General features: G+C 55.8%; 1 protein-coding gene across 1 annotated transcript; it reads left to right on the top strand.

Moving 5' to 3' along the window:
- Positions 1–80,777: 80,777 nt before the first annotated feature.
- RUNX3 (RUNX family transcription factor 3) lies at positions 80,778–139,879 on the top strand. Its single transcript, XM_069477470.1, has 6 exons — positions 80,778–80,843; positions 115,085–115,362; positions 117,254–117,410; positions 125,088–125,192; positions 135,514–135,669; positions 139,332–139,879. Exons 1-6 carry the CDS (start codon positions 80,786–80,788, stop codon positions 139,877–139,879), a joined length of 1,302 nt encoding a protein of 433 aa, XP_069333571.1. The 5' UTR covers positions 80,778–80,785.
- The last annotated feature ends 1,005 nt before the right edge of the window (positions 139,880–140,884 follow it).

Below are 140,884 nucleotides of genomic sequence, written 5' to 3'. Positions count from 1 at the left end.
TCGACGTGGGAAGAGCCCAGTAAATGTCAGCACTTGTTAGTGTCATTGTAACCAGAGGTGTCCGGAGCCACAGCCAGGAGGTTGTCACCAAAGAGGCGAGACCCAGGGAAAGGGATGTTTGTGTGTGGAATGAAACGGCCTGGGGGGCACTTCTTATGGTGAGAGTTTAGCCACTGCTGTCTTCGGGACCTCCTATGCACCTGCCCTGAACTTGGTTTCCCTGGAAGAGAGTAAACTGAGGCACAGAGGCATAGTCTAGAATGTGTGTGGGGGGCGGGAAGGGAGACAGGATGCACCAGCCAGGAAGAGAAAACTCCCAGGTCCTTCAGGCCGAGCACGCAGGCTCAGATGTTCACAGGAGGGCTCGGGGAGTTCCGGAGACAAAGGGACGGGGCAGGAGGCCAAGAAGGGTCCCCAGGGACGGACTAGGAAGGAGGGAGGGGTTCGGGTGCCAGGAGCGGGCACAGGGCATTGCAGGTGCAGAGTGTGTTCAGGGGGCAGCATGGGAGCAATTACCCCCAGGTGCAGGACCCCCCACGGGCTGAGCTCTGTCACTTGTGCTCACAGTCTCTCCGCGAGTCCTCACTGCTTACATATGGGGAAACTGAGGCCAGGGAGGCTAAGATACCTGACCAAGGCCACACAGCTAGTGTCTTAGTCTGCCTGGGCTGCCATAACAAAATGCCACAGACTGGGTGGCTTAAACAGCGGAAATTTATTTCTCACAGTTTGGGAGGTCGGGAAGTCCAAGGTCAAGGTGCTGGCAATGTAGTTTTATTCTGAGTGAGCTTTACTCTTCCCCTGACCTGTAGGCAGCGTCATCTCTGTGTGTGCTCACATGACCTCTTCCTTGTGCACGTGTGGAAAGAGAGAATGAGCTTTCTGGTGTCTCTTCTTATAAGGACACTAATCCTATAGGAACAGGGCCCCACCCTTAATTTCACCTTAATTTCTTCCTGAGAGGCCCCATATCCAAGTGCGGCAGCACTGGGGGCTACGGCATACGGATGCGGGGGTGGGGGGTGGGCTCAGACATTCGGTCCATAACAGCTGGTAAGGGGCCAAACCGAGATTTGAACCCAGACTGTCCACAGCCCTGGCCCTGAGCACACGTGTCAGGGGGCAGTGGCCGGGGCTCAGGGGCTGCAGATGAAGTGCAGCCAAGCCGAGGAGAGCCCAGCACGGGCTGTGGCAGCAGCAGCCATGGAGAGGCAGAAGAGGAGGAGGGGGCCTTCCCAGGAAGGTCAGGGGTCACCGAGAGGAGGGAAAGCTGGGCTGGGCAGGCAAGGGGCTCGTTAGCAGGAGGCCCAGCCGGCCAGCTGCTCCAGACCGTGAACTTGGCAAAGGGCAGCCGCTTGGGGGCAGAGGGTGGCCTGTCCGTGCAGAAGGGGCTCCCCAGGGGGTCCTGGCCAGATCAATGAGGGCAGCCAGGTCGATGAGAGCTCAGCAGGCCCTGGGGGCGAGACCCTGGCCCCCAGACAGGGATAATAACAGCACTTAGACAGTGTCAGCCCACGTGCTAAGCACTTCCCAGGCCACGGGCACTATTGAGGAGGCATCAATCAAATCTATTGCCTTATGTGTTCCTCAGAACCACCCTGCAAAGCTGCTCTAGTTACCCCCATTTTACAGATGGAGAAACTGAGGCTTAGAGAAGTTGAAGGAACTTTCTCAATGTTGGACAGTGGTTCGAACCCAGACAGCCTGACTCCAAATCCCAGACTCTTGATAATGAACTTTTCCAGGATTGTCTCTGCCTGGCTCGGTCCTGGACACCTGTTTGTCCTGCTGGCTTGGGGCACAGACTGGCAGGGGGTCTTCACCCTTCCCCTTTGTGAATGGCAGGTAGAGGTGGGGTGGGGAAGGGCAGGAAAGCAGAACTGAACTCGCCCGGGGCAGCTGAGCAGACCCCTGGAGGAAGCTGGGGAGGAGGAGCTGGGACAGTGCTGTGCAGGCCTTGCCTTGGCTGCCGTCTCCCCCGCCTTGTGGCCTGGCGTGGGACAATACGGCCTCTCTCCCAGACTGGCCCCTACAGCTTTGCCCCTTCAAGCCACCGAAACCGGGAGCCCCGCGTTGGTGGGACGGGGTACCAGCACAGTGCAGATGGTGTGCACACGCTGAGTGCTGGGCACGGTACTAGGCACAAGGGATTCTGTAGCAGGTGAGACCAGGCAGTCTCTACTTGCATGGGGCTCACCGTCGAGCAGCGGCAGTCTGACGTTCATCACCTGATCACACACGGCAAGGTGGGATTACAGCTGGGACCAGCCACCTGGAGGTGCCGTGGAGGTGCTGGTGGAGTGTGACCTGGCAAAGACGGTCAGGGAAGGCCTTCCCGAGAAAGTGGCAGTTGAATTGTGCCAACTCAAGAAAGAAAGGGAAGAAGGTACTGCCTGTGCAAAGGCCCTGCGGTGGGAGGGAACAAGGAGGATGCAAGGGCCTAAAAGAAGAGGAGAATATCTGGGGAGGTGGGCAGGGGCCAGAGCACCCAGGGCCTTGGGGTCACGTGGAGGAGGGGAGAACTACCCTAAGAATCGCAGGACATCACTGAAGGACGTGACCACATACACTATTTTGTGGATTCAGAACACACGCTGCACCTTTGACAGCTCTGAGACTGGACTGCAGCTTAAATCTGTGGTTTGTCTTTGCTTAGCTGGCAATGCTCTTCTGAGAGGGACATAAAACCACGGGTGTCTTACAATCAGCTGAAGATCCTTCCACAGTCTGTGGAGTAGACGAGCGTGACGGTGCTCCAGTTCAAGAGGGAGGAACCTGGGGTCCCACTTGCTCTGCTCCTGTACCATGGGGAGGTGTCCCCTTGCGATTCCCAAGACTCCAGGGAACACAGTTAGGTAGGAAACTAAGGGTCTTGAGCTTGGACACATTTTACAACATGCACGCCCAGGCCCCACCCCAGACAGGCCGAATCACACGCTCTCCGGGTGACCGGGAATCTGCATCCGTCAGGGCTCCCCGGCGACTCCGATGTGTGCCAGGCTTGGGAGCTGCTGGTCTGTTTACTCTCTAAGGCCCTGACCTTGGCTTTCCAGGACGCTGTTTCTGGAACAGGAGTTTTTCACCTGCACAGGACATAGTGCACCTTAAAAAGCACATTGCATGCCGCGCACAGTAGGCTGGGCGCCAGGGCTGCAGACGCCACACGGAAGTGGCCTGAGGTTGTTCCCCGAGACCTGTGGGAAGGCAGGTCCCTGGAGTCCCCAGAGCTGCTCCGACTGCCTTTTCCCTGCCTGCAAAGTTTTCTGCAGGCAAAGGAAGGGTCACTTGTCCGTCACTCTGGCCCCCACTCCTTCCTGTCTTTATCTTCACCTCCTTTTTATGCCTTGTGGGGGGACCCTAGGCTCCTCCTCTCTGCAACTGAACAGAATCAAGTAACCAACCACACACACTTTTTGTTTTAGGTCAATTGTTCGGGGCTGGGTTGCTGCTAATAGGGGGCACAGAAGTCACCCAAGTGATGAGGATCGATAGCAGATCCAATTTTCCTGCCTCAATTTTAGAGCATTTCAGGTTCGCATTAGTTTGATGCAATTGGCCAGAAAAGCAGCTGAGCGGCTGCCCGGACCCCAGAGGCCACGCTGGCAGCCCCTCCCTTGCCTGGAAATGAACCTGCAAAGTCCTCGTCTTCTCCCGGAGTGGCCTCTGAGGCTCGCAGGGCTATACAGGGGGCCAGGTCTCCTCTCCCGCCCCAGGTGCTCCTGCCGCTGGGGGACTGGGGGACGGATGGCAGGGGGGCAGGGGTGGGGGGGACACAGCTGAGGCAAGGGGACACTGGGAGGAGAGCTTGGAAGCTGCTTCCTGCCTCACCCCCAAACCAGGGTGTGTGGTCACCGTGGGCAATGTAATTCTGTGACGTGCTTGCTAAATGCAGAGACTTATTTATTTTTAGTGCCTGGTGGCTTACTGAGCCCCTGGCAGGCTGAACAATGATGTTGCTTGGGGAAGGCTGTGGTGGGGTGGAGGGGTGGTCTTATATTCTCACCGTCACCACGCCCCCAAGTCATCCCAGCCCCTCAGACTTAGATCTCAGATGGGGGGTGCAAAGACATACACGGAAGGGTGTTCATTTCGGCAGTAGCAAAGTCCTGGCACTAACTGAATTGTCCATCTAAAGGGGAATCCTGGATACGTTATGGTATCTCCATACGATGGAATAATACTCAGTGGTTGGACAGAATCAAGTAACATCAAATGCACTAATCTGGGGAAATCTCCAAGACAGACTGCTGTATAGAATAGTTAATTACAGAGCAATATGATTCCACTTTGTAAGAAAATGCACATGTTTGAATGAGCATATACCTTCCATGTAGCTCTGTCTCCATAGTCGTAGGGAAAGGATACAAAAGACGCATACACCACATTTAGGGGCTTTTACCTCCTAATTTATGTACTTGAGAAAAATGCTCTGGGAGTATGAGCAATTTCTCCTGTTTTGTTTTCAATATAAAATCTGCAACAGCTAGTAATTACGTAGATCTGTGTACACGAATACGGAAAGACATTACTAAAAAATGGCAGGTCAGAGAAAATACGTATGGTCTGCTCCTATTCATATAAAGTATATCCTACATGTGTAGACCTATGTAATACCTATGTAGGTTTTACTTTTTAATGCACAGAGAAGGATCTGTAGAGCAGACACGAAGCTCTTCATAGGGCTCACCTCTGAGAAGGGTGAAGGAGACTGTCACTCTTAACTCCCAGGGCCTGGGATGGCATCAGGACACAGGGACCCTGAGAAAGGGCAGCAAGTGGCAAATGGAGACATCCGGGCAGCAAAGAGGGCGGTGGGTGCCATGAAGCCCTGGGGAAGGTGAAGGTGATGATGAAGGCAATGATGAAGGTGAAGGTGAAGGCAATGGTGATAATGAAGGTGATGGTGATGTTGATGTTGAGGGTGAAGGTGATGGTGATGATGAAGGTGATGCTGAAGGTGAAGGTGATGGTGATGATGAAGGTGATGTTGAAGGTGATGAAGGTGAGGGTGAAGGTGAAGGTGATGGTGATGGTAATGGGGTGGACTGTTCATATTTGAACTTCTCATCTTGTGACCTTCCATGTTTCTCCTGCTGCCTCCATGACTCAGTGGCCAGGAAGGGGGTGCTATGGGGAGACTATGTGTATCTGGGGGCGGGGCGGGTCAGGTGAGGAGCTTCTCCAGAGAGCTGGCCTATCCCTGAGGTTGCTAGGCAGCTGGCAGACCCTCAAGGGGCTTACTTGGTCCCAGTTCCTCCTCCTCTCCCAGGCTTTTTTGGACTAGGGCCAACACCAGCGCAGGCGAGCATGGCCTTGGACAAGGGCCTTTGCCCCAGGACTGACCACCGTGGACACATCCACAACTCAAGGCCTCCGCCATGCTGACCTTTCCAGAGCACCGATAAGGCATTAGCGTCTACCCACAGGGGCTGGGCCTGGCCCTCAGCCAACGCCTGCCACTCCTGAGTGCCCAGGGCTTCCTGATGCCTCCAAGTCCCACCGAACCAACAAATAAGAGAAATGAGACGAATAATTGATCTGCTGGTTGCCTGGGGAATTGGAAGCAAAGAGAATCCCCACGGGTCCCTGGGGCTGATGGTGCAGCTCTGAGCAGTAGGACGGATGCTGGGGTGAGAGGGTGAAGGGGACCCCGAAGCCCTGCTCTAGGGGTGTGGAGCCTGGTCCAAGCAGAGTAAGGAAGGGCTCAGGGGCTGGGTGGGTGACAGTGTTCCTGCCACGTGCCCAGCTCAAGGCTGCCACTTTGCTGCTGAGGACAGTGTCCCCAGAGTTAGGATGGGCTGTGTCCAGGGAAAGCTCAGAAAGGGGCTGGCATGGAGGGCTGTTCCTGGAGGGCTCGATATCTTGTAGCAAATGGGTTCTAATCCTGGTCTCTCCACTTTCCAGCTGGGTGACCTTGAGTAAATGACTTAACCTTTCTGAGCCTCAGGTTCCGTCATCTGTAAAATGGGGATAATCACATACCTCCCTCATGGGCTTGATTGGGATTAAAGTGAGATGTATTTAAAGTGCTTTGTGCAGCACCCACATTAAGGGTTGAATGAATGGCGATGATCCTCCCTGCCCTCCACCTTACCCTTATTAACGTCATGGGTTTAGGGTCTCAGAAACGCAAGGCTAGGCTGGATGACTCTAGGACAGGATTTCATGAGGGGAGGGGACTGGATGAGGACTTTGAAAGTGTCCTCTAAGGAGCTGGTGCCCAGGAAACGCTGTCTTTCCAGGAGGCCGTGCTGCTGTGGGTTGTGGCCTGGCACTGCTGGCTGGGCCTGGACGAGGTTTGGGCCGGTGAGTAGCACGTGTAGGTGCGTTCAGGAGCAGGTCTGCAGAGCAGCAGAGGGCTGGGGGCCGTCCGTGCTCTGGGCTGTGGATGGGGCCTCCGAACCTCCTGCTCCAACCCTGGGATTAGAGGGCTTTACAGAGACTCTGTAGGGAGTCTGTGGGGCCACGACCTCGCCACGATGCTGCCGCTCTGAAGGACACCCGGACCGAGCAAGGGTTTCTGTAAACGCCTGACCGAAGCCTGCGAGGTGGGTGGGCAGATCAGAGCAAAACCCCGGCCACTGGAGTGGAGGTGGGTGGGGGCAGGTGCCAGCGTCCCCGCAGGAGGTCCTGGGTTGCCCCTTCGGCATCAATCTTGAAAGAGAGAAGGTGGAAACACGTAGCCCCCAGGTGGACTTCCAGGCGAACAAAGGGGCGGGCAAGGGCTCGGCGGAGTGTGGGCCTGGGAAGGAGAGCTTTCTGCCTGTACCAGGACGGCCTCCTTCAGGGCGCCTCCCTGCCAGCTCCAGGCCAGGCCGCCCACTTGCCTGAGTCTCGGTGTCCTTGTTTGCAAAATGACCTTCATAGCCGGCCTACTCTCCCCAAAGAGAAAGCTCTTTGGACTATGTAAGCCTCAGTTTCCCCATCTGCAAAATATGGGAAATCATAGAATGTGCCTCAAGGGCTGCAGCGAGGGTTAATGAGCCGGAGGCCCAGGGCCCAGCCCTGAACACCGTGTCTGAGGCGACGGGGGCAGGGCTTCCCCCCACCACCCCTGTCTGGCAGAGAAGAAAACGTGAGGCTCGAGGCTCGGAGAGAAGTGGTTTGGCAAAGGTCGCCAGCAAGGCCTCGGCGCAGCTCAGGCTGGTCTCTAAACCACTGCCGTCGGCCTCCCCAGCCCCCGCGGCTGGCGTCGGCAAAGCTCAGTCCCCGCTGGACCACAGCAGTGGGGCAGTGGCCGTGGGGTGCCAGGGAACCCAGCTCACCCTCTCCCTAGCCGCTGGCACCTCCACGGGCTCCCAGCCCTGGCTGGACCTGTGGTCTGGACCAGCTGGCCCCCCGAGGCGGGTGGTTGAGACCCCGAAGCCACAGCCAGCTGGGCCTATTGATTGAGGCCCCTGTGTGGGCAGCTCCGAGCTGGGTGGGAGGCCCGGCCCGGCCCTCCAGGAAGGCAGTTGGTCTCCGCCCGGCCCTGTGGTCGGTGGGCAGGGGCTGCGCTTTAGGAGTGCAAGGGGGAGCGACGGGCCGGGTGTCCCTTTCCAGCAGCTACCAGTGACGATGGCCAGCACTCGTGGGGCCCATGCTCTGCTGTGAGCGTTTTACTCGGGTGCAGTTTTTTAATCCTTGTCGTTCTCGAAAGCAGGTAACACCTTTCTCCCTGCCGTACAGGTGGGGAAACAGAGACGGATTGAATACCCTGCCCGAGGTGGCACAGTGAGGCCGAGGCACAGCCAGGATTTGAACCCAGGCCATCTGGCCCCAGAGCTGCAGCGACCTGTGCCCACTCTGAGAGGAACTGAGGGCCCCCTGGGCCTGCTTTGAGTGGGCAGAGGCAGCTCGTTGATCGGAGAGAATCAGGTGCTGCCCCCGGCTGACGTGGATTCGTGCCCACCGGGCCTGTCCCTGCAGGGGGAGGCCTGAGCTGAGTCCCCGGGGACCCCACACCAGGTAGTTAGTGTGTTGGTCAAACATTGGGGCTTTGGGGCCAAAGGACACAGCGCCGGACCTCAGGTCTGCCCCTCTGCCGGGTGAGCTGGGATGGGCTCCCTACCCGTAGTTTGGACCAGACTAAACTCCCTGCCCGAAAGAGGGAACTGAGGCACGGTAAGGAGAAAAGAGCTTGCTAAGGGGACACAACCTCTTGATGGGAGACCCGGGACAGAAATCCAGGGGTTCTGATAGCTTTTTGTTCCAGAAAGGCAGGGTGGGCAATGTTTTCCCAGTGGTCCAGGGGCCCAAACTCCCATAGGCCTGGCCAGGGGCGTCCAACAGCCTGAAGCCTGAGCCTGAGCCTGAGCCTGCCAGACCCTCCTCTCCGAGGGACATCACCCCCACCCTGGCCTGTTGGACTTGACTCTGCCCTCCTTTGTTCCCCGTTCCCTGCCCTCCCTCCCTCCCTCCCTCTCCCCTTCCTTCCTTCCTTCCTTTTCTTCTTTCTTTCTTTCCTCCTTTCTTTCTCTTGTGCCAGGAATAGCCCACACACTTTTGTAAAATCAAATTTATCGAGGTATTGTTTACATACAATAAAAGTCACACTTTCAAGTGCGTAGTTGGGTAAGTTTTGAAAACACACTTGTGAACCACCATAATCAAGACATAGCCCATCTCCATCACCCCCAAAAGCGACCTCACACCCCTTCCTGGTCAATCAGTTTCCCCCTGGCCATCGGCCATCATTGATCTGCTTTCTGTCACGATAGCTTTGTCTTTTCTAGAATTTCCTATCATTGAATCATACACTATGTGCGCTTTTGTGTCTGGCCTTCTCACTTAGTGTAACGCTTGTTTAGGTCTGTAATTCATTTCAGTTCATTCTTACACGTGGTGTGGAGTAAGGTCCAAAGTTGTCACCATTGTTGCTCTTTGCATGTGGAGGCCAGAGTGGCACAAGACAGCACATTTTCCCAGGCCTTACAACCTCATGGAGTTTGTCTGATTGGATGTCAAAGCTGCTTCGGAATGGTGACTCCTTTTTCCTTCCATTTTCTCTGTATTTCAGTGGAAATGTCTATACCCGGAGTTTGGTGCTGGTCCCCACACGGTATTTTAGAGAATATGTTTTCTAGTTTCACGAGTCCACAGATGAAGAGGAATTTCACCCAGGACAGATCATACCCTGAATCCCACGCATACCTGAGACTTTGCAGATGTGATTAAGGGTCTCGAGATGCAGAGAGGGATGCAGGAGGAGTCAGAGTTAGAGGAAAAGGTGACGCGATGACAGAAGCAGAAATTGGACGGATGCACTTTGAAGACGGGGGAAGAGGCCACGAGCCAAGGAGTGCGGGCGGCCTCTAGAATCCGAAAAAAGGCAAAGAAAGGAATCTCCCTCGGAGCCTTCTGGAAGGAACAGAGCCCCGCTGACACCTTACCTACAGCTCAGTGAAACTGATTTCAGACGTCAGACCTCCATAACTGCAAGAAAATTAATTTGTGTTGTTTGAAGCCGCTACATTTGCGGTAGCTTGTTAGATGTAATAGGAAGCTAATCCACCAACACAATTTTGAAGAAGAATAAAGAAGGCCTTGTCTTTTTAGATACCGTGACTTCTTATAAAGCTGTAGTAATTAAGGAGGCTGACTAAGCGATGGAAGAGAGCACCTGCCTATAAACACATTCACTTACAAATGAGGACTTAGCATATGGCAGAAACCAGCATTGACAGAACCACCTCTTTATTAGTAATAAAGACATGGTGCTAGGTCAGCTGGCTATTCACACGGAAAAGACAGTACTGGACTCCCAGCGCACACCAAACATAATACACATTTCAGATGACTTACACTCCTGAATGTGAAAGAGCAAAATTTTAAAATTTTAGAAGAAAATCGTTATTCATGACATTGAGGTAGAGAAAATTTTCTTAACTAGATACAAAATTCAAATCATAAAATGAAAGATTAATAGGTAAGACCGCATCTGTGTTGAGCGTATACTTTGTATCCAGCACTGTTCCCACCATGCTTCCGCCAGAGCCACGCATTTGACCACGTCTGCTCCTGACCGCCTCTGCGGCGCTCTGCGCCTCCTCAGCACGGTGGTCCTTGCACGCCCCTGAATGCATCCCCCCAACACCCGCCACTGCTTTTCTAAACAAGACACACTCTCATGCCTCTGAGCCTTTGCACATGCTCTTCCTTCTGCCTGGAGTGTATTCTCTTGTGTGCTCTCTCTCTCTCTCTCTTTTTTTTAACCACCTGGACAACTCCTATGCATCCTTCAACACCCAGTTCAAGTTTCGTGTCCCCAGTGAAGCATCCTTGGCTTGCTGAGGGACCACTGCCTGCATGACAACAGGCAACGTTGCAATGCCATAATCTGCCACCAGCGCTTGCTTGTCCATTATGAAGTCTTTGCTTCTGCTTTCTGTATTAGGGAGGTCCCTGACTGGGAGGTGTGTGTGTGCGTATAACACCATGGTTGAGAGTGTTGCCCGCCCCCCCCCCCCCGGGAGGAATTCTAGATCTACCATTTACTTGCTGTGTGACCCTTGACAAAGACCTTGAACTCTCTGAGCATTGGTTTCTGTAGAATGGGACAGCGAGCCTACCTCCCAGGGATGCCGCGAAGATGAAATGAGTGAATTAGCAATGTACTCACGCGTGAGGTTGGGCTGACCCAAAAGCAGATCCTACAGCTGGGATGTGAGTTGTGGGTAGTTCATTTGCGATCCCCAGGAGCACCTGTAGGGTGTGGGAAGAAGCCAGTGAAGAGTGCATTACCCAGCAAGGTGCACCTGGGACCCCTGGATTAGCCCAGCTGTGGGGGGAGGGGCTGAATATTCATTCCTCGGCTCCGCCCATCATTGGTCGAGAGCGGCTCGCAGGGAGTGCTAGCTCCCAGCACTCTGCCTCGCCCCACCTTAGTGACCAGAGAATGCTGCCAGGTGCGCAGCTGCAGGTGCTGTGATTGGAAGCTGTCTGGTCGGGCGTGGGCCACAGGAATAGCACAGCATCTGCTGCGACCACACTCACGCCCTGTGCTCAGGAACCAGAGGCTGCCTGCCTGTATTCCTCATCATTTCCCACAGCTGCCCTTGGAAAGGCATTCTGCCCATTTTACAGATCAGGAAATTGAGGCCCAGAGCGCTTACCTAAGAAGGCATTTGTTGAATAAGCTAATCAATGAAAAAGCAAATGAACAGACAGACCTCTCTGAAGTCACAAACTAAGTTAATCTACAATGACAAAAGCGTTCCTGATCCTAGCCGAGGCTTTTTCTTTCCCCTTTTATGCCCGACCGTCTCCCCACAGGGCCTCCGCTCAGCCAGCACTGAGCAGCAGTGGCCCCAGGCTCAGATGGGGAAGCCCTTGAGTATCAGGGGAGTCAGAGTCTGGTCCTTGCTGTGTATGACATTGGGCAGCCCCCGGCCCCTCTTGGCTCAGCTTCTCCATCTGTTAATTGGGGGTAGGTAGGTGTTAGAGCAGCTAAGTCCCTGGAGCTGTTGGAACCACAGGGAGGGTTTGGGCTGGGTTGCCCAGACTTGCCAGGGCTGGCATTGGGGTGGAGGCAATGGATTTGTCCCCTCTGCCCAGCACGCTGCTTGGCAGGGCTGGGGGCTCAGTGGTTAGAGCCCCTCACGATTCATCCCCGCCTGGCTGAGGTTGGAGTTTGGCCCGATGCAGCCTTGTTGGCAGGCCGTACTGCGGACATACACCCCAACTCTGGCCACGATCAAGCCCTGACCTTGGCCCATCTGATCCTCGACTCGTGGTGAATGAAGTCTTGATTTGAATACAGGGCGACAGCTGTCTCTTGTCACAGATTGATCCCTGGCTGGCTACAGACTGACCTCTGATCCAACCACAGACCTCAGACCCAGGCTGACTGCTGACCTTGGCCACAGGCTGACCTCTGTTCCTGGGTAGTGGTTGTCAGCCTGAGGTTAGTCACTGGCGTTCTTCAGTCACTCTCCCCTGCCAGTGCACAAGGCGCACCCCACCCGAGTAGGAGAGCCCCTGCACCCTAAAGGGGGACCCTGGGTGCAGTGACAGGGAGGCACCATTGGCAGGGCCTGTGGTCCCACCGTGGTTGAGTACAGCCACCCACACTGACTCTGTATCCATCAGGTGAGACTCAGCTCCTATCCTTGGTCCATTAGCCCTTCTGGAGCCGGCATCCTGCCCCAGTTCCTTGGGGTCCCTAATCTCTGGGGTGCCAGAGGTGATGATTCCCATTAGAAACTAGAGGACCTTAAGCCAGTCTTTAAAGATCCCTGGTATAGAAGGCAGAAGACTGGCGTTTCAATCCCAGCATGACCTTTCTGGGCCTCAGTTTCTCCAACTGCCCAGCCTCTTCTCTACGAGACTTAGAAAGTGCTCCTTAACTTGGGGGAATCTATGAAATGTGCACGAAGGTGGTTTATACTCAAGCTTGGCTGAGATGAGTCAACGAGACAGTTGCCTCAGGGCCTTTGCACTGCTGTTCCCGCTGCCCGGGATGCTCTTGCCCCCGACACCCACATGGTTCCTCCCACTTTCTGCTCAGATGTCATCTGAGGGGAAACTTCTCTGACACACAGTTCGAAATTCCAGCACCTTCCCCAAATGTTCTTACCCTTTCCCTGCCTATTTTCCTCCAGAAGTTAGGGCTCTCTAACTGGCACCTGGCACACTATATATTTTAATTTTTAATTTTGCTCATTGTCTTTCTCCCACGTGCAGAATATAGGCCTGTGGCGGTCACGAAGCTTTGTGTGTTTTGTTCACTGTGGTGACCCAGCACCTGGCACACAGGGGCACAGGAGAGGCCCTGGGAACCGTGCAAAGTCCTCAAACCACAGCACCCGGCGCCAAGTGCTTGGGGAATGGTATCTGCTGTTGTGACTGTTGTCACCAGCGGGTGATGGAAAGGAGTTGGGTCCTGTCTTTGAGACAGTGGTGCCCCACTTTCCTCCTGGGAGCCTACCAAGGCCACTCCGGTCCAAAGGGGCGGCTGTCACTCACAGCTACAGCACTTACTGCTTAGGCCAGCTGACCCGGCCTAGGATTGGACATCAGCCAGTGTGGAATTCAATGGCAAAGTGATGTCCCCTCTCTGAGCCTCAGTTTCCCCGTTGTCAATGGAACAGTGCTGAGCGTAGTGCTGTGTGCTCAGGGTGGCCAGTGGCTGTGATTCCTGGGACCCAGCGCACAAGCTCTGTGTTCTCTCCCAGGGCCATCCTGCCTCATCCTTTGGAACCTGATGCTCTTGGTCCTTTGTCACCTGAACAGGCAGAGCTCAGGCCTGGGCCAGTAAGGTGGAGGCAAACAAGGTTGGTCATCCTGTTGGCGGGTGGATTGACAAAATTGTGACTGTGCCTCTGGGTGCTGCCAGTCACAGCCACCAGGGGGCAGCCTGGCTATGTGCACGGGGTGGGGAGGGGTAGGGCAGGGGAGTAGGGCAGGGGTGGGGAGTGGGGGGTAGGAAGAGAGGAATGGGGGGTGGGGTTAGGGGTTTGCACCTGCTTGATAACTTAGCATTCCCTATTCCAAGGCCTACCTTGTCCTGACAGACAGGGGGAGACCTGGTCTATCTCCCAATCTGTCAGCTGTTCTTCGCATTCCGGTGGGGACAGGGCCCAAGAGACCTGGATTGTAAGTTTGGCTATGCCACCCACTTGCTGTGTGACTTTGGACAACAACCTTCACCTCTCTGGACCTTGGTTTCCTCAGCTGTCAAAAAGAGAACACCGGCCGTGGTGTCCCGTCATGCGGTGGGTCCCAGGGTTTGTCTCAACTTGTTTTTAATTAATAATTGCCTTCCTGCCTGCCACAAAGTATTGCCTCCTCTTCCTCCTGATTCCTTCTTCCTGGCCGCTGGAGGAAGGTCTCACCCAATTGTGCGTGCTGCCCTCTGTCGGCTGGCAGTAGAACTACAGCTTCAGTGACGGGCTTCCAGTGTGGCTCCCAGAGGAAGGCACAGGAGCTGGGGAGGGGTTTGGAGGCCGTTCCTATCAATTAATTCGCTTAGCCAACATTTACTGAGCCCCTACTGTGTACCAGGCCTAGTCGCAGGCCCTGAGAGCACAGCAGTGGAAATGATATGGCCGTGCCTTACGTGCAGGGTTGCACACACCTGGGGTTTTCTCTGGCCTGCCCCGTGCTCCTCCCATCTGACAGTGAGTGTGCTGGGGAGCAGCGTGGACTCTGGCGCTGGGATGCCTGGGTTCAAATCTTGGCCTTGCCATTTACTAGGTGCCTGAACTTGGACAAGTTATTTGACTTCTGTGCCTTTGTTTCCCCAACTGCAAACTAGGGATGATAATACTACCTCCCTCATGGGGTTACCACAGGATTGAATTAGTTCATATATCTGGGGTACTTAGAACAGTGCCCAGTCAGTGTTACTAGGTGTCAGCTAAAATAATGAAAAGTAACTATTTGTGGAAAGGTGGCAGGAGCAACATGGACATTTCTCCAATTTTAAATGGATAAGAGCTTACCTGGCCTACCTATCCCCCAGCGGGTCTTAATATGAAAGTCAGATCCGTTGAGCTCATTCTGCAATTGGCATTTGCAGTTTGGAATGGCTCCAGCCACCTCAAAGCACAGACGTTGGTTTTCACCTTACGGGGCTTGGGGTAGAGTCTAAGCTGGTACCCCAGTTCCTTCCAGCAGGGGCAGGAAGGCCCTATTCTTCAGGGTGATGGTAGAAGCAAAGTGACTGGCCCAGTCTCTAAGGTAGACCACGTGCTGATGGTGGTTATGTCGATGGTCCTGGTGGTGGTGGCGGTGGTGGCCTTGGTGGTGGCAATGGTGGCAGTGGTGGCGGTGGTGGTGGTGGCGATGGTGATGTTGGCCGTGGTGGTGGTGATGGTGGTGGCGGCGGTGGTGACGGTGGTGACCATGGTGGTGCCGGTGGTGGTGGTGGTTCTGGTAGGAGCTCTGGGGCTTGGTTCAGGGGACCTAACCTAACCCACCTCTCTCTTGGGTGAGCCCAATATCCCCAGGCCCATCCACCATCAAGGTCCTGGGACAGAGAGATGGGTAGAGGCTCCCTCTGAACTTTCCAGGGAACATTTCTGAGCCAGAAACAAAGGGGTCATAAAAGGAATACCAAGTACACTTCCTCGTCCTGTCTATGAGAACTATGAGATACGTCATCTCTCCGTGCCTCAGTTTCCTCATCTGTAGAGTGGGAAAAGGGGAAAAGCACCCTGGTCCTGAAGTTTTTTTATTTCTCTTTTTGAGAATTTGATGAAATCTGACCCTCCTCCTCAGGAAATGCAGTTACGTGTGTGCATGAACACAGCCCCCATAATTCTGTGTGGGGTTTGGGGGTTCCTAGCTCTTCTTCATGCCCATCAGCTCCAGTTCTGCCCCCCAGATGGGCTAGCCTCTAACTCCTGCGCCAGCTGTGCCCTCTAGGACGGCCTGGCCTGAGGCCCTCTCTCTGGAAGCCAGGCTGGGAGTGAGCAGCGGTGCCGGCAGCATCGGGAGGGTGCGGAAGGGCTTCTCGGGGCCCCATCCAGCCTCCCTTGGGCCCATGGCAAAGGCTGCTTGGGCTCCGGAGTCTAGGAGGGCCCCCTCAGCCAGCAGGGAAGCTGGGTTTGGGTGGGTAGAAGGCACAAACTAAGGGTGGGTGTTGGTGATGATGGCATCTCTGGCTAGTGACATGGGTGAGTTTCTTCACACACAGCCCCTCTAGGAGTGTGGCATCCTGTGACTCAGTGGACTCCAGGAAAGAGATTTGTCACCTCTCACCCGAACAGGTAAGGCAGGGGTTGAGACACGCAAGAAGTCCTCTCGCCAGGTGGCGTCTCTGGAGGCCAGACCCCACTCCCCGCACATGGAGCCCAGCAAAGAACAAGGACCCCATGGGATCTGAGTCCAGCCCACCTGCATCAGGAAGCACTTGGTGTCCCTGCAGAGGCCAAAGCATTTCTGCACGTCCCACAAGCGCCTGGGAGACAAGGCTTGTTCTCTCCAAGGTCCCGCGGCTAGGAAGGAGCTGAGTGAGGCCCTGGCCCAAGTCCCGCCTCCCAGCCCAGCGCTCCTTCCAAAACCTCATCGGGCCCTGCTGCTCCCTGGCCGTGGGACCGGGGCCATCTCCTCCCCTCTCCACCTGTCTCATCTGTAAAAGCCTTTGGGGACTTTCCAGCTCTGACCTTTTAGGACTCTCCATTTTCATTGTCCCTCTGAGGTAGCAGGTGGGGGACGATCACCCCATTTAACAGATGAGGAACAGGTCCAGACGGGGAAGCCACTTGGCCGAGGCCTCCGTGCGAGGAAGTGGCAGAGCTGGGACGAGAGCCCAGGTCTGCAGACCCCCAGCCGCAAAGTCGGGGCCCCGGCTGGAGCTAGGCTTCTAAGAATAAAGCGCTGCTCCCAGAACAGCCCCGAGAACGGGGACTTTCGGGCCCAGCTGTTTCCCAAGTGTGAGCTCAGGCAGGACCTGGCTCGGCAGCGGGTGGGAAGGGGCCGCCGCTTCCTGCCCGGCCGGCGCGGTCCCCATGCGGTGGTCATCAGAAGCCGACCACTTCCCGGTCTGGGCCGCCTTCCCCTTTCTGAGCCTGGGAGGGGACGGGTGGTGGGGTGAGGTACCCCTTGCGTGCTGTGGCCTGGACGACGTCTGGCCTCTTTTCATTTCCCCTGCTCACCGCGTCCCTCTCCACAGCCACCAACGGTCGGAAGCTGCTCAGAGCTGCCTGCCCGGTCCCCTGTCCACAGGCGAGCAGCCCCTGCCCGTAGGCCTGCCTCTTCCAGGGGCTCGATGGAGTGTCCCCTGCCCTGCCCTACTGGGGGTCTGCCCAGCAGGGGCCTGGAATGAGGCATCCTCGTCCCCACTGAGGCTCAGAGAGGTGGCCATTGGCCCAATGTCACACACATGGCCAGTAAGAGGCAGAACCAGAATTGGAACTCAGATGTGTTTGACTCCCAAATCCGCATCCTTTGCACACTTAACAACCCCCATGCCCCCTAGGGGAAGTCTGATCCAGAGGAGGCTTGGACCCTGGGGACACAGAATGACCCTGCTAGAGAATGAGCTGTCTCCTCCCCATTAGACCCCGGAGCCCAGCCTGGCACCCGCCCCAGGAGCTCATGACACTCACAGAAACACAAGGGGCACCCTGACTGCTCCCGTCCAATGTCACACACACTCACGAGCACCTGCTGTGTCCCAGGCCCTGGGCATGGGGACACAAGCCGCAGGGAGAGAGGCTGCTGCCCTGAGAGTGGCGGCCATCGTCCTCCTCCGGGCACAGTGCTGACAGCTCTTAAGAGCACCTCAAATCCCACGTGGGAGATTTGAGCACCTCAAATCCCACGTCCCTCTAGCTCTAGCAGGGACGCCAGAAGGCTCCCGGAGTTATGCCAAGGAGGCACTAGTATGCAAGGATGAAGAACATTGGCCAGACAGGCCTGGGTTCAAATCCTGGCTCTGTCAAGCCTAGGCTGGCCTTGGGGAAGTGACTTCATGTACCTCAGTTTCCTCACCCGTAAATTGGAGATAAGACAGCAGAAACTGCCTTAAAGGACCTCCATTCACCTGGCTGTCGGGATTAACAGACGTTCCCAGACCTGCGGCTGCCAGCTGCGATGGCTAAACCAGCGAGCCCAGCGTGGGAGCAGGAAAGAGGGTGGTGTCGCTGAAAACTAAGAAGGGACTCAGTCAAGTCTGGTAAAACTGAGTTGTCAAGAAAACAAAAACACTGCTGGATTAGGTGTGGGCAAGACTGCTAGAAAAGACTGGGGAAAATAATAGTTAAAATCCACCAAAAGCTTGTGTCGAATTGGGTGTAGGCTAAAGCTGGGGGCGGGTTATTAAAAACCCAGGAGTCTGCGTTCAGACTGCTCCACGGCATCTCTGGGGCCTCCCTGCACTTTAAAGAAATCCAAATGGGAACCATAAACGCTGCCGCACAGGTTCGTTTATGCAAGAAAAACAAGGTGGGACTGCAGCCGGCGGCCTCGCTCCCAAAGACAGCCTTGGCCTGGCATCAAAAGAGCATCTAATAAAAGTGCACGCGCACATGTTACGTTCAATAAAAGCCCTACTTTATGTATCATAAGATTTCCTGCGCTAAATATTTTCTTCTATTAACCAACCACTGGTTTTGCTCTTATTGGATAAGAGGTTCCTGCTATTAATAGTACTTACCTCACAGGGCGGATGTGAAGACTGAACAAGGTAACGTTCAAGTGCAAAGTGTTCGTGCAATGCCTTTACTGCGCACAGTAACTGCAGCAAACAGTAGCTGCTGGGATTCTCTTCAAGGCCAGGCCCCCACTCGTCAGATGGAAAAACAGGCTCAGAGGAGGGAAGCAGGTGGGCAGAGCAAGGCCTAGATGTGGAGCTTTTGGAGTCACCCGTCCTGCACCCCCCCAGGGCCTCTCCCTTGCCCCCTATCCTGCAGGGAGTGGCACTCCCCGGGGCGGTGGGAGGTGAGCGGAGGGGCCTGCACCACCTCAGCCTCCCACGCCTGCCCCCTCGGCGGAGACACGAGTCCCCTCTAGTTCAACGTATAGAGAACGCTGTTTGCTGTCTCAGCGGCCCTCTGTGTTCACTGATCCTGTGTATTTTTATCTCAGAGACTTTCATTCAAGTCTTTAATTATTTGTTTCCACGTCTGTCTCCTCCGCCAGACAGGGAGCCCCTGGGGAGCAGGCCTGATTCATCTGGAAGCCCGGAGCCCAGCCCAGCGCCTGGCTCAGAGCAGGGGCTTCAGCGTGTTTGCTGGACAAATGAGCAACTGTGAACAACAGGGGCTCCAGTCTCTCGCCGTCTCTGCACCAGACTTTCCGGCCAGGGCCGTGGGGGAGAGAGGCTCAAGCTTCGTCTGACTTTGGAACCAGCTAAAGTGTCTCCAGGATTCTCAGATTTCCCACCAGAGGCCTGGCCCGGCAGCCTGGTGCCTAGCTCCCTCCTGGTCCTTGTTCTCTTCCTCCACCCCCCCATCCTTCCAACCTTCCATCTCCCATCCCCCATACCCCATCCCTCCAACCCTCCATCCCCCATCCCTCCAACCCTCCAACCCTCCATCCCCCATCCCTCCAACCCTCCATCCCCCATCCCTCCAATCCTCCATCTCCCACCCCCCCATCCTTCCAACCTTCCATCTCCCATCCCCCATACCCCATCCCTCCAGCCCTCCATCCCCCATCCCTCCAGCCCTCCATCCCCCATCCCTCCAGCCCTCCATCCCCCATACCCCATCCCTCCAACCCTCCATCCCCCATCCCTCCAGCCCTCCATCCCCCATCCCTCCAACCCTCCAACCCTCCATCCCCCATCCCTCCAACCCTCCAACCCTCCATCCTGCATCCCTCCAACCCTCCATCCCCCATCCCTCCAACCCTCCATACCCCATCCCTCCAGCCCTCCATCTCCTATCCCCCATACCCCATCCCTCCAACCCTCCATCCCTCCATCCCGCATCCCTCCAACCCTCCATCCCCCATCCCTCCAACCTTCCATCTCCCATCCCCCATACCCCATCCCTCCATCCCCCATCCCTCCAACCCTCCAACCCTCCATCCCCCATCCCCCATCCCTCCAACCCTCCATTCCCCATCCCCCATCCCTCCAATCCTCCATCTCCCATCCCCATCCCCCATCCCTCATCCTCCAACCCTCCATCCCCCATCTCTCCAACCCTCCATCCCCCATCCCCCATCCCCCCAACCCTCCATTCCCCATCCCCCATCCCTCCAACCCTCCATCCCCCATCCCCCATCCCTCCATCCCCCATACCTCCAACTCTCCATCCCCCATCCCTCCAACCCTCCATCCCCCATCCCCCATCCCTCCATCCCCCATACCTCCAACTCTCCATCCCCATCCCTCCAACTCTCCATCCCCCATCCCCATCCCTCCAACCCTCCATCCTCCATCCCCATCCCTCCATCCCCTATTCCCCCATCCCCCATCCCTCTTCCTAGGGAGCTCGAGAGGCTCTGGTGGGGCAGGGCAGACCCTGGGAAACCCAGCCCTGGGGTGAGGGTCCCCTCCACACTGTGAATGGGGTGTGGTTTGGGGCTCTGTCTCCTCTGAGTCACCTCCATGGTGTGGTGGGGTTGACTCAGACAGAGAGTGAGAAGGAGAACTTGGTGGGTCCTCCTGGTTTCCACGGTCCTGAGCCTGGCCAGGGTGGGGCTAGGTGGGGCGGGAGGCGGGGGAGAGGCCCCTGCTGGGAAAGGTGTTAGAACCGCACTCTGGGAGGACTGACGTGGGTCCGGGGTCTCTAGGAGCAACTAAACCCCACACTGTCGGCTCTGGGCCAGTGGGGCCTGGAAGGAGCCGCTGGGTGTGGCGGGGGAGGAGCCCGACCCGTCCTTACCTCCTTCCTCCCTGAACTTCAGACTCTTCACCTTCGAGCAAGGGGGTCCATCCAAATCCCCTCCAGCCAGCTTCCGGCCTGAGCACCAAGGCCAAAGGCCACTTTGCCCAAAGGCCACTGGGGGCTGGAGGAAAGAACAGTGACCAAGAGCCTCCCCTGTCTGGGCGCTTACCGCGTGCCAGGGACGGGCAGCCTGCGCTGTGTGCGGCACCTCAGTCGTCCTCGTCCTCGCAGCAGCCCTGCACAGCCCCGCTCTGCAGACGGTGACGCCGAGGCTGAGCGAGGCAATGGCTCGCCCCAGGGCACACTCTAGCCTAGCTGGGGGCTGGTCCCCCGGGTCTGCTTGGCCCCGAGCTATGGTGTTCCCCCATTCACCTGCACCCGAGATGCTCAAGGTGGTGTCCTCTGCCCCTGAGTGGGAACCTCGGATGCCAGCCAGGGCCCCTGGTCCCTGGCCCCTCTTGCTTCTTGACACAAACGGCCACTCCCCCCAAGGAGCCTGTGCTGCTGACCGCAGCCACCCGGACCACCCGAAACCCTCCAAGCTCCCTGACACTCAGACAGCTCTGGGGCCGGCGTTGGGTTTTCCTGACTTTGATTGTTTTTCTTTTCCCTTAACTTCTCTGCAGCAAATGTAGAAAATACAGATAATTATGGAAAAGGAAATTCATTCCTCATCTTCTTCGCTAGGGTATTAGCATTTGCGTGCATTTCGTTCCGGTATTTTTATTTTGTGCACACGCACCCACATTTGTGTTTCCATGAACACAGGGCCGTTTGTCAACAGACGTTTCCCCAGCATCCAGTCCCTCTGTCCCCTCTCGCTGGCCCGGCCCTGCGTGCGCCTGCTGGGGTGTAGCAGAAGTAGGCGCACGCCTACTCAGAGCCGAGCCAGGGGGCAGATCTGGGTTACTGGCTGTCTGGCCCTAGGGGTGGCCCTCAATGTCCCTGAGCTGTGGCTTCCTCATCTGTGGAGTGAGGATCACAGCCCTTGTCACAGGGTGGGGGTTGGGAATTAACTGGGCAAACGCATGGCAAGTGTTCGGCAGTCGGTGCGGGGTGAACGTTTTGTGGCACTCTCTGTGGGTCTCAGGGACCTCTGTGCCGAGGGCACTTTTCTTCCTGGTGCTCTCAGGGAGCAAAGCTGGACCCAGGTCACAGGAGACAGTTCAGTGATTAAAATCTTTCCTGTTCGGCTTGAGGCAGGGCCTGGAAAACCTCTCACCACGCTGTGGTGTTTCCAGAAAACAGATTCTGGCCCAATCCTCTTCCTTCCCGTGGGTTCCTAATGTGGGTGTGATTCTCAGCGAAAAATCAAAGCCAACGTCACGGCTGAAGACCACCAGCCCGCCTCCCTTTGGGTTCTGTCCAGCCCCCTCTCCCAGGGAGATCAGAGAGAGGGGGTGAGCAGAGGACAGAGAGGGGGCGCCTCAGACGGGTGACACTCCAGGACAGGTGGGCTCCCGGGTGCCCAGCAGCACATGGCATCTGGCAGGCGCTCATTAATGCTTGCTGCGTGGACACAGGTGGGCGAGCCAGCGGAGGGGGTGCGTACGGGGAACAACTGGGGGGAAAGAAGCCTTCTCCTTGACTGCCCCCCACAGAGCCTAGGGGTACCCGAAGCGCCCAGCAGAGAGGTGAGGCACAAACCCACCTTGCTGGCAGCTGCCCTCATCCTCAGACGCCCCTCTGTGACCCTGCCCTGGGCTGTGACCCCCTCATCCCACCGGGGCACCCTCTCAGTCCCTGGCAGGTCTCCCGGCTGCTGCCCTTTCAGGGCATTTACCAGGGCATTGCTGGATGTGCTCGACCCGAAAGGGTGGCTCGCTCACGGTGGACCTGCGGCCACCGAGAAAGGGCGTTCTAGAGAATATCTTGTAGGCGACCAGCTACTCCACCCAAGGGGGAAGCCGGCCCCAGGGCATGCGTCAAGGCGGGGAGCCCGGCCGGCAGAAAGTCCTGGGGAGCTCCGTGTGCCCAGCGCCGCTGTGGGGCCCTAGAAAGCGGCCTCTACTCCCCGACTCTGAAACGGGGACGCTGAGCTAATGCCTTGGGAAGTCCCTCCCAGCCCCCTGCCGGGGAAGAGCACAGCTGCGGGTGCTGGAGGGCACAGGGACAGCGGGAGGTTCCCAGGGCAAGGCCGTGGTGCCCCGTGGGGCATCAGGGCAACGTCACCGGACCTGAGAGGCAGGGCTGGCATTCACCAGGGAAAAGAGCAACGTGAATAACAGTAACAACTATATGATCAAAACTTTCATGTCCTAAGCACAGTGGGTGAGAAACTTTTCCCAAATGATCTCATTTAAACTCCACAACGATCGCCTCTCGCGGGGCAGGCATTGAAGACCACGGAATCTGGAGTCGGACGGTCGGGGTTCACTCCAAGCCTCAGGCCCTTGTCTCCCACAAAGGGTCCAGAGGGTGGTTAGGTGTGTCGGGGAGTGACCGCTTGGAACAGTGTCTGATAGCAAGGAGGGGGCTCAAGGCGTGTGATTATTAGCATTATTGATGCAGAGATGGAGGCTCAGAGAGGCAAATTCACTTGCTCAAGGCCACACAGCAAGTAAATGGTGAAGGCAGAATCTGATCTCAGATCTGATTCAAAGCCCTACTCCTTCCCCAGCAGCCCCTGGCTTGTCCCTTGTGTCCCTTCTGGTCCTTCAGAAGGGCAAAGTATTTAAAACCCCAGATGCCAGGAAGGGAAGTGCCCTTAGGTAACATTCATCTCACAGGACCAGAGAGGAGAGGAATTTGCCAGAAGTCACACAGTCAGTCTGTGGTCGGGCCGGGACTGGACCCCTGGTGGGCAGACGCTCATGCCAGGCCTCCACCTTTGTCTCTGTGCAACCTGACAGCAGGGTCATCCCCCTTTTGGCACCCGGTACCCTGTCACCTCTTGTGGGGCACAGGAAGTGACGGCCACAGTCCATTCCAAACCACAGGGGAAATTTTGTGTCTGGGTTGGACTAGAATCCAGTCAGGGCTTTGGGGCAGATGTTCCCAGTCATATGCAAAAGGCAGGGGGTACTTAAGGGGTGGGGGGGACATGTGTTCCCACAACTGTCTGGCCTTGGGATTTCCCTTGCCTGGCTGGGGTGGCCCTGAATGGGGCCGGCTTCTGAGCCTCAGACAGTGGTTCCCAGGCCGCCCTCAAGGCCCATCCTGGGGTCATGGACGAGCCCAGCCTCGGGCAAGCGCGACTGCAGCCTCTGTCAGAGCCGCGCGCTGGGTAGGGGACCGCAGACCAGCCTCCCCTGCCAGCTCTGCCCAGACTCGCTGTGTGACCCTGGACAGGTTTCTTGTCCTCTCTGGTCCTCAGCTCCCACCATCTCAGAATCCTTCCCAGACTTCCCTTCTGGGGTTCCCAGAGGAGTTTCCTACCAGCGTTTTTGCATCTGCAGCACCAGCAGAGCCTCCACAGCAGTGGGACAGGCGCCAGGGACAGATACGTTTGTTCCTCGTGTCCTAGCAGAGCCTCTGCCGGGGGCTCCTCGCCCGTCCGCCCTCTTGACTGGCGTGAGGACACACTGGGCTCTCGGAGAAGGGATCTTTGCTCTCCAAACTGTAAAGGGCTGGGAAAGAACTGCGGACGCTGCCTCCTGGGGCTGAAAGCTTCTGCAGGGCAGTTGTTGGCCCTGCCGAGACCTAACAGAGCACTGGCGCTCAGCTCTGGCCTGGCCTGGGCTCCTGCCTGTGGAGCCTCTGCGGGGCTTTCCTGGAGGCAGCTTGGGTGGCAGCAGGCAGTGTCCTTGTCCCTGCAGCGGGCAGCGCACCCAGTCCCTGGGGCTGGCCAGGGCGAGCCGCAAGGCAAGGGTTGGGTTGAAGCAGGAATCTGGTCTGGCTGGCACAGGTGTGCGCAGCCGCAGGCAGACCAGAGCTGACTTCGGGGGCCTCTATAAATCTTTTTTTTTTTTTTTTTACCTAGTAGTGGTGGTGGGGGGGACGCCCGGGCAGGGGACTATGAGTCAGGATGCCTCGGTTCTAGCCCCTGCTCTGGTATGGCCTCCCTGGGGAGCCTTGGACAAGTCCCATGTCCTTGCCGGGCCTCAGCCTTCCCCTCTGTTACAAAGGAAGGCCCCCCTGACTCTGAGGCCAGGGCAGGGCAGAGCAGGGGCTTCAGGTCGTCCGTGAACTTGTGGCTTTTTGCTTTGAGGCAGGCAGCTATGGCCTTGGCAGAGACAGCTCTTCCTGTGTCTGAGCGTTTGGCAAAAAGACAGGCTGGGAGTGAGGGGGACTCAACTGCAGTCTTCCACCCATCCTCACCATGCCTGGGCCCCCAGGCCCTGCCACCCCCATCAAGCACGGCTCTCCTCCCCGACCCTCTGCTGAGTTGCTGTGTGACCTCGGCTAAGTCACTCCCCCTCTCTGGCCTCCATTTGGGGTAACAGAGTTGCAAGGTCTCCGCGACGAGCAGCCTGTCCTGGCCATCCTCTCCTCTCCCTTCGGCTACCTATCGTCTCTCCTGTCGTAGAACCACTGAGCGGGGCGAGCCCTGGGGGATGGGGGAGGCCGTGTCTAGGAGAACTGACCTGGGGGCAGAAGCCTGCAGCTGGGGCGTCAGCCAACTTCCAAGTTCCCAGACTTCTCCGAGCCCCCGTCTACTTGTGTGTGGACCTGGGACGGCACAGCCCCTGGGGACGGCTGCAGGAAGGCGTGAGAAGCACCATAGGGCTCTGCAGGACGACACCAGTGTCCGGGGGCACCTGTTCTCCTGCTCCCCGGGCCTGTGCAGCAGCCCAGGCCTCTCTCCTGCCATCTTGCAGCTTCCTGGCCTTGGTTTCCCCTCGAGCCAACGCTTCTCATGCCTCTCTGGCCTGTGCTGTCTCTTGCTGGCCTCGGAGGCAACCACGAGAGCCCCACGGAGGAGGCAGCAGCCATGTCAGGCGGAGGGCACCCAGCCCAGGCACCCTCAGGGGTACTCAGAGCATTTGATGTCAAAGGGAACATTCACTTCCAAGGTCAGCGGCACTGCTGTTGCTGGTGTGCCCCTCGGGTCCTCTGCACCGTCCTACCTGGCCTGGCTGCACCCACCGCCCACTGCACTGGCCCTGTTGGTGTGGCTGCTGCAGCTGTGACCCCTCAAGGGGGCAGAAAGGTGGCCCCTTTGCTGGCATGGCTGCTCCCATGGTCAGCGGAGCTGCTCCCACCCACCCTGGCGTGGCTGCTGGGAAGCAGGTTGTGGTCCGATCGCAGGCTCTGCTGCTGGATCCGGGTCTGAGGCCGCGGCTGTCTGCGACCGTGGCAGTACTCGAGCAACACGCCAGACATCTCCAGACAGCAACTGCTGGTCCTTCAACTGGGCGGCCCAGCCTTGCTCTCAAGTCCCTCACTCAAGGGACACCGGCTCCCCCGAGAGCCTGGACACTCAAGGCTCTGTGTGCCCACCTTTTCCCTGGAACCTCTCTCTGGGCCTGGTGACCTCTCAACCCCCAAGAATGGAGTGAGTGCTCCTTGCTCATGGGACCTCGGCCACTGCCAGGGTGGCAGGGAGTGGCAGTGGCACAGGCGCCCTCCCTTACTCTGCCGCCAGCACCGTAGCAAATAGCCCGGAATCCCTGTGTCCACAGAGGGGCGGCCACCTGCTGTCCTGGGAGAGTGGGTCCTCCTTACGGCCCTCTGGAACCTCCTGCTACCCCCAAACTCTCATCAGGCAGCAAGTCCAAGGCCTCCATTCTCCAGAGGTCATTAAAGGGATTCTTTGTTATGACAGAGAAGTTTCTGGAAAACTTCCCTAGCGACTGCTGCTCCGTGCTCCTCACAGCCTCTGGTGGTGCTTATTCAGGCCACACGCCTTGGAAACCTGCTGTGTGCCAGGCGCTGTGCTTGCCCCGGGGGTGGGCAATGAGGACCCAGACCCATCTCTACCCTGGGGACACTCACAGCCTGGGCAGGGACACAGGCAGAAGGCTGCCTTTTAACTGCTGTGGTGTTGAGCACGCTGAGAGGTGCTGCGTGCCACCAGGCGATAGGACAGAGCCAATCCCGGAAGGTCCCAGGAGGAGGGGACCTTCAAGCGGGGGTGTGAGCCTTGAGCAGGATAGAGTCAGGCAAGTGGGGGAGGGGTCAGAGCTCCAGACAGAGGGAACAGCATGTGCAAAGGCTCTGAGCAAAAGAGGTGCACTCTTTACAGCTCTCGAGTCCAAGCCTTTATGAGCAACTATTTGCCAGGCTCCCGGGACAGGCTGGCCCAGTGGCTAATGGCTTGGGCACTGGTATCACATGCCCTGGGTTTGAATCTCGCTTGGCCACTCACTAAGTAGGAGATGAAGTGTAAGTTACTTCACCCCCATCTCTTAGTCTCCTCATCTGTAAAATGGGAATATTACTAGTGATCACTTCCTAGATTTGTTGGAATTAAACAGGATCATTCGTGTAAAGTGCTTAGCACAAAACAAGCACTTTATAAATGTTAGCGACTCTCCTTAATCACGAATCCCACCCACTGGGCGCCTACCGTGTGTCATATTCTGTGCTACACGTGCTGCAGTTGATCTTCACATGGATCTGCAAGCTGAGGCCCATGGCCCCCTTGCACAGAGAGGAAGACTGAGGGTTAGAGGACGGGGTCGCTAAGGTGAAGATTGATTGAGGTTGTGTGGAGGAGTCAGGGGAGGATTCCTGGAGGAGGTGGTGGCTGAGACGAGTTCTGGGGATGGGGCGCCCTCCCACCCAGGCAGTCCCACCCTGAGTAGATCGTTTCAGCCCAAGGGGCTCCCTGGGTCTGGACGGGACAAAGGGGCAGCTCTGCGCACCCCCAAGGTCCCCCAGGAGTCCTGGCGAGGGAAGGCCCCATCATGCCAGGTTCTCAGGCCACAGAGCCTCCAGCGAGCATCAAACAACAAAAAGGCTTTTCTCACTCCGGATGAGTCACCGGCCTCCAGAGCGAGCAGACGCCCGGTCCCTGCCTGGAGAAGACGAAACCACACATCTGAAGAAGTTTCCCACGGCCACCACTTGCTTTAAATAGCTGCAGAGAGAAGTGGAGGAGGGAGAGAAGGAGAGAGGGGGTGGGGAGACAGGGCTGTCCCCACCAGGCCGCAGTGGGGTCTCCACCCACCAGCAGGACCCTGACATGGAAGCCCCTTGATGCTGGTCGTTGGTGGGAACTGGGGCCTCATGGGCACCGGGGACCCAGCAGAGGTCCAGAGCCCACGGTGGGCCAGGGGACAGCAGACAGACAGACAGACAGCTGGAGAGACACCCAGCGGGGCAGCCGTATGGGGGTACAGGCCCGAGAAGGGGGAAGTTGACCTCACTGTGCACCCCGGCATAGCCTCCAGGCCCCCAGCCAAGCTTCCTCGCAGGTCACCTGACACCCCTGAGCGCCCCGGCTGCACCCCCGCCCGGCTGGGTTCGTGACTGAGCCCTGGGCGGCGTTTCCGGAGGCAGGCCGGAGCCGGGGCTGCTGACGCACTTGCCGCCCCCCGGCAGGGCCGGGTGAGAAGAGAGCCCCCCAGCCCCCTTTCCCGTAAATGAGCTCACCCCACCCAGGCCTCGCGGGGTTCTGAGAAGTGGAAGCCTGAGCACCTGCTCCTCGCCCACGGTGGGGGGTGGGGTGGGCCGGGGGTCCCCACTTCCCAGGAGCCTCAGTGGCTGGCAAGGTCCTTCCCCTTAGGAGTGGAAGGACACCCTCTGTCCAGGCTGTGACCAGTTCAGTTCAGGGTGCCTTGGTGGCCTGGGCCCATTTTTCAGAGGGCAAACTGAGGGAATCCCAGAGCTGCCTACAGTCTGGTTCCTGCCCAGGCTGGGAGTAAGGTCACCTCCTGCGTGTTCAGGCAGCCCTTGGGGACCATCGGTGACTCACTAAGTGTCAGCCTTTTTGTTTTTCTTTCTTTTCTTTTTTTTTTTTTGTTCTCAAACCTGGCAGGGATGAAAGTATCAGCCTTTAGAGACCATCTGAGACAAGGCCCAGATAGGGTAGTGATTTGCCCAAGGTCACACAGCAGGCCAGTGGTGCCCCAGGTGTACCTCTCTGTGAGCCCACACTCTGGCCAACCCACCAGTATCACCATCAAACATCCATTTGGCACCTGCCGGACACTTTGGGAGGACAAGGGATTAACTAAGACAGCAACCACGGAGCGAGTCAGAGAAAGGATGATTCGCAGTGAGCAAGGCCTAGACCCGGGGTTCCCGGTGCTGCCTTCTCATCTGGGTTTCCAGGCTTTGAAAAAAGTACAGACTCTGGGGCTCCTGTCCTGAGATTATGATTCAGCAGGTCAGGAAGGGGCCAAGGAATCTGCATTCCATGAGGCTCCCCGAGTTGATGTGACGAGGGAGAAGCTCTGGGACAGACTGTGGACGATCCGAGGGCAGGGCCTGCTGCCCAGGAGGGGCAGTGGTTTCCAGGGCCTTCCAGGGGGCGGCTGGCACCGGGGCGATCCCCTCCAGCACCGACCTCTGCACGCACGGCCTGTCCCGGAGACCTCCAGAAACCATGCCCTACTCAGGGAGGGGCTGAATGATTCCCCCACATCTCTCTGCTGTCCCCATCCCCAAGTTCCCATGTAGGACAGGAACGCAGGGAGGGCCACCCTCCAGGCAGCCAGTGAGGTGACCAATCCTGCTGGGGACGTGCCTGGCCTATGCCACTGCCCGCTGCCTTTGCACCTTGCACCCTCCCCCATGGCCCTCTGGCCCAGGTTGGGCGGCTCCAGGCCTCTGCAGGTGGCATGTCTGGTTCCAGTCTGGTTGCTGCCCAGGCTGGGACCACAGACGTGTCTGCCCAGAGACTGGAAAGGCGGGGCCAGGGCCGCAGCCCAGACACTTGCCAGGTCACACCCTGGCAGCAGAGGGCTGGCTGCCCCTGTGTGCCCAGCACAGTGTCTGGCTGGGACCAGTGTGGGTGGGGACTGGTTGACGGACTGATTTAGGGTGTGGGACAGCAGGAGCCACTCCCCTCTGTTTCTGACCTTTGTGGCCTGGTCCTGTGCAGTGCCCAGCTCTGCACCTCACCAGGCCACTGTCCTCCCAGAGACCCCATGTCCTCTTCTGTGCACGGGACAGTGGGCACAGAGGTAGCAGGAAGTGAGTGGCTTTTCCAGGGTCACAGCTGGGCTCATGGGAGCAGCCAGGCCCCTCAGTAGGCCCCAACCTTGGCCCCAGGGGGCCACACACCAGGGCCTCTCTGGCCTGTGCAGAGGGTGGGGGCAGGGAGAGGTCACTGTGAGGGAGCCGAGGGCACTGTTCCAACCCCTCCAAGTGGGGCTCCACCTGCCAGCTCTGGGACTCCAGGTGGGCCACGTCTTGGAACCCCAACTTCCTCATCTGCACAGCAGAGATACCCCGACTCCAGAGGGTCATTGCAAAGATTAAATGAGCAAAATCATGTGAATGTGTGAGGAACCATCACTCTCAACAAGCGTTACTGGTATTTTTCTCACTAGAATGTGAGTTCCAGGGGTGGGGATGGTGCCTGACACTTGGTAGGTGCAAAATTTGTATTTGTGGATGAATAAGTGGGTGTAGAGAGAGCTGTCTTCTCGGGGCCTGTGCTGCAGGCTCCCCTGCACTTGTTCAGCATGCACATGTGTGCATGTGTGTGCACGTGTGTGCATGCGTGTGTGCACATGTGCATGCATGTGTATGTGTGCTCATGTGCAGGTGTGCAGGTGTACATGTGCTGTATGTGTGCACCATGTGCAGGTATGCGTGCATATGTGTGCATGTGTATTGCATGTGTGTTCATGCATGTGTGTGTGTGTGCAAGCATTTACATGCCAGCACACTCCTGCATGCAGGTCTGGCCTTGGTGTGAAAATGTATGTCTGTGCATGGGCCTGTCTGGGTCAGTGTTTTGCATATGGGCCTGGCGTGTGTATATTTGCATGTATGTCTCAGTCTGTGTGCCAGGTGTGTGGGCCTATGGGTATGAATGTGCTCAGCCCACAGGTGTGCAGGCCTTATGTGGCATAGGCCCGGAGTGGGCGGTGCCCAGCTCTTTGCGTATGGGGGAAGAGGAGGCTGCCGGCTTGGGAGACCCAGACTATGCAAAACAGAGGCCCGGCCTGGGGAAGCCCCTGGAGATCGGCCCCTGGGGACTTTCAGGCCCCTTCCTCCCTGGGTGCCCCCATCCCTTGGTGCCCTCTCCCCGCAGTGGAGCAGCCTGCCCCTTCCAATGTCCTGTGACCCTCCACTCGGGACCTCATCACACAGCCGGGGCCACACACGGTGCCTGCCCTCTCCCCACTGCTCTCAGCATCGCCACTGTGTGCCAGGTGCTTGGTGCTCCGCCCACGTGGCACTGGCCATTCACCTGCATCATTCTTCCTACAGCCCCAGTAGAGGTTTTGGCAAGAGCCCTATTTTACCAACAAGGAAATTAAAGCTCAGAGAAGTTAAGGGACTTGTCCAAAGTCACACAGCACAAAGTGTGTCCCACACACAAAGTGAGTGGGAACCAGACACAGGTAAGTTTCCAAATCAGGGTCTCTTACCCACTAGGCCACAGTGCTGCCATGCTTTCAAATCACCTAAATGGCCAAGCCTGGTTGGGCTGACCTTGCGACCCCCTCCCCAGATGGGCCTTAGGGCCTGGGTACCTCCCATATCCCCGTGGCTTATAGGATGGAGACGCCCGGCTCGGGAAAGGGGCTCTTACCCTCATAAGGGAGGAACTTAGGTTCACCCCCTGCTCTGGTCTGAGCCACATTTGGGCCTAGAGACCTCCAAGCCTACCACAGTTGGGCCAACTCGAAGCCCCCCGAGTCCTCCCATCGCCAGACAGCATTTGCCTGGTGGGCCCCATGGAGAGATCAGAATCCCCTAAACAGGGGCGTTGTTGTTTCCCCAGAACACGCTTCCATTTGGCAAGGGCGTGTGTGTGCTGGGGAACCATGTGGCTCTGATTTAAATTTCACCCTGGAAAAACAATGGTTTGGATTAAGGGAAGAAACAGTTGGTGAAATGTCATGAAAAGAAAAGAGGGGAGAAGGGGGGTCCTTGTAGCAAAAGTGGGCCCCAAACTTTCAAACCCACATTCCAGAGGTTTCTCAAGGCCCGCCATCCAGACATAACCTCCTAACCCAGCACGCTCCTGTCCCCTTCGGTAGCAGCAAGGCTTCCTGCAGGGCAAGTCCCACCGGTCCCCCTCCCTCCTCTTACAGAAGGGGAAACTGAGGCTCGGAGACAGTGGCGACCTGCCCAGGGTCATAGTGGATCCTGGTGGCTTCTGTGGAGCCTGGAGGAGGCTGGGACTCGGAGGAGCCCACTCTGCCAGCAAGCGGCTTGAACTCTCCAGACCTCAGTTTCCCCGCTGAGAAAGGGAAGAAAAGGGCGCTACAGTATCTTAAATACCCACTGAGCTGAGCGAAGCCAGGAGCTGGGTGGCTCTGATTTCCTGACCCTTTGCTCATGCTGGGCTCTGCGCCAAGCGCATCCCACATGTGGCCCACGTTGAGTCCCCAAGGCCTGCAATCCCCGTCTCACAGGTGAGCCGACCGAGGCTCTGAGCGGTGGGGAAACTTGCGGGGGTTCCCGGGCTGGGATGTGGCAACTGGGCCTTGAGGCCAGGCCTGTGTGGCCCCAGGGCTGTGAGGCCGTGGCCTGGAGGGCAGAGTGGAGGGGATTCGACCAGGAAACAATCTGGAAACCTCACCCACAAGAGCACTTGGGGTGTCACCATCTCTCCGAGCCAGGAAGGCCCTCGAAGTCATCTATTCATCCCTCGTAGGGCAGAGGAGGGAACCGAGCCCAAGGAGGGTGGGACGTGCCCAGGGTCACACGGAGGGATGGCGCCGGGCCCAGCTACAGCCAGGCCTCCTGAGGGCCAGCGGAGGCTTTGCAGAGTTGGTCCAGGCTTCCCCGGAGCCAGTGTGGGGAGGACAGCCCTGGCCCGCCAGGCCAGCCTCTGGGAGCGCACGGCCCGGGCTCTTCCGCGACACACATCACCCTCTCTGCTGTGGCTGCTTGGGGCCAGGGCTCTGGCTGTGGCCGTGGGCCATCCGAGACCAGGGTCAGGGCTCAGAGTGTGGTCAGGGCTGTGTGTCAGGAATGAGCGCTTGGTCTGTGGCCAGGGTGGAGGCCAAGGAGCTTAATGCGATGAGTTGACAGTAGAAGACCAAGTAGCTGCAGGTGCCGTGAGGGGCGAGACAGAGGTGGGGGCTGGGGCTCTGGAGTCTGTGGAGGCTGGAGGTGGGCGTCTCAACTCCACGAAGTTCCCCTTCACGCCCACTGCTGCCTGGCTCCAGATGTGTGTCGACAGCTGCCAACGCCGGGCACAGCCCTCCTCACCCCGCCCTGCACCCTGAGGACACCCCACCTCTTCCTCTGGGGAAAAGCCGCTCTCCTGAATTAGCTCCAAGGGGGCCAGAAGAGCCATCTGCCCCCCGATTCTGGGTTCCACTTGTGCTCAGAGCCCCATCTCACCCCATGTGAGGGGAAGAAGAACCGTCCAGAAGCCAAGAGAAAGGTAGTTCTGCAGGCCGGAGTGGGGCGCTGACGATGGACTGTCCAGAGTCAGGATGTCACCCCGGGCAGTTTGGCTCTTGCGTCCCTGCTTTTAACCAACCACTGCAAACCCCAGCAGCATTTACACGAGGCGGCACTGGCAGTATTTCAGCAAAGTCAGGCGGCGTGGGGCAAAACGCAGATGCAGGGGCCGCACGGAGGGTCCTGCTCCTGCCACGCTGAGTGAGCCCCACGACACCCCCAGCCCTGGCACAGCGCAGGCGGTCAGCAGACGGGGGCCAGAGAAGTCCAGACAGATGGTGGACTTCCAGGCACCAGGGCCCCCAGGTGAGGGGGACACTGCAGCTGGGGCAGGAGAAGTCAGCTGGGCGTCCCCCGCGCCTGCCCCGAGTGGGAGGACAGTCGACACCGCCTGGCTTGACTGCACCAAAGCCCCGGGGTCGGATAACCAGACTGCTCTTCTTGACCTTGACAGACCGGTCCTGACCCCCACACTCTAAAGACAGAAAACCCTGAACAACTGGGCAGGAAAGGACCCCAGAAACCACCCTCCCCTCATTCTACAGAGGAGAAAATTGGAGCTTAGGGACCGGAAGGGACTCAGCCGGGGTCATAGAGCATGGTAGGAACAGTCTAGAACAGGGACCTCTAGAGAGCTGCTGTGAGCGCCTGCCTGCCCCGCGGCAGAGCGAGCGTTCACACCGGCCTGTGGGAAGCCCCCTTCGTGCCTCTTCTCCCCTCGTCCTTCCAGGGCCAGGGGACCGCCCGAGCCCCTGAAGCTGAAGGCTGTACCCGCCCAGCTGGCCAGCGGGAGAGGTCTGAGCTCAGCCACCTGGCACCAAGCCGTGTGCGCCCACACTGTGCCACTGCCCCAGGCCGGGGGGGCCGGGGGGGCCGGGACGTGTCAGCCTCCACACCGGCCCCCCTTGCCCCAGCGTCTTTGCAGAAGTGTGTCCCCTCCTCGGTCCACAAGGAACACTGGTCTTTTCACCCTCCAGGCATCTCATGAGAGGTAAGAGGAAGAAAAACCCACAGACGCAGGCAAAGCCACACCACACCTGCCACCGTTTCCCCTGGCGGATTTTCCCTCTGCCTCCGAATGCAGAGGAGCCGGTCAGCTTGGAGAAGAAATCAAGCTGGGGGTGGGGGGTAGGGGCTGGGGTGACTGGGGGCCAGGGCTGAGGGTGGGCGGCATGCTGAGCAACCGAATGCTATTAGTGCATTCACCATCAACCTTGAAAAGTGTCAGAGGGACCCCAAGATCCAGGTCTAGTACCCCTGAATTGCTGTGTGACCTTGGATAAGTTGCTTGCCTTCTCTGGGCCGTTGTCACCCCATCTATAATATAAAATGAAAGGCTGGGCACCATCAGTGATTCTCAGCCCTGGCTGCACTGGGAATCTTTTCAAACATATACTTAATCGGTTCTGGAATGGGCACCATTTAAACCCTCCCTAGGTGATTCGGCAGAGCAGCCAGAGGCGTCCTGGGCCCTCCCGCTCTGACATTTCACCAGAGTACAGAGGTTACGCACATGGTTGCAGGTGTCAGACAGACCGAGGTTGGTGTCTAGATCTGTCACTCACTACTGTGTGTGCTTGGGCATTGGGCAAGCCACCTCACGGCCCTGTGCCCCAGTTTCTCCATCAGCGTCTGATCCCAGCCTTGCCTGCATGGGCTTGTCGGGAGTATGGGGTGCCCTGGTTATGCACTTTCAGAGGAAGGACGTGACGAGCTGGTGTGGGGTGGCAGGGATGACAGCTCTGGGAAGGGGGCCGGTCGCATGCCCCTGGGCAAAGGGGGATGCTGCCGTGGGCCGTGCCCCGGGGCCTTCCTGGAATGGGTGCTTGCCCACCAGTCCCTGCTGCTGTGTCCCTGCGGGACCCTCTGAGCAGTGCTGTCCCGTGTTGCGGGGGCTCGCAGGGCAGAGGCTGAGGTTCTGCTGAGCCGACAGCCGGGCAGGCTGGCTTGGGCATGTTTGAAGGTCGCACGGACAGAGGAGCTCTGTCTGCTGCTATAACTCCGAGACCCGGGGATTCGAGAATCCTTTTTGCCAGTTCTAGGGCTCTCCCTCTTGGCATCTGTAGCCTCTGGCTCCCGTTGCCCTCCCACCTGTCCCCAGTGTCCTTGTGGAGGGGCTGAAGCTGAGGGGCTGTGGGGGTCCCTGTCGTGAGGGGAGGAGGGGGCTGCTGTCCTGTCCCAGGTGCCGAGGAGCCTGCTCACTCCAGGGGGCTGCGGGCGGCCACCTCAGGACCAGCAGACCTGGGTTCCCACCTGAGCTCATCAAATGCCAGAAATACGATTTTGGACGGGTCACCGCCTTCTGTGACCCTCAGTTTCCTCACCTGTTAACTGTGGCTGGTAAGTCCGGTCCCAGCTCGCAAAGTTGAGGCAAGAATGATCGTGGTCACAGGCGACACTCCTAGACACGTACCACTAGCTGGGTGTCATGCCAGCGTCGTCTCACTTTGTCCTCTCCCTCCCATGAGGCTTATGAGCACCAGTGCTCGCGCATCGCCATTTCACAGAGGAGAAACTGAGGCCTGCTCACTGAGTGCCTGCTCTGTACCAACCCGAGGCTCAGAATGGAAAACAACCTGCCCAAGGTGCTGCAGCCGCAGGCACCACAGCCCAGATTTGGGCTCAGGACCGTCAGACGCCAAAGCTCTAACCCCCTAGAGCCCGGGGTCGACTGTGACGGACAGAAAGGCCCTGGCAGGGCTCCTGGAGAGGCGGCTGCTGCTCGGGGGGCCGGGGGGTGGGGAGGGGGTAGTGTTGAGAGGTAGGGCCTGTCCCCAGTCAGAAAGCCTGGGCTCAGGCCCTGGGCGGGCAGGAAAGGGAAGGAGGCAGGCGTCGCTGCCTGTGTGGGACTGAGGCTGTGGCAGGAGAGCAGGAGGTGTGTGTCCCGCTGCGCAGGGAACCCCTCAGGCCTGGCGTGGGTAGCACTGGCGACTGCGACATGGCTGAGCGCCTACTGCCTGCGTGGCTCTGTTCCAAGCACTTCCCATCCACTCACTCACAGCCACCCAGAAAGCAGAAAACACAGTCCCCATTTTACAGATGACAAAACAGAGGCACAGAGAGGTCTAGTAAGTTGCCCAAGGTCACAGCGCTAGGAAGGAGCAGAGTCAATGTTAAAGTCCAGACTCCACCCCGAACAGCTGTGCCACAGGCCTCAAGTGTAAATGCCTGCATAAAACCTAGAGGCTCAAACGTCTAGACTCTCGAGCCTGCTGCCTGGGTTCAAATCCCAGCTCCGCCACTTCCTGGCTGTGTGACCCTGGGCAAACTCCTCAACCTCTCTGTGTGTTCCAGTTTCCTATCCATGAAACAGGGGTAAAAATCAAGTATCTACCTTATGGGGCTATTGTAATATTTAACATATCAGCCTGGCTGTGATCATTATGATCGTTTTGCATGTGTAGACGGTATACAGGGCATTGTCAGCAGTGGTTACTGTAGGGAGTGGGGTGGCAGGGGGACTTCTACTTTGTAATCACCACACTTCAGCAGGGCTTTCCATTTTTTTACCTCTATTGTGATATATATATATATATATATATATATGTATTTTTTTTGAGACAGAGTCTCACTGTGTCACCCTGGGTAGAGTGCCGTGGTGTCAGCCTAGCTCACAGCAACCTCAGACTCCTGGGTTCAAGTGATCCTCCTGCCTCAGTCTCCCGAGTTGCTGAAACTATAGGCCACCGTGCCTAGCTGTTTTTCTATTTTTGGTAGAGACAGGGTCTCGCTCTTGCTCAGGCTGGTCTCGAACTCCTGGCCTCAAGCGATCCTCCTGCCTCAGCCTCCTAGAATGCTAGGATTACAGGTGTGAGCCACCTCGCCCGGATGATATATGTTTTTTTAAATAAGGAAAACCCTCTGATTGAGCTGGGTGTGAGTGGGTGTCAAGAGATCTCTTGTGGCTAGTAAGTTTCTCTCTTTAAAGAACAGAAAGAGGCAGCATTTGATTGTACTTCACATACCCTGAGTCACAGCCCATGGGTGTGCGACGAGGCCAAGTCCTTTCTGTCCAGGGCAGTAAGAAGCCACCTGGCCCCACTGCACGCTGTGTGCACGGCTGCGGGAGGAGCAACGGACCCTGAGCCCAGCGACCAGGACTGAGCCTCCCATTCCTACCACACTGGCAATGAGACCTTCATGGATTTGCTCAGCAAATGCCCCCTGATGCTTCCTTAGGGCCAGGCCCCGGGCCCCATGGGCTCTGAGTATCCACCCCTCACCCAGGAGGAGTCCTTGTAGGACAAGGCAGAAGTGGCCCCTGTCCTCCTGTGACCTGCAGTCCAGCAGGGGAGGCCAGCCTGTCAAATCATTCCCCCAGCAAAGGTCAAATTGCCACGTGATGAGTGAAGGGGGTGGGGTTGCAGCTCAGGTGCTCCGGAGCCTCTGCTGGGGCAGAGAGTGGTTGGGGGAGGGAGCAAGTGCTCCTAGAGATGGAGGCGGCATCGTAGAGAGTGAGAACAGCATGTGCAAAGGCCAGGCGGGGCAAGGGAGCATAGTGAGACTGAGGGGGCGAAAGTGTGCCCGGGCTGGAGAGGCCAAGGGAGAACTCAGTGGGAGGCAGGAGGGAAGAGGGCTGGGCCAGGCCATAAAGGGGGCTGTGGCAGGGATTTGGCCTTCAGCCCAAGAGCCAGAGACCATGAAAGGAAACTGGGGTGGGGGGAATAAAGTAAAGGTTTTACCCAGTGAGATTCCTCTAGAGCCTGGGGAGAAAGGATCAGATAGGGGGTCAGAGTGGACCCCTGCCAATCCCCAGTTCTAACTGCACAGGCCTGGGAACAGAGCAGCATCAATACATGGCTCTTTCCTCAAATCCATTCTTCAACTCACAGAAGTAAAATTTAGATCGCAAATTTTAATTATTTATTTCACAACTTCTTTCTCTGAATACAAAATACATACTCCGCAGTGCAGAGCAATGGGGAATTACCAAATCTGAAGGGCTGCTGTGGAAATGAGGGATCTGGCTCACTTCCTGAGGTTCTTCTCAAACGCGGAACCAGGGTAGAGGGTGCAGCTATAAGGATAAGGAAGAACTACTAAGCCTGTTCTAGGAGCTGTCCTAAGATTCCTGGATTCCTTGATAGGTAGTGAGCTCCCCATTCCTGGGGGTATGTAAGCTGTCAAAGTATAATTTCAAAAAAATAAAGTAAAAGCATAACTCTCATTCAAATACAGATTGAACATATGTCAAAATTTGTTTAACACATGAATGAGGGAACCAGTAAGATGATAAAGCTGATTGCAAGGAAAACTAGAGGACTAGAGTTACAGAATATTGGAGAAAGAGTGTTGGAACAAAATGGCTTGGTGACATACAAAACTGGTTAATGTCCTAATGGCTCAAAATCCCTAATACAGAAATCTATATGTTAACATATAACTTCTGAACTCTGGTCTTTTGATAGCACATACTAAGTCAAAGACACATTCTAAATAATTATCCTCTAGATAATTAAATACCGTCTTAGACTGTTTGGGCAGCTATAACAAAATACTACAACTGGGTAACTTATAAATAATACAAATTGACATCTCACAGTTCTGAGAGGTCCAAGGTCAAGGTGTCTGGTGGGGGGCCACTTTCTCATTGATGGTGCCGTCTCACTGTGTCCTCACTTGGTGGAAGGGGCAAGGCAGGTCTCTGGGGCCTCTCTTATAAGGGCGCTAATACCATGCACGAGGGCTCCACCTTCCTGATTTGGTTACCTCCCAAAGACGCCTCCTCCTAACTGCATCCCACTGGTGATTAGCTTTCTTTTTTTTTTTTTTTTTTTTTTTTTTTTTTTTGAGACAGAGTCTCACTCTGTTGCCCGGGCTAGAGTGAGTGCCGTGGCGTCAGCCTAGCTCACAGCAACCTCAAACTCCTGGGCTCAAGCGATCCTCCTGCCTCCGCCTCCCGAGTAGCTGGGACTACAGGCATGCACCACCATGCCCGGCTAATTTTTTCTATATATATATTTTTAGCTGTCCATATAATTTCTTTCTATTTTTAGTGGAGATGGGGTCTCGCTCTTGCTCAGGCTGGTCTCGAACTCCTGAGCTCAAACGATCCGCCCACCTCGGCCTCCCAGAGTGCTAGGATTACAGGCGTGAGCCACCGCGCCCGGCCGGTGATTAGCTTTCAACGTATGAATTCTGCAGAGACATAAACATTCAGACCACAGCAGATATCCTCAGTGGGCCTTTAAACAATGCCCCAACGTGACATTGAAAAGACATGCTGGACCGGGCGCGGTGGCTCACGCCTGTAATCCTAGCACTCTGGGAGGCCGAGGCAGGCGGATTGTTTGAGTTCAGGAGACCATCCTGAGCAAGGGCAAGACCCCGTCTCTACTAAAAATAGAAAGAAATCATATGGACAGCTAAAAATATATATAGAAAAAATTAGCCGGGCATGGTGGCGCATGCCTGTAGTCCCAGCTACTCGGGAGGCTGAGGCAGGAGGATTGCTTGAGCCCAGGAGTCTGAGGTTGCTGTGAGCTAGGCTGACGCCATGGCACTCTAGCCCTGGCAACAGAGTGAGACTCTGTCTCAAAAAAAGAAAAGAAAAGACAAGACAAGACAAGACATGCTTCCCTCTCTTTGCCTATTTCCAAGTTTTGGATAATTTTTCTCAACAAAGCCAGGGCAAATGGCTTCAGGGAGAGGCTGCAGGAGGGTTCTGGTGGCAGAGGGGCTGGCTGGCATACTATCTTTTGCTGTATAAAAGATTACTCCAAAACTTGGTGGCTTAAAACAGTAGATATTTATTATGTTGCTATTTCTGTGGGCCAGGAATTTGGGAGCAGCTCACCTGGGCATTTCTGGCTCAGGGTCTCTCATGAGGTTGCCATCACATGTCAGCTCGGGCTACCCTCATCCGAAGGCTTGACTGGGGCTGGAGGATCCGCTTCCAAGGTGGTGCACCCATGCGGTTGGCAGGCGGCACAGAGTGTTGGCAGGCCTTGCCACGTGGGCCTCTGTGCGCTGCTTGAGTATCCTCACAACGTGGTGGCCGGCTTCTCTCAGAGCAAGTGGTCGATCCCAGAGAGGGTAGAGCAGAAAAGCAGCAATGCCGTCAATGGTCTGGCCTCAGAGATCACACCCAATCTTTCTGCAATAGCCTATTGGCTACAAAAGTCAGCCCTGCCTAGTGTGGGTGGGGACTTCACGAGGGGGTGAATACCCGAAAGCAAGGGTCACTGGGAGACTTGCCAGTTTTGGAGACTGGCTCCACAGCTGGGCACCTCCAGGGTCCTTCAAGCCAGAGGCGGGGGTTGCTGCAGGTAGCCAGCGGGAGCCCTTCAGCTGCACACTGCCCAGGACCCTTCCTATCCACCTGCTTGGAGCTGCCACACAGTAAAGGGCCTGGGCAGGTGGCTCTGTTTCAAAGTCTCTCATTGTAGCACCTGGTTGAGTCTCAGAGCAGCTTTCCCACCCCAGAACCTCAGCCCAGAACCAAGTCTGTCTCTGGGAAAGCTAGGCTGGTCAGGCAGTCACACCTTAGTATGAATTAGTTCATCAACCTTTGCTTCTGGCAGTAGAAAAAGAATGGGATTTGGGATGGGAGCTGGTGGGAGAGTGGAGTCAACGTTGTAGGGAGGGTAGGCTGAGCAGGGCATCTGGCAGGAGCCCCAGCAGGGAGCAAGCTGGGGAGTGGCAGAGGGGACTATCTTGGGGGCAGCACTAAAGGGGGAACACCTCAGGCAACACATGGGGGGAGTCCCTGAAGGCCAGTGGTAAGGGAAGGAGTGGGGAGGCTTCACATTGCTGGGGGTGGTGGGGTCGCTAAGCGCCCAGCTGAGGGCATCAGGAGAGGGCGGGCAGACAGCGTGAAAGGGGACGGCAGAGCATGGCAAAGAGAAGCTGCTGGCCCTGGTGGTTTGATCCCGGCTGCCAGCTGGGACGTGCCCGGCTGCCTGCTGTGTGTCCGACTGAGGGGTGGTCTGCAGGCCCATCAGTGGGCGACAGAGCCAGACACAGCAGCTGGGCCCCCCGGGCCTGGGGAAGTGAGGAGGGAAGGACGATCGCACTCGGCCATGTGGGCTGGCATCAGCCCAGGGTGGAGCGTGGCCGACTGCGAGGCATGCTCCCCGGAGGCCGCCCGAGGCTGCAGGCTGAGGCTGCCCTGAAGCTTCCAGGCGAGGCAGCTGGAAAGAAGAGTCTGGGGTCCAGGGTCCAGTCATGGCTCCATCTTCCACTGCATCGTGCCAAGGCCTCAGGGGCCTCCTTCCCTCTCTGGTTCTCAGCTCCCATCTGTGGCAGCAGCCAGGGCACCGTGACAATAGAGCTCAGAGCCAGCGCGGGGAGCTTACCCTGGGAGTTTGGCCCCTGCCTCAGCTGGGCCTGGCAGACAGCGACACCCCCTTTTCCCTCCTGTCCTGGCTGAAAGGTGGGCGACCCGGAGGGAGGGCAATGCCCCAGGGGGCCCCACGCCCAGCTGATGCCCAGGATCTGATCTGGGGTGGGCAGCCCCAGGGGCATACCCAGCTGAGATTTAAAGTCTGTGAAAATGTCCCAGAGACGTTCATTTGAGGAGAAAGGGGGAGGGAGTCTGCCAGTTTGGGGGGTAATTATTTTGCAAAACTTTACAAAGTTTCGGAAAATCTTGTTTCCCCCTTCATTGAAACCATTGTTTTTCAAGGGAAATTGAATTAGAAGGCGGCGGCAGCTGGAGGGCCGGGGAGGGAAGAGTAAGCCACATGTTTTTCTAACTAACTGGGCGTCCGTCCTGTGCCAACAATTGCAGGAGCTGCTCGCGCTCTGCGTCTGGGACCACCAGGGCTGTGGCCAGGGCCAGGAGAGAGCCCCAGCAGCTCTGGGGACAGTGGCAAGGCTGAGATGCCCTCCCCCACATCGTCCTCCTTCATCCGGGCTGGGAGGACAGTTGGGGTTTAGCTGAGAAGTTGGGTCAGGCCCTTGGTGCCGGGACTTAAGCCTGGGAGAGGCTTTTGCAGAAAGCTGAGTGGCCTTGGGTAAGTCTCTCCACCTCTCTGTGCCTCAGTCTTCCTCCTTGGAAGATGGTAGCCAGTAACGGGTACCCTCAGTGGGGAACTAATCAGAAAGCACGATGTAAAGTGAAAGCTGCTGTCTTCTTTGCAGTTAGCACCGCCACCACCATCATCTCGCTGAGAGACAGCCATCCGCACCATGCTTCAGGCCAGTTCCGTGTGATTGGTAGAGACTGACTGGGGCACTGTGGCACTGAAACAACAGGACAAAGTGCAAGGATTGACTAGTGATGTCTGCTATGGATGCAGATTGGGAAGTAATGACGTGTGTGTCAGGTATCTGCCATCTCTAATCTAGTCCAATCTCCTCTGAGCCCTAAAGGACACTGAGCCCTAAAGAACTAAAGTGGCATTAAACTTCCAAAAGGTGACTCTTCCTGCTTCACACACTTACTGACATGTCCTCACTCAAAAACCTTCGATAGCTCCTGCTGCCTACAGAATAAAGCCCAACATCTTTAGCTAGTTATTTAAGACCCACTCTAATCTGGTACCAAGCACACTTTCCAAATGTTATTTCCGTCCCTGACACGATGTTCCAGCTGGGCAGGGCCGTACACCTACCTCTACTCCCTGCCTCCTCAGCGGGCCTCTGTTCATGCTGTGCCTGTGCCTGGAACGCCCTTTCCGTCTCTCCCACCACCCCCACCCCAAAGCCCCCCAGTCCTCCCTCTCTGTTTCCCCCACGTCCTGATCAAACTCTGTGTCCTAACAACATTCCCATGTGTTCTCGCTCTCTGAACAGTGGGCTCCTGCAACTGACCAGGTCGGCTCCATTCTCTCCGCTCCCCTTTCCTGGCACAGGGCCAGGCACCTAGATCCTTGGCCAATATTCACTGCACAATGAAATGAATGTCCAAGCTCCCAGAGGAAGGCAGCGGGGCCTGGGCTTCTGACTCCCTGTCCAGTGCTCCTCCCAGAGCCCCAGATGCCCCTCTGAAAGTCTGACTATTGCCCACATCGGCCCTCTCATGGCTTCCCAGGGTCAGCTAAGCCTCCCTTCCCGCCCTCTCTCCCGGCTGTGGGACCAAAGAACGGAGAAAGCCTGGCAGGAAGCCTGTGACTGCACCCCCGCTGTTGTTGTCTCCCAGCCCTTTGGCTCTGGGCGTTTATCGATACTCACACGTCAGTCCTTCCAGTGGCGTAGAGGGGGACGTGGGGACACTCCGGAGCTCTGATCGATCCTTTATCTCTGAGTGTGAATGAGCCCAGTGCAGGGGAAAGAGCCCAGGGTTGGGGTCTAAGTCACATGCTCTGACGGCACAACCTTGGATGAGTCCCTTGCCCTGGGCCTTGACTGCACAGGAATCAAAGGCCACCCCCAGCCCTTAACAGACAAGGCTTATTCCTGCCTCCTGGGAGAGTGGCAGGCCTGGGACTGTCCCCTGGGGGTGGAGAAGGGACCCCACCCTGCCCTGCCCTGAGGGCCTGGCCTCTTGGCCCCAGCCCCCTCCTCCAGGGTGGGAGTCTCGGGCAGCCACGAAGGTTGTTTCTCATAAACCTCCGCTGTCGCCGGGGCCTTCCTGGGCCAAAGCCACCCCTGAGCTGAGAACCAGAAGACAGCTCTGGTTTCTGCAAGCCTTTTGCAAACTGAAATACCTTTGAGGGGGGCCAGCTTCCAGGGAGGACATTTACCTTGTTAACAATGTATTTATTTAGAGCCAGTTACATTGTTAAAAATGAAAAGGTCCTGCAAAGCTCCACTCAAGAGAGACAGGGAGATAGTGACAGAGAGAGGGAAACCGGACCGTGACAATTTGGGCTTCTCCATAAACGTCACAGCCGCTTGCACATGTCCTGACTGGCATTCAAGCCCTGCCCCACCTCCTGCTCCTTCTCCTCCTCCTCGTCCTCCCCTTCCTCCTCCTTTTGCTCCTCTTCCATCTCCCGCTCCTCACCTTCTCTGTGCCTGGAAGCAAATCCCAGCTCCAAGCCTTTGCTCCTACGGTTCCCCCACGTGGAGAGTCCTCCATGTGCTCCACTCGTCTCCCTGTTCCTCGGGGAAGCAGCGGGGGGTGGTGGTGAGGGTGGGGCTCCAGCTCCACCTCTGCCACCTTCCTGCAACTTACTGCACCTCCTTGAGCCTCAAGTCCCTGTCTGAAAAGAGATAATAGTGATACCATCCAGTGGCTGTGCAGAGATGTAAATGCTCTAAAAGGCTTAGAATGGTGCCTGGTATGTATTAAGTGCATAATTTTAGAATGTTAGCTATTAAATAATTATAAGGTCCATAAATGCTCCTCTGACAGCATGCCTCTGCTGATGCTCAGCCCCCGAGGCCGCTGCCTCCTCCTGCCCCCTCAGCATTCCACACAACGCTGGGATTCGAGGGCCACCGGGGCAGGAACCGTCTCTCCTATGCCCAGGACACACGTGCCTAACACAGGGCTCCATCATCAGTGTTTGTGAATGGATGAATGGATGAATGGATGAATACTTAGCATGGCTGCTGTAGGGTCCGGTTCATGGCAAGAAACATTGATTGAGCACCTGTAATACACCCGGACTGGGATCTGCTAGCTTCCTCTATGTCCCCTCCCTCTGACTGGGCTGCGAGCCTCCCCTGCTCACCTCTGTGATGCCTCTTGTAGAGGCCGGACTGCCCATGACGCGTGTGCACTGTAGGTGCTCAGCAAACGTTTGCTGCTGGTAAGACCACGGTGGCAAGGAGCGGTGGAGAGGCTGCGGCATCGCATCAAAGCCCACACCCTGGGCAGGCCTCCCCCACGGCAGACCCCAGACAGTCTCACACTTTTTGGTTTTTGAACCACACGAATGTGTCTCATGAGACTCTTGCTGGGAGCAGATACAAGCCCTGCCGCCCGCCCGGATTCCAGAATCACGGGGAAGGGGCGCGAAGCCCACCTCTTGATGAGATGGGTGTCGAAGAATTTGGCCCACTTTTAAACCCACCACGCTGATTTTAAGAATTGAAGTAATTTAATTTAAAACATTTTTAAGGAAACCTTATATCTCCACGCTAAAGAGAAAAACCAATATCAAGTAACTTCAAAAATAGATATAAGGAAAGCAGAAACACTATCACTTTCCCACTGCCGGGTACCAGTGTTTCAGCTTAAGTCAACACAAATGTACTAGCCGCGGTTTCCGTGGGTCGGGAGTCCGGGCACAGGTAGGCTGGGCCCTCCGCGCTGAAATCGAGGTGTCGCCAGAGCTGAAATCTCACCTGGGCTCAGGGCCCTCGTCCAAGCTCACTGGTTGTTGGCAGAATTCAGTTCGTTATAGCTGTGTGACTGTGTCCCTGTGTCCTTGCTAGCTGTCAGCCTGGGACCACCCCCAGCTCCCAAAGCCTCCACAGTTCCCCGCCACGTGGCCCCCCATAGGCCGTTCACAACGTGGCTGTCTGCCATCTACCAGGGTCACATCTCTCAACACTTCACCTTTTAAAGGTGCCTCTGAGGAGGTCCGGCCCAGCCAGGATAAACTCCCTTTTGAGGAACTCAAAGTGATGGTCCCAGGTTCCTCCCACACGGAAGGGGTTGGAATTATATATGTGGTGTGTCTACCAGGCGGGTGGGAATCTTAGCATTCTGCCTGCCATGGATGTTATGAGACACCAGCTAGACACTGTCATCTGTCAAAGCCCTGCCCGTGAGACTGCCTAGCTGGGAAGTGAGCAGGTGTAAGAGGCCTGTTAAAGACCTTCAGCACCTAACCGGGACTCCTGCCCCAATAGTACTCAAAGGCATGGACAAGAATGGAAAAGGGCGCTGTATCCTCACTCTGTGAGTCAGTGTCCTGTCAACGCTGCCCAAAATCACCTCCCAGACCAGCCCTGGGGAAGCACAGGACCAAATAACCATTAGGCCTTTCCAGTGATAACATTTTGAAACTTCGCCCACTAATCTCAGATTCCTTCTTTTTGGTCATGTGGCCTCAGGCTGGGCATGATGATTCTAGGATTGGGAATGGGCTCTGCAAACTGTGAAGTGCTGTGCTAATATATGGGGTCATTTTATCAGTCCTGCTTCCTGAGCTAAGCCGAGCTGGACCTGGGATCTCCTCTGGGTACAGACAACGGCTGGGCAGGGCGCGGTCTGGTTCCCGTCATCTTTCATGACAGTAAGTGGCTTTCGGTGTTCTTGCAGCTGGGGGTAGCTCAGGAGGGGCCAGGCTGTAACATCCAGAGGTCTGAGAAGAGAAGGGCTCAGGGTCCTCCATACACATAACCCTTCTAATACCAGCACTTGCTAGTAATATTTTCGTAGTTACCTAATATGCTTTAGGAGAAAAAAATTCCCAGTGAATCAAAACTGTGATTTCACCAATATGATTTCTCAGGATGAGGATAAATTTTTTTAAGTAAAAAGAATGAATCCATTTTGATAAATGTATTAAGGAAAATTATGCACAATATGAATTTAGGGTAAGAAAAGCCGTGAAGCTGTTATTAGAATGACTGAAATTTGGAAAAAAACATCTTTGGGAGGACAGTTCACCACAGAGCAGCCCCAGCGCCCAAGATTGTGGGGTGTGGCTGTTTCTTCCTGAGTCATCAGGCCAAAAGGCAGGGAGTTTAAGACAGGTCACCCAGCCCCAGCTCCCTAACCAAATTCGGGATGCTGGGCTCCAACCACGGGCAGCCGCATCCGATGCAGAAAGCGCCTCTTTGTGGACCTCGCTACTGCGGGACGGTGGCTCTGCTGTGCTCCGCGGCGGCTCACCAGTGTGTAGTCTGCGGCCTTTCCCATCGGGCCAAAGGATGGCCTGGCCCGAGCCATATGCCCACGGGTGCCAACTTCCTGCTAATGGACAGCCCAAAGGCCCCTGGAGGCTTTGGAGACCAACTTCCGGTGGCCAGGGACGGTATGTGGAGGGAGAGCTTGTGGCAGGGGTGGAGGGGCCCAGGGTGGGGCGGCTGGAAGACATGTCAACCCTGCACTGGGCAAGAAAAACCCGGGCAGGAAATACAGGCACCCAGCAGGCCTTCACGTCAGCGACAGAAAAACCAGCATTGGCAAAGGGTAAACAAATCCCGCCCTGCCAGCCCAAGCCTGTCTCCTGGTGGGCACGGCCGGGAGCGGCCAGAGCTGGGGCATGGGAGGGCGGCTTGGGGGAACCAGATGGTATAGGGGCTGCGGTGTGGCCTTTTCAAGGTGCCCAAGGACAAGCCCACAGCCCCTGTCCCATTCCAGGGACCATGAATGCTCAGAGTTGGGTCTCTGCTGGGACGCGGGGCCTCTCTGTTGTTGGATGAAGGAGCCGGGGTCAGGGAGGGATGAGAGGCAGGATAGGAAACGCAAGACCCGAGCTCCTCCTTGGAGCTTTGCTGATCAGAGTGGCTGACACCGGTGGGTATAATGTGTGCACAGCCCTCGGCAATGGTATGTCACTGGATCCTCCCTCAGCCCTGGAGGAGGCACTGTTCCAACGCCCAGTGTACGGATACAGAAACCGAGGCCCACAGAAGTCAAAAACCTTGCCCAACGTTACGCAGCAAGGAAGTGGGAGAGGCCAGTGACCGGCTGTCCCCTCTACCCTTGAGAGCCAAAGTGCATTTCAAGTCAAGAAAACAAGTCCTTCATACAAATATAACTTACAAGATGCGCTCACCCTGCTCACTGTTTTGTAATCAACTTTGCACTCAGTGCAAAGCCAACCTCTCACTACATGATCAGTTTCAATCCTGATGTTTCTCAAGGATGCAAGGACTCAGTTCCCAGGTCTCCATCGGGCCTCTGCCTGCACCAACACCGTGTCAGGCACCATGTGCTCGGGGGTGACAGGCAGGGAAGACAGTGTCTCCAGGACTTGTGAAGGGTGCAGCCTGGGCCCTGGTGAGGGCTCAGGAAGTTTCCCCAGTGGACATTCGCTCTTCTCCCCTCTATGCCAGGCCCTGGGCTGCGCATCGGGGCACAGACATGCCCCTGCCCTCAGGAAGCTCTCAGTCTATTGGGGCACGAGCAGGGCATCAGATGACTCCGGGAGAATGAGTTGAACTAGCAGGGAAAAAGACCCTTAACCCTCAGAACACTCAGCGGCTAAACAGGAACACTTGGCAGGCCAGCACTTTGCTGGGTGGGACAGACGGTGGGGTGGCGTGAAGTCCGAGGAGGGACAGGTCTCCGCGGGTGGACCAGTCAGAGGCGGCGACCTGGAGAAGCTTGGTCTGGGAGCGTTGGGGAGTGGGCCAGGCATCGGGGAGGGAAAAGCGGTGTTCGCCACGGAAAAGCCAGAGCAAAGACCTGCAGAAGGGAATCTGGTGAGCAATGGGATGGTGAGAATGACATCGCGTGCTGGGTGTGACCCAGGCCTGGCACTGGGCTACGCCCTCGGCACTCAGACTCTCACGTAAGTTCACGATGGTGCTGTGGGGGAGGGAATGATGGTCCCATTTTACAGAGGAAGAAGATAGTGTGACCAACCATCCTGCTTGCCCTGGACTGTCCCAGTTTTAGCACTGAAAGTCCCACGTCCCAGGAAATCCCTCAGTCCCAGGCAAACTGGGATAATGGGTCACCATAGAACAATTTCTCAACCTCGGCACTACTGACATTTGGGACCAGATCATTCTTTGCTGAGGGGGCCATCCTGTGCCCTGTAGGATGTTTAGCGGCTTCCCTGGCTGCTACCTACTAGGTGACACTACATGTCCGCAGTGTGACAACCAAGAACGTCTCCAGACACGGGCCAAGGGGCAAATTTGCCCAGGATTAAGAACCATTGCCTTGGGGAAACTGAGGAAGAGAGATTAAGAAGACAGTAGCCCAAGGCCACACAGATGTAAACAACAAGCCTAGAACTGTTTGCAGCGGGGACCCATGGATTTCCCACTGCGCCACGTGGCTGCTCCTGGCTGGGCAATGAGGACATTGAGACTGGAGCCCAAGCTCTGCCTCCAGTGCGGTGTGTGTCCTAAACAAGCCACTTCCCAACTCCGGGCCCCAGTGTCTTCATCTCTAAAGTGTGGGCTTAGATTTGACAACCTCTGTAGTCCTTTGGGTTTCGGTGCTCTGCCTTCCCAGGGACCAGGGAGGGTCAGCCCAGCTGGTGTGGGGGGTGGAGGTGGGGTGTGGCACAGGCCAGAAGCAGGGAAGTCAGGGGGCCAGGGGGGCCCTGCCATCTGGGCTTGGCCACCGTCAAGCCTCTGCCCACAGGGCACACCTTGTCTGAGCTGCCCACAGTGTGTCCCTTCACAGGAGCGACAGATGGGGCTGAGCAGAGGGAGTGAGAAATGGGGGGGTAACACCGCCCTCCAGGAAGCCTGAGCCTGTCTCTGTGGCCACCCCCATCGCGGCTTCCTTTGCCCCTGCCTCCCAGGTCTTTGCACGTAGTGACTGATCAAGAAGTAGTTTTTTGAATGAATAAATGAATGACCGAACAAATGTCAGGCCCAGCTTCCATCACAGTTGTGCAGAAACCAAGGTCCCAGACACCTTGACCCTCCAGGCCTGGATTTTAACCATCACCCCCACCTCTGCTCCTGCTCCTGTAGTCCTTCCTCGTGTCATTCCCGGCTCTGTGCCAGAGCTGCTGCAGGGAAGGGGACGCTCCACCCACCAGGGGGTCCATCGCTCCCTCCTTGGCAGGGAGCACCCAGGGCCTGAGCTGGGGGATGCCTGGCGAGGCCCGCCTGACTCCTGTGGAGAAAGTCTCGGAGCCCCCGTGCTCCGCGCCTCTCCCGCCCCCCACATTGTGGTTTGCTCACAGAGGAAGCAGCAGCTGGGCCCAAACACAAGGCCTAGAGACGTGCTTGCTGGGGCCGTGTGGAAAGTTACAGCTGCCACCACTGAGGTCTTTGAAGACCAAACTGTTTGTGTTCCCCACAGCTATTTGTGGCCAAGGCACCCACCACCCACCACCCGCCCTGGCTCAGAGCTGGGGACTGAGCAGAACTCGGAGTGCTGTGGCTATCCCGCAGCCGACCTGGAGCCCAGGCCAGGCCAGCCCAAACCCAGTCCCCAAGCCAGCCTATCCCAAGCCAGACAAGCCACCCAACCCAACCTATCTGAGCTAGGCCAGTTCTAGAAACCCAAGTGACCTAGCCCATCCCACTCGCTCTACCCACCTAACCCTGCCCAAGTCTACCCAAACCAATCACCCAACCAACTAATCCAACCCAAGTAATGAGCTCAACCCATCTAACCAAACCTAACTTACCCAACCAGCCCAACCCAAGTAGCCCAACCCCACTACCTAATCCCACCTACCCAACTAATTAGCCCAACTCAACCAACCAAACCCAAGCCAGCCAACCCAAGTCAACTCAACAGACTAACACAACTAACCTAACTGAATGCAACTAACCAGCCAACTCCAACTAAACCAATCAAAACCAACCTAACTCACCCAAGTTAACTAAACAAAGCCAACTCCAAAACCCAGCTCAACCAAGCCAAACCAGCTCAATTTACCCAGCTCAAACCAACCTGGCTCTCTCAATCCGAATAATTCAACCTGATTCAACTACACAGGCTATTTCACCTAACCAGGACAACACAACTAATCCAACCCCACTTTACCAACAAGCCAAATCCAACTAATCAGTTTAACTAATCCACTTCAGCCCAGATAACCCAGCCTAACCCAGCCTACCTCTACTTAAATCCATCTGATTTAGGATAAATTCTCCCAAACCAGCTCATTTCTTTTTCTTTTTTTCTTTTTTATTTTTAGACAGAGTCTCCATGCTAGAATGCAGTGGCATCAGCCTAGCTCACAGCAACCTCAAACTCCTGGGCTCAAACGATCCTCCTGCCTCAGCCTCCCAAGTAGCTGGGACTACAGGCGTGCACCACCACGCCTGGCTAATTTTTCTATTTTTAGTAGAGATGGGGTCTCGCTCTTGCTGAGGCTGGTCTGGAACTCCTGAGCCCAAGTGATCCTCCCCCCGTGGCCTCTCAGAGTGCTAGGATTACAGGCGTGAGCCACCGCACCTGGCCAGCAGCTCATTCCTTTTTAACATGCAACCCGGTTGAAAGCGATGAAGAAGGCCTAGTCCCCGTGTTCAGGGACCTCACGGGGCCAGAGTCTGGAGAGGACGCCAGTCTCCACGGAGCAACCCCTGCTGTGGGGCCGCCTTGAATCTGACCCAGCCTGTGGTGCTGTGGGAGTCTTGAAGGGGGTGCCCCCGTGCCATGGCTGATGCGGCGTGTGGGGTCTTGAGGAGCAGGTAGGGCTCTGACATGGGAAAGATAGGGTGGGAGAGCATCACAGGCAGATGAGGGAGAGAGCAAAGCCTGGAGGCGGAAAGCTCCGGGCCCACTGGACAGATGGGGACAGTGCCCTGCCGTGGGGGCTGGAGGCTGGGAGTGAGAACGGGAGGGCCGGCAGGAGGACAGCAGAGGGGCGGTGAGTGCCACCTGGAGGGCTGGGTCACCGTGTCGTGGGCAACAGGGAGCCGGGGAAGCTGCTGAGCAGGGTAGGGTCTGATCAGCCATGGGCTTGGTTCATGTGGAACAAGGCAAAGTAGGGCCAGTCTGGGACAGGAGGCCACAAGGATGCAGCAGGGGGGATGCAGGAGAGAGGACAAGAGGGAGCAAAGGCAGGGAGGGGTGGGGAGAGGGAAACAGAGTCAGTAAAGCGTGGAGAGCAGAGAGAAAGAGAAAGCGCACGTGAGAGTATCAGCCTGGGAAGGGCCCTTAAAGCTTTCCCAGCTCCGTGTGCCCCTTTTGCAGATGGGGACACTGAGGCCCAGAGACCAGGGTGTGTTCAGACTTAGGGCCCAGACCATCATCCCAGCATTCCTCGCCCAGCAAATATTGGAGTCCAGCTGCAGGGGCCATTACGCAGCCCGTCTGTGGGCCCAGCTCTTGAGGTCCCCGTCCTAGGGGCCAGCCCCACCCCCATAGAGAGAGCCGAAGACCCAGGGCCTCATCCCTGACCTCCTTCCTTGGGAGACAGGGGCAGGCCCTAGGGATGTGTGTGTTGGGGGTGTATCATGAGGCGTTTTGAAGAGCACTTGCCAGGAGGGCATAGAAGTGTGCGGGAAGGGGAGTAATCCACACTGTGGGATGGCAGGGGCCAGAGTGTGACATGGGCCCCCACAAGAGCTATGCCTACCCCATTAGCCATCCCTGGAGTGCCACATGTCTGGACAGGAGGAAATATTGTCACCACCGTCCTTCTCGGCAGAGCTTGACTATCCTTACCAACCAGTGGTCTGACCTCCTCCTTTGACCGCTGGGGAAACTGAGGCCCAGGGAGGGACAGAGACTTGTCTTATTCTACACAGCAGGTCAGCATCAGAGCAGGCGTGAGAACCAGATTGATGGCCCAGCCTAGGGCTGTCAAGCCAGTACCATCAGGCCATTCATCGGGTTCAGAGTCCAGGGCTAGAAGGGGACAGCAGTAAGTTGAAGCACAAAGCGGCCAAAGCATCGGGGTTGGCCCTGAGCCCAGAAAGTGCCCCCTGGCCCAGGCTTCTTCCCAGAATGCTCTGCAGTCCTGCCTTGCCAGCTGACCCTCAAAGTGAGCCCAGTCTGATCTGCCCTGGCCCGTGTTTCTAAAACTCAAGGGGAGCTATTTCCTGGCTCCAAACTCTCCACCCCCATCTGCTAGGCCTGGTCCCATCGATTTCAGATTGGGAGGAAAACGGCTGCTTTCCCCGTGCTGACTGCATGGATCAATAGGAACAGCCCTGCCCCTGGCCGGGCCAGACAGGCTCGCGTGGCTGGTGGGCGGTGGATCTATACCAACCCGGGACCTTTGGATCCCGCCTGCCCTGGCTGTCTGGCTCCCCCCTCAGCTAAGAGCAAGTCTCCAGAGCCCCACTTTGGAGAGGGGAGTGATGCCACGGCGGGTGGAGGGGTGCTAATAGCCCAGGCACTCACTCCCAGAGGTGGAAAGAGCTTGGAGCATGGAAACCATCCATTCATAACTAGGAAAACTGAGGCTCAGAGAGGAGCCACGACCCCCAACAGGGTCACACGTGAGTGAGGTCAGATCTGGGATTCCCATTCTGCCTCCTTAAGACCAGAACCGACCGGGAAACAGGAGGACGGGGCCAGGGGCCAGCACTCTTACGGTCCTTGCTCCCGCAGGACACCCCACTCCCGGCTCAGGAGAGGTGGTACCCTTGGCCGCTCAAGGGCATGGACGGTGAATCCGACGCCTGAGTTCGAATCACAGCACGTATTAGCTGTGTGAACTCTTGCTGCCTCCACCTTCCTACCTGTAAGATGGGAATGACAGCATTGCTTTCAGATGTGAGCAGAGCCGCGCTGGGCAGTAGTGAAGCCTCCAGTGCCTAAATCCTAGCGGCTACCACGACTCCCCAGCACTTGGCACTCAACAACTGTCTGGTCACAGTGAGCCAGTGACAGCACCAGGACCTGAAATCAGGCTTCTGGACTCTTATTTCCTCATCTGTAAAATGGGGAGAGGGTTCACCAAATCATACACAAGTTTGCCTGGAACAACACCTGCACGCGATCACCAGCACTCAACAGAGGCCAGCTGGCTTGAGCAAAAGGCGGGCTCTCATTGGCTCAGCTTGGGTCACATGCCCAGCCGCAAACCAATCACCGAGGCCAGGGGTCGAGAGGCCTTGAACCCAGGTGCCACCTGTAGATGTGGGCGTGTCCATTTCCCCGAGCCCCGGGGCTGCACTTCCAGGCCCTGATGCCCTGGGCAGGCAAAACCTGGGTGTCCCCAGCCCAGGGAATCTGAGCCCTGGGAACACTGCCCACGGATGCTCACACTGCATTGTCACATGGGGACTGTTCCAGCCCCAAGTCACGGATGAGGACACCAGAGCAGCACGGAGGTTAAGACCTCTTAATGATGATGTCTCTGAGAGAAAAGCACTGCAATTGTCCTCATCAGAGGCCTCCTTAAATTTAACCAAGAACTATTACACGTTCTTCTACTGAATGGCTGTTAGGGCAGTTCAAATGAATGATAATAGTTGATGGTGGCTCACGCCTGTAATCCTAGCACCCTGGGAGGCTGAGGCAGGAGGATCGCTTGAGCTCAGGAGTTCTAGACCAGCTGAGCAAGAGTGAGACCCTGTCTCCACTAAAAATAGAAAAAATAAGCCAGGCCTTGTGGAGCCTGCCTGCAGTCCCAGCTACCTGGGAGGCTGAGACAGGACGATCGCTTGAAGCCACGAGTTTGAGGTTGCTGTGAGCTACAATAGTGACACTGCACTCTACCTGGGGTGAGAGAAGCAAGACTCTGTCTCAAAAAACATAAAAATAATAATAATAATATTAGCTGATGTTGATCAAGCACTTACTATATACTAGGCATTGTTCTAAGTGCTTTTGATGTATTAACTCACCTAATTCGTGCAATACTCCTATATGGTAGGTCCTATTATAAACTCTATTTTGGGAAACTGAGGCACGAATAGGTTAAGAAACTAGCCTTAGGTCCCACAACTAATTATTGGAAGTTTCCATCATGAGATTTTTAATTAATCTCGGTTTTGCCACATGATGGGATAAACTTCAATTAGCATTTATATGGAACACGCCCCGCCCCCTGCCTCTCCACCTCCTCTGCGGGACAGGAAACTAAGGTCATCTCAGCACCACTACTTGCCAGGCATCCTGCTAGGTGTGTTAGCTACATAAGTCCTGCTGGCAAGACCCCAAAATCCACTTCATCATCCTCATTTCACAGATGAGGAAACTGAGGTTGGTAGAGGCAGAGCGGCTTGCCCCAGCTCACACCCACAGCGGGAAGAGGTGGAGCAGGGCCTGGACTGGCGGGGCGGGGGGTGGGGGTAGGAGGGGGGGGCCTTGCCCTGCGGCGAGGGCCTGGATAAATGGGGCGCGACTGCGGTGTGTGCGGTGGAACGTTCTGTGCCTGTCTCAGCTCTCTCCCCAGCACAAATCCGGAAAACCTGTCCCCGGGGAGGGCAAGAGTGGCCTGGGCATCCCGTGGGCTGCACTGCCAGAGACTTGATTCCAGGTGACCGTGGCCTTGGCTCCTCCAGGACCAAAGCCTGACCCTTGTTTGCTCAGAAAGCCCACACATCATTTCACACAGGAAATTCAACCTGGCCTCCTCACGTCCTGTTCTCAAGAAGAGGGGGAAAAAAACCCGTAAAGTCAGTCACCGGGTTGTTTTTTAAACAGACTTTGAAATGTTTCCTGAGAGGGAGGAGAATTCAAGAAAAGGAGAGATAGAGAAACCTGCGGGAGGGAAAACGTGTCACAAGGACGAAGCATCAGAAAGAAAGAAGACGGAGCAGAGAGGGCATCTGGGGGGGAACCGGCGCAGGAAGCGTCGGGAGTGGCCGAGAAAAGGCAGTGGGCACCGGGAGGCGGCAAGAGCACGGAACGTTTGAGGCCAGCGGGGGTCCCCAGCCCACTTCCACCCCCAGCACCAGCCTGTCCTCCTGCCTCCACCTGGCCCAGGGCGGTGGGAGGCGCCCTCACTTTGGGGGGGGACAGACTTTCAGTGGTTGCTGGAGACAGATGGTGCTGGCTGCTGCTCGCTTGCCAGGCAATCGTGTGGAGCGTTACTCTTCCATAAAAAACGGTGATCCAGTATCTTCTGTAACAACCTGGATGGCACTGGAGACCCTTCTAAGTGAAGTATTGCAAGACTGGAAAAACAAGCACCACGTGTACTCAATACTAAGTTGCAACTAATCGATCAACATTTATGTGCACACATGGAAGTAAAACTCAACGGAAATCAAGTAGGTGGGGTGGGGAGGAGGGGACGGGTAAATTCACACCCGACAGGTACAATGCACACTAGCTGGGTGAAGGGCACACTTACACCTTTGACTCAAACTTTACAAAAGCAAATTATGTAACCAAAACATGGGTACCCCCCTAAGATTCTGAAATTTAAAAAAAATTTTTTTTAAAAACAGGCAATCATGAAATATTTGGGAATTTTGCAGGCTGGTATTGGTAGCTTGAAAATAGCCTTGGTGGGAGTGTTTACACTAAAGAAATTGGCAGACACTACAAATCAGAGCTTCTTTTTTTTTTTTTTTTGTATATGGCAATGGTATATTGCCTGGGGCCTGGAGTCCAATTCCAGCCATGTTCCTTTTTTTTTTTTTTTTTTTAATTTTCTTTAATTTCAGCATATTACAGGGGTACAAATGTTTAGCTTACACATATTGCCTTTGCCCCACCTGAGTCAGAGCTTCCAGCATATCCATCCCCCAGACAGTGTGCACCACACACCTCCCACCTGCCCAACACCTGATGAACATTACTACTATATGTGCACATAAGTGTTGATCAGTTCATACCAATTTGATGGAGCGTACATGTGGTGCTTGTTTTTCCATTCTTGTGATACTTCACTTGGTAGAATGGGCTCCAGCTCTATCCGGGATAATACAAGGGGTGCTAGATCACCATTGCTTTTTGTGGCTGAGTCGAACTCCATGGTATACATATACCACATTTTATTAATCCACTCATGGATTGATGGGCACTTGGCTTGTTTCCGCATCTTTGCAACTGCGAATTGTGCTGCTATAAACATTCTACCAGCCATGTTTCTTAGCAGCTGTGTGACCTTGGTCTTGTCACTCCACCTCTCTGAGCCTCAGTTTTGTCACCTGTGCAATTAGAAGACTAATATCCATCTCACAATTGGGGAAATAAACCTCTGCACACAGCAGGCACCCAACGCATCCCCTTCTTCCCTGGAGAACTCACAGGTCTGTCTTCCTTCACCCTCCTCACTTCCCTTTTGCACCTGAGCTTCCCCCACTAGAGAAAGATGGATCTGGGCCTTACCTTCACTCAGTGGAAGAATACTGATCTTCCAGGCAGGGGAGGGCATGGTTACGTTTGTGAGGCCTTTATTCAGTCTAAGTCAGCAGTTATTAAGCCCTTTGTCTGTACAACATGCCAGGGAGGGCATGGGAAGAGGTCGGGGAGGCAGAGGAGAAGATAGAGATGATTAAGGTGTATTTCCTAGAATCACAGGATGGAGAGATGAGTTGGCACATCCAGAAATGACTGGTGCTAAGAATTAAATCACATCGGGCTGTGAAACATGGGATTCAGGGTAGGTGACCTTTGAACTGGGTTGTCCTCTTGCCCTCCCTTCCTCCCTCTTTTCCTTCATCTCTTGCCCCTCCCGTTCATCATTTAATTATGATTTATTCATTCATCATTCACTGATTCAGCAGTGTTTTCTGCCCACCCGCCCAGGCTAGGGGATGAGGACACAGAAAACATGGTTCCCTGCCCTCTGGGAGCTCACAGGCAGGTGGGCAGACAGGCCCACAGGCAGCCGACTGCTGGCAGCGTGGCCCTCTGTGCAGGCCGGCAGGACTGCACACGAAGGGCATTCCGGGAAGAGGAAATGGCACGAGCAAAGGCCTGGAGGTTGGACTGGGCAGAGCATACTCAGAAGGGCCGAGGAGCCTGAGTGGCTGGAGGGGAGGGCAGGACCCAGAGTCCAGGCTGGAAAGAGAAGCCAGTCTCTTGAGCACCTGGGATGGAACATTTTTATGTCACCCAGCAGGACTGTCTCCAAGGACGGGCAGAAAAGCGTGAGGAAGTGGAGGAGGAGGGCTGAATCCCCTGCTCCCTGATACCAGGACTGTCTTCTGGGCAGCCCATTGTCTACACACCAGCCCTTCCCGCAGAGCCAGCCAGCTGCCAACCTCTGGCACCCCTGCATCTGTTCTCCCTTCTTTTGAAAACAATGTCTGCATTTTCTTATGAGGAACAGCCCCTCCCCTGTGTTCCCTCTGTGTGTTTTGGGAGGGGGCTGGCCCCCCGGCCCCCAGTCTCCAGGTCAGGGCTCCTGACCCAGGATGTCCAATGGCGCACTGTCGACCAAATGATGTTCTCTTTCCTGAGAATGCAGCTAAAGCAGAGGAATCAGAATTGAATGAGGGGATTTGTGATGACATCAGAGCTCCTGGATCCATCTGTGCCTGAAGCAGATACTTCTGGACTTTTCTGTCCTATGAACCAAAAATATAATATTTTTATTGCCTGTTTGTTTTGCTTTGTTTTATTGAGGCCAGTTTGGGAGTTGGGTCTTTTGTCACTTGCCACTTGTCCCTACTGATACATCTCCTTCCCTATTCCTTGCTGCTGTCCCACATCTTTTTCAGACTCAGACCCGGGCTTACTGTGAGTCCTTAGAAAAGCAGTCTAAGCTCTGAGGCTCTGTTTTCTCCTCTGCAAACCCCTGCCAACCCCACAGGATTACTGAGTAGTCAGTGTGACCAAGCCTGCGCGGGGGTTAGTTGGGCGACTTCGCAGAGATGGGACTTGACGTGGAGCCCATGTCTTGAAACGGTTTCAATGGCTGACCCCAACCTCCTCTGTGTCCCTGGCCCCACCTCCTCTTCTTTGACCTCTAGGCTCATCTCCAGCTGCCCCCTGTGTCTGCACTTGACATCGCGAATAGATCATGACCAAAAGCAAACTCTTGATTGTTGTACCCCAAGCCTGGTTCCTGCAGATTCGCTTCCTCAGGTAAGGGCCACTTTGTCCCTCACTTGCTCAGACTGGAGACCTCCCCATCATCCTTGCCCCCATCCTCCACCCGCCATGTGGTCAGGAAGTCCTTTTGGCTCCACTTCTAATTACATCTGACCCTTCTCCCACCTCCAGTGCCTCCACCTGGCCAGCCCCCGCGGCTCCAGCCTGGGTTATTGGAGGAGTCTCCTGAGGGTCTCCGTGCTTGCACACTTGCCCCCTACGGTCTACTCTCAACAGTAGCCAGTGACCCACCTGGATCACCTGATCACAAGTCAGATGAGGTCACTGCTCTTCTCAAAATCCTCCAGTGGCTCCCAGCACACTGGAAAGAAAAGACAAAATTCTCACAACAGGCTGGCTAAGGTGTCTCGGCCAGCTGGAGCCATAGGCTGGTCTCATTTATTCATTCGACAAACATTCACTGAGTATGTGAGCTGGGCATTGTTCTAGGACTGAGGACACAGCAGTGAATAAGACCGGCCAAGACCCCGGTCCCCATGGAGATTTCATTTGAGTGTAATAAGATAGAACGTCAGAGGGAAACAAGTACAACTGCTGGACTTGGGTCCAGCACCAGGAGGAAGCTGGGCTGAGCTGTGATGTGTGGGCAGGGAGCCAGCACCTGGAGCTGCATCAACTGGGTGACGTGGCTGCTAAAATTGACACTAGGATTATCGGCTGCATTACCGAAAGCAGGGCACCCGGAGAATGGAGGTGAGAGTCACCTTCTCCTCTGCAAGACTCACACACACTCCCAGTCCCCAGCAATAGGGAGAGTCTGGCTCATGAGTGGATTTGCGTTTGCGCCTGCCCACCGTCCACTCGCCCTTCTTCTGAGAACAGCACCTTTCTTCTCCTTTGGGGAGCTCTCCTCCTCCCCCCGAGAAAACACACACATACTTTTGGTCCATGTGGTTTGAGTGGGAATGACGTCATTCCTCAGCTCTAGAGATGAGCACATGACCCAGGCCTAGCCATCGGCACTGGATCCTGGGTCTAGCCATTGGTTTAAGGGAGAGCACATGACCCAAGCCAAGCCAATGAGAATCAGTCCTGAGACTTTGCCTAGAAGTATGGAAAGGGGAAGCTCTTTACTTGGAATTGCTAAACTGATAAAATGTAAAACTTCAGTTGCTGAGGGCCAGTTGCTAAGGGGAAAGGCCTGCCTGAAAGTGAAGCCAAGACAGAGGAGAGCATTGTGGAGAGCTGCAGAGGGAGACTATGAGAGTTTGAGTCCCAATAATGTTGTTTCAGCTTCTAGATCCAGCCATGCCTGAAGCCATCTATGCCTGCAGTTTTCAGTTATATGAGCCAATATCTAAGCCAGTTCGAGAGGGATTTCCATAATATGGAACTACAAGAATCCTCACCATTACAATTCAGTCCTGGGTACCCCACTTTGAGAAGCTTTGATCTACTGGATCATGACCAAAAGAAAGCTTCAGGGATAGCAGGGGGTTATCAAAACCATGTCATTTGAGGGACAGTTGAAGGCAGGATAGTCTGGTGGCAGAGAACATGGGCTTTGGAGTCAGAGCAGGCCTCCTGCTCAGCCCTGTCACAGTCGGGTAATCTTAAGCAAGCCCCTTCGTGTCTATGAGACTCAGTTTCCTTCTCTGTAAACGGGCACAAGTAATAGTGCCCACCTCAGAGAAGAGGACACGAGATAACACGAGCAGTGTGCTCAGCTCGCGTCTGGAGAACAGCTGACGGGAGAGCTGACTAGAGGCTCAGTGGGTCACAGTGGGGATGAGAGCAGGAAGGAAGGGATGGGGGAGGGGAGGGGACGGGCAGAGGGCAGAACTGGGAATGTGAGTGGAGCTACGGAGGCTGACTTCCGCTCAGCATAAGGGAGGACTTTCTCCCAGTCAGAGCTAGCCAAAAATGGCATGGGTTGCCTTGACAGGTAATGAGTTCCCCATCCCTGGAGGTGTGTGGCCACTTGGGAATGCTATAGGGAGGGTTCCAGCACTAAGCAGAGGCAGGAACCAAAGGAGCCCTGAGGCCCATGGCGGGTGGGGGTCATGAGTCAGTTCCCTGGAGGTTTCAGTTTCAGCCAGACTGTCCCTGAGGGGATACTGGAAGCTTGGCTCTGCCCTCAACCCCATTCCAATACTCCCCGGGCTCCTGCATGTTCTTAGCGTGTTTCTTCTTCAGATGTGCACTTCCCCTTCCACGCTGCCTCAAATCCTGGGATCTGCGTCAAGACGAATGTGTAAGAATCATTGTCAGACCACGGAAAGGAGGGCTATCTGGCCCCCTGGCCAGAGCCACAGCAACGGGCCCAGAAATTGTCACAGCCAGGCCAGTGGGTGTCAGCCCCAGAACTTTTGCTGGAATGATTAAAAGCGAGGCCCTCCTTTTCTCTGGTCTGCTAAGCCTAAGCAGTGAGTTAGAACTGCTGGCAGCCTTCATTCACCAGGAGAGCCTAGTCAGGAATGAAGCCGACACACAGGAAGGCAGAAGAGGGGCGGGGCGGAGCAGGTGCGGATTTATTTTAAGGGATTGGCTCACGCAGTTGTAGAAGCCGGCAAGTCCAAGATCTGCAGGGCAGGCTGGCAGGCGGAGACCCAGGGAGGAGGTGATGCTGCAACCCAGGTCTGAAGGCAGACTGCGGGCAGAACTTCCTCCTCCCCGGGGAGTCGGTCTGTTCTCCTGCAGCTGATGGCATGCGGCCCACCCACGTGGTGAAAGGTCGTCCGCTTTACTCAAAGTCTACCGCCTTAAATGTTCATCTCATCTAAAAAGTACCTTCCCAGCACCATCCGGGCTAGTGTTTGGCTCTAGGTTAGGGCACTGTGGCCTAGCCAAGGTGACAAGTAAAATTATCCATCACAGTAGGGTTTTTGTCACTTGTGATAACCGAAAGGGTCCTGACTGGTACAGTCGGTTGCCTGGAGGCAGGGGGATGGCCCAGGTCACCTTCCCCGCCTTCCTCCTGGAACACAGGCAGTGCGGTGTCTTGGAAAGAGGACTGTTTTTAAGAGTCAGATCTGGGCCGGGCGCGGTGGCTCACGCCTGTAATCCTAGCACTCTGGGAGGCCGAGGTGGGAGGATCGTTTGAGCTCAGGAGTTCGAGACCAGCCTGAGCAAGAGCGAGACCCCATCTCTACTAAAAATAGAAAGAAATTATATGGACAGCTAAAAATATATATAGAAAAAATTAGCCAGGCATGGTGGCGCATGCCTGTAGTCCCAGCTACTCGGGAGGCTGAGACAGGAGGATCGCTTGAGCCCAGGAGTTTGAGGTTGCTGTGAGCTAGGCTGACGCCACAGCACTCACTCTAGCCTGGGCAACAGAGTGAGACTCTGTCTCAAAAAAAAAAAAAAAAAAGAGTCAGATCTGAACATAAATTTCCTTTATTATAAGAAAAGAGAGAATAAGAAGAAAGAGCAGACTGAGCCAAGAGGCAGTGTGGAAACGGCGGGCCACTCCCCTCTTTCCTCCAGACCCAGTTAGATACAAGAGCCACAGGCTGCTCAGCTGGACGGACAAAGCATGAACCAAAAAACCCGGATTCGGAACTCAGAAAGGCCTCAGCATAGCCCCAACCCTGCCACCTCTTGGCGACGTGGTGAGGGGATATTCCACGATCTCTCTGAGCCTCAGTTTCCTGACGTGGGAACGGCGGTACCGATGTCACTGCATCGTCATGGAAATTGAAGGAGGCCCAGCGTGTGAGGTTTAAGGAGGCTGCCTGGAGCAGGTGCCTGATACGTGTGAGTTAAATTCTAACAGGGTGGAGAGTCCAGTGAAGCATTTCCTGATGCCCATGGCACACCCCGCCCTGCAGTGGGCACTACGGGGCTAACAGACTCCTGGAACCTGCATCTTGGCTACAGAAGGCGCAGGAAACAGACAATGAGACTGCAGCTGGGGGAGGGACGTGGAACCTAGGGAGCCATGGGGAGGGGGGATGGAGGGGTGGGGTGGGGTGGGGTGGGGTGGCCCAGGAGAAGACCAGGCATTTTGCATCCCCTGGGGCTGCAGTAGGGCTGGGGATCCCAGCCCAGCCCAGGCTCCGGGAGTGAGTGGCCTCTGCCTATCCCTCCCCAGGCTTCCTGGAGGCCCAGCGGAGCAGTGAGAAGCACGGGAGGGAAGCAGACGGCAGCCAGCCCGTCTGACACCTTGACCACATTCAAGAAAAAGAAGCTTATTTGATATGCCTTAATGTGCAGAGTCTGCAGCAGTGAGGGAAGTGTCTTGATTTCTCTCTTCCCTCTGGCTGCTCTGCCTTGGAAATGCTACTGTAGTTTCAAGGAGGCTGAGGAGGACAGTGCTCTGCTGTCATTATTGGCCACCTGGAGTGGCAAGGCCCCAGAATTGCATGGGAGCCAGGCCCTTAATGCCATTGTAGTAGCAGACTCTGCAATGCTGGGGTGATCTCTCCCTCCCCTCTGCTCCCCTCTGCCTGAAATCCACCATCACAGCTGCCCCCCACCTTGGCCCAAGGGCTGCATTGTCCACTCGCCAGGGCACAGGTGGGGCCTGGGCAGGTGGCTCTGTGGTCCAGCAGCCTCAGAGGGAAGGCATTGCCATGGTTTCCTGGGGGCGGACTCTGGCAGAGAGTCCTGGGGGTGGGCAGAGGGTCAGGTGGCGAAAGGGACAGATCAGGCCCTAGGACTCTGAAGCCAAACTCTGCCCCCTTTGGCTCTAGGGACCTGCCGGTCACTGGAGCTTCCTGTGTCTCGACGCCCTCTCTCCCATCACACCAAACCCATGGGTCCCTAGGCCATGGTCACCAGCTCCATGAAGAGTCAAGGTCTTCAGGAAGTTTCTTTTCACACCCCACCTGCCTGAACCTGGCTCACCCAGGGGACACCGCCTCCCTGCAGTCCTCCAGGAGAGGCGTCCACTCCCCACCGTCAAGGTTGCTCCCGGATGCTGCCCCAGACAATTCCCCCTCTCGTCTCCCATTGAACCCTCTGTTTCTCTGGGCCATCTGCTTCCCACCCCCACTCCCTAGCCGCCTGGTCACACTCCCTTAACCCCTCCAGCCCTGGGCTCCTGGAGGGCCACTTTTCTCTCTGCCTCAAGCCTGGAAGAAAGAATGAATCAATGAATGGATGAGTGAATAAATGAACATGGGCTGGCTTCTGCCCCCCCTCTCCTGCACCCCCTACCCTCACCTGACAATGCCACTGAGTGGTCACCAACAAATCCTGGTCACTACAGCCATCAAGGTGGCATTCACCCCCACTGACGACCCCTTCCTTCCCTGCCCTCCCTCGACTCCCCTCATCCCCGCAACCTACACAGTCACCTTTCTGAGCTCCCCTCGCCCCGTGCCGCAGAGACTGACGCATCTCAACCCCTGCCCTCTGACCCTCTGTCCTCATGCCCAGCGTGGCCGGGGCCATGTCTGGGTAAGAGATGGATGCCCAGCTCCCTCAACCCTCTCTCGGCTCCAGAGCTGTACATCTACCTGCCAGCTGGAGACCGCCTCAAGCATGGCGGGGCCAGCTTGGACCCCCCACAGCTCTGACCTAACAGGCCCTGCCCCTGTCCCCCACTCCCGGCCCCACCGGGCTCTGTTCCTGTGCTTCTCACCCAGTCTCCAGGCCACAAGCCCGGGAGTCAGTCTCAACTCGTCACCCCAGCTTCCCAAATGCCTCCTGAAGCCATCTCACCCCCATCCATGAAGCTGCTGTCCTGTCTCATGTCTCAGCACCCACTCCTGGACACCATGGAAGCCCGGACATCTCCCTGCCTCCGGTCCCACCCCCCTGAACCCCTCCTCCCATCCAAGGGGCTTTCCTAAAATGCAAATTGGAGCCTGCTTCTCCCCTGCTCAATACCCTCCCATGGCTCCCCACTGCCCACCCAAGGCTAACTGCAAATGCTGTGGCAAGGAACACTAGCTGTTCCTCCTGAGTCAACCTCTGCCACCTTGAGGCCCACCTGTCTGTGTCCAGGTCTAGAGAGGGCTGCCAGACAAAATACAGAATGCCAAGTTAAATTTGAAATTCAGACAAACAACAAATAATTTTTTAGTGTATCCCATGTAATATTTGGAATTCTATTAATATATTAGGTCATTAAATATGAAATGTCCAATTTCAAATCAAAAGTGTAGTTTATTATATCTCAAACAAGCAGTAAAATTAATCAAAATATGCACCTAAACCATCGACACAGTTTTGCCATCTTAACAGTAGCTTGTTTATGCCAGCAGTGAAGAAACCTGGAGAGCAAGTGGTGATGAAATCGCAAAAGGCATTTTCCACAGCTTGTTGAGAATTGACTATTTTTCTTTGCAAGAAGTGGTCCAAAGCCTGGAAGAAGAAGTGGTGATCAGTTGGTGCAAGGTCTGGTAAATATGGTGGATGACAGAGAGTTTCCAAGTCCAACCTCTGTAGTCTGAGCAGCATTGTTTGTGTGACATGTGGTCAAGCATTGTCTTGCAAGAGGATTGGCCTGTCTCTATTGACCAATCTCAGCGCTTAATCACAAGCATCCTCATCATTTCATCCAATTGGTTGCAGTAGACATCCGCTGTAATCAGCTGACCAGGTTTCATGAAGCTGTAGTGGATGATACCAGCGCTGGACCACCAAACAGACACCATTGGCTCTTTTTGATAAATATTCAGTTTTGGACTGTGTTTCGGCACTTCATCTTTAACCATTGTGGTGAACACTTGCGATTGTCAAAAAGTATCCATTTTTCCTCACACATAATAATACTGTGTAGAAATGGTTTGCCTTTATGTCGTGACAACAAAGAAAGGCAAGCTTTGAGACGATTTCTTTTCTGATGCTTGTTTAATTCATGCGGTGCCCATCTATCCAGCTTCTTTCCCTTGCCCCTTTGTTTCGAATGGTCCAATATTGTTAGAACAGTAACGTCAAACCTTGCTGCTAATTCATGCGTAGGTTGAGGTGGATTCACTTCCACTACAGCTTTCAGCTCATCATTATCCACCTTGGTCTCAGGTCACCCACGTGGCTCATTTTCAAGATTAAAATCACCAGAACGGAACTTCTCAAACCATCGACATACTGTGCGTTCATTAGCCACATCCTTCCCAAACACTTCGTTGATATTTTGAGCTGTCTGCACTGCACTGGTTCCACAATGGAACTCATACTCGAAAATAACATGAATTTTTGACTTGTCCGTGGTTTCACAAAAATTGCTGTAAAATAAAATGTGAAAGATAATCACACGCCAAAACTTACATTTGAAAGACTGAGGATGTACCTTCACAATAAACATAAAACAAGAAGTGGCAAAGTGAAATGTCAGAGGTATCAACTGTCAAACTTAGTACCTAAGGAAATTGGACATTTCATACTTAATAACCTAATATTTTTTTTTTTATTTGCCAAATCAGGCAACCCTAGGTCCAGGGTCATCTCAAGCTGTGCCCCACAACATGGCCTCACTGAGGCTGGCGAGATGACCCCCTGGTGTGGCGGAGCTGGCCTCCCCTGCAGCCTGGAAGGCACACCCCCACCCAGATGTACGTGGCTCACCTGTTTCCTCTGCGTCTCTGCTCCCATGTCACCCGCCCAGAGCAGCGTCTCTGACCACCGCCTAGAGTAGGCCTCCCTCATTCTCCATTCCTCATCCTGCTTTGTCCTCCCCAGAGCACAGTGCCACCTGCCATGGCACACGCTCTTCTTTGCTGTCCCCGACGAGGACCCAGCTCCAGAAGGACAGAGAACTTATCTGATGCACTGTGAATCTTAAAACTGAAACTCGTACCTGGCACATAGTAGGTACAAAATAAATATCTGTGAGCAGAAGCAAGCAGTGCATCCTTCCGTTTCGGCTCACTGCCCCGGGCGACCACACGGGAAGTGGCCAGATGTGCCTCCCTGCCTGTGCAAAGCTAAAAGGCGCTCAGAAACCAGAGGGCACTAACTTCCCCCCAAACACAGTCCCGTAATCAAGGTCGTGCTTGATTGAGGCAGAGACCCCTCTGGCACGTCTGTGACGTGTGAGTGGTGGTCGTCCCCCCGAGGGAGTGGGCCTGGACGGAGAGCCCCTTCCCCAGTCACTGCCCCTGTCTGTGACCTGGGCCAGTGGGACCCTGCCTCAAAAATCCCAGGTGGAGGAGGGGTTCTGAACCTCTATTTGGGCTCCAGGCTCCTTTGGGAATTTTATGAAAGCCGGGGACCCTCTTGCCCAAGACTGCACATTTTACATAATTTTTGTGGGGTTTTCAAGGATCCATAGACCCCCAGAAGCTGTGTGCTCAGGGTAAAAATGCCAGTTGTATAACAATATCTATTCATGGGAGAGAAGATTCATGAAAATCTAGGTATTGGTGCGGGGGACACTTGGGGAAAGAAAGAAGGAAAGATCCAAAGATAGACCTGAACCCAAGAGAAAGAGACACACCAAAATGTCAGTGGTGTTTAATTCTGGGTAATAGGACTGGAGTGATTTTTTAAACTTTCTTTAGCATTTTCAACTGTTCAGCATTAAATATGCATCACTTTTGCATTGGGGAGGAGAGACAGACAAAACCACAGGGGGGAGAAAAGCCGGGGAAGGGGCAGGGGCCAGGCCAGGAGAGGCTGGGAGAGGCTGGAGGGTCAGAGGCGGTCACTGGGCAAGGCCTGGGCAGTAGCCCCAGCACTCACTGTCGTGCCTGGCCTGAGCCTCCGTGTTCCCACATGTTAAATGGGAACAGACGGCGACACCGCGGCCAGCGGGTGAGAGAGGAAGTGCACGGCACACAGAGGGGAGCTCAACCCCAACCTGCCAGCGCCCCCACCCCCAGCCCCAGGCCTCCGGGGAGGCAACTTCAGGTTCTTTGATCTGTTTCCTCGAAAGGGGGAAACAAACTTCTGTGCGTGGGGAACAGGGCCAGGTGGCAGCTAGGAATAGGGGCAGGGGACAACTCCCCAAGTCCCTCCGAGAAGTCTAGAAGGCAGCTCCCACAGTGACAGGACCACTTTCTGAGGGTCTGTGGCTTCTAGGCCCTGTGACAGGCCGAGGTTGAGGAGGGGCCTCCTGACATGGGCTGAGGGGCAAGTCTGAGCCTGTGGGCCAGTCCCTGGGGTCCAGGGGACACTGTTGAAACTGCCTGCCAATTGCTGGCCCCCAATTCAATTCCCAGAAGACCTCCCGACCCTCAGATGGTCATAAAACTTCCGAGAGTTCGAGGCGCCGGCCCTAGGTGCACGGCTGGCACGTGATGCCACAGAGTGATCGAGTCCCGCAGCAGACGTCCCCCTCGGCCTGGGCCCTTCCCACTCGCTGGTTCATCCAAATCCACAGCCACCGTAGACGGGTGCTGGCATCACACCCATCTTACAGACGTGGGCTTGTTTCACTTGCTGTGGCCACATCACTTAAGTAACCGGCAGGATGAGGACTCGAACCAGGTCGGCTGGGTTGACAAGCCCGGGCCTTTCCCACTGGCGAACTCCCCTCAGTTTGACCCAACAAATCCACGTCAGGCAGCCACGGCGTGGCGAGCCCTGGAGAGGCGTTCTGGACACCGGCCTGGCTGCGCCTCGCAGCAGTGTGGTCCGCGACATTAAGCCCTTGAAACAGAAATCCAAGTGGCAGGTCCTGATTCCAGGTGACAAGTGGGGTCTCAGCCTGCACGTTAGTTTTCTGGGGCTGCCCAGCAAATAGTCACAAACTGGGCGGCTAGAAACAACAGAAATGCATTTTCCCAGGGCTCTGGGGGCCCGAAGTCTGAAATCAAGGGATGGGCAGGGCCTGGCTCCCTCTGGACGGGGGCTCCAAGGGAGAATCCTTCCTGCCTCTTCCTTGACTATGGCCACACCTCTCTGTTCCCTGCCTCCGTGGTCACCCCGCCTCCCCCCTGTCTGTGATACCCACTTTTGCCTCTTTCATAAAAAGACTTGTGGTCGCGTGTAGGACCCATGCAGATAATCTCAGATAATCTCTCTCAAACCCCTTATCACATCTGCTACCATATAAAGCAATATTCACAGGCTCCAAGGATTAACACGTGAACATACCATTTTGGAATTAATTTATTGAATGTGCATAGCACAGAGGAATCACAGGAGAATGATTACCAATAACCCGGTGAGGTCTAGATCAGGGGTCCCCAACCTATGGCGAGTGGCATAATTATTTCATTATATATTACAATGTAATAATAGAAATAAAGTAATGAATGTAATGCGCTTGAATCATCCCAAAACCATCCCCCCCGCCCCCGCCAACCCCATCCGTGGAAAATTTGTCTTCCATGAAAAAGGTCCCTGGTGACAAAAAGTTGGGGATCGCTGGTCTAGATGCTTATATATCCTTCTTCATGTGTTGGGCTCAATGATTTTTAGGGGGAACGAATGGACCAGGAGGCAGACACTACCTTGTGAATGATTCTCTTTGGAAACTGAATGAAATCAGAGAACAATCAGTGGTTTGGGACAAAGTTCAAAGTTTGGTTCGTCTGGGCTCTAGGTGTGGTTATTTCCTTTTCAGTCTCTTGCTCTGTGATATGAGTTTTAACCTTCTCTGGTTAATAAGATTTCAGGGAAAGGAGGGAAGGCAATTGTGTTCCTTTCTGAGGTCCCTTTCCTGGTAGGTAGGGGAACCTGGGGGAAAGCTTCATCCTGTGCTTGGGGAGAGGCAGACCACTGAGAGCCAGCGGGGCAGAGGAAGGCCGGAGAGACTGTGAGGCCGCTGCTTTGGGTCAGCATGTCAAGGTGCCATAGGTCAGACTGCGGTTTTCTGAGCCCCAACGGCAGTGGCATTCCCTCGAATAAGGAAAAGTGGGGAGCTGATGCTACTTTGGGAGCTGGGGCATCTGTGTTGTCCGTGGGCCCTCCGAGTGGAAGGATCTGGTATTTCCATACATATCGGTTATTCTCTACCCTGCCCTGTGCACCTGGGGGCTCGCCCTGTGGCCTGCATCACCTGGCCTCTTTGCCCTCTAGCCTCCGTGCTGGGCTCAGCCAGAGGGAGGCACTGACAGGAGTTGCTCCCCCCACACCCCCCTCCCCAGCCAGCCGTGGCTTGGGCAGTGTCCACATTCCTTCCATGAGCCGTTCCCTCTCCTAGGGGTGCTGGGTTCCCATGACATCTCCCTTCCCTCGCCCCTTCAGGCTGGTGGTAACGGCTTCCCACTGCTGCTAGACTCTCGGTGCATCATCATCCCTTGCTGCTGCTTAATCCTGCCCACCCCCCGCCCCCTCGGAAGGCAGGTTATCATTAAACTCTCCTCGGTTAACCTCTTGCGGGTGCCATCTGTTCCCTGCGGGACCCTGATGTGCTCTATACAGAGGCATGAGTTTCTGGGTACTTTATTCTGTTTCATTGGCTTAATTTTGTAATCTGGATCCGGTACCTCTCTGACTTCATTACCTCAACATATTCTAGATCCCGGTATCTGGTGGTATTTCCCATCCTTGCTCCTCTTTTACAGAATTGTCTTGGCTTTTCTTGCATATTTCTATGCAAACTTTAGAAATGGCGTGTCAACTTCTATAAAAGATCTTCTTAGGGTTTTGATTGAAATTGCTAATACAATTTATAAATTAATTGGGGAAGGATTAACATCTTTTGAAAACTGAGTCTTCCCAAACATAAACAAGATATATCTGGAATTCTTAACCCCAAACAAAGTCTTCGCCACAACCTAGAAGACAGAAAGGAGTGGATGGAAGGCGTGCATTCACCTCTGCTTCCTATCTACAAAGTATTGTTGTTAGTTGGTTGCTGGTGGTATGCTTTTTGTTTGTTTCGTTTTAGGCATAAACCTACAAAGTCAAAGAGAACAGAAGAAAAGATAACAGCACCAAAGTGTAGGAAGCCGAGAAGCAACTGTACGAGAAGCCGCGGACTCGGCAGATCTGAGAGACCTAAATCCCTCCAGATGCAGCGGTGGGGAAAGCCAGGGGCAGCTCAGCTTCTTACACTGCGAAACCGCCAAAGACTCAGGGCTTGGCAACTCAAGAGACGCGTCTAGAAATGGGGGTGAAGAAGGGGCCAGGAACAAGAGGAATATTTGAAAGTCTGATTAGGAATCAGTTAGACCTCCGAGGCTTCTCCCCACCCCAGTAGAATGTTTGAGATTTAATTTCTGGAGAGAGAAAAACAGAGGGGCTCTGGACAGGAGGGGACCAGCCACACACAAGGCAGAGCTCACTGTACAGAAGACGAAAGATCCAGTGACTGTGACATGCATACATGTCCCATCTTCTTGCCCCAGAACATCGTCAGCCGGTCCAACACCTTCCAAGCAGATTGAAAGAATCCACCCATGGGAATCTGAGCCGACTACAGTGAAAGATCTCAACACGCTGGTCGAGGAAATGACCCAGCCAGACCCTGTGAAGTCCGGAGCCGGCAGTCCCACACAATTACAGAGCTTCCGGCCAGAGTTTAGTGCCCTGCTATTAAATAGGGTCAGACAGCCAAGGATCATCGGCCATGGGGAGAAAGCCTCTACCCAGAAAGACAAGATAAAATAAAATCTTTTTAAAAAATAGTAACTTGAAGGAAACAGACTATGAAGGTAAAACCTTTTTTAAAATTCTATCAACAGTATTCTCAGGGAGTAAGAGAAGTTACAGCTACTCAATAAGAACAAGCAGTTATGAAATGTAATGATTAGAAAACAAAAATGTGCAAATTCAAATGATGATAACAGAGATGAGAAACTCAACAGAGGAATCGAAAAACACTATTATCCCCGCCCTGCAAAAAAGACTATAAAAACACAAAAAGATAGAAAATAAGAAAGTCTAAGAATTTTAGAATTCTTTAGAATCTAAAGAAAGAGAGAACAGAGAAAAAGGGAGAAAATGATCAAAAGAAATAATTCATGAAAATGACCCAAGATTGATCACTATAAACGTCCAGATCAAAAGCATTAATTGATCGCTCAGCACAATGGAGAAAATAGAACCACTCGAGGGCATCTCACTGTGGAATTTCACAGCACTTGGAACGAAGAATAACTTCAAAGCTTTCAGAGAGAAAAAATGGTCTATTTTCAGATATTAAGAATCAGAATGTCTTCACACTTATCAACAGCAGCACAAGAAGCAAGAAGGCAATGGAGAAATAACTTTGAAGTCTGAAGGAAAATTATTCCAATCATGATTTCTATACCCAGACAAACCACCCATGAAGTATAACTAAAGACATCAAATGCAACCAGCTCACAAATAAATCTACCTCCGATGTACCCTTTCTCAGGAAGCTACTGGAAGATGTGCTCCATCAAAACAAGGGAGTAGGCCAGGCACGGTGGCTCACACCTGTAATCCCAGCAATCTGGGAGACTGAGGCGGGAGGATCACTTAAGGCCAGGTGTTCAAGACCAGCCTGAGCAATATAGTGAGTCCCCATCTCTACAAAACATAGAAAAATTAGCTGGGTGTGGTGGCTCGAGCCTCGTAGTCCCAGCTACTCAGGAGGCTGAGGCAGGAGGATCCCTTGAGCCCAGGAGTTCAAGGCTGCAGTGAGCTGTGATGATGCCATGGCACTCTAGCCTGGGCAACAGAGTAAAAACTATCTCTAAAAAACAAAAACAAAAACAAGGGAGTAAACCAAGAAAGAGAAAAGTTCCAGAAAACAGAAGCTCCTATGTAAGGGGGGACAAACAGAACCCCAGGACGACAGTTGGGAGGTCCTAGACTGACAGGGAAACGGCACTGCTGCAGGGCAGTCAGTGCAGACCAGATCAAGTCAGGGGGTGCCAGGAGAGAGGGCTGCAAAAAGACAAAACGAATACCTGATGTTATTGAATTTCTGAATAGGACTTTGGACAACGGGTAGAGAGTTTAGGGATGTACTAGTGATAAGCACACAGAAAACCATGCATGTGAAAAGCTAAGCAAATAGCAACTCCAGGGAAAAGAAAGTTGTGCAAGGAAGGAAATGTAATCAGAGTACACTAGGTGGCTCAGCTGTGGAAAGCATTTACCCAGCTGTCAAAAGGGAAACACTAACAGTGAATCCAAGCGGAAGTGTGACCCTCCCGGGAGGATGGAAAGGGTGCGTGGCAGGGGGGAAGCCAAGGGAGAGGGAGTCACGGCCTCTTGCGTGGTGGAAAGTCATTAGGTAATGCCTGAAGCTGAAAGATCCCAACGAGCTTGGTGACCGTGTTATTTAGAGAAATCGAAGAAATACTGAAAGAAACAGTTAAAGGAGTTGGAAAGGATTTTTCTCTGGGAGTGAAAAGGACAGCCTTATAGAAATAATGGACTCTTTACCATGAGCATGTAGAACTTCAAGAAAAGAAATAAAAGCCAAAGTGAAAAGATAGACAAAGTGGGTTTCTCTTGTCGAAGTGGTGGGGAGGTCAGAGTCCCTCTTCCCCTGTCCAGCCGGATGCTTGGCACCTGCCACCTGCCTCCCAGGTTCAGCGGACGCTGTGGAAAAGCCAGTGTCTCACACGCTGGAGTGTGGGCATAGGGGACTCACAGGCTCTGGGCCAAGAGACAAGGGAGTGATATTGTCCCCACCTACTGTGCCAACACGTCACTTCACTGACGACACGGCAGCTCGGAAGGGCTGAGGGAGGACGCTGATGGGGACGCCTGTGAAGATGAGTCCTTACCCGGCAGAGCTGGGAGATGCCTTGGAACACATGCGCCCTGAACTGACAGCTCCCGTAAGGACAGGTTGGCCTAGGGATGTCCTCTGGCCCTGTGTGAGCTGTGCCCAGGGGAATAGCGAGAGTTGCCGGAGAGCTGTAATTCCTAGAAAATCCCTCCACCGATGAGAAATGGGAGTTGGTGGATACGTACCCCCGCCCCCTCCCGCCCGGGGGCAGTTCCGCACCCGGTTCCCCACAGCCCCTCCGAGAGACCCCCGTGGGGCTGAGCTCCAGGTGCCCAGAGCGGTAAGCCGCCTCCTCGTGTGCCCTGTGTGGGCCACCTTCCCTTCCCTGTGTCACTCATCTCTCTCCCTCACCCCCGCTTCCTCCCAGACAAGCTGCTTAGACTCCGAGTCTGCCTTTGAGGGACTCCAAACTAAGACGATGGTCTCCATTCCTGCTTTCACAGATAAGGAAAATGATGCAGAGAGGGAGAAGAACTTGTCTGATTACACACAGCAAGTTACTCCCAGAGCCTGACTTCATGGAAACGGCACTGAACCAAGAATCGGGTGACGTAGATCTTGGCCTTAGCTGTGTGGCCTAGGGCAAGTTCCTGCCCCTCTCTGAGCCTGGTTTCCCCAGTGCCAGCTTTGGCTCTGTCGTCTCACTGGCCAAGGCTCTCTCCTCACCCCGGGCAGCTCCCCTTCCCACAATGCTGCCTCTTCCGTGCGGATGCTCCAAGCGTCCTAATTGAATGTCAGGAAAATGCGCACACACACAGATGGGTGAAGCCACAGTCCTGGATGGTAGCTAATTCTCTCATTTCCTTGAGGGCTGCTGAAATTCCTGGGATGCTAGGTCGGTGGCATACAAAATGCCCCACCATTTCCCAACCACATAATGACACCCCCCTTCCTTTTGCCTGGGTCAGCAAATTTGCTGGCCGGCACACCCCTGCAAAGGGGCCATTATCGCTGAAAGAGAAAGAAAGAAAGGGAAATAGGGGGGGAAACCATTAAGACCAAATGATTTTTTAAAATTACAACCGGATCCTGGCTCTTCCTGGGGCCTAGCACCGCCCCCCCAAGCAAAGCAGCAAGGGCTGGGAGCAGGGCGGGAGGTAGGGGTGACACATTTCCCTCTAGCAGAGGCTTTGGGGACTCCAGCAGATGCGGTTCAAACACCGACTCCCGCACTTCGTAGCTGAGCAACCTCAGGAGAGTCCCTTTCCTTCTCTCAGCCTCAGTTTCCTCCCCAGTAAAATGGGGAGAGGAGGATAATGGTATCCACCCTGCAAACACACACACACCATTGGTTAGGAGAATTAACTGAGGTCATAGGCACCAGGCCCTGTCAGTTATCACGACTAGGTTTCTGGCGAGGATGTGCTGGGAGGGAACGGGTGGGGGCACGAGCCCTGGTCCCAAACAGATGCCCACCGAGGGGACCTGGCCGGAGCCCTGGGCCAGGTGCCGGGGGCGGGAGAGACCCCCTCCCCTCGCTGCCAGCCCTGCGGGTGGGGGCGCCTCCCGTGCCCTCCTGCCCAGCACAGGACTGCCTGCCTCCCAGCGAGCTGCGGTCACACGAGGCCCCACACTTAGCAGGTCTAAGTCCTTTGATGCTAAAAATAGATTATTCTTCCCCAAGACCCAGAGAAAGATCATTTTATGAGCCAAAAGGGGCTGCAGTTTGGGGTTTTCTTTCTTCCTCTGAGGGGCCAGGGACTCTGAGGGAGGGGAGCATCTTACGAGAAAGACTTTCCAGGTCTCACAGGAACACAAGCGAGGCCCCTGGGCCGACCAGCATCTCAGGGAGGGCGCGCTGCGGCCGAGTGACCTCTGCTGGGATCCTTGGCTAGGGTTGGCCTCCAGAAGCCAGCGCCCCCCAGCAGGGCCTTGGGGGAACTGAGTGGGGGGGCAGGAGCCTGCCTGGGGCACCAAGGCTGGCAAGGCAGCGAGCCAGCCATGTGCCCCTGTCCCCCGTCCCCCACCTCGCCCTCCCCCTACACACACACATACACACACACACACAGACACACACACATACACAGACACACAGACACACACACATACACACATATAGACACACATACAGACACATACACACATAGACACACACAGAGACACACACAGACACACACACATACACAGACACACAGACACACACACATAGACACACACAGGCACACACACATACACAGACACACAGACACACACACACACACACACACACACACACGAGCTTACCTACCCGAGTGCCACCACCTGCTCTTCCTTCCCCCTTCACCTTCACGCCCTGGGAGGAGACAGGGGCTTTTTCTTTTGCCCATTTTACAGGTGAGCGCAGTGAGGTTCTGACAGCCCAACCAACAGCGCATAGCCAGGTGCTGCCAAAGCTGGGGCTGAACCGGCTCGTCCGACCCCAGAGCCCCAGCACCTCGGCCTCCCTGGAAGGGACTCTAGGGAGAGACGGGGAGTCGAGGGGCATCTTGGGGACACGGCTGCAGGTGGGGGCAGCAAACCTGTGGCTGAATCCCTCTTAAGTCTGAAAACTCCCTTAGGAAGTTTATGTGTAGGAGGTCGTGGGAGCCGCACAGAACGTTCTTTTGTTATTTTCGGCAGAGAGGAAGCGCAGGCCAGGTAGGGGGCAGCTGCCTGATCCTGGGAGTGGGCTGGACCCCGGCCTGGGCTCTCTCCCGGGAGCTGGCTAAGCCCCCTCAGGGCTCTGCTGCTCGTCCTCCCCGGTCCATCTGCCTTTTTAATAAAGAAGTTTCCATCCATGGTGACCCAAACGTGCGCTGATGGTAGAATCTCAGGCAGGCGGAAAGGCAGCAGGTAGAACTCTTGGGGTCCCTGGCGAGGCAGATGCTGTGGGTGAAGATATTCGTGAGATCACCCCCAACGCCACTGACCCTGCGGTGTGAGAGACCCCAGGGTGGCAGAGGGGGTCCAGCCAAAGGGGGGGCCTGGAGAAGGGGCTGAGGCAGGAAGGTGGTGTAGGGGAGGGGAGGGGTTTGGTTCCGAAGGGGGCACCACGAGCAGTTTTTCAAAACAAACAGGAAAGAGAGAAGCTGAGGGTGGGGAGGAGAGAAGGAGCCCCGAAAGCAGGTGGGGGGCGGGCTGGGTTTGAACCCTGTTTCCTCCACCTGCAAACTGGGCGACCTCGGGCAGGTCTCTTCACCTCTCTGGCGCTGCCCTGCACACTGGCGGTGGGGCCGCTCTGTGTGCGCGGTGCCCTGTCCCGAGAGCCCACCCAGCACTGCAGAGACTGCAGCTCGTGGCACGTGAGCTGGGCTTGCTAGGTCCTCAGCTAAGGGTCCCTGGGTGGGTGCACGGCCCGGAGGCCTCACTCTCCACCACAGAGGAGGGGCCCATCCGGCTGCAGCGGAGGCCTCCTGGTGTCTCCGTGCTGGCCAGGCCCCAGAAGATACCAAATATCGCTCCAGCACCTTCCCTGGGCCCTGCTGCACGATCTGCTGGTGGAACGGCAGAATCTAAACTCTGAGACCGGTGCCCACCTCAAATCAGCTACCCGTCCGGTCCAAGCACGCTGCACTGACTCCCAGAGGCTAAAACTTGGACTTGATCCCTGGGTTAGTCTTTTCCTCCTCTGCAAAGTGAGGAGGACCGCACCTATCCTACGGGTTGTAAGAGGGGCCCGTGGCGCAGGGGTGCGCTGAGTTTATAAACTGTAACGTTCATGGACAGGACCTGCTCCCAACACTGAGGATTGGTGACATCATTCCCCAAACACAGTAAGCTGAGGTTATGGTGAAATCATCCGCCCTGAACACAGGTTAAGGAAATGGATTCCATCACTATTCACAGGAGGTACTCTCCTAACTGACCCCGGGGTAAGCGGCCGGTGGAATTCACCTGTACTCTAGTGTAATACGCCAATCCATGCCCTTGGCCAGCAGGTCCCTCTCTGGGATGCTATGGCTCCCACCAGCCACGGAGCTGTCAACTCACCAGATGTGAGTTGGGATGTTTCCAGCCCTGTTTGTGCCGGCTGGGCTTGCATGATCATAGAACTTCACCGGGTATTGTGCCAGTCCTGGGCCAGTTTGCCCCCAGATCCATTCTGCCCCTTCGCCAGCCTGGCTCTGTATTGCAGAGGTCTGATTCCACAGGCTGCATTTCCCAAGCCCCCCGGGTCAGCTGGTCCCAGCTGCATTCGACCAATGCCAGGCCCTGAGAGCTAAAGGAAAAATGGGAGAAGGGGAGAAGCAGGGCATTTCGTCCGCACATTCCCTGTCTCAGGAGACCTCTCCCCGGGGGCCAAGTCTCTTCTGTAGCGCCGGCAAGGGCTAGACTGGTCCACCATGTTCCTGCTTCGGCTGGGGATCCTGGGGACGCCATCTCTCCCTGCATCCCTCGTCCCCAAAGGGTGACAGTGGCTTCCTGCTGAGGCTAATCTCGGGGTCCCCTCCACCCCCCGTCTTTGTTTGACTTCTCAGCTATTCCGGCACCTGTGTTGCTACTAATCTCTGAATCCACTTCCCTGGTTTCCAATGCTCAAAGTGGCTCCTCCCTTCCTGGTGGGACTCTGACGGATGGCGACAATGTATCAATGACATGATGGCAAACAGGAGTCTCTGCTTTTGTGAAAACTAGGTCGGATACTTTGAAAAGACTTAGTGAAGGCAAAGTCTAAAAAATAAATTGCTAAAAAACTGCTAAAAAAATAAATTGAATCAGGTATGGTTGAGACATAAAAAATTGGGAGAAATAGTAAAATCTAGATGATATTACATGCTGATTGTTTCATAAGCATCTTTACATTCATGTTCCACTTTAGAAACCAAAGAAACCAAAACTGGAAATTGTGGGAGGGGCCCTCCGGGTTGGCTTAAGCCAGAAAAACAAGAGGAAGGCTATTTAATGCACATTTGCAAGTTAAAAGTTGAAATAAAAATAAAGGGTTTAAGATACTATTTTTATGATTCTCTTTTTTATAGGTACTATTTTTTTATGATTCCCGTCTTCCACCAAATGTTTTTATTAGCCTGATTTGATTTTTTTTTTTGCAATGGAGAACAAGAGGAAAACTGCCCACAATATGCCAAGAAAATGTACAGTCAGATGTGAAAGGAAAAGGAGTTCCAGGGAATTGAGCACCTACAATGATTATTTTCTCATTTAATTCTATTTACAATTTGGGAGGTGGGTGCTACAGCTGACCCCATTACACAGGCAAGGGAACCGAGGCTCAGAAGAGTAAAGCCCCTTGCCCACAATCTCATAGTTCCTAAGAACCAAATCAGACTTCAGGTATGGCTGGTTCCAGCCTCCATATTCTTTCTGCTTCCCCAGGCATCTTCCAGGGGGTTGTTTAAAGTCTAGCACATGCTTATAAGGGGGCAAGTGGAGATTACAAGACCCTTAAGGGCAAGGACCAAGCCTGGCACTTATTGCTACATGGCCCTGAGAATGCGTTGAGCTACCCGCTGCACAGATGTGTCACTGAGCCCAACACAACCTTTCGAGTTCCCTCATGTTCCTGGGCCTGGACTCAGCTTCCCAGGGAGGGGGAGCCCCTCAGGGTGACCAGCTTACAGGGGCCAAGGGGGGCCCACTCTTAGGTGTGGAAAAAACAGCAAAGCACGCAGGGGGTACGGCACATTAGAAAGTGGAGGCGGTGTTGGTCGAATGGAAACAACTCCTGGGCTGGGAAGCAGGGGCTCGGGTTCCACTGACTCACGGGTGAGCTTGGATGAGTCTCTGCTCTTCTGGGGGCCTCAGTTTCTGCTTCTGCGAGAGGGGCACCTTTCCAGATGTGTCGTTCTCTGATCTATTTCACAACATGGCTGACTCCAAAACGTACTGAATTTAACCGGGAGGCCAAGACCCCTTGGCAGGCTCCACCTCTGTACTGACCCCCACGGCCCCACCCAGGCCAGGCCCGCTGGTGAGGTTATGCCTCGGGGTGGGGGTGGGGCAGCCTGTGCTCCCTGCATGACTGTGAGGGTTCCTTACCTGCGCTTACTCATAACGGAGCCCAAACTGCGTCACGGAGACTCTACCAAGGAAACCAACACTTATGGTGCCCTCACCCAGTGCCCATCCCTCAGAGGAAGGTGTTATCCCCATTTTACAGGGAAGGAAACTGAGGCCCCGTGAAGGGAAGTGACTCTCCCCAAGGTCTCACGGCTTTGATTCAGCAGAACTGGGACTACAAACCAAATCTGACTCCAGACTCCTATGGCTTTCACGACAAACCTGCGTCCTCCCCGGCCAAATTAGAACTCCTGTCCCCCACCCCCACCCCAGCACCAATCAACTCACCATTCAGGGATGGGAGACGAACCTTCATGAGGTTCCACATGGGGCACAGACCATGCATTTCCAAGGGCATCTTGCTCACAGATGATCCAGAGTGCCCGGAACGAGCCCCTTCCCACCAATGCTCCTCACCGTCCCCTGCCCTGTGTTGGCCTACAGAGGCCACTGTGAGTCTGAGGGTGGTGCTGGAACCTGGCCCCAAGCCTGGGCTTTCTGAGCTCAGGCTGCAGAGGGACATTCTGAAGTCTTGGGACTTAGCTTAATGGGCACTATGGTGTCCTGGCTGAGGCTGGGGCTGCTAAGTCAGAGGTTGAGTTCCAATCCCATTGCAGAATACCGTGTGACCTTGGACAAGCTGGCTCTCTCCCCCTGGGCCTCAGCGGTCTAGCCTGTAAAATGGGAGAGTGGAGCTTACAAGGGAAATGGTAAAAGCCAGCGCCCTCCCCACCCCAGCCCCAAGCCCGACATGGCTTCTGGGAACATAGACATGTAGGGTTGAGTTGTCTTCTGTGTCTTTTCTACTTCTGAGTCCCTCAGAGCCTCAAATCCTGTGGGCCGTGAAGGATGCAAAGGAGCTGGCAAAAGCCACGTCTGGTGAGCAAAGGCCAGGGGCAGGAATGCTCAGGAGCAGCAGGCTGGGCAGAGAACCCCGAGGGCACGAGCAGGTGGGCAAGACGAGCCCTGAGGCCCTGAGGGACAAGCTCAGGCCACAGACCCCAAGCGCTGCAGAGGGCCTCTCGGCACAGCCATGCCACCAGTTTCACATGGAAGGCCTTTCTCCGTGGGTAGGCCGCGGCCGGGCCTGAGTGCTGGTGATGCCGCTTCATGTGTTTCCCATTTGTACTTAGTCCCAACTCCCATAAAATCCCCCGAAGTGCCACCCAGCCACACATGTGGACGCCTCTCCCCAGCAACAACGGTGGTGGACAATGGCAGGGTGTCAGCCGCAGTCAGGGGCCAGGCGGCGTGGAGGGAAGCCCTCCGCCCACGGCAGGATCGGGGCTCCCAGCCCGCCCAGGCCAACGCTGGCCTTAATTAAGAAGGAGTCTCCCACCCAGGAGCCAAACCACCGCCCCACCGCGCCCACTCCAACTGCTTTCTGTTCTGCTTCTTGGGCCGCGTGCTGAGGCCAGCTCCACAAATAAAAGCCATCACTTTTCTCTCTCTCTCTTTCTTTCTTTCTTTCCTTTTTTTTTTTTTTTCTAAAAAAGAGAGAGGCAACCACAAGATCTTCTAAGAGGCCGTGACATCACGGCCCAGGTGACCGCGGCCCAGCCAATGGGCCAAGGCCGCGAGTGGGCTGCTCGCATCCTGTGAGCTGAGGTTGGGTTGACACTGTGAGGGCCTGGTCCCTCAACCACAGAACCACAAGGCCAGGCCCTCGGCTGCCTCCAGGGCCCTGCGTGGGAGCTGGTTGGCTCCTGGTCCTCCCACCCCCGGCCGCCCTCGCACCCACCGGAGCCTGGGCTCAGTCGAGGGTAAGCCTCATTCATTCATTCTCCGTGGCGCTGGTGGGGGCCTCGCTCTGCTCTCTCGGCCCGGGCTCCTCCACCCTGGCTGCCGAAAGCCCCTTCCCGCCATCTAATGATACACTCTGCATACGCTTCTGTTGAAAATTTGTGGCTAGACATTCCTGTGGGACCGGGAATCCAAATTCTTGGGTACAAACAGAAACTTACTTTCCTTGGGGATTTTTTTTTCTCTCTCTCACTCACACACACACACTCTCTTGCGTTCTTTCCTTTTTTCTTTTTCGTAGCAGCAGGGGGGAAAAAAGAGACAAAACAAAACAAAACAAAAAACACAAAAAGCAACACACACCCCCTTTTATTCTCAAAAGTAGCTAGAGGAAAAAAAAAATAAACAGCAGCCAACCAAGTCAATCCCATCCCAACCCCTTGAAGGGCCGAATTCTCGCCTTCTCCAGAGCGGGGCATGGCATCCAACAGCATCTTCGATTCCTTCCCGACCTACTCGCCGACCTTCATCCGCGGTGAGTAACAGCTGCCCAGGGCCCTGGGCTGGCCCTTGCGGGTGGGGAGCTGTGGCCAGGCCCCGGACCGCGTCCCGCCACCGACCGCCCCGGCTGCCCTCAAGTGCTCAGCCTGTCTGCCTAAACCTGCCGGCCTCTGAAAGCCTGCGGTGGGCAGAGGGGTTGGTGGCGTGGGCCATCGCGGTGGGACTGTTATCCTCAGCTGGTGGGGACAGTTAGCGGCGGGGGCCATGGATATTGCAAGACCCCAAGACCTCAAAGACCGGACCTCAGAGGGTCCTGGGCTGGGAGGACAAGGTGGGGAGTCTCTGCGAGCTCAGCGTCCTGCCTCCCAGGCCCTGCAGCCCCAGCCCCTGGCCTGCCAGAGCTGGGACCCGCCACCTGGGCCCAGGCAGACTCAGGCTGGCCAGCTTCTGAGGAGGGCCGTGGGAGGCAGGCAGGGGACAAGGCTGCGCCTTAAGGTCCAGAGACCTTCCAAGGACCATGGCTCACGTTTTCCATGTAATCCCTGGCGTAAGGGAAGAGGGAGGCGGGAGGTTTCAGGCTTTTGTGGAGAACTTGTGTGGCGCTGAGCTGGACTGAAGCCGGACCCCCACATGGAGAGGACAGGCCTCGGGAAGGTTTCTGGACTTGGCCACAGAGGAGAAGAAAGTGTTTCTGGGCAGCTTTTGCCTCTGTTTATAGCCTGGAGGGACCCAGGGTTCTGGGTTGTGCCCTTCGGCAACGATGGGGTCTGGGATCCTAACTGGGATCTAATTGAGCCTGGAACTCACAGGGAGACTGTTCCTGCCTCTGCCTGGCCCTTGGGGTGGATGTGCCTGGCCTCAGACACCCCCTGCTGCCTCCTCCTCCCCAGCAGGAGCCCCGCGATGGGGCTGTGGCGCCTGAGATTGGGGCTCAAGGGTTCCTGAGTGTGGGTCACGCAGCCCTGCGGCTTCCTCGCTGAGAGACCTTAGGCAAGTTACTTAACCTCTCTGTGCTCCTCTGGCTGTGGTGTTCTGATTGTCAGAGGCAGGAGGTGGGCTACGTATGAGGGCAGTGCCTGTGGGTTGTGCCCAGGGACCAGTCCTGCTCCAGAGCAGAGGGGCTGCATGGGCTCTAGAACTCCAAGTCTGGGGGCCGATGCTGCCTTTTCTCAGCCAAGGGTGTCGGCAGAGACGCAGGAGTAGGTCTGACTGTCCGTCTTCCCGTCTGGGGTTGCTAACACAGTGATTCAGAGCCAGTGCTTGGCCGCCGGCTCTGGGCAGGGACCGAGGCACATTTGGGTGCCGGTTGTTCACAGGCTTCTGCAAAGGCTTGTCTGAGATCGGGGCCTGTTCCCCTTCCCTGGTGAGCCCAAAGCCATCTGTGCGACTGCGGATGGGAACGGGGTGGGGGAGAGAAGGGGCCTGCCGTCCCCCACAGCAGGGCCCCCCCAAGCCTCGCTGTGCCCGGTGGCAAGCAGCAGCCCCAGGTCCGGGAGCTGAGAGCCGAGGGCTCCTTCCTTCACGCTGCTGCCATTACAACGTTGCTCCCTTTGTAGTCCTCAGAGCTAATTAAAGGCAGTTCTGTGGCAAGAAAATAAGAGTTTATAAAAACCATTTGCTGGGTCTTTGTAATCTGTATTTCTCCCTCCATGAGCAAGATGGAGAAATGTAGGGTTTAAAACAAAGAAACCTTGGGAGACGGGGCTAAAGTGTCAGCCTGCCTGGGACGGGATCTGACGCCCGGGAGCCTGGGAGGTGGCCCACGGTGGCACCAAGGGAGAGGGAGAGAGGAGAGCCGGTGGCTTCGGCCTAATGTGTGCCCAGAAACAGGAGGGCGCTGGGCAGAGCAGGCGCTCCCTGGTCGGCAGGGCAGGCACAGACAGGGCCTTGTCGGCTGGGGCCCCTGGGCAGGCTGTGGGGTCTGGGGTCCAGCGTCCCAGGCTTTCCCTGTGATTCCATGGGGAAGTTCTGTCCACACTGTTCAGCCCTCTCTCTCCTGCCCAGCTCCCCCGTGCTTGCCTCGGGGGCCTGTTTCCCAAGTTCTGTCCCCGAGGCTCACAGGGCTCCAGCTGCCAGCTCTGTCCCCAAAGAGACCCAACCTCAGGGTCCTGTGCGGGGCTCTGATGCCACACTGGGCCCTTCACCTGTTCTGAGCCACCAACCCTCTGCAGCCTCAGGAAGCCTGCAGACGCCTTCTGAGGATTGCATGTTTAAATGCATAAAACAAAATTCAAGGATTATAAAGGAAACCAAGTCTATGGAAACACAGTGACCAAACTAAAAGGGCAAGTTTGTTAGATGGTGACCCTGTGCCTCTTTGAGAACTCATGCATGGCCACTGTCATCAGGGTGAGGAGCATGAACAGTATTTCAGGATAATCTATGACAAACCTAATGAGACCAAAGAAATCTGTGATTCCCATCGCTGACAAAATTGCTGTGGAAAAAGATGCTAAATTTTAGTTAGAAGTCGGTGAAAAGAAAGACGTTATTCCCAGCCCGAGTTCAGAGACCCCCTGAAGTCTATGCAAGTCAAAAACTCCGGGTCTCCAGCGTGTTCTCTCTCAGAGGCTTTTAGCAGAAGGGTAAGGGGCTCCCTTTGCCCTCCACCGCCTCCTCTTCCTCCTTTCTGCCTCCTCCCAACACTGTCCCAGCCCAGTCCCTGAGCAAGGCGTCACCGCCCTGGAGAGCTTTTAAACGCTGAATACCCGATTTCCAGCTCAGACCATGGAATCAGAATCTCCTGGGTCTGGGCCTGGGCGAGTGTGGCTTTGAAAATCCCCCCAAAGTTATTCTGATGTGCATCTCGGGCGGGCTTAGGAACTGCTGGCTGGGGAGAGCCCAGTCCTCCACCTGGCTCTGCCACCCGTGTGCTGTGCGACTCCGTCTGAGTCACTCGACATCTCTGGGCTGCCATTCTCTCAGTGGTAAAAGGGCAAGAGTGAGCTGGACTCCATCGGTGCTCCTTGAGATGACTCAGTCTCCTGTGTGGGCTTCTCTGTCTCCCCTGTGTGTCCCCAGCACTATCACCAAGCTGTGCTACCTCAGTGTCCCCATAGACAAAAGAGAGATGGCTTCTCTTTTGTTTTCACTGGCAAAGATGGGCCGAGAGTGAAGCATCTCATCCGCGCCCCTGCCTCCAGCATCTGCACTCGACTGGTAACATGGGGCCCACCCAGAGGCCTCTCAAGGCAGCAAGAGTCCAGGCCCCCTAGACAAGTCTGGCTGCTTGTGCGTGACGTTCCAAAGCTGCTGCCCACCCCGCTCCTCTTGGTCCCTCCGACCTAAAAGAGCAGGGTACTCACTCTGAGCCAAGGGAGCAGAACTCCCCTGGGTTCACGGCGGAGAGAAGAGGTTTGGGAAGAGGTGGAGAGGCATTTGGATCCACCCTGCAGCAGAGGGTTGATCGTGAGACGAGAACAGGGCGACACTTAACCCGAAGAGCCGACACGCTGGCGGTGGGATTCCAGGCACTGAGATGGGGGGCGGGAGAGGGCACAGGGGCCTCTGGGGCTGCCTCCCAGGTGGGACAAGGGGTGTGTATTCTTCCTGCTTGAGAAATGGGGAAGCTAAGACCTGACATCTGTGACTTAGACACTCTGTGTGACTGTGGGCCAGTCCCTTCCTCTCTCTGGGCCTTGGTTTCCCCATCTGACAATTTCGGGCAATGGCCTTGAGGATCCTGAGTGCCCCCTGACAGCCCCGCTGGAGGCTGGGACCTTCGTCCTGAATCCTCCCCATGAGCCCCTTCTCTGAGCCCTGGGCATCCCTCTCACGCAGGTCGCCTTGGGCAGCTCGGTCTTCAAGGCGAGGAGGTGGCAAAGGAGGAGAAAGGACGTCCTGGCAGAAGGCGTGGAGGAGAGAATGCATTGATTCTGGGTGCTGGGGATGGCTGGGGGCGTGGGGGGCTGCTGGGAAATGGCTTGGCCACAGGACCAGCCTGTGCAGGGCCTCGGCTGCCTGGACAAGGTTCTCCTAGCAGTGGCTGGACTTGGCTGCCAGCTCCTCCCCTGAGGACACCCAGGAGAAACGGAAAAGGGACTCTCAGGCCTGAGGCAGGCCTGCGTGGAGGCAGGGGGTGGACACAATGGCCCTGGACAGGTCTGGCCAGATGGTCTGACTCGGAGGTCACTGGACAGGGAGGAAGCTGCCCCGACCAGAGAGGTCCGTCCATGAGCCCTTTGCTGAGCTCTGGGCAGTGGCCGACAACAGGGGACTCCCGTTTCCACACTGAAAGTCCCAAGTCCCAGGAAACCCCCAAGCCCAGGCAACCCAGGCTGGTGGGTCACGCAGAACGCATGTCCATGGAGGCCTCCCCTCCCCCGCCAGCGCTGGGAGATGGACGGACTGACCGCCAGCCGTCCCGCGCCCACGATGGCGCTTGCCTGGCGCCACATCTGCCGGGCCCCTTTGACGGCGGCTTCTGAGGCCGCCCTGTACACACCCGTCTCCCCGGACCACCCTGCCTGTCCAAAGTGCCCCCCAGGCTGGAAGGGCATTCCTGGGAGCCCCCCACTGCCCACAGGGTCTGGGCAGGCATGAGCCGGCCCCACACAGTGGGACTGTGTGTCCAGGCCTTACCGCACCCACGACGGCCGGCCGGCGGCCCCCAGCGGCCCCGCTGGTCATATAGAGGGCCCATTGACACCTCGGCCTTGAGGTGGCCGCATCAAAGCGGAGGCTTGCTCCGTGACCTGAGGGGGAGGGGCCCGGAGACGATGCCCTGAGCAGCAGGGCCTGAGAACCGGACCTTGCAGAGGCTCCGAGGGGCAGGAGGAGAGCAGCGTCCTCTGACCCCAGCCCTGCCTCCGAGCCAGCCGGGGCTCCCCCACAGGTGGGGGGACCGAGACCTGGCTCAGGGTTTGGCGGGGCAGCCTGAACACCAGCTCTTATTGCCATCTCCTGGGGACACCTCACCTGCAGACCCTTCCTCAGTCTACCACCAGGAGTGTGCCCCGCTGGTCACAGGGAGTCTCACCCAACCTTGCAAACTAAGCTCAAACACTCTCTCTGCCAGGAGTCACCCTGGGTCGCCTGCAGCCACTGGGAGCTCTGTACTCCTCTGCACCCCGGACCTGGGGCCAGCCGTGGATGCCGCGAGTGGTTCCCGCTCCAGTGCTGAGTAGCCTGCCTTGCGCGGTGGGAGTAAAGGGAAGGAAAGAAAGCAGGAAGGAAGGAAGGAGGGAGAGAGGGAGGGAGGGAGGGCCGCCGTTAGCCCTCCGTGGATTTGGAGCCCGGGCCCTCCTCACCGGCCTCTTGGAGGAAGCCCCCCGGACACAGGGGGCTGGCAGTTGTGGGGAGGGCTGGGAGCGAGACTCTGGTCTTGCCTTGAGAAGGCACAAGAACGAGCCAATCCAGGAGAATGTCGGATCTGGGAGGCAACGAGTGCCCCTCCTAGTGTTACAGATGGGGAAACTGAGGTTCAAAGAGGCACATGGTCTTGTGAAAGGTCGAATTCAGCAACAGAAAAAGCCCCCTTTCTCAGCTCCCTCGGGCCAACCATCTGCTTTCCACATAGTTTAGGAGTCAGACGGACCAGGGTTTAAGCTGCTTGGAGGCTGGGTGACCGGACGCACTAATTACCCTCTTTGAGTCTCAGCTTCCTCCTCTGTGCAATGGGCTCCCAACACTGACCTCAAAAGGTGGTTGCAAAGAGTGAATGTGGCCCTGTCCCGAGCCCAGCGCAGGGCACCTGGTACGCAGTGAGTGCTCGTTTGGCACATGCAGGCCTCCTGATCGGCGCAGGCCCCGTGGTGCCTCCAGCCTGATCACTTGCCACTTGGCAGATGTTTCCACGTCTCACCCCCTTCCTTTTCCCCAGCGCTGAGCCCTGGTTTTCTCAGCACTAGACAGGGCTGAGCAGGGACAAAACGGTAGCGGCACTGCCAGGGCCCTTGCTAATGGCTCCCAGGGATGAAGGAGGGAGGTCTTTGGTGAGGAAGCAACAAAAAGCATGGCCATACTCCCAGGCTGCAGCCAGGCCCCACCACTTCCTTGCTGTGTGGCCTTGGGCAAAGTGCCTCACCTCTCTGTGCTACATTTTCTCATCTGTAAAATTGGGAAAACTGACGGCACCCACCTCAAGGTTTGCTGGGTAGATTTATGAGCTAATGTATTTTATGTGTATGACACAAGGCCTGGTGCAGAGTCAAGCCCTCCATAAATACCAGAAATGATTACTATTTAATATTCTTCCTCTTCCTCTGCAAAAAACCTTTTCTGGGACTCCGAGCAGGATGGGGAAGGTGAGAAACCGTGGCTGTCCCTGGGGGAGGCTTCCCGGCCCTTCCCTTCTCCCCAGCAGGCCTCGGGGGTGCCCTGCCGCTACCGTCCCTCACCCCACCCCGCAGGTGTCCAGAGGGTGCTCCTGGGAGCAGGGGCAGGCTCAGCGCGATGCCCCGTGCTCCTGACTAGATGGTTAGGGGGACGGAAGAATGAATGAATGGGCCGCCGACTCGGCCCAAGAGGTTTCCAGCTTCTCTCTTCACTTCCCCCTTCGTCGTCTGGCTTTTTCTTTGAAACGTTTGCTGGCAAGAGCCCGAGCGCTCCCGTCCAATCGGTGCAGGCAGCGTGAAGGTTTAGGTTCCTCTTTGGGGTTTTCTTTCGAGTCTGGGAAAAGAGTTTTTGGCAAAAGGTTCAGACTTACGTGTGGGCGGAAAGGGCAGACGCGTGTAACTTATGATTTGCAGGGTGACCAAAGTCAGTCCCCCTCCAAAGGCCCTCCACTGTGGGACAGGGTGACTGAGACGGCATCATTGTCAGGCAGACCGTGTGGAGTTTGGGCCTTTGTACACGCAGGTCCCTTCCCGTCGTGCACACCTGAGTGTCGGAGTCCACCTGCTCTGCTCACCTTTGTTGAGAGGAGTTAGAAGGTTGGTGCGAGGAAGCAGAAGGCATTCAGCGGAAAGAACACTTGGAGAGCTCAGAGGGTGACATGGAAGACGATGCGGAGGACAGGAGAGGTCCATTCTGGTCATGCCTCTGTCCCCAAAGCCAACACCCGCAGCCCCAAGAGCTGCCCCGACCCGAGGCTTGCCCTCCAGTTCTCCCTCAGTGAGCCTGGGTTCGGCCCCACCCTGCCCCACCCCGCCCCACCCCCTGGGAAGCCAGGGCAGGAGGCAAGACCTGCTCCAGCGCCCCCCCAATCCCTGAGCACCTTGTGCCTTGGGAGGAGGCACTTGGGTCCAGGATGGATGGAGCAAGAAGTTCCAAGTCTGAAGGAACAGGGGGCCACGGGGAGAGCCCGGACCCCCACCTCCCCTACAGAGCAGCTGCTTTGCTGCCCAGGGGAAGGGAAGCCACCTCTGAGAACAAGGCACGTTAGAAAAAAGACTGGAAGGAAACACCAGAACATGGACAGTAGTTAACGCTGTGTGACACAATGATGGCAAGGAATCTTTAGTGATCGTGTGTTTGCCAAACTTTTAAACACTGACTATGTATCACTTGTAAATTTAAGGGGAAAAAACTTTTTTTTTTTCCAAAGAAAGAAAGAGGAAGAAGTAGCCCCACCCACCCCAAAGCAGGCGAGCTGGGGCTCCCATAGGCCCTGGCTCCAGCCGGGGACCCACCTGCTCCCGCCCAGCCAGGACCCCGCTGGCCACCCTCCTCTGTTCTTCTTCCCAAGTCCCTGTGTCTGTCGCTTACATCCCTGGCTCTGCCCCACCAGGCTGGGAAGCAAGAGTCTGCCTGGGCTGGGCAGAGCTGTGCATACAGCAGGTGCTCAGGAAATACTCGTGGCCTGAGGTGTGCTCTCAATCTGGAGAAGTCGGCCCGGTTTCCCTGCATCTGCACGTTCCCAGTGGACATGGGATGTGAGGTGGGCCAGTCGGTGCAGCTGGTTCATTGAGCATCTGCCGCGTGCAGGCACCGCCTGGGCGCTGGGGAGGCAGGAATGAACAAGACAGATGAGACACCTGCCCTCCGGGAGCTGCCAGTCTAGTGATGTGTGGAAGGAGGTGGCATCAAGAACATACACCCCCCAACCCCGCCGGCAGTATTTTTTAGCACTGTAGCTGTCAGTTACAGATGGGGAAACTGAGGCCTGGAGAGGAGGCCGTCTTTACCTAAGCCTCATGGCCAGGGAATTACAGAACCTATTCTAAGCTCCAGGGCCCCTGAAATGGAGCCCAGACCTGCGTCCACCCCAGCCCCACTGAGGTGGGCTCTCTCCTCTGGCCACCCACGCCCCTCTGGCTTAGGTCCATCCTTCCTACGTAGAATCTCAGCCTTCTGGGACTCCTGCAAATGTTCCCAATGCCCCGTTAAGTCCTCACCACAGCTCGGTGTGCCAGGCACCACTACTTCCATCGTGGAGAGGAAAATGCAAACAGATTCAGAGAGCTGGTGTGACTTGCGGCAACTAACTAACAACTAATACTTAGGACGAGGAAAGGGAACCAGGAAGGAAGAGGGAACCCTTTGGTTGGTGACTTAACTCTGTGCCAGGCACTGTGGTGGTTTCTTTGCAAACATATCTCATTTTACTTAATCTCTACAATAATCCATGTAGTTGGTGTCATCATTATGATTATCCTCATTTTACAGATGGGGAAACTGAGGCTCGGGAAAGGGAATTAACTCACCCAAGGTCATGTAGTTAGTAACTGGCAAAGCCCAGGTTCATGCTAGGGTCTGTCTGACATCAATGCCTGCCCATCGAACCCTCCCTTCCACCCGGCAGGTGTCTTCTCTTCCTTAAGGCCCAGAAACACCACCTCCATGGAGCCCTCCCTGATATCCTCTGTGCAACCACAGCACCTTCGCTCCCTTCTCAAACACTCCTAGAAGGCTTCCTAGAAAGGGTAGAGTCTGAGATGGGTCTAGAATAGCAGATCAGGGAAGGAGGGAACCTTGCTGGTGCACGTGCAGTGAACGGCAGGGTAAAGGCAAGGAGCGCCCCCGGGGGGAGAATTTCAGAAAGATGGTGGGCTCGTGGGTCCCCTGGAGGAGCCTGGGGAGGAAGGTGGGCCAGGCCTGGGGGTTGTGCTTGGCTTCAAGGCAGGGGCGGGGGGTCCGGGCAGGACCTGAGCTGGGCAGTAATGTGAGGCAAAGCACCCAGTGATGCTCTGAAATAGGCCAGTGTAGACGTGGCCTCAAGAGCATGTACGTGTGTGAACCGAGACCACAGGGGCCTCCCGCACCCACTCGAGAGCCTATTTTTACCACTCTCTAGACACACGTCTGAGCAGCCGAAGCTCACTTGTTCTTAGGCACATAGGGTGCTCCATGGACGGCCACGTCTGCGGTCGAAAGAGGATAAGGGCGAAGGCTGGGAGCAGTCAGAGTGAAACCCGTCCTGGGAGAATCCCAGGGACCAGCGCCGGCTACCTAATTTTCAGGGCACAGTGCAAAATGAAAATACAGGGCTCCTTGTTCAAAAATCATGAAGAATTTCAGGATGTCGACCACAGAATATCAAAGCAAGGATGGGACCCTTCTAAGCAAGAGACTGTGTGGCTGCACAGGTCACTGCCCATGAAGCCGGCCCCGCCTAGGACAGCCCTAGGCTGGAGGGACACTCGGCCTGAGCAAAAACCTCCGTCTGTGTCTCCTTCACGCCTTTGACTTGTGCGGGCGCCATCCTTCATGCGTCCACAATTTAGAAAATACTAATAAATTAGGCCTCGGGTGAGATCATACCTTGAAGGTTTTAGAACCAGTGAGAACATTAGGGAAAACATGCATCCAACCAACATCCCCACCCCATCTGCATTTTAGGTGGTAGAACACCTGAAGATCTAAGAAATTTAAAAATAAACTCAGTAATCTCAACTCCCAGAAAAACCGCTGTCATTCGGTGTATTTCCTTCCAGTCTATTTTTTCCCTGTCTAGTTTTTCCCTCCATGGGGTCTCTTGGCTCCACGTGTGAGTCAATTCAAAGACATATCTGAGAACCTCATCAATATTAACAGTCATTACAGGGTGAGTATCCTTTATCCAGAATGCTCGGGACCAGAAGCATTCAGATTTTGGATTTCGGATTTTTTTTGATTTTTAGATATTTGTGTTATACTTAAATCTGAAACCCAAAATGCTCCAATGAGCATTTCCCTCGAGCATCACGTTGGCACTCAAAAAGTTTCTGATTTTGGAGCATTTCAGATTTCGGATTTGGGGATGAGGGATACTCAACCTATATACATTATGTCAGGATTGGTCTAGGAAAAAATCTAGAACAGCGCTGTCCGATAGGACTTTCTGTGATGATGGAATGTTCTATGTCCAGGCTGCCTGACCCGGTAGCCACTGGCTGCATGTGAGGACCGAGCACTTGAAATGTTGCAACTGAGGAACTAAATTTTTTATCTTACTTCATTTCAATACTTTAAATAGCCACATGTGGCTAATGGCTTGTTGGACCATGCAGATCTAAAATAGTGTCTGCTCAACTATTAACTGGGTTATCTCTTAGGGTAAGATGATGGAGTTTTTTTGTTTTACAACTCAAAATGTTTGAAAAGTTTTATGCATAACAAGCATGTATTGCTTTTGTAGTCAGAATAAAGCTACTGAAGATTTTGAGTTTTTGATACATTCAATGCTATAGGAAAAAAAAAACTTTAGATTTTTAAAAGCATTATCATGGGGGAAGATTGATCCTGGCAGAATGGGATCTATTTTTATTTTTCCTATCAATATGTAGAAGAAAGAAAGTGGAGTTTAGAATCAAAAGCTGTGGGTTTGTCTACCGGATCTGCCACTTACTGGCTCTGTGGCCACTTAACCTCCATGAACCTCAATTTCCTCATCTCTAAGATGGGGATGTTGATGCTACTGACCTCTCCAGGCTGCTGTGGGGACTGAATCAGACAGCGAAGGTGAGACCAGGAGGACCACCTGCTGATGGGTGTGCAGCACTGAAGACAATTTCTGTAGAGGTAGAGGCAGACCGAGGCACCCCTGCAAAGGAGCATGACAGCTCTGGCTCCCTCTGCCATTTCCTAGAAACCAGGAAATGAGGGTGGTATCTCCCAACCTGAGTTCAACAGTGTTTTGCTGCAGGACTTTTCAGAGCCTTTGATATGCTAATGAATGAAAGCATCTGGAAGGGGCTGTTGTGCTGGGAAGCCCACTTTGAGAAAGGCTGCTCTAGGGAGAGCTACCAAATCCACCGTGGGCTAAAGGCACTATGGAGGCAGGAACATTATCTTTCCAAGGACCTAGGAAATCTTAGGAAACTTAAAGGAAAATGTGCTGAATCCTAAGTACAAAAGGAAAAGTACAAAATTGAAATTAATAAATGCATTAATGACTGTTTAGAAAATATCAATTGTGATGACTCAAATCTTAAATAGTTACAATATTAGCAACAAATATTTACATAGCTCTTATGATATGCCGGGCATTAAGTGCTTTACATATCTTTACTCATTTAATCCTCACAATCCTATGAGAGAAATGCTATTGTGAGGCCCATTTTATAGATGAAGAATCTGAGGCCCAGAGAGGTTAAGCCACCTGCTTAAAGTCACCCAGCTGGGGTTCAAACCCAGGCATCCAGAGCCTGTGCACCTCACCACAGCATGGTGGCTACTAGTTAATCAAGGTTTGCTCAGATCAAGGAACATCCTTGGTCTTCCATCAGCCCTCTTCCTGCGAAGGGCTGGTGGTACTTCCACAAGCCTGGCTCACGTGGTCCTCCGGCCACATCCGGAAACGCTGGAGGGACTCAGGGGTGAGGGGAAGCCAGTCAGAATCAGCTCTGACACTTGCTGGCTGGGTGAGTCATTGCTTTCTCTGAGCTTCGGTTTCCTTACCTGAGAAATGGGTCAGTAATCATTTGAGGACAAGAGAGAGGAGATTCTTAGAACCCAGTGAACGCCCCACGCAGAAGGCACTCGAGCCCTTTGCTTCCCCAGCGCACAGTTGGAGAAACAGGCACAGAGGGACGGAGCGTGGCCAAAGCTGAGCTCAGAAGGCACCCAGGGAGCCCGGCCAGAATCCACGGCTACCCCAGCCCATGCGGCACACATAGGAAAAGGGCTTCTTTCCCACTGGGCAGGTGCCCATGCTATCCTTCTGACAACACTTTGAGCACTTTGGTGGGCATCTCTGGGCTCCTCTCCCTCGGTGCCTCAGCTCCCCTCAGGGCCCCTTCTGCCTACTGCAGGTTCTGCCTGATCCAACGTCGTGGCCCAGGCCTCCTGCAAAAGTCCCCTGGAATTCCTGTCAGGTCCCCTCTTCTGGGTGCGGGGCATGCACACAGGCATGGCCCTGTTCATGGCCCCCTGTGCTTGCCCAGGTGCACACCCCTGCACCCTAAGAGCAGAGACCCAGCCCACCCCTCAGTCACCTATGAGATTATGTCCCAGGGCTAACCGGGGAACCTCGTGCTTTTAACGCTCTGCAGTTGCCGTATTGAAATCCTTCATGTTATCTTTGAATTGGTGTTTGGGAAGCGAAGTCCAATGGGACAGAGGGGCATGCCTGGGGACTTGGGGGGCTTGGGTGCTGGCAAGGACATGAGGTGGGTACAGGGGGCGTAGGTGCAAGCAACCCACACACCAAGTTTCAAGGTGGCCCCTGGGTGTCTGTGAGGGCCTGCACTCCCCCGACAAGCCTCCCCATGTCCAAAGGAGTGCAACATTAGCAAATAAAAACCATCATGGTAGGTCAAGAGACCACAGAAGAAAGGGAAAGCTTCCCCCCGCCCCCACTTTTTGAACAGGGGCCCCATATTTCCATTTTGCACTCAGCCCTACAATTAAGGAAGCTGCCCTGCCTGAGGACTGAGGGACATGCAGGGCCCCCAAAGATACCGTGCAGGCAGGGAGGGGGCCCAGCCCAGGTCTGCCCTGTTGCTTTTTTCTACGTGAGAGGAGGTAGCCATAGCTCCTCGGGTCTCCTGGGAGGGTCAAGGGCCCAGGCAAAAAAAAAACAAAAAACAAAAACGAGACCACAGCATAAGGACTTGGGGACATGCAGTCCCTCCAGTGGCTACCCTGAGCTCAGCCTAGCTGACTCCTGGGTGGCCCCATGCTTGCAGCTGAGCTGGGCTTCTAGGCAGGATGGGATTTCCTGGTCCGGCCAGGGCCAAGGCCAGCCCCCTGCTCCACGGAGGCTTGGCCCAGAGTGGCAGGCCCGAGGAGGTGGACGGGCTCCTGACAGCCTCTCGCCCCTGCCCACGTGGACTGTGTACCTGGTGAAGCAGGCACCTTGGCCTTTGAACAGTGGCAAATGAAAGTTCACAGAGGCTCCTGCCGAGCGAGGGAGGTAGGATCACAGCTCGGGCAGCTACCAGGCCGGGGCCAGTGACAACCTGGACGAGGACTCAAGCTGTGGTCAAGACTGACACTCGGTGTGTGGCCATTTGGGGGCCTGGTCTGCCACGTTCACGGCCAAGTCCTCGGTGCTGAGCTGGGTCTGAGTCACAGGAGGTGCTTGGTAAACGCCGGCGGAGGAGTGAACAAACGAACGGTCTCCCAGGGCAGGGCGGAGGCTGGAGTCCAGCCCTGGGCCCTGTGGAGGACCGACTGGCGCTGCCCACCCGGCCGCGGCGGGACTTGCACCTCGGCTCGGCCGCTTACTCTGCAAGACAGACATTTAACCTCCTTTTAGTTATTTCTCCACCTGTGCGATGGGGCGCATGGCGGTGGCCCCGCCCAGGTTGTTGGACAATAAACTAAGACAAGTTTAAGGTGCGTGGCTCCCCCGGCGGCCGCCAGGTGCTCCGTGTGTGAGGACTCGTGACTGTGTCGAGAAGACCCCCGGGCCCCCAGCCCTGGGGGACGCTCACGCTCTTCACTCTGGCCATAAGATCTCAGGCTTTAACATTTTTGTGTGCTTTGCTGTATTTTCCAAGTTTTTCCATTGTGCTCCCATTAGCTGTATCATGGGGGCAGGGGCAGGGGATTCCATTAATGTTATTTATTTACAGTATTGTTTAAATAGACAATAAATACGGGGAGGTCACTCAGAGTTAGCCCCCCTCAAGCATTCACTGGGGTTGCAGCTCCCCAGAGGCCCTGACAGCATTTGGGCCTTGTGCCCGCACCCCCCCAAGCGTGCCCCTCCCCCACAGGTGCCCCCTCCTCCCCCACATGCACCCGCCTTCAGGTTAGCCGAGCACCAGCTGAGGGTTTCCGGTAGGACCCGCGGGTGTGATGGGGCCCCTGTCACAAGCGGCCCCAGCACAGCAGCCAGAGTGGCCCCACCTCCGGCTCAGGCCGCCTGCCCTGGGCGCCACCCCCACGTGCACGTGTGAGCTCACACTCGCACCTCACACGGGCGGACACGCCTGCACAGGCCGTGCCCACTGCAACAGACACCGACTTTTGAGGAACCCCTGCCCAGGGGACCAAGGGACAGCTGGCGGTATGGTCTGAGGGAGGCTACAGGGGGAGGCTGCTTTGCCCTTACCCAGGCTGGTCCCTGCTGCTCTGGCCAGAAAAGCCCTTCTCTTCCTAGGGGTCCCCAGCCACCTGCCCAGCTCCTGTCCACGGGGCTGATGCTTCCGGAGAGCCAAAGCCTCCCAGGAACCTGTAGGATGTAACAGGGTGAGGACCCCAGCTCAGAAGGAGGTTTCCCAGCTGGGGGAAACTTCAGAGATGCCGGGGATGGGGGACACCTATTGTCTGACAGACGGGGAAACTGAGGCCAGGAGAGGGAGGGGCCTGCCCCAGGTCACCCCGGAAGATAGAGGCGGAGGAGGCAGCCTAGCCCAGCAGAAGTGCACAGCAGAGGGCAGTGAGGAGGCCAGTCCTGCTCAAACCTCTCCGGCTCTGGGCTCCTCTCCTGTCAAACAGGGACCACTCAGGGACCCTCCAGCTCCGGCAGGCGGTCTGCTGGGGGCTCTGGAAGGCTCCAGGGAGCTCTGGGTGAAGTCTACACAGCTCTCTGGGTGGTGGGGGAAAGAGGATGCAAATAGGAGGGATCCCCAGGGGCCTGTGTTAACCCCCTGAACTCATTTCTGGCCTCTGCTTCCTGTGGGGTCAGTTAAAAAATAGCCTCCCATCTGCCAGGGCTGGGGGGGGCCGGCCTCCGTCTGGGGCTGGCAGCCCTTCCCAGCCCAGGCTGGGACTGAGACCTGCCCACTCCAACCCCCGGGAGAGCGGGCTGGGCGGCCTGCGGGGAGGCGGCCGTCTGAAGCTCTCTCTCTCTCTGACTCAGCGCTGAGTATCAACAGCCACTGAGCTCAGAGCAGCCCGCCGAGCCCAGGAGGCTGTCGTCTGAATCCCTGCTCTCCCGATTTACAGATGGAGAGGGCGGGATGCAGCGACCTTCCAGGGCACACGTGGAGCCAAGACGGGGGGCAGGACGTGGGCAAAGCCTTTGGGCCCCAGCCTGTCCCTGCTTCCTTCCAGGTGGAGCTGGGGCTGTGCCCCATCAGGCAGCGGGCAGCAGGTATAGTGGGGCCATGGGCTGACACCCCCAGATTACAAGACCCAGGGCCCACAGCAACCTGGGGCAGCATCTGCAAGCCCTCAGGGTTCCCATCTGGGAGATGGGAGACAGCCGTCCCTCCCTCCCAGGGCAAGCGTGAGGACACACAGAGATGCACAGGGTGTGGTACGTGACAAGCTCAGTCGGTGAATTCTTAGCAAGTATGATGTCTACACAGGCCTGAAGTCCCAGCACCCTCAGATCGTGGTGAGCTCTGTGGCTATTTGGGTTGGGACTGAGCATCTGAGACGGAAACAGTGAGCCTTAGACCACAACGTGGATAAATGGCTGAATAAATGGGTATTTTCAGCCTTGGACGGACCCAGTGAGGGACTGGGGCTTTTCTCCGGAAGAGGCGGATTAATGCCTCCGGCTTCCTGTCAAGCCGAGAGGTCAAGGCTGCTGGTGGGCAGGAGGCAGGAGGTGCCCAGAGCCGGACGGTGTCCCCACCGGGTTCAGCAATTCCAGTCCCAGAGGAATCAGGATGTGGCCACGGCGGCCATATAAGGGTGTCCCCTGCAGCGTCTTCGTAATAACAGAAATCCCACAACACCCTAAGCGGCGGGAACAGCTGACCATGAGGGAACACTAAGGGGGTCCAGCCGGGGGCCTCTCCACACCCCCACCCCCACCCCCACCATGTCCGCTCCCAGCCACGGGTCCCTTGCCGTCAGGAGAGGATTTAAGGACACAGGGGACATACACAATATGTCGGGGAGTTTCAAAAGCAGGTTTAAAGCAACAGGTACTATATGTTCCCAACACTCTAAAATAAAGGAAGGAGCAAAGAGAGGGCAGGGGAGTGGGGAGAAGAAGGAACTAGATCTGTACCTACAGTAACAGCACCAGAAGGCTACAAACCACAATGTTAACCATTGTTCTGGGTGGCAGGATTATGGGTGGTTTTAATTTTCTCCTTCATAATTTTATTATTTTCCTATTTTTCTTTAATGAATATGTATTATTTTCATAATCAGAAAAAATGTGTTTTGTTTTAAGAGATGAGAGGAGGGTCAGGGATTGTTCTTCCCTCTCATGGACCCTAAAGCTGAGGTCCGGAGTGGGAAGGGCACCGCTCGTCCACTCACTCACTTGTCCATCCGTATTCCTGCATTCTCAAACGTTTCCGGAAACCTCCCTAGAGCCAGACTCAATTCTAAGTTCCAGGCCAAAGAACTGAAAGTGACCCGTTTCTGTCCTCAGGTAGGTCACAGTCTGGGGGAGTGAAGGACACAACAGCAAGTCCTCACAGCACGTTTGGACAAGGGACCAAGGGGAGAGTGGAGACAGGGGAGGCCAGGTCCTCCTGAGAGTGCTAGAGACGGACTCAGAAAGAGGGAAAAGTAGGACAGGGCTTTGGTGTATGAGTAGGAGCTCTACAGTCAGAGGATGGGGGAGTGTACACCCCCCAAAAGGCACCCTGGACTTAGAGAGAGAACCCACTGTGTTCAGGGGAATGAGTGGGTGGAGAAACAAAGCTGGAACATTCCATGAGCCAAGATCCTCAAGGGCCTAGAATTGTCTGGCTCTGCAATTGTGTAACTTTGAGCAAGTTACTAAGCCTCCTGGGCCTCAGTTTCCTCAGCTGGAAAATGGGCTGATGACCTCATTGGGTTACACAAGAATTGAGTTAATAATTATAAAGCACTCGGACCATGTCTGGCTTAGAAGAGGGGCCATGAAACTGTTTGCATTTTGCCACTTGCTGTCATTTATAGTTTGTCCTACAGTCCCTCTGGAATCCTAAGGGGATTTTTTAAGCTAGAAATTAATGCTAATTCATTCACTTATTTATTTTACTCACTCAATAGATAGTTACTGAGATCCTGGTATATACCCAGGAGCTGGTTTAGGTGCTGGGGATGGGGCTGCCAGATAAAAATACAGGACACTAAAATCATGTGAATTTCAGAAAAACAATAAATGACTGCAATATTTGGGGCAACTTTACACTAAAAAGTGTTCATTGTTTATCTAAAATTCAATTTAACTGGGTGTTCTGTGTTTCTATTTGCTAAATCTGACAACCCTGTCTGGGAATGCAGCACCAAACAGACAAAAAAATCCCTGCCTTCCTGGAGCTAACATTCTACAGGGAAAAGGGACAGTTCGTCTTCACAAGTGAAGGTCCGGGTCTCCAGGCAAGGACGCACGTGCTGAAGCACCATACACCTGGCAAGGGAGACAGATGAGCTTCCTGTTGCTGCTGTAATGAACTATCACAAATTTAGTGGCTTAAAACAACACACGTTTATAATCTTACGGTTCTGGGAGACAGAAATCCTACGTGGCCCTCGGGGAGGTGGCCACCTCCACGTGGCCAAGATCGAGGTGTCAGCAGGGCCTTCCTGAAGGCTCTGCGGGAGAACTCGTCCCTTGTCTCGTCCAGCTTGTGAAGGCTGCCTGCTTTCCTTGGCCCGTGGCCCCTTCCTCCAACTTCAAAGCCAGCAGCTTTGGGCCAAGTCTTTCTCCCGCTGCCATCTCTCCAGTTCCCTAATCAGTTTTCCAAACCCCATCTCCCTCTGACTGTGCTTTTCTGCCTCCCATTTCCATGCGTAAGGACCCCTGTGACTACACTGGGCCCACCTGGATAATCCAGGATAATCTCCCCATCTTACAGTCTTTAGCCTTCATCACACCTGCAAAGCCCCTTTGGCCATATACTCCACAGGTTTCGGGATTAGGAATGTGGACATCTTTGGGGCCATTATTCTGTCTACTACAAGAGATCAGAGAAGGCCTCTTGGAGGGGGCAGCAGGGACCTGAATGAGGTGAGGAGTTGAGCTACACAAACTGAATGTGAAGGGCTTTCCAGGTGGAGGCAACAGCATGTGCAAAGGCCCTGCGGTAGAGGTATGCTAGGTGTGTTTGAGGGCAGTGTGGCTGGAGTGGGGTGAGGGAGGGGCAGAGTGGAAGAAAATGAGGACAGAGAGATGGAGGATGGGGGGACATGTCTCCCAGTACCACCCTGTCCTGCTAATCTGATACCCACGCCAAAAGTACTCACTTTTTAATAGGAAACTCTGTAAGGCCCCAAGGACTAAGTCAGTATGGTTGAAGCCCCGTGACAGGCAGTGAAGAAGATATTTTACAGTGGGGAGGGGCACATTCTTACCTCCCCCAACACCAGGAACTCAGCAGTCTTCACCAATATGAAAGACCAAACTCTTCTTAGAAGTATCACAAGATAAGAAGGAAGAGAGTTTCCCTGCAACATGAGAGACTCAGGTTAGATGTTTAAAAGGACTTCCTGCACGCCAGGTCCTGACTGGGGGGTCAAGGCCAGTGTCCTCAGGGGCCTCACATTCCGGGACCAGCTGAGTCTCCAAGAAGACCTGGAGGAGTAGTAAGTCCTGACCTTGGACTGTCTTTGGCCACTGACCATCCTGCGACCTCAGCTCGGCACATCCCCTCCCCAGACCTGCTTCTCCAACACAAGGGGGCTGGACGCAAAGATTTTCAAGGGTCCTCCCAGCATTGACCAGCTGTGATTCTCACACTCTAAGGGTCTCTGATTCTAGGGATCTTATGTTCTAGGACAGAAACCTCATAGCTGTGAGACTTTGGCAGGTCATTTAATCTGGCTGAGCCTCAGTTTTCCCATCTGTAAGCAGGGATGATCAAAGAACCTACCTCCTAGGGCGAGGTGAGGATGAAAAGAGTTACGCTGAATGAAGTGCTCAGAACCGTGCCTGGCATACAGTGAGCGCTCAATAAATGGGAGCGACGATGGCAAAGATTCTAACATTTCAGAGTCTCGAGTCCGTGACCCTGTCTCCCACAGTCTGATATTTGCTGGCTGTGGGATTCCGAGTCCCCAGACACCCCCCACTGCCAGCGTGCCCCCAGCGCCCTGGCCACCCCCACGTGCTGGGTGGCATGCCTGCCCCACAACCACATGAAAAGCCATTCCCCCAGGGTGTCCCCACACCTGGGAAAACCGGCAGTCTGCCCGGCACTGGCCCCGCCCGGTGGCTGGAACACCGGGCAAGATCAATGGCGCCCGGCTCAGCTCCCAGGGCCGCCACCTTGTTCCAATCAGGGCTGGGCGCCTTCCGCTCCGGACCCCCGCCCAGCCCAGCCCGAGCTGCTGCCCCCTCCCGGGCCCTCCCCAGCTGTCCACGTTTCCAGCCCTGTGACCTCTGGGGAGTGGTGCCCACTGCCTGCCTGGACTCGGGCGGCTGAAGAAAGCGCAGGAGGACGGGCGGCCCCGAGGAGCACCAGGCTGGGAGCTGGTGGTCTGGGTTGGGCCTGGCATTCAGGAGCCAAGTAAGGCTGTCCTGCCTCAGTTTCCTCAGTTGTAAGTCGGGCTACTGAACTTCACCCCATCTAGTTCTCGGGGCTGTTGCGGGAGAAGCAAAAGAGATAAAAGGTGGAAAAGGGTTTTAGGAACTGGGAAATGGGCAGCGCAGAGGAGGGAGGAGAAAGCAGGTGGGTGAAGCGGTTCCCACCGCGCAGTGGGGTCTCCTACCAGCTCCTTCTCCCTCCTCTACTCGGGTCCTTCTCGACCCTCAGGTCTCAGCTCTGATGTCACCTCGTCCGACAGACCTTCCCTGACCACCCTGTCTAAAGTATTGGTGATGACCCCTTCTCTCCCCTCCCACCAGGTCACTCTCTGTCACTTTACCCAGTCTGTTTTCCTCAGACACTATCAGATATTGGTGAATGTTTACTTATTCACCTCCTTGTTTGTCTTCTGTCTTCCCTGCTGGAATCAAAGCTCCACGAAGCTCCATGGCTATCTTGTCTGTTGCTGTATCCGGGACCTAAAGTAACCCCTGGCACATAGTAGGTGCTCAGTAAATGTTTGTTGACTGCATGAATCTAGTGCCTGCTCCTCTCTGTTTCTTACTTCTCCTTTTCCTTTCCATCCCATGTCTTTCCCAGCTAAGCGCAGAGCTCCCCAAGGACAGGACTGGGACCCTTTTCCCCTGGGGATGGGGATGGGGACAGGGACAAGCCCAGGCGTCTGGGAGCTAAAAGGGCCTTTGGATCATCAAGCCCACCCGGGACTCTACTGAGGCTCAGAGATGAGGCAGTGAGAGGGCTCGGCCCCCACCCTGGGTCTGAGGGCATTCGGTGGGCTTCTAGAAGCCCACTCAGGGGCAGCCAGAGATGCACAGGTGAAAAATGTCATGTTCCTGCCAGTGACAAACTCATGCCAACAGCAAATGACAGAGTGCCCAGTGTCTGAGCCTGTGGCCTGGACTTGCCAGGCAGGATTTATGGGCCTGCGTTAGCCTCTCTCCGGCTGTGCCCACATCCTCAGCACCTCCCCGAGGGCCACAGACCTGGGAAGGAGGAGGGGACGCAGCTCGTCACACAGGGCTGGTGCCACTCTGGCAGCAGATCTCCCGGGCAGCATCCCTCAACACTAGCCATCCTTCCCGGCTGGCCTTTGGTCCCTGGGGGTGAGCTGTGGACCCTGGGGCCACCACGACCCTGGGGCCACCACTCTGTCCTGTCTCCATGGAGTCCTGCTTCCCACGCAGCCAGGCCAGGCAGCACAGACGCTGGGATCGGGCTGCTGAGGTTCAGAGCTCAGCTCCGATGTTCCTCTGGGGTGAACTTGGACAAGTTCCTAACCTTCCTGTGCCTCAGTTTTCCTACTGTTATAATGGGGGTGATGATAGTGGTACCTAACACGTAAAGTGTTTCTGAGGATTAAATGAAATGGTATGTGTCGATGTATATAGCATTAGTTATTAATATTATAATTGAGGGGTCTGGCCCCTGGGGTGAGGCTGTGGCATCAACAGATCTTGGATCAAATCCCAGCTCTGCCCCTTCCTATCTGGGTCCAAGAGACTTCCTCAGTGAACTTCAGTTCCTTGCCTATAAAGTGGGCCCAAGGACACACACCCGGAGGGCTACTGGTGGGACCTGAGGAGGGCTGCAGGAGGCTTGCCCAGCAGGGCTGGTCACCCAGAAATGCTGCCATGATGGGGACGGCTTCAAGGGCCCCAGATGGTTTGGCTGAGCCTGCACTGGTAGACAGGACTATATGGTTGAAACAGGGACTTGGCCAAGAATAAACACACCCCAACTCTGTGCAACTTTATGCAAATTGAGACCTTTTGTCCATTTTTTTGTTGAGAGATTTTGGGGCAGGGGAGACTTTTCTAATTTTTGTATTTTCCTTTCCTTTAAAAATATTTAAAAATATTTTATTGTAAAATATATGTACAGAAGAATGCATAAAATATAAGTATTGTTGAAAGAATAATAATAAAACAGACATCTATGTACCCACCACCTGGCTTAAAAAATTTAGGCACTAATTGGACCTCAAGGTGCCCACCAGTGTCTCCTCCCCAGTCGTATCCCTCTCCCTCCCCCCGCCACGGGGTGGCCGGCAGTAGAGACCACTCTCCTGATTTTTGTATTAACCATTCTGTTGCTTTTCTTTCCTTTTTTTATTATTTTATTTTTTTTAATTTCAGTATATTGCAGGGGTACAAATGTTTAGGTTACACGTATTGCCTTTGCCCCACTCGAGTCAGAGCTTCAAGCATGTCCATCCCCCAGACGGTGCACACCACACCCATTAGGTGTGAATATACTCATCCCCTTCTCCCCCCCACACCTGCCCAACACCCGATGAATGTTACTACTATATGTGCACCTAAGTGTTGATCAGTTAATACCAGTTTGTGGTGCTTGTTTTTCCATTCTTGTGATACTTCACTTAGTAGAATGGGCTCTAGCTCTATCCAGGATAATACAAGAGGTGCTAGAGCACCATTGTTTTTTGGCTGTGTAAAACTCCATAGTACACACATACCACATTTTATTCATCCACTCATGGATTGATGGGCATTTGAGTTGTTTCCACATCTTTGCAACTGTGAATTGTGCTGCTATAAACATTCTAGTGCAGGTGTCTTTTTCATAGAATGTCTTTTTTCCTTTGGGTAGATGCCCAGTAATGGGATCACTGGATCAAGTAGGAGTTCTACTTGTAGCTCTTTGAGGTATCTCCATATTACTTTCCACAGAGATTGTACTAGTTTGCAGCCCCACCAGCAGCGTATGAGTGTTCCTATCTCTCCGCATTTACGCCAACATTTATTGTTTTGGGACTTTTTGATAAAGGCCATTCTCACTGGAGTTAAGTGATATCTCATTGTGGTTTTTATTTGCATTTCCCTGATGATTAGAGATGTTGAGCATTTTTTCATGTGTTTGTTGGCCATTAGTCTTATCTTGTTTTGAAAAGTTTCTGTTCATGTCCTTTGCCCACGTTTTGTTAGGGCTGTTTGATTTTTTCTTGCTGATTTTCCTGAGTTCTATATAGATTCTAGTTATCAGCCCTTTATCAGATGTGTAGCATGCAAATAATTTTCTCCCATTCTGTAGGTTGTCTGTTTGCTCTCATTATAGTTTCCTTGGCTGTGTGGAAGCTTTTTAATTTGATCAGGTCCCATTTATTTATTTTTGTTGTTGCTATGATTACCTTTGGGGGCTTCTTTATAAATTCTTTGCCTAGGCCAATGTCTGTAAGAGTTTTTCCATCATTTTCTTCTAGAATTCTTATGGTTTCATGGCTTAGGTTTAAGTCTGTTACCTACCATGAGTCGATTTTTTGTGAGAGATGAAAGGTGCAGATCCTATTTCAGCCTTCTACATGTATGTCTATGCTACCCAAAGTGATCTACAGATTTAATGCAATCCCTATTAAAATAGCAACATCATTTTTCGCAGATCTAGAAAAAATAATTCTATGTTTCGTATGGAACCAGAGAAGACCCCATATAGCAAAAGCAATCTTAAGCAAAAAGAACAAACTGGGAGGCATCAATTTACCAGACTTCAAGCTGTACTACAAGACCATAGTAACTAAAACAGCATGGTACTGGCACAAGAACAGAGACATAGACCAGTGGAACAGAACTGAGAACCCAGATATAAAACCATCCTCATATAGCCATCGAATCTTTGGCAAAGCAGACAAAAACACTCACTAGGGAAAAGAATTCTTATTCAATAAATGGTGCTGGGAAAATTGGATAGCCACGTGTAGAAGCCTCTTGCTTTTCTGTATGTTCTTTTGCTTTCAGCGTCATTTTCTATTTATAAGAGCAGAAATTCTGGGACAACCTGAAAGGCTGACAATAGAGGGTGTGACCTGTTGAAATACTTGAAGGAGTTTATAGGGGAAAGCACATGGAAGATGATTTGTTCTCCCCATTTCACAGATGAGGAAACTGAGGCCTGGGGAGGCCCAAGATCACACAGTTGGCAGGTGGAGATGCCAGGGTAGGAACTCAGAGCGGGTACACCCTAAATCATGGACAGTTGGGCCAGAATGGAGCTTTGTAGTCACTCTCTCGTTTGTTCAAGAAATGCTTACTATGAGCTGACCCTGTGCTGGATGCTAGTATGCGGTCCAGCCTCCTGCCCCATATAACAGTTGAACTCCCTCTACAATATCCTGGTCTCAACTTGAATAGCTCCCAGGATGGGGAGCTCTCTACCTCCAGGAAGATGTGTCTCATTCTATTCCTAGCTGGCTCTCAATACTTTTTGTCCTTGTGTGGATCCTTACTCCATGTGATTCCTCCCACCTGGGAGTTCTTCATAAATCTTCAAGTGGAGCTCTTATTCCTAGGCCTGCTCTTCTCCCCAACAAAGTCCCCAGTTGCCTCAATAGTTCCGCACGTGACATGGTTTCAATATTCTTCCCCAAGCTGAGGTCCCTAGGAGTGTCACATGGGCCCTAACAGAGGGGGCTCAGGCTGAGTCCCCCTCCAGGTCCCATTGGGCTGTGGCAGTTGCTGTTTCTGAGCTTCCACTGCATGCCAGGGGCCCCTTCACACCATCTTTGAGCAGCAGGAATTGTCCCCATTTTACAAGTGAGGGGACACTTGTAAAGTGAGGGGAATGAAGCTCAGAGAAAGCAACATGTCAAGCCCAGGGCCTCTCAACCTAAACCTGAGCACATGCTGCCTTGGGGACCCTAGCTGCAGCCCTCCAATTATACCTGCCTTTCTCTGAGCCAGGAGGACAGGCTCTCCTTACCCCCAGGGAACATTAAGAGGGTGGATGACTAAACTCAGCTGCTGGGGAAGGATCTGGAAGCCCCAGGCAGGCAAACCACCCAATGCTTCTGAATTAAGGAGAAGTGGAAACTTCCACAGCCAGGGTTCAACTCCTCCCAGAGCTGACCTGAAGAGTAAATCCAAAGTTCTGAGCCCTCATTCGACACCTGCCTCAATGTGTGTCGATTTGTCCATGCCATGGTCTGTTGTCTACACAGCCTTGATGTGAGTCTCTGCTGTGTGTGTCTGCACAGCTCTATATGGGGGTTTATCTGTGCAGCTACACTAGTGGGTCTGTGCACGCTGATGCAGATAGATGCACCTCCCCAGAGTGTCTTTACACACACACATGTAACTGTTGACAACTGAGGCTGCACTATGACAGTGTTGGCCTCCGTGAGGGCTTGTTCACGCAGGGGTGTGTGTGAGTTGCCAGTGATTGTGTATGTGAGGGTGTGTCCATGAGCATGTGTGCTGTGTGCGAGTGTGCCTGTGTAGGGGGGGTGTGTGTGCGTGTGTGTGTGTGCACATACCCCGTGTGCCCAGGATCCAGTGGAGACCTTCTCACTCTAGCTTCCCACCTCACTTGCCCCTGGAGTCTGGCCTTTCCGCCTCATTTTCTAGCCAAATTATAACCCCGGAAAAGGGGCCTTTATTACGGGAACACTGACGCAGCCTAAATGTGATTGGGGAACACAAAGTGTTGCCATCACCTGGCAGGCTTTTCTCTAAAAAGATCATCTTAGTCCATTTTGTGTTGCTATAACAAAATACCTGGGACTGGGTAATTTGTAAATAGAATTAGAGAAATAGGAACTTACTTCTCACAGTTCTGCAGCCTGGGAAGTCCAAGAGCAGGCTCTGGCAGGCTGGGGGCCTGGTGGGGTCCTGGTCTCTGTGCTTCCAAGATGGTGCTTTGTGGCTGTGTTCTCCAGAGGGAGCGAACACTGTGTCTTCACGTAGCTGAAGGCAGAAAGGCACAAAGGGCCTAGGCCAGCTCCCTCCAGTACTTTTATAAGTCGCTAATCCATTCATGAGGCAGCGCCCCCAGGACTTAATCACTTCCCAAAAGGCCCCCTCTCTTAATACCAATACAATGGGGATTAAGTTTCAACATAAGAATTTGGGGATACATTCAGACCATAGCAGAAGGTCTTCATTACCTGCCAAGCACCCTTAACTGTGACTTCCGGGCCTGGGCACCTAGAGTGCTTGATAGGCCAAAGTGGGCTGGTGGGGGCAGGACAAGGGTGAGCTGACCCCATGCTGAGGCTGGGTCCTCCGAAGGTTTGTGCAGAGACAGCTGGGCCAGCAGACTAGGGCCCCGGAGTCAAGTCCAGCTGCCAGTAAGCATCCTGTGTGACCCTGGGCAGGTCCCTGGGCTTCAGTTTCCTCAGCTGAGAGATGGGAAAATAAACAGACCTGTTGTAGATTAGTATGAAATTCTAGAATGTTGAAGGCACGCCTCCTGGGGATCAGGTGTGGCCCAATGCAGCCCCTGAACAGGAGTCTGAGGCCCAGAAAGGGAAGGGACTTGCCCAAGGTTACCCAGCAAGGAGCAAGGGAATGCCTCGCCTGGAGCTAGCAGCCAGGTCCATGAGCCTCAGGCCCGGCCAGGTTACAGGACGTGACAGTCTCTGGGCTCTGTTCAGCCCCAACTTTCTAAGATTCATTGAGGATTTGAACACTTTCGAGTTTATCAAGGTGCAAGGTGCAACTGTTTCCCAACCAGTGAGGGTGGCAGAGGAAAACTGGAGCACGAAAAAGTGGAAAAAGACACGAGGAAGGACTTGCAGGTGTTTAGAATGCAGAGGTAAGGGGGCCAGGGCTCCAGCTGTATCCCAGACTAGACTCAAGGCAGTGACCCACATAGAGAAAGCTAAAACATTTCCAAGTGACACAAACAACTCTAAGACTGAGACACCACCCCCAGCCCTATGGATACAGGCCTAGGTCCACTGTCGCCCAGGTCCTTGATGTGCCATTGACTGTGTGTGACCTTGAAGACCTTCACTTCTCTGGTCTGTTATACCTCTGTGATCTGGTAATAGCCTGACCCTAGGACTCGGTGAAGATGAAATATTGCAGAATGTAGTGGTTTAAAGCACTCACTTTTGGGAGAAGGGAACCTGAGTTCAAGTATAGACTTCCTTGCTACATGGAAGCCTCTCTGAGCCTCAGTTTCTGTATCTGCCCATTTCACAGAGTTGTTCTGAAGTTCATCTCAGGTGACATAAGCAAAGTGGCTAGCAGGTGGTCCAAATATACTATTCCCCAGGCCCAGGCGGATGTAGCAGCCAGGAGAGGTGGGAATTTTCTAAGGGGGTGGGGGGACCTGTAGTCAGGACTGGCTACATAATTTGGGGGCCCCAGTGCAAAACGAAAATGCAGGCCGATTATTCAGCAAATATTAAGAATTTCAAGGCAGTGGTGGCAGAGCATTAAGCCAAGCTCATGACCCTTCTGAGAGCAGGGCCCTGTGCGACTGCATCAGTCCCACGCCTGGGAAGCCAGCCCTGCCTCTGGACATCTGGGGCAGCTCAAACCCCGATCAGGTGGAGGGGCTGAGGCTTCCACCACTGCATTGAGGGCCACCCCCGTCCCCAGGCTGCAGCTGGGACCATGACCGCTGGCCCTGCCACTCTCGGTGGCCATGGGAGGCGCATGAAAGACGGACTGTTCTCCACCGCATTATGCTCGTTTTTATCTCATGCCATGCATACAGCACATAGTTGATTTCTTTCCGCAAAGGGCTGTGCTTTTTTTCTTTTCCAAGGGCGACGCTGGAAAGCCATGTGGCTTTTATTGCTGGCAGGAATGTCTGAGGCGTTCCTTCACCACCACATGAAATGAAGCCCTAATCTTCATCTGCGTAAGGCCAAAGCCCCCAGTCTCCTCCAAGCCATCGGCCTCTGAGATTAATTAAGGCTTCACAAGGACTGACAGTCATTAGGACCTTTTTGGGGAGGTGGAAAATCCCTAATGGGACCGGCTGGGCCCAGGAGCCGCTGGGTGGGTGGTGGGGAGAGAGGAGGGAGAAGGAGAGGGGCAGGTATGAGGATCAGAGTCAGCGGGAGGTAGCAGAAGGGGGAAGAGTCCAGACTCTGCCCCTGGCATTGACCTTGAGTGAGACCCTTTTCCTCCCCTAGGTCTCGGTTGTGCCATGTGATAAATGGGGATTTGGATTTGATATTTCAGAGCCTTGTTGAGTCTGACATTGTAAAATTCTGAATCCTGCCCATGATTCTTATGCCAGGATTCTAATTCTATTCCATGACAATAACTTCAAGCATCTGATTCTGGTCCACGAGAAAAGAGTGTAGTGCTGCCAGAAACTTGGGCTCTGAGGCTGGACTGCCTGGTTGGAATCCTACCTACCTGGTTTCCCAGCTGTGTGACCTTGGGCAAGTTACTTAACCTCTCTGGGCTTCAGTTTCCTCATGTATAAAATGGAAGTGATAACTGTACCTACCCCATAAGAATGCTAAGAGGCATAAGTGAGTATAAAGCGTGGAATGTGTGAGAAGTGACAGCCACTCAGAGGAGTCCTTTCTCTCCCTGCCTGCCAGAGCTGAAGCCCCACCCTGGAGCTGGGGAAAAGGCACTTCTCAGCCCCTTGGGCTCCAAGCTACCCAGGTCCCTCTGGCCACTTTCCCACCCCAAGAGCAGAGTCCTCTGATCTGATGGCTCTGCCAGCTCTGTACCCACCCGCAGCTGTGGATGGAGGGTCCAGGCAGTGTGACCAGCCAGCAGCCTGGAGGCAGACCCCTGATCAAGGAGCCAGCCTGCTGAAGGCTCCTGAGAATGTGTCTGAACTTCTCGGGTTCTGAGGCCCAAGGAGGGAAGTTCTTTGCCCTCTGAGCCCAGGTTTCCCTGTCTGCAAAATGGAAAGGATAAAATCTCTACCTTGCAGAGGCACCTGAGGGTGAGCGACAATTGGGGGGAAACTCTGAGCCCACAGCAGGCGTCCAAAAGATTAGGGCAATTATTAGTCCTAGATGATACTAAAAGTCAGACCAAATACCTCTCTATTAGAATTAGTTCCCTGATTTATAGATGACAAAAGTGAGGAGCACAGAGAGCGACAGGAACGTCCCACCAAGTGATGGGAGTTGAAACCAGAACCCACTTCCCTGGCTATGGATGGTGCCGGCGTCCTGTGCTCTGGCCCCAAGTGCGAGTGCTGGGATCACCTCTCCCTCCTCCCACCCTCCCTCTTACTCTCTCCCATCCCCGAAGGAAGGAGCACCCCCTCACCACTGACCCGTGGCAGGGAGGGGTTGGGCATGGGGGCGGGGGATCCGCGGCTGTGTACACACAAGGGAGCTGGCGCTAGCAATGCACTGGGTGGGGAAGAGGGGCCCGAGGTCACAAGGAAACCAGTCTGGGGTCCTGCGGTAGACGGGTAGCCCGCCAGCATCTGGAGGGACCGCAGAAGCGCAGCTCTGGTGTTCAGATGGGGACACTGAGGCCTAGAGGGAAACGCGGCCGACCCTGGCACTTCCCCTAAGGTTACATGGTGATGGGGCTGCATCGGTTCAGGCCCAGGAGGCGGCGCCCGTGGGACTATTGAGCCTGGGCCCCGAGCTGGCTGCGGCTTCCAGCAGGGCCGAGGTCACCCCGCCCCTCATTTGGGTCCCACAGTTATCGCCCCCTGGCCTTGCCGAGCTCAGTCTAGACCCTGGTCACGCCTCTCCCTCTTCCTGGGCCTCAGTGTTGCCAGCTATAAACTGAGGACCGTAGCCAATCCTGCCTCCTAGCAGGTGGGTTCTGAGGCCAAACGACAGTGGGTGGTGGGGAGCCTCAGTAAAGGACCCTCCAGAGTGACCCTGACAAGCCCTTCCAGCCTCCGGACCCAAGTTTGAAGGGTCGCTGATTTCCAAGTTCATGGCTGCTTAACAGATTTTACCACCTCCAGCTCTCCCACCGGCACAACAGCAATTTCAATATCTATACACCGGCTCTCCCATTACTTCACTCAACCAATGGGAGGACAGTAGTGATGTGCTTGACCTAGTGCTGCCTCCACGCCTTAAATGTTGAGCCAGAGCAGGCTTTTAACCCGGCTCTGGTCTTCCCTGGCCCAGCAGACTTTGGGCAACGTCACTCTTTGTTTAAATGGGCATAACATCTCCACATAACGATCCATCGATCCTTGTGGGAATCGACTAATGCACGTAATGCCCAAGCACTGGGCACATGGCAAAACCCCGGCAAACTTGACTGTGACTGTCCTTCCCACTTTACAGGTCAAGGGACGAGGCTCAGAGGGGTGTAGACCCTGGGCAAAATCACACAACAGGAGGCAGTATCTGGGTCCTAATGCCCTAACCACCGTGATCTCCCATCCCCCTACCGCCCTTCCAAGTCTGGCCCTTCCCCACCCCCCAAAAAGATAAAAGATCTCTGTAATTCCAGAAGCACACTTGTCCTCCCACACATTTTGGATCCTTCCAGAGAGAAGAGGTGCCCCCAGTGCTGGATTCTCTGGGGTGAGACCTCCCAGCCCTGCAGAAAACCCCACAATCTAAATGTATTACTACTTTTCATCACTGTGTCTCACTAATTTACACATTCAGAAATTGGGATACAGATGAGCCCTAGTTTACTTAGCAGCATTTTCTTTCTTTCTTTTTTCTTTCTTTTCACAGCAAACAATTGATAATAACATTTTAGATATGTGAAACGCAATGCCCTTCCCCTCCTAGAGGGAATCTTTAATCCCCCCATGGTGAAGTGGAGCTGTTAGAATGGCCTCTATTGACAGAAGAAACTGCGGATCAGAGAGGGACAAGAATGTCCCCCGTGAGCTCCAGGGCACTAGGCAGGAGATAGGTTTCACCACGGGTCCCCCTGGAGTGGGCATGTAGAGGCCAGGCTGGGGGAAGCCTCAGTTCTAGGAGAGTCCTCTGAGCTCTGCATGGGACTGGGCTCCAGTGAGACTCAGAATAAAGGAAACAGAGGCCTCCTGGGGAGAGGGAGGGGCTGACAAGGTCTGGAGAGGCCCAGTTGTTACTTAGGGAAGTGTCTGCCTGCGGGAGGGTGCTGGGGTGTGGGGCAGTGGGTTTCCAAAGTGAGGGTCTGAGAGCCTAGAAGGAGAGTCGTCAAGACCCGGGCTCAGGCAGCCCTGTGATGCTTGCTGGAAAACCCTCCTGTGGACTGACTGCACCCCCCGAGCAAGTCACAGATGGTCCTTACCTCCCCCAGGAACCCCCTAGGGGAGTAAGGGGGGAAGGACAGCCATGGACTAGGCTCTGAGTCCTGGCGAGCTCTGAACATGAGAATTGGACATTTCACAGATGGGAAGTGTGAGGCCCAGAGAGGGGAAGGGATTTGCCACAGAACCCCAACAAGGATGACAGGCCTTATTTTTTCATAATAATAACAGTGACGGTTCCCCATGGATGGAGCACCCCCTATGCTCCAGGCCTGTGCTAGCACTTTACACACAATTCCTTGAGGAGGCTCCTATTAGAACCCCCATTTTACAGATGAAAGAAATGAGGCTGAGGGGGTTTTAAGCAACTTTCCCTAGATGGCTGTGGGCCTTGGAAGAAGACAAACTCGGACAGTGGGGCTGCAGACTCGAGCTCCTTCCACATCCCATGGTTCTCTTAGGAGGTTTTCCAGAGCCTACTTGTCCTTTGTGTGGCACACTTCGGGGATGAAGTAGTTTTTGCCAGTCCGGGATGGAGAGCAAGCAGGTTGACGATCGGTGGAAACGGAGAACTAGCCGGCCTGTTCCTTCCATTGGTTGGAGGAAAGAGGGAGAGGAAATGCCGGGCCATCCCAGATGGGGAAGGGAGAGGGTGTCTGCATGCCCCAGGTGGGGGAGTGGAAGCTCTCCCTCTCATTAAAGGGCAAAAAACAGATGCAGTCGTTTTTGTCGCTTGGCAATCGATCGGTGGAAACTGGGAACTAGATGGCCTGTTCTGTGCGTCCGCCCTCCAGAATGGGACGGGAAAGGTTGCGCATCTCTGAGGGGAGCAGCTTCTGCTGGGGGGAGGACGCAGGGATCCTCCCGTACCTGCAGATGCGACGGCACAAAGCGTCCGTCTCAACGGAGGTGGGGAAGGCAGCCTTGGATTTGACAAAGCCATCGGTTTGCCCGAAACGTGGCCGCACAGATGGCGAGGCATCGGACTAGCGGTCTGTCCAGAAAGGGCAGCTCGTAGGAGGCGGCCGCGGCGCCCGGACGCGGGGACCGCAGCTGGCGCGCATCTGGGCAGAGCCTGGCCCGGGAATGCGCGGCTGGCGGGGTGCAGGCGCCAACTAGCGGTGGCTCCGCTGCTGCTCCTGTCCTGGCGGCCCCTGCGACCTCGGGCTGCGGACCCAAACGCCTACAACCCCCGTCCCTTCGTTCCGGTGCCCACGGACGGCGAGCGCCCTCCGGAGGGCCGGAGCCGCGCCGAGTCCTACGCAAGGTGCCGGGGCCTACAAGAGCCCCCATTCTTTGAAAACCCGTTTGTCCACCCTCTGTAGGATGAGAGAGAGAAATCGGGCGGAGGGACAAGTAAAAGGCACGATGCAAACCGAAAGCTCTCGACGAATCGAATTTACAAACCCCAGAAGCAGCGAGTCACGGCCCCACAGCCGCTCGAGGGCAGCATGCGTCACCTGCCCCGGGCTCCGGGCCCTACCTGGCCACGACGCGGTGGGCCTTTCCCGGAGAAGCTCCCGGGGGTCAGATGCGCCAAGGCCGGGATCTCTCGCTTTCCTCTGTTTTCGGCTCCTGATGCCAGCGCTTCCGAGGGCGCGCGGGCCTGGCGACCGACAACTCCTAAGGATAGGCTCTTTGAAAGATCCAGTAAGGGACCCTCACCCTCCTTGCTTTTGAGATGGCCTGAGGCTGGCCTGAGGCGCTGACTTGAGGCTCAGAGAGGGGCAGGGGATAGCTCTCCAGGTGGTCAGAGTTGAGCAAGAGCCCGTCCCCCCTGGAACCACTCAGGGCTTAATTTCGTTTCGTGGCGACGAAACGGTGCGCACTGGGCAGGGTCAGATCCAGGAGGAGCTCTCGCGGCCACCGTCGGATCCTGTGCTTCTTTGCTCCGGAGGCTTGGAATTCGTCGTTTTGCACCTGCCGAGCGCGGGAGGCAACGAAAATCCATCTCAATCTCCAAAGCGGCGGGGAGAGTCCACGCGCGTTCGATTCCCAGAGACCAGAGAGCGCACCTGGGGCGATATTTCGGCGTGAATGGGGGCTTTATCTTTCCTGTTGCCTCCCCGCTGTAGACCGTCCCTAGGCCTGTTGAACTGGCCCAGGAGGCGGGAGAGGCTTTACTTTTTTGCAGTAAAGCCCAGAAGTGGTTGGGCCGCGTGGCTGGGGAGTGGGAGCGGGACCCCAGAGCCCAGCGAGCAGGCAATGAATGCCTCGGCGAAGCTGTCAGTGTCCATGCAGCGGGGCCAGAGCGCACGGGCCTAAGACGACGCGGGCTTGGAGTCGCGGGGGCCACTTTCCAGCCACAAGGAGGAAGAAAATTCTCTCCTCTGGAAGCCAGGGCCCTTAGCTTTACAGCCATTCCGCAGTTTTCTTCTTGCCACGGACCCGCGTGCTCTTCCACAATGCAGGACTGTGGTTAAATGCGTGGAAGAAAATAATCGGGGAAACGCGTTTTGCAGATCGTACTATGTTTTTCAAAGAGCCACAGGCTGCCACAACGAAGAACGATGCCTCGAGGCCTGCATGATCCTGAAACTTGTTTTGAGGGGAGATCAGAGAGGAGCAGGGTTGTTGGCCCCAGCCGATGTGGGCCCGTGGGAGACTCCCTTCCGTCTGTCCCCAAGTTGGCACAGGGACCACTGAGGCCAGGACCAAAGCAAGCCTGGGAGCTGCAGAGGCCGCCGGCTGGGCTGGCCCCGGACGGCACGCAGAATTCCGTGTGCAGAGGGGGACTCTTGGGTCAAAATAATTTGCAGGGGGGGTGGAGGGAGATGAGTAACCTCTTTGGGGCAGCTCCCGGCGCCGGCGCCCTGTCACTGGCCTTGGAGCCCCTGCGGTCCCCAGCTGAGGGTGCAGGCGTCACAGGCCAAAAGCGGCTAGAGCTCGGGGAGTCTGCCTAAGGCCAGAGGGGAAGAGGAGGGAAAGGGTTGCGGTCCCAGCGTCAGGGAGCCACGACCTGGAGAGGGCGGCAAGGGAGCCTTCTGTGGGGCCCGGACGTTCTAAACAAATTTCTAGCATCTGCCCCGGGCTCCTAGAACTCTCGGGGCCCTCCGCCACCGCGCAGGGCCTCCGACAGCCGGCGTCCTCGCGGGGCGGGGCCTTCCGCCCCACCCCTTTGGGCGGCCTTCGGAGGGCCCGTTCCTCCCCCGCGAACGCCGCAGAGGTGCCCGCGATGGGGGCTCCGATTGGCTGCGCGACGCGTCGCTCGGGCCAGGCCCGCCCCCGCGGGTCCCGGGTACTAACCCCGCGCGGGCGGCCACAGCCCCGCCACTTGATTCTCGAGGATTTGTTCTGGGGCTGCGGCTGCGGAGTCCGTGGGGCGGCCACGGGCTGCGGGCCGGGAGGCGGCGGCGGCGGAGGCACAGCCCGCGCGGGCCCCGCCGCGGCCCAGGCAGCCGGGACCGCCGCGAGGGGCAGCCGCACGCGGGCCGCGCGCCCGGGATGCGGGACTAGCGGGCAGGCTGCGCGCGGCCGTCGGGGCAGCGAGGCCTCGCGGCGGGCGGGCCCCGGCGGGTCGTCCCCGGGCGCCGCCCCCTGCGCCCTGAGGCCCGGGCCCCGCCGCTTCTGCTTTCCCGCTTCTCTCGGCAGCGGCGGCCGAGAAGGCGCCCGCGCCGGCCGCCCCCGGGGGAGCCGCGCCGCCGCCGCCCGCCCGGCGCCCTGACGGCCGCTGTTATGCGTATTCCTGTAGACCCGAGCACCAGCCGCCGCTTCACACCTCCCTCCACGGCCTTCCCCTGCGGCGGCGGCGGCGGCGGCGGCGGCGGCAAGATGGGAGAGAACAGCGGCGCGCTGAGCGCGCAGGCGGCCGTGGGGCCCGGCGGGCGCGCCCGACCGGAGGTGCGCTCGATGGTGGACGTGCTGGCGGACCACGCGGGAGAGCTCGTGCGCACCGACAGCCCCAACTTCCTCTGCTCCGTGCTGCCCTCGCACTGGCGCTGCAACAAGACGCTGCCTGTCGCCTTCAAGGTGAGTGCGGGACCCAGGGCGGGAGGACACGGGCCCTGGGGCTCCCGGCGTCCCAGCTGCAGGAGCCAGGGCCCGGGGAGGAGTGGGGAGCGGACCTGCCCGAGACTCTGCGGCGAGACCCGGGCAGCTGGGCCGAGGGCGCTTTCGACCTCGCTGCGTGCTCGGCCCAGGGACCTCGGCGTTCACTCTTGGATGTGCCCCGAACGGATGACTTTTAGGGGGCTGGCCCCCTCCACCTAGGCTTTGGGGAACCCTGCGTAGAGACGTTGATGCGGAAACAAGCGAATGGGGCTTCGCTCGCCCCTAACCCGGATCCCTCGGACACAGCCCTGCGGGCAGCCGAGAACAGGATCCCCGGGACCAGGGCGAGGACGCCGGAGGTGCGGTTCGGAGGGTGCATAGGGCCTACCCTCCACTGCCAGCACCCCTCCTCCTGTGCCGCTTCAGAAACACTTCCTGCTCACACCCTCCACCTCGGGCTTCGGGCTTGGGGCTTCTGAAATCATACGCGGGGCTGGACTCCAGGCCCGGACCGGGAGCATTGCACCCTAAAAGGTTGCGCCGGAATATTCTGCATCCGCAATGGCAGGCTGAGATTGGGGTGCCCCCACCCCTGGCAGCCCCCAATCATTCAGAGGATCTTTTTCTCTATGCCAGGGAGTAGGCGACTGTTTCATTTTCATTTTTTTAAGGGGGCAGCGAGATGAAACGAAAACGCCTTGGTTTTCCCCTAAACCTCTCACAGCTGCCGTGAGAAAGGGCAGGGCAGGAAGGGCCGGCGGCAGGGGGGGTGGTGCCCGAGGTGGCTGGAAACAGCGGCCGCTGGCAACTGAGCCGTCCTTGCTCCCATTAAGACGACTCCAAATTGGAAAAAAGCATGAGTGGCTCTTTGAGGTCTCCCGGGTGACATCTTAAAATACCAGTGGGGAAAATCTCCCCGGGAGGGGGGGGAGGCCCGTGTGACTTTAATCGTCAGATCGGAGCTTTTACTGTCACTTGGAGCTTAAAAGGAGTCTTTGAAATTAAAAGAAGACAGGATGTTGACAGGAAATCTGGCCTTTTTAATCAGACCCCAAACATTTTCTCCTTGAAATTTTTACCATCTGGATCCTTACTCCCTGCACGCGGCAGCCACGTTTAAATGGCTGTGACTCTGTTTAGAGTCTGATTCTTTTTCAAAAGGCATCTGCCTCTCCGTGCTCTGGGGGGCAGGGGGTGGGGAGACGGTATTTAGGGGGACATCCTCACCTCCATCCTGCAGTTCCCAGCAGGTGCATCCTTCTGTTATCAAAAGCACCCCCCTCACTTTAAAGGGGTTTTCGGGACGACCCTTCTGAAAACCAGTTTGTTTTGCATTTCGCATTTTCTCTGCATAACGAATTCAGGCTCTGCAGAGGCCAATAAACCGGGCCTGGGCCACATTTCAGGGCCAAATTTCCTACCCCAAACGACTCTTGCATAAATCGAGTGAGGGTAGCAGCCCTCTTATTATTATTGTTGGTATTCTTTTTTTACTTGGGAACTTGGTTGCTAGAAGCATGTTGATTCCTCTTTTACTCAAGACGAAGACAAGGGAACCGCATCCCACATCATAGTGACTGAGCTGATTCACGGCTCTCGCTTAGATTCGATTTAATTGAAAGGATAATTTCTTGAGACACAGCTTACCCAATTGCTCTAGGATTTTGGTATGGAAGGTAGGGGTTTCATCTGCTTGTTTCTGTTCTATTTGGGGGAAGGTCTTTATTGTTTCTAAGCCTCTTCTCCACCCCCCATTTGAGAAATCTGCAGTGCGTCTGGGACCTAGGGGAGCTGCCCGCCCAGCCCCTCCCCTCCTTCCCCTTGCCCTCTGCCTTTCTAAGCGATCCCTCAGCACCCCCCTTGTCCTCAGGTGGTGGCACTGGGGGATGTGCCAGATGGAACAGTGGTGACCGTGATGGCAGGCAACGATGAGAACTACTCTGCCGAACTTCGCAATGCCTCTGCCGTCATGAAGAACCAGGTGGCCAGGTTCAACGACCTTCGTTTCGTGGGCCGCAGTGGGCGAGGTGAGCCGGAGGGAGACCTCGTGAGCCCGACATTGACAATGGCAAAGGTGGGGGAAAGGAAGCTGAGAGAGAGGCCTTGGGGTCCCAGTGGAAGCCCTGGAAACCGGTCTCCCGGTCCAGCTCTGTCTAAAAGAGCCGTTTGTAATCCCTTAGGGTGTTACAGATCTCTGTGAGGGTGTGAGGAAAGTTATGACCTTTTGCCAGGAAAAGCCACAATTTTCTCCCAGTTTCTGGGGTTTACTAACTCCTGAAACCTTCCATGCCAACCCTCTTTCCTGATTAAGCAACCCTGGTGGCACAAAAGATGCTGGGAGAAGATCGTGGATGAACGAACAAAAAGGGAGCTTGCAGGTCTTTCAGCAGGCAGCTTGGAGGACCAGTCTGCCAGACCCAAGCACCCAAGCCACTCTCCTCACAGGGGCAGAGTCTCCCCTACACTCTGAGACCGCCTCTCCCCAGCTGTGGCCTCCCCAAGGCACAGTTTCCCAAGCCCTTTGAGCCCCAGGTGGTTTAGAATAGAACTAATGCAGTGCAGAATGCTGAATGTCGGAGGGCACAGCTTGCAGGCTGCCGTCTCCCATCCTACAGTCCAGGCTGGTGTATCACCCTGCCTGCCTGATCGACCTCGGCAGTCGAAGGAAGGCAGGACCAGGGGCTGTTGAGTGGGAGGCTGCTGGGACCTGAAACCCATCATCACTCAGCTCCTGGGTGGAGAAGTCCTAGCAACCCTGCCCTGGTGAAATGGAGGCTTAAGGTCCACTGGCCCTTTAAGACCAGCCTGCTGAGAAGTGGCTTCGGGGAGCTGCCCTTCCCAAGCACCAGGCCTGCCTCCAGCTTTGTTAAGAAAGTCAGCCGGGTTCCCTCTGCTGTTCCCTCTGCTGCCCGACTCCACACAGGCTGAAGCGGCTGAAGCAGAATTGTACTTTTCATCACCAATAAACAAGCCCTTCTCAAGGTTTTAGTTCCCTCTGAGCTGCCAGCCCTGCTCCGAAGCGGGCATCTGGGCACCATTTTTTCCTCTCCAGCCATTCAATGTATACATACAAATGTCAAACATATTTTGACTTTTCAGCATTAATTAAAACCAGGGCATTATTTGCATGTAATAACTGTTTACTTGTTACTTTTTATGAAACTGAAATAGTTTACATTCTTTCAAACATTTCCTGTTCCTGTTGGCTCCCTTCCCCACGCACAGATTTCTTTCAAACGGTGCCCTTAACTGGTTGCAGGTTGATGGATGGAAAATGTTTGCTTTTATGAATTAAGCTTTCATTGCTGCTCCTAATTAGTCTCCAAGCCCCTTTTGTCATCCCCAATCTCGAAAGCCCTTTGCAACTTAATCCCAGCCCCAGCCCTGAGTGGAGAGTCAGTCATCTCTGGTCGGTGGCAGGCAAGGCTGGTGGCTCTACTGACTGCAGGGCAGTGGCTGGGTCTGCCAGCCCAGGTGTGGGGGACACTATAGCTGCCGCCCCTCATGAGGCAGGCGGAAGGTGATGTTGGTCGGGAAGCCCAGCAAGGCATCGGGAACTTTGTTTTTCTTCCCACTCCTTCGCCTGGGTGGGGAGATACAGAAAGAGAAGAGAAGGTGATTCTCTGAGTTACTGAGACCTCATCTGGCCATTCTACATCCTGAAAATGATTTTTTTGTGGCTTTTATGCCCACAGACCTGAGCCGCCACCCCCAAGGCCTGCAAGGAGGGAGATGGCTTTCTGGAGCATTGTTTGGCAGCATGCTCTTGTGGCTGGCACAGCCAAGGCTGGGATGGTGGCTCTGGGAGATGCAGGAGGCTGTGTTTATAAACCATTCTCACTTCCATTCTCTCACCAGCCTCAGTGGTCCTGGGAGGGAGTGAGTGGTCTAAATACAAGTTCTGATGCCTACGGAACCCTGGATGAAGTGTTCTGCCCTCAGAGGCTCGTGATCTTTAAGAGCCTGGCTCTAGAATCAGCCAACCTGGGTTTGGGTCCCAGCTCTGCTAGTGAATTGCTGGATGGCATTGAGCAAATGACTTAACCTCTGTGTGTCTCGGTTTCCTCATCTGTAAAATGGGGCTAATCGTGGTCCCTACCTCATGAGATTTTGAAGGGATTAATGAAATTGATGCAAGTGTATCAGTTGGTGCATATCGAGAACTGGATACATATTAGAGATTTTGTTACTTCAAATGCTTGGGAATGGAGGAGGCCTTTGAGGTCCCTTTGAGTGGTGACAGTCACTGATTTTCTGATTACCGTGCGGTTTGGGCGGGGGTGGGGGAAACCCAGAAGGTGTGAACTGCTGAGTGGGAGAGGTGGAGGCGGCTGGCAGGGAGGAAGGAGGGTGCCGGGGTCTGGTGGCATGCAGACACACATCTGTTGTACCCATCCTGCCGACTGGGAAATTCCCACCTGAGAGAACAAGTCAGTGGTTGACACCGACAATCTGGGCCACTTTGGAAGTCAGGACAGGTTGGGGTTTGGGACCCAGAGCCCTTCCCTGGCTCTGTGACTTCTTCCAGGACTAAGAAGTCAGATGGAAACTTCTGCTTATTTCCTCAATTTTGAGCCCTTGCTTCTGTCTGAATTCCAAGAAGATAGCTTTCCATGAAAGACACACCACAGGCTGAAATTGTGAACCAAGAACAGGAAGGGAAGGAAAACCAGGTCACTGCTGTCCCCTGCAGTGATTAGGGCCCAGGTTCCCACCCTGCCAGGCACAACACCCCTTTCTTACAATAAATATTTTTTGTAACGAGCCCTTTACTATCCTACGTTGAAATCAATAGGGAACATAACCTACCTACTAACATCCAGTTTCAAAAGCTTTATAATTCCACACCTATGATAGAGAAAAAAAGGGAAAGTAGTTTATAATAAAACATCACTATGAATACATACGTGTTGGGGCGAGACGACACAGCAAGGTGGACCGATGCCCGCTACGCAGAAGCCTGGCCGTCACCACAGCAGACAGAACAGGCAGGGGTCCTCAGAGTCTGAGTGCGGCCCTGCCATCAATGCTCATTTGCTGAAGTTGTGGACAATTCTTGGCAAAGTTCTGAACAAAATTTAAAAAAATAATAATTGTCTTTTGTCTTGGAAAATTCAGTAGATATTAAAAGTGCAAAAAAAAATTTCCTTGTTTTATGTAAAACCGAGTTAGGTTCATGGCTCAGGATTTTTATGAGGGAGCTTTTGCCTTCCAGCAAGAATGTGCTCTTCGCTGCCCTGTCGGTGCTGGACACTTGCATCCCCTCCACAAACACACTGCGCACCTCTGATGCCAGCAGTGCGGGCCCGGCGCCATTGGCCACACAGACCACCGACCCCCGAAATGCCCTCTAGCAGGCAGCCACCGACCTAGGCGAAGATGACAAGCGCATGAGCTCCTGACCTGTCATTAACTGGTTAAAAAGGAGCCACAGTTTGTGGAGAGAGATTTGGGGTGAGGTGTGTGGGTGCAAGCTTAGGGAGACCACTGCTGGGGGAAGAGACAGGTGGCTTCTTGGCCAATGTGGAGAAAACCCAGAGGTCCCTGAGGCAGACACGTCCCCTCCTTTGCCCAGGCAGCTCCCATGGGTGGGGCTCATCGCATAGGACCCTCTTGGGAGGCTCAGAGGCTTGCCCGACGCCACACTGCCGGACCCATTGAGCTTGATGGTGGGACCAGGGCGCTGGGTTCTGCAGGGCAGTTATTTCCCAGACGTGGATTTCTCCCCCCACCCCACCAACCCAGGCGCCCTTGGAGTGCCTGGATTTGCAATTCCTGGACTCCTGGCCAGTTGCAAGTTTGCCCAGGGTTTCTGCAAGGAGCTGTCCACCTCCTTTGTCTTCTCCGCTTCCTGGTCCTAGAGGCAGAGAGATGGATGGATGGGTTTGTTACCGCTAGGCAGAGAGAGAGAGAGCTGGGCAGGGCCAGGGAGAGTTGAGGGGCACTCAGGAAGGCAGCTTCCTCCCACCCCTGGTTCGCATGGTCCCTGCCTCCTGGTCTTCCCGACACCTGCCCCTCCCGTCCCCTCCTGCTCTTAGGCACCCCCACCCCTCCAACTTCAACTCTGACTCCTCTCCCCTCTGCGGGTACCTGGGAGGGATGGTGACAGGCCTGGAAACCGAGAGGAAGTAGGCAAGGAGTGCTGGTGACTTCAGGGGTGGCATGTGGTTTGCTACCTGGTGGGAGCAAGCCCTTATACCAGTGTGGTGGGGCAGGTTCCAGCACATTCTAACCTTCCTCAGCCCTGCTGGCTCCTGTGTGACTTGCTCAACTCACTGCCTCTCCGGGAGCCTCAGTGTTCTCATCTGTAAAATGGGAGCAGCAATTTCTGCTCTTAATTCATTTCATAAATGCTTATTGAGCACCCACTATGTGCCAGATGCTGTCCTAGGGGCTGGGGACACAGCAGTGAACAAGACAAAAATTCTGGCCCAGGGAGCTTATGATCTAGTAGAGGGAGGCAAAATGAGGTATGTAAGTAGAGGATTGTTAAAGGGACACCATGGGGACATTGAAGCAGGTGCAAGGCTGGAGCAGGCAGGGAGTGGGAGGGCCCGTGACCCTTCAGATCGAGTTGCTTAACCCTTTTGTGCCCTGTGGGCTCTTTTGACAGCCTGGAGAAGCCCACACACCTTTCTCAGAATAATGTGGGTTTTTTCTTTAAGGTTTAAGATAAAATACAAAGGATTACAATGGAAACCAATTCTTTTACAGCAACTGTTAGCAAAATGTTTTAAAAATTGTGATAAATGTGCTGCCTGTTTAATGTATTAAATAACAAGATCTAGCAACAGGTCTAATGACGACTGTGATATCGAAGTTGTGACGAGCATGAAAGATATTTAGAGAAATCTGCGACAACTGTAATGTGATATGTAAACATCTGTGACGTCTCTTGGCGACAAGGTCACAGGTACTGCCGCGAATACGGCTGTGGTTTGTTGCCTACGTATGCTCTTACTTGAGAGAGAAGCTAAATTTCAGTTAGAGGGTAAGGACAATACAGTTGTCGTTTTTTTCCTATCCCAGGCCTGCTCAGTTCTACAGAGCCAAGTTTAACGCGCCTACTTTAGATGAAGTGACCGGGGAAGGCCTTGCTGGGAAGGTGACTTTTCAGTTGAGACCTGCAGGCGCGTTGTAGCAAACCGCCAAGTGCTGCTGGGGGTGCTCAGTGTCCGGAGTGTGCCCACTGGTGCCCTGGGCTGTGCCTAAACTGCCCCTCGGCGTGGCACCCACAGGAAGCGATGCAAGGGGCAGAGGCCCAGAGACCCCCGGAGAGTGCCTGGCTGGTTGGAGGGGCAAGGGCTCCAACTAGTCACCCCACCAGAGGGAGGTGACTTCAGAGACCGGGAAGGCAGTAGCGGGGAAGGAGGGTCCTGGCAGGGGTGAGCAGGGAGCCTGAGGCCACCAGCCTGGCATTGCCATAGACCGTTTTGTACTTTCTGTTTGCATCACAAAGTGCCCCTGCAGCTTTGTTCTTCCAGACCCAGGGCTCCAGGAGCAAGTGCCCTGAGCGTTCCTATCCCTGCCTCCAGCTGGCTGGCCCGGGAAAGTCTTCCAGAGGAGCCCCTCTGTTTCTCAGTTGGAGCCATAGCTCAGGGGCTCTTCAGCTTTAAACACCCCCTGGCATCTCAGAAGCCCTTGAGTTCTTCAGTGTGGCCCCGGCAGCCTGGCTGGTCTAGTTTTGTTCCAGATTTTCTTGTTTATGGAGCTAGAATTTTCACTTGATCGCTTGGCCACCACGTGCCCAGCCGTGTAAACAGAACCATAAGATACTGGTCCCCACACTGAGGTCCCTCTCCCACGAGTCACATGGGGCTCATGAAACCTGCCTTGAGAGATGTCGGGAGGATGCCAGAGGGGTGCACTCAGGCAGCCTCCCTCGGTGCCCGTCCTGTGCCAGCCCTGCGGGTACTGTGCACCAGGCCATTGGCCCCTGCCCTCAGGGAGTTCCTGGGACTGTAACTGGGGTCCAGAGGCCGAGGCTGCACAGAAGCGGGGGAGGTGATTCTGGCCTGGGGGACCGGTGAAGCTCACCCCCAATCTCACACAGCACGTGGCTTTGGGTTACAATGGAAACAGGGTGAGAGGAGGGCTCTTACTAAGGCACTAGGGACATTGGGTTGCTCTTTGAGGACAAATCCTTACCTTATACCGTACCAACCAGTAGAACCCCGGGCACATCAACGAGTTAACTGTAGACAGCGGAGAGTACGCCCTTTGTTGCAAGTAAAGCCTTTATCTGCCTTCGACGTGGAGAAAACTGTCTAAACATAAAAACGATGGAAGAACGAGAGCTAGAACCGAAAACGAAAACAGCTCGGGACCAGAAAGTGAAATGAGAAGTCCACTGGCCTGGGAAACTGATCGCCACTACTACGACACGGAAAGTGTTAACAAGCTTCATACACGGCGGGTTTTAAAAGGCACTAAATCCTTAACAGGAAAGTGTAAGAGAACACAAAGCAATAATTTGTGCTGGATTATGCCGGATAATACCCATACCCAAAGTTTCCCTCTCGCTAGTAAGAGAAGAAAGGTGAACACAGTCAAGAGAGTCTAAAAGATCTTCCATCTTGCTAGACGTGGTCACACAGGTGATGGCCCTGGGGTGGACGTGGCCTCACACCCGGCGTGACGACGACAGAGACCTCTCTGTAGAGTCATCTCTCTCCAAGAGAGATCAACACCCACAAATGTGTCCCAACCCTCCGATGCAATGAAATCACAAAGCGCTTCTTGGAATCTATTCTAAGGATATAAGCAGAGATGCAGACAAAGATTTTTATAAACAGAATGTCATTTTCATTTTATTTTAAATGGTTAAAAAAAAAAAGTATTATTTTAAAAGTTTTTTTCCCCCTCTCAGGAATTTTGAATGGAGACTTTGGAGCCAAATGTCTATCTAAAAATAGAACAGCGTTCTGGAAATAACAGTTGTGTCTACAAATGAAATGTCTGCAGCTCCCAAATCAGTCCTTTTCCAGCCCCGGCTGCACACACCAATGAGAAATTAGCAACGATGTAAATGCAGGGAGTGAGGAGGTGGTTAAATAAAAGATAGGGCTTCTGTGAGTTGAAATATTTGCAGCCACTAAAAATGAAGTTTATGAAGAAGTCTTAATGACATGGGCTTCTGATGTGATGTTAAATGAAAAATAAAACAGAGTACCAAAATGTACATCTTAGCACCTCTGCACTGTGTAAATGCGCGTACCCATACACAGAGGATGGGGCAGAAAGTACCCAAATGGTAACAATGTTTATCTCTGGCCAGTGGAACGATGGATGTTTTTTCTTTCTTTAATATTTTCTGTGTTCTCAAAGTTTTCTGCAAAGATCACTAATTACTTTCAGGGAAAAAAATATAGACCCCTCCTAGCTCCCCACCCCCAAATCGCATGGGTCTCTGAATAGAAGGAACAGCACAGAGAAAGACCAAGAAGTAAGGAAGAAATAAGCCAGGGTGACCAGAGCTGGGGGGAGGGGTGACAAAGTTGGTGCCAGACCCCTGGGGGCCTTGAATGCCGACCCCAGCAGCTGGAAGCTCACCTAGAGCCCCATCTTCTGCCCATGTTCAAAGGGGAGAGACCTGCCCTTTCTAGAAAGTCAGGGGCTTCCAGGAGTGGGGTACAGGTAGGAAACCGAGGTGTAGTGAAAGCTCCAGGTGCCAACCCCCTGCCTTTATCTCCCACGCCCCCCAGGGAAGAGCTTCACACTGACCATCACTGTGTTCACCAACCCCACCCAAGTGGCCACCTACCACCGAGCCATCAAGGTGACCGTGGATGGACCCCGGGAGCCCAGACGTAAGTGTCACTGAGCCCCCTGACTCCCTGGGTGGGGCAGGAGGGTCTGGTGGGGGGAGGGCATCGGGGAGGTCAGACAGGTGGCACTGGGTCCCTGGAGCCCTCTGGGAGATTGCGGTCCTTGGCTCTGGCTCCCCACACTGTGCCTGTGGCAAACCTCTAAACCCTCTGGGCTTAGCCCCAGACCGTGGGAGGCTGGGGGCAGAAGGGGACGGCAGGACAGCTTGGTAATCCTGCCTTACAGTGGGACCAGCTGAGGGAGTCAGGAGAGGAAGAGGATGGGGAAAGCTTCAGATGTGGTGTTGGGGGGGCGGGGCCAGGCTTGCTCTGCCAGAGCCCCTCCTTGGAAACTCAAAGTCCTAGCACGTGACTTGTTCAAGTCACGCAGAGCCCAAGCGCTCTGACCCCAGGGCCCACACAAGCGAGATCAGGATTGCAAATCTAATCCACGAATATTTACTGAGCACCTGCTGTGTGCAGGGCATCCTGATCCATCGGCATGAGTTTGTGATTAGTTCCTTCTGCCTGCCGAAGGCCCTGGAGTTTGCGGAGTCAGGCTGGGGCGGCGGGAGGACGGGCCACGGGTCTGTGTTCGCGAGTGAATGGTCGAAGCAAGGAGCCAGCCAGCCAGCTGCCCGACCCTCTCCCAGAGCTCTTCTCTGGACAACCCCACACCCCAAAGCACAGTCAGCCTGGTGTATTGAGAGCTGGCCTGTCCCCTTTCTTTGTAAGCATGACGCTTTGCAGTTTAGAAAACCTTTTCACGCTTATTATTTCATGGGATCCTCGTGACAGCAGAGCCAAAGGGTCACCCATGTTCCGGTGAGACAGTTGGGCCTAAGGAAGTTGGGTGCTTGGCTGGGACCTCGTGTCCTGCCGGGCGGGGGGAGGTGCCCTAGGCCTCAGTCTTCCAGAGCCAGCCTTTCTTTGATGCCGGGCTGCGCAGGCCAGGGGTGGGAGGACATGCGATGTCAGTGAGGAGCACCCAGGCCTGGCCCTGAACCTGCCCCTCCCTACTGGGGAGTCGGGTGGGCCTGGCCCCCCATCCACCCAATTCCCGGGCCCATCACAGCGTCTGGCCACTTGGGAAAGGCTCAGAGCTGGGCCCAGCATCCCCGAAAGTTTCCCTGCAAGCCTCTCAGTGTCACCTCTGCCAGCCTGCCCTGAGGTCCCGCACGCGTATGTCCCCAGGCCTGCACCGTCAGCGCTGGCTGGCGCCTGCTCTGGCCACACGCCTGCCGGTTCCTCCCGGCTGGGGTCTGATGCAGGCAGGCCCACTCTCTTGACTTTGGGCTTTGTGGCCTCATGCAAGTCACGGCTCCTTTTTGGCCTCAGTCTGATCGTCTGTGAGCTGGATCTGTGACCCCAGGAGTCTCAGGGTGGTGATGGCTGGGAAGCCCTGTGAGCCATAGGCCACCGTGGTGCGGAGAGCAGGTTCGGAGCCAGCCTGCCTGGCTGTGGGACCTTGGGCAAGTCACCTCCATGCCTCAGTTTCCTGATCTAAAAAATGGGATTCACAAAAGCAGCTACCTGTGGAGCTGGGGACACTGCTCACAACAGCCAGAGAGCAGCCAGAGGAGAAATAGGGTAATCTGTGTAAAGCACTTAGAGGGGGCGGGAGGGGTAGCAGGTAATCAGTCACTTTAACCAGGGCCGTTATCTGCTGTGTGACCTTGGGCAAATCATTGACTTCTCTGGGCCTCAGCGCCCTCTTCTGTGAAATGGGTTGATCCCACCTTGCAGGCCTGGAGATCAGGGTGACACGTGGACAGCACATGGCTGTGGGAGACAGAGGATCCTCATGAGCCAGTGGGTCCGTGGCACACCCCTGCTCCCCCACACTCCCGCCACCTCCCACCGCCACAGTGGCCAGTGGTGAACCTCCCTTGGGAGCAACACGGTGCCCCCGTAGCGATAGAGGAGCAAGTGTGAAGTCCCTGCTGAAGGAGGTAACAGTCCCGCTCTAGGTCCGCAGGGGCAGGATCAGGATGGACAGGAGCCGCAGTTGGGCTCAGTGTGAGGGTGCGGCACTTATGAGCGTCTCCGAAAAGGAGGGTGCACCTGTTGGCAGAGACAAGTGGGGGTCTCAGAGCTTGGTGGGAAGGTCCCCAGGGGCCAGGCAAGCCTGGCATCTCTGAGAGCCCCACGTGTTCATCCCTGCCGAGCCCAGAGCTGCCCCCGCTCCCTGCTGAGGCGTCTGGATGGGCATGGAGGCGCAGCCCTGCCTGTGGGGGCCCCGAGTTGAATCCTCTGCCTGCTTCTCTCTCCTGGGGCCCCCCAAGCCTGAGATGGCCCTTTCTGGGGTGAGCTGGGGGGGAGGGGTGCTCCAGACCAGGCAGCTGAGCCCAGAGGGAGCCCAGGCGGCAAGAGGGAGGGACAGAGGCGGGGCCGGGAGACCAGCGGAGGCAGAGGGCAGGGTTGCTCTACCACCCGGGGCAGATGGCATCTCACTCTGGGCCCTGGCAGAGGCCAGATCAGCGGTTTTAAAGTGACTTGTTCAAACAAAATCTTAACAGAAGCTCATTTATAAAACAGAGCAGAGGTGGGGAGGGGGCATTTCTCCAGGTCCCCCATCCCTGGTACCTGCCTGCTCCTGCCCCTGGCCTGCCCTGCCCTGAGGTCAGGCCTCACCCTGACCCTGGGTTCCAGCCCCAACCTGGCCTCCAAGGTCTGTGACTTTGCACAGATCCTTCCCCTTTCCTGGCCTCAGTGTCCCCTGCTGTAAGAAGGAAGAAGCCAGCTCAGTAGTTGCTGGTCACGGAGCACCCCGTGTGTGTAATGGCAAATTCTCCATTAATTAATCCTCAATGACCCCAGAAGGGGACAGAGGCCAGGGAGGCAACACCTCTCGCCCAAGGTGAACTTCAGTGCACGCCCGGGGGCTCCAGCTGAGCGCTCAGGGAGGTGAGGGCCGCTTGGTAGGGCCTCCTGCCTCCATGTGCTCGTCTGTAAACCGGGGATGGTGTCAGTGTCTGCTTTGGGGCATCGTTGTGAGGGTCAAATGCGTTTACAGCTGCCTGGCGCAGAGGAAGTGCCCAAACCCTCCTGGATTAGCACCGCCTTTTTGCGCTCCGGGATTTCCTTCCCTGCTTTGCAACCCCCGGGCAGTGTGGAGTCTGAGCCTTCTGTAGGCTGGGGAGGGAGCCACGGGCTGGGAGTCTGCTGATCCCTGAAGCCGACTGTGGGTTCTGTGGCTGGGTCGTTCCCCTCTGGTGCCCTGCAGAGCGTGCCCGACCTGCAGCCAGGTGGCCAGCTGGGTTTGAAGGCTGGCTTGGTGGCTTCCTGCCTGTGTGGCCTTGGTTTCTGAGGTTCTCGATGCTGGTGTCCCTCAGAGTCACTGGGGGCTGGTTAAAAAGCAGGTTGCTGAGCCGGGTCCAGGATTCGGGCAGGAGGTGGTACAGTGCCTGGCGATCCTGGCGCGGACCACAGTTTGGGAACAGCTAACCCCGACTTCCAGGCTTAGCAGGTGCTGGTATCTCGAGGGGTAGGACTTGGACTCTTACTCCTGCCTGAGGCAGAGGAGGATGATTCTGGAATCTTCCCTGTGGGCCCTTTCCTCGCAAAAATGTACATGGAATGATTTCAACAAATATTTTCCTGGGCACCTACCTCGTGTCAGGCCCTGTTCCACGTGCTGGAGATGCCACAGTGAGCCCCGCCAGATGGGCTCCCACCCTCCTGGTGCTCACACTCCAGGGTGGGGAGAGATGGGGAACAGTTCTGTTGTTACCACGGCCCTCGAGCCCCACCTGATCTGTGCCGTTACCCCTCGCTGTCCCCGCTCACCCCACTCCGGCCAGTCTGGCCACCCTGGCTGGCCTGCAGCCTCGCCAGGCACACTCCTGCCTCAGGGCCTTTGCACTGCTCTTCCTTCTGCCTGGAACCCTCCCGCCAAGGCAGCCCCAGGTGTGGCCCCTGTTGCAAGTTGCACGTGCACTGCCCTCCTCACCTCTCCCCTGTCCTCCCTGGCTCTGGCGCCACCCCGAGCACGTACCCCCTTCTACGCTGCTGCACAGTTCGCTAGTGTATTTCATTCATTATTTCACTCCCCCGCTACTGTATGTGCTCCACGAGGGCAGGGTTCTTTTCTCTCTTTTGCCAGGCACTGGTCTAGACCCCAGATGCAGGCAGGAGCCCTTAATAGGGGCTTGATAAATATTTGATGAATAAACAAAGTGAGCAAATAATTAATTTCAGGTAGCGTGAAGCCCTATGAAGAAAAACAAAGCTGGGAGGAGGGGTGGAGAGTGCAGGGCATGGGACACGGGGAGGGGTGCCCTGAAGAGGTGACCTTTGGGCAGAGAGGCCTGCAGGAAGTGAGCAGACAGCAAAGTGTGGCTGCGGGGGCCTTGGCGTGGGCAGTAGAAGTGACCCTCAGCCCACAGCTGGGCCTTGGAGGGTCCTAAAGTTGCCACAGTTTCTTCCCCGGCTCCAGGGGGAAGCCAGAGGGAGGGACACGGAGAGATGGATGCCTGGGCTGAGCAGGGGCAGCCGCCCCCGGCGCATGGCTCCCAAGACCCCCACAGCCCCAGGAGTGGCCCCTGTGCTGGGGCAGGCCTGGGGGAGCCGGGGGAGTCTGCCTGGCAGGAGGGAAGGGGTTAACCACAGACCTCCCGGGTTCCCCTAATCAACCCCAGGCTGCTGGAAGCCCCACTCACAGCCTCCCTGCCCGCTGGCCCCTGGCCAGCCCGTTTCCCTGCCCAGCCACCGACCCAGCTTTCATCTGCTCACAGGGGGCCGATTCACGGCAGACCACCCTGGGCCAGCACCCGCCTGCGATTCCGCGAGGTTGTTAAGAGTCGGGTGTAAATCTCCTGACAGGCCGCAGAGCCGGCCTCAGGCCCGGCGCCCCACCCCACGGCTGGGCAGACAGTGGCTGCTGTGTCTGGGCCGTGGCCACACCAGGCGGCCAGGGAGCCTGCCGAGTGGCTTCAGACGGCCAAGAGCCTGGTGATCCAGGCCTGCGTTGTCCCTGGCAGACAACAGTGTCCCATGGCCCTGCCCACCTCCGCTTCTCCCTGCATCCTGCTCCCCTCCCACGTGGTTGGGGCTGGATGCTGAGCTGGCCTCCTGCCAGCCAGACCTGGTATCCAGGTGACCCTCTCTTAGAGGTCTTGGGGAAGCTGAGCTCCGCAGAGCATGCTAACCATTCCAGGCTTGAATCTCAGGGTTGCCTCTCTCTGTGTGACCTTGGCCCCCTGCCTCCACGTTTCCATCTGTAAAATGGGGGTGATGGTAACAGCCTCTCAGAGTGTCGTGCCCCTTGGAGATGGTGTGCGTGGCCCACCTGGCGCAGTTCCTGGCACATCCCCCTGTCAAAATGATGGCCGCTCCTGTCACAGGAGCGTATGTTGGGCCAGCATGGAGACAAGGGCGTGGCCCTGATGGCCTCTCATTCCCTCAGAAGCACCAGGTGCCTGGGGTGGTGATGAGGGATGCCCGGGGATGGTGGTGAAGGAGCCCCCAACCTGGAACCCAGCCCTGGTCCTCCAGCTCCTGCACGGTGTGACCCTGGGTGAGTCACCAGCCTGGAGGGGTCCTGGCCTTCCTGCCCCCCCGCTTTGGCCCTTATCACGTACCTGTGAGGTTGGTCACCGCCACCGTATCGATGCATTGCAGGAGTAGACGCCAAGTCAGGACTAGAACCCAGAACGCCTTCCTCGAAGGCCAAGGCCTAGTGGGCTACTTAATTCTCGAAACCTGTCCTACCCTTGGCCGTTAGAGTGAGTGGTCCACGTTTTACAGGCGAGGCAGCTGAGGCACAGAGGGGGAGAGTGGCTTGCCAAGACCACTGGTGGATGAGAGCCACCTGGTATGGGCCTGGGGCCACTGGGCCTTTGGGAGGGGCAGGCTGGGATCTACATTACCGTAAGTGAGGGCCATGGACACTAATCAAGTCCATGCAGGAGCTGATGAGAGCCCAGCTGCCGAGACTGACAGCAGCCCAAGCCAGGCCCCCGGGCCAAAGTGGGGCCCTCCCCAGGGGTTCTCTACCCTCCCCTTTTAAAAACATGTCATCTCCCTCCAGCTTATCAACACTGCTGGGGAGAGACGTGGTGGGTTAGAGCAGGGTATGAATGGACACTTGGACTCTCAGCCCTGAGCTTCACAGCAGGGCAGGGCCCCTGGTGGAGTCCACTGAGACCCTCTCATCTTCTTCTCCCCGGGCCCATCTTCCTGTGCCCGGGCCTCAGCTGGGTCTTCACTCCTGTTGTGGAGCCCCTGATGGTCCAAACCCAATCCTTTCCTGGGAGATGGGCTCCAGGGAAAGCAAGTGGCCAGGTGCCTTCTGTGTGTCCTTGAGTCTCAGTTTTGTCACCTATACAATGGGGACAGGAGTAGACCTGCCTCAGGGGGATGTTGCAGGGTGAAACAAGGCATTGCACGTCAGCTGTGTAGTCACTGTGGTGGAAGAAGTGCTCAGAGAGTGTCTGCCACTGTTTTTGTGATTCCTGCTCCTGCCAACCGCTGCTTTCAGGCCAGTCTTGGCCTGCAGAGGTGCCCTGGGGCTCCGTGGCGGGAGAAGGAGGCTTCCTAGAGGAAGGGCTGTTGGGTTGGGCCCCAAAGGACAGGCGAGGGTTTCTAGCAGAGGCTGTCCTGAGCTGAGGCTCTGAAATATGAGGGGTAGAGAATATTCGAGAAACCCTGCCAACGGCAGCAGCAGGAAGAGGTGGTGGTGGGTGGGCGCTGGGGCAAGAGGACCTGCCTTCTTTCCTTTGGGGGCCATCTGACCAGCAGTTGATCCTTTTAATCTTAAGTCAGGGACTTTGAGAGGGAGGAGACCTCAGTGAGCAGGCTGTGCAGAGGGGAAACTGAGGCACACAGCACATCAGGGCTGGCCCCAGATGAACAAGTACATCAGGGCCAGGGCCCTCCCCACCAAGCCCTCCCTCTGGCAGCCGAATGAAAGAGGCCTTTCTGAGGCCCATCGTCTTTCCTCTGGCGAAGGCACTTCCGTCCTGCTCCCAGTGTCAGGGCCCCGGCCCCGTGGCTCTGAGACTCCCTGGCTCCCTGGCCACATGGGCTCCCGCTGCCCCTCCCTGGCAGTGGCTCCAACCTTCCACAGCAGCAAGGAAGCGATTCCCGAGCTGCTGCTGAACTCCCCGCCTCCAGGAAGCCTGCCCTGCGGGGAGGCAAGACAGCATGTGTGGGGACATGTGCTCTGCGGCCCAACGACCTGATCCACAGCCTGGGACCAGCCACTTAGTGTAGGTTTCATCTCAAAGCCTCAATGGCCACATCTGAACAATGGGAGCGAAAAGGAAAGTGTCAGGAAAAGAGCCCTGGACTTGGAGTCAAGGGATCTGGGTGCAAGTGCTGGCCCTGCCGTCCAGGCTCTGTGATCCAGACGTGACGTCCCCGCCCTGGCCTCAGTGCCTTGGTCTCTAACGTGGGCTGGTACTCCTACCTCCCTTGGCCACAAGCAGGGACAGAAGTGACGGTTATGATGGCAGTGACCCATGTTGGATGGAGAGCATCCACAGACCGTACTAGCCCAGCACCTCAACCCACAAGGGCAGCGGGATGGGGACACTGCAGCGTGGGTGTTGGGAAGGGAGTGTGACTTGAGCAAGGCCAACAGGCTGCAAGCAGCAGGGCCTGTCCTCGAACCCAGGCTGGCTGTGAACCCCACCCTCCTTCCGTGGGAGTAACTGTAAACACTCTTAGTACATGGTGTGACTCAGAAACGGGGGACTTTATTCACCAGTGACGAAAATAACAAGGTCTGAGGTTTTGCACCAGCTTCTGTGTGGCCCCATTGGCTCCCTTCAAGCTTGTGGTTGACTAAGACACCCAGATCCTTTGCACCCAAGCTGCCGCCAGGTCAGTCTGTGGTCTCCACGTCCATCCGGTAGGCTTCCTGCCTGTTGAGATTGTTCTGAATTCACGCGACCACCAGCTCATCCACACGTCACTATCATTTCCAGTGGCCTTAGCAGCGTGGGCACCAACATTTTCTCCAAGGCCTGCTAGGGCTGAGGACTGCGCCTGGACCGGGAAGCTTTGGAAGCTCTGCCACACTGGGCCTGCCCCCATCCGGGCACCAGGTGGGGGCCCTTCTAAAAGGCCACCTCTCCAGCCTGCCCCCATCCCCACCCATCCCACCTGCCTCGTCTGTGTGACCTGCCCAGCCCCCATACTCAAGTTTGTGCCCCTAGCCAGTGTTTCCCCTTTATTGCCAAGAGTCCTGGGAAGCGGCAGTGGGGGCCTGGCCAGAGGCCGGACGATCTCACTCCTATGCCAGGTGTCATAGGTTCTTGGCCTGGGGCTTCACTGGAGGAGGAGGAGGGGCTCCTTGGTTCTGGGTGACTTGCTGAGCCCACCATAGGCCCCAAGACTCCCGGCTTCATTTCTGAGGCCCTCAGATGCCCATTTGAGCTGGTGGCAGGAGCTCAGGGGTCTATGAGTACCAGAATCCATCGTGTTCCCATTTTCAAAATCAGAAATCAGGTCCGTTCTGAGGGCCCTGGTGCTGGGCCCTCGTTCCCAGCAGCGGTCAGCAGTCATTTCCCATGTTAACGTTGCCCCAGGAATCACTTGTCCAGGCCCCAGCAAGGACAGTGAGGATGTCTTCTCTCCTTGTCAATCTAGAAAATTCCGCCTGTCACTGTAGGCCAAAGGACTCAGGCAGACCTTCTGCTCCCGTCAGCCCCTTCCCTGCATTTCTTTCCTAAAGGGGCCCAGGTCCAGGAAATCCCCACTGCCTGCCTCGCTGGGTGACCTCGGGCAAGGCTTCCTGCCCCCCTGGGGTGCAGTCGTAGTTCTCTTATGTGTAAGAGAGGATCGGGCTGGCCCCCTGTCCCCCTGGCAGCCTCCCTCGGGGTCGTGTGAGGCAGCACGGCCAGCGGCTCGGACAGTGTTAGGCTGATCAGGAGAACCTGGGAACCCAAACACAAAGAGGCGTGAACAGGAACGTTTGGGGAGAATTGCACGTCAGGGAACAGAAGAGGAAATTTGGAAACGACCTAAGTGTCCGTAGAAGGGAACAGTGGAGGGAACTGCGCCTCCAGTGGACGTGACAGGTAACAAGGAGGGACGTCCAGTGGCGCAGCGTGTCGTCCTCGTCACGCTTGTGGAGCCCTCACTGGCAGGGCGCGTCCCCAGGGTTTTACGGGAACTCTGCATTTCCGTGAGGCTGGGTTGCTCTCCCCATTATACAGACAGGGAAACTGAGGTTGAGCTTCAAGGAGCGCTACCAAAAGCAAGTTACAGAATGACACGCCCAGGCTGAGACCATTCAAGAAAGTTCCATGAGAAGCTTGCTCTGCGCTTTCCTTGTATGGAAAGCCCAAAAAAGGCTGGGGAGAAAACCTTGCAAGCTGGTCACGGTGGGGACTTCTGGAGCGGGGCTTGGGGTGGATCAAGGGCCTTATCTGTAGCACGTTTAGTTTTGCAAATATCCATGTGTTGCTTGTGAAATGTAAAATGAGTAATTGAAAAAGCGTGTGTGCCTGTGTGGCAGGAGTGGTCCCTGCACGTTTGATGTCACTCAAGGAGCGTCCCCTTGGCCTCAGCAGGCTGCAGGAAGGCAGGGCCTGGTCACCCTGACCCTGCTGGCACCTCTGGGGCCTGGGAGGCGAGGCTGGGCCTCTTCCTGTGCGGGCTGTGGCAGAGGGGCAGTGGGAAATGCGAGCGGTTTTCTCCATGTGTGACACCCCACGCCAGGTGCATCGTCTGGCCCTTCACTCAAGTGCCTGCGCCCCTGCCTGGCATCCTGGTGTATCTCCCTTTGCCTGTGGCTCCGAGTGGGGAAGGCGTGTCCTGGGGATCACTGGGTGGCTCAGGCCTGGAGCGTCCGGCAGGTCCACCCTGGGGCCTCCTCCGCTTGTTCTTGCAGACGCCTGCAGGAGGCAGAGGGGCAGCCGCCCTCCCCGGTTCTCTCCCTGCCTCCCCCGGGAGCATGCTTGAGCCAGTCTCCCATGCCTGTTGCCTCAGTTTCCTCTTCTGCTGAAGAGTGTGTTGTAAAGGTTTAGGTCACAGGCTTTGATGTGGACCCTCAGTTTGAATCTTGACCCCACTACTTACTGGCTTTGTGACATGGAGCCCCCACCTGGACCCCCCAGCCCCTCCCGCGTAGGAATGATTGTTCCTGCTGATGCAGACGGGCGAGGCCATGGCAGCCCTGGGTGGCACATAACGGCCATGCTTTGTTCAGAAAGTCTTTTGAGAACCTCAGAAAAGAGGCTGGTAGTGACCTCAGGGATCTCCCTGCTGAGGCCTAAGGTTAGATCTCAGGAAGAACTTCCCAGCAGAGTGAGGCATTTCTGTCTCCCCTAAGACCCTGGGAACCAGCCGCTGATGGGCTCCCCGTGCTCTGCAGGGCACCGGCAGAAGCTGGAGGACCAGACCAAGGCGTTCCCCGACCGCTTCGGGGACCTGGAGCGGGTCCGCATGCGAGTGACACCGAGCACGCCCAGCCCCCGCGGCTCTCTCAGCACCACGAGCCACTTCAGCCAGGCCCAGACCCCAATCCAAGGTACGGCGCGGCAGGGGCTGCGGGGCGGCGGGTGGGTGGGCACAGAGGTGGAAGGGGGACCTGGACGGGGTCCATCTGCCCCAAACCAAAAGCCCATCCGGAGGTCAGGCACTGCACCCCCTTGGTTTCTAGAGGAGGCAGCTGGTGCTCACTGGCCGCTCCGGGTGTTTCCCGAGGGCCTGCTCCCTGCCGCCTTCATTCATTCACGCACTGCCCTGTGCCCGTGCCTGGCCCCAGGGATCAGCATGAACAGACACAGCCCTGCCCTGCAGGAGCACACGGCCCCTTGGGGGAGTGGGGTTAATCCCATAGTTCCCCTATTAAAATCAGGGCATGACTTGTCCCAGGAGCTGTGACAGGCACACCCTGCTGTATGCGCTGTGCCCCACCCCCCACCTCAGCTTTCTCATCTGTGAGTGGGGTGGCGGCGGATGCCTCTGCCCGGGGCTGGAGGGACCTTGCTGCACTCAAACACGCCGTATAAACCGTGACGTTCCCGCCCTGGAGAGGCACACGGCATCGCCTGGGAAAGGTCTCCCTCCTCCCCTGCCCGGAGACTCCTCCCAAACAGGGAGGAGCTGAGGTGGTCGTGAGGACTGAGACTGGGTCTCTGTCCCCGTTGCCTAGATGGATACAGCACCTGCCTGCCCTGCCTCTACTCTGGCGCTGGAGGAGAGGAGGTTGGTCTGTTTGGGGCTGTGGCGTACCCACTTCTTCCCTTGCTGCATCCTGTGTGGCCCTCTGCCCTGCAGGCCTCCCCTCCCCAGGCCTGTCCCTTTTGGGGTGAGAGGAAGGGTCCTCAATAACCAGAGTAGGGAAGGAGCGTGAACTTGGCAGTCAGGAGGACTTGGCTGGGAATTTAGGCTCTGCCAGGCGTTGACGGTGTGATCTTAGGCAAGCCACACAAACTCTGAGCCTCAGTTTTCCCATCTATAAAGTGGGGAGAAGGAGACCCCTGCCACAGAGGGGTATCGGCAGGCCCAAACTTGGGGAGTCAGTCTCACGGGCCCTCCCTCCCTCTGCCTTCAGAGCACCCCGCCACCACTGCCCTGGGTGCTTGTTAACAGCTTGACCCGCCCCCCTGCCCAGCCTTGGTCACCAGCAAGCAATGTGGAGACCCCAGCTCCTCCCACACCCCGGCCCGGCCCCGGCTGCAGCCGCCCACAATGGGGGCTTCTCACAGCTCAAAGGGCTCATTCAGCCACTACACAGCAGCTGGGGCAATTTGGAGAAGAAAATAAACATTTCCTTCCACTGTTGGGATTGGCTGCCCAACAGTGGCCCGGCCAGCTCGGGTTTCCCGGGCCTGCGAGGCTGCACGGTGGGGGCGCAGGAGCCTGGAGGAAGCGGCTGGGGCGTCTGGGGGAGTGCTGAGGGCAGCTACTTCCCCCACCACCCTGGAGGAGGGCTGGGGGCCTCAAGGGAGGAGGCTGGAGTGGATGGTGACAGGTCCAGGCAGGCCCAGCCCGAAGCCCTGCAGCCCATGAGGGCTCTGAGGGACACACACGCTAGGCCCAGGCCCATGGCTACAGGGTCTGTGTTCCCTGGGCCACTGTCCCGCTGTTGCATCCTGGGGTCCCTGTTTTGACTTCCTTTGTCTTGAGAATGGGGCTCCTGTCGTATAAGCAGCACCCACTGCCACTCCGCTCAGTGTGGGGCTGTCAGCCTCGTACTCGGCTATGCTTGCTTGGGGTGCCGCCGGGCTTTCCCCCCTGGGGCTCCTAGGCAAGGACAGGCAGCCAGGCCCCTCTGACACCCTGGGCTTTAAGGCAGTGCTGGCCAGCCAAGTGACCTGTTAGGGAGGGCACCAGATGTTCCAGAAGTCCCCAGCCAGCTGGACTCCCATCCCCACATCCCCCTGCCTTGAGCTGGAAGCATCGCTCTCTTCTAATCCATGCCCAGGGCCAGAGCCTGCTGCTGAGGGACACACCCCAGCTGACTTGGGAAGAAAGATCCCAAAGCCCTGAGAAGTCCCAAGTCCCACCTGAGGTCACACAGCACCTCAGGCAGAGCCGAGGAGTCAGGAGGCCTGAGGATGCCCACAGCGCTCCATCCTCAGCCAAGCCCCCATCACGGCAGGCAGTGCCCATCCGAGGCTGACAGCAGCCCTGCTGGGCCAGGGAACAGGATGGTCTCCTCCTTGGTCCTCTCCTGGCCTTTATCCTTTGCAGGATGAGACAGAGTGTTGGGCCCAGTCACCTCTGGACCACTGCTGGGGGCTCATCCACCTCCCCCCTGCTGCCAGGGTGCAAGGACGGTCCAGGCTCAGGGCCTCGTCTTTGCAGGCCCCTCAAGGAGCCAGTTCTCCTGGGTTCCCGGAGCAAGCGGCATTGTAGCTGCTGCAGCGGTGCTTGGCCACTCTGGGCCCCGTCTCTGTGCCCAGCTCCATTCTAAGGACTTTATGTGTGTTAACTAAATCCTTATGAACTGTTATTGTCCCTGTTTTTTAATATGGGGAAGCCAGTGCACAGAGAGGTTAAGTGACTTGCCCAAGGGCACACAGCTAGTAAGTGTCAAAGCCAGGATAATTGTCTAGCCCCAGAAGCCACTCAGTTAACCTCAATTCTGCGCTGCCTCAGAGGCGGGACAGCTACCTACTAGGCATGTGCTAGGGCTCAGCACCAGAGACCCTAGGATTTTGTTGCAGGTACAATGTGCTTTGTGACTCTTGGGCAAGGGCCTCACCCTGTCTGGGCCTCAGTTTTCCCATCAAAGGGCTTAGCTCAACCCCAAACCCCCTTTGATTGCAAGTCGGGGGCGAGGCTGGAACGCTTTGTCTTAGAGCCCACTGGGAAGCCAAACCCCTGAGGGAGCCAGGGCAGAGGCTGGCTGGACACTGTGTCTCTGTGACCAGCACGGGTCTGGGCACCCCAGCGCCTCTGGCTGCAGTCTCCCTCTGCTGTCGCAACAGGTGAGTGTGGCACTTGGTCACTGCGCGGCCACTGGTCAGCTCCAGGCTGCAAGGCAGCCGTGGAGACACAGGCCCAGGGCGAGGAGGAGGGCAGGTGGCAGAGCCGCCGTGAACCCAGCACCCACACCTGGGACATCCACAGGGGCGAGGACCTGGGCCCTCCCCAAGCTGCACCTGGGCAGGAGTGTGCACACACATTCACACTTGCACACACTCGTGGCCCCAGCAGGGAGGCCTCACAATGAGTTCCATTTCTTTTTGTGCCACAGAAGGAGAATCAGTCTCGCTTTCTCTCTGCCTCAGCTTCCTTATCTTCAAAAGCAAGGTTCAGCTCCCAGTCTCACAGGGCCATTGGGGACCCTCTTCACACCCGTGGTCTTGCCAGCTGCTAACAGTGGGCAGGGGGAAGAGGAACCTGCCCCGAGGAGGCTGCTGGGGCCTGTGTGGACTCTGTCCCCAGCCCTGCCTTCGCAGTAGGCCTCTCCGCTGCCCGGCTGGGAAGGAGGATTAAAAGAGGAGAAAGGAAGCCGCCTCCTCCTCTGCTCCGGCCGGGGCTCCCAGGCAGTCTCTGGCCCAGGGTACTGCTTCCGGGTGGGGCTGTGGCAGGAGGCGTGGCAGGCTCTGGCCCTGAGCAGCCCAGGGCAGGGAGGGCAGAGCCGGCTCTAGAGCCAGGCATCCCCACATGGGCCTTGTGAACCAAGCCCCGGGGTCGTCTAGGCTGTCACTGACCCTCCTCCCTGCTGTCCTGCAGGTACCTTGGACCTGAACCCATTCTCCGACCCCCGCCAGTTTGACCGCTCCTTCTCAGCACTGCCGCCGGCCCTCACGGAGAGCCGCTTCCCTGACCCCAGGATGCACTACCCGGGGGCCATGTCTGCGGCCTTCCCCTACAGCGCCACGCCCTCGGGCACGAGCATCAGCAGCCTCAGCGTGGCGGGCATGCCGGCCACCAGCCGCTTCCACCACACCTACCTCCCGCCGCCCTACCCCGGGGCCCCGCAGAACCAGAGCGGGCCCTTCCAGGCCAACCCGTCCCCCTACCACCTCTACTACGGCGCGTCCTCGGGCTCCTACCAGTTCTCCATGGTGGCTGGGAGCAGCAGCGGGGGCGACCGCTCGCCCACCCGCATGCTGGCCTCCTGCTCCAGCAACGCCGCCTCCGTCGCCGCCGGCAACCTCATGAACCCCAGCCTGGGCGGCCAGAGCGACGGCGTGGAGGCCGATGGCAGCCACAGCAACTCGCCCACGGCCTTGAGCACGCCGGGCCGCATGGACGAGGCCGTGTGGCGGCCCTACTGACCGCCCCGGGACTCCTCCCGCTGGAGGCGGGGACGCCAACAGCCTTCCTGAGGAGCGACTGGCCCAGCTCTGAGGCTCTGGGCGGGAGTGGGACCTGTGCTCCAGGGCCGTCACGGTCCCAAGGTCCAGAGCTGGAGTGCGGCTCCAAGCGCGTCTGTCCAGCCACATCTTTGTACAGAGGGGCAGAGACCTCCCCCAGGACACTGCCCCCAGCCCAGATCCTAGTCATCTCAGTCCACACCCCTGTGGGAGATAAGCCTCCCCTGCCACCTCCCCAGCGCGACCTCGCTGTGTCCAGCTGTGCCCAGTGCTGTCACGGGGCCAGGTCTCCTGGGACAGCAGCCAGAGAGGCAGCGTTTGCCCCCAGGGGAAGCCACAGGGCCCTCCGCCCTCCTCAGAGCCCCCGCGCCCTGTGGCCCCCGCCCTCCTCTGCATTTACACAAGTCGAGTCAGAACTGGAAAGTCCCCACCCGATACAGGTTCCCCTCGGTGTACAGGTGGGGCAGGACCCAGGACCGGCTGGCAGAGCTGGGAGGAGAACGCACCCAAGCCAGTGCCCGGCCCGGCCCTGCTTCCCCACACTTCTGAACAGCTGGCCCTGTCCCGGCCCCGTGGGTCCCAGGCCTCAGAGCAGATGGCCTGGTCTGTGGCAGCAGGTCCCTAGAGCCAGGGAAGGCGCCTGCAGACCGGCCCCCCATGCACTTTCCCAGCCCACGGCATTCGCCCCCTGTGCTCGTGGCGGGGGCCGGGGGGTCCCCTTTTCCTTAGGCTCGTCTCATAATTTTCATTTTTGGAGAGAACACGGTGGCCAGATGGGTCCTAACAGAAGGCATTGAGGTGAGGGGGTCTTTGGGTCACACGTCAGCGTCCTTGTCCCACCAAAGTCCAGCCAGGCTGTGCCCCTGCTGCCCAGGCCCCAGGGAAGATCCAGCACATCTTCCAACTCCTGACACGCAGCTATCTTTGTTTTTGTGCTCCAAAACTAACAGTCTTGCACAAAACCGG

Source organism: Eulemur rufifrons, chromosome 8 (assembly GCF_041146395.1).
Source record: "Eulemur rufifrons isolate Redbay chromosome 8, OSU_ERuf_1, whole genome shotgun sequence".
NCBI lineage: Eukaryota > Metazoa > Chordata > Mammalia > Primates > Lemuridae > Eulemur > Eulemur rufifrons.
The sequence above is the reverse complement of the archived record's forward strand: the minus strand, read 5'-3'. Positions and strand labels throughout refer to the sequence as shown.

What these genes read in the sequence shown, in the direction of transcription:
- RUNX3 (XM_069477470.1), top strand. Translation starts at nt 80,786, where the DNA reads ATGGCATCCAACAGCATCTTCGATTCCTTCCCGACCTACTCGCCGACC. An exon ending in CTCGCCGACCTTCATCCGCG is followed by an intron (nt 80,844 to 115,084) that starts GTGAGTAACAGC and finishes GTATTCCTGTAG; the next exon opens with ACCCGAGCACCAGCCGCCGC. An exon ending in CGCTGCCTGTCGCCTTCAAG is followed by an intron (nt 115,363 to 117,253) that starts GTGAGTGCGGGA and finishes CCTTGTCCTCAG; the next exon opens with GTGGTGGCACTGGGGGATGT.